The sequence below is a fragment of the Pinus tabuliformis genome, chromosome 2_1 (assembly GCF_031772625.1).
Source record: "Pinus tabuliformis cultivar Carrire ecotype Pingquan chromosome 2_1, CPIR1, whole genome shotgun sequence".
NCBI lineage: Eukaryota > Viridiplantae > Streptophyta > Pinopsida > Pinales > Pinaceae > Pinus > Pinus tabuliformis.
This window is the reverse complement of record NC_142299.1, coordinates 165,261,456-165,405,634: the sequence shown is the minus strand read 5'-3', so window position 1 is coordinate 165,405,634 and position 144,179 is coordinate 165,261,456. Positions and strand designations below refer to the sequence as shown.

The window sequence follows — 144,179 nt, the reverse complement described above, 5'->3', positions numbered from 1 at the left end:
AGCTGCCCCCAGCGGAACATCCCGGACTCCTGTGCGCCCCCATCACAAATGTTTACATGAGGTCAAATAGTGGGGATCTTCTCAAAGAAGAATGAGCATTATACTATCCCAAACGAACAATTATCATTGGTCCTCTGTCTATTTAGTGTCAACTATCGTTTCAACGAAGACAACATCATCTGGGGTCACCCATAGTAGGTCCCTCTCGACACACTCTTCACTAGCATCATCTACCCTCCAACTATATGGTGGAATGCATGACTACCCAAGATCTGCAACACTACTGCGGCTGTAGCTCGTGTCTCAAGCCTCTCTAGGTCATTGATCTGAATGGTAGTGCCCTTTGCACGACTCCACAGTACAGTGGCGATAAAAAAACTCATCTATATGCCTCCCATGAGGCAACACTACATGTATCTCCCCTACCACCCCCAAGGGGAGAAATCCTATCAGAAAATATATGTCTTGGATCGTGATATCGATCCTGTGCCCCTGTACTACAAAGGCCTCCTGATATGGCTCCTAGTAACTCACAATCCTTGACAACAAGGGCTCATCATACCTCATCATAGGGTTCTCTAAGAACTTCAACACCCCATATCGTGCCAACACCCCTCTGGCTACTTGATTCCCATGAATCTCAGCACAGAGGGACTCCAAATCTCGTTCCTGCCATGACACCTTCAAATTTGCCATACCTGCAACATACCATTATATTTTGTGAGTCGAGAGTCAAACACATGCATGCCTAGTACTTAGCTTCAACTCACTACACACCACTAGTCCTGGCCATCCTCTCAGCCCATAACGCATTTTTTCCCCTCAAAACTGCGTTTGATGCACTTTTGGGCCTGTTAGCACTCTGTAATTTTTCGAGGTTGCAGAAGAAAATCACAAAGGTAACCACAAACCACTTTAGAAGCTGGGATCTAGCCCTACTAGCTTTAGAGAGGGCTCTCTCTATTTGATTTAACTTTGTTACATTAGATATTAGGCTAGTTATGAAGGTTCAAAGTTTGATTTTAAAATGGATTAGTTGATTAAGTACTTGGAAATTCATTGGGCTATGAAGTCTATAGTTTAAAAGGGGTATGTTTCAGCTTTTAGAAAGGAGTTTCATAGGTCAAGGTAGCTAGACTACTTGGATCCTTTAAATTAAAATGAAATGGAATGGAAGAAAAGATAAAAGTTCAATTGAAGTTAAAGAGCAATTAAGAATTCCTTAACATGATATTAGAAGAAAACATTTAAACTATCCATAGCCAGAATCATAGTGTATTTTTCAACAAATTCAGTTCATCAATTTTCTGTAAAATAATTCAGATTAAAAAAACATAAGCATGGAAACAAAGAAATAACACATTAACAATGAGAGAATCACATCACCATATAGTCTAACACATGAATCATATGAAGAATGTCCTTTTTATTACTAATCAACCCATTCAATAAAAGGTACAATAGCTTTATAGAATACAGATATCAACAAAATCAACCCTTGATACTTCTAAAAGAGAAGTATTTATAAGATATTTACAAAAAATCCTGTCAAAACCGACTAGGATGTATTTAGGAATTCCTAAACTGAATCTATCTAACTTATTACAAAATTTTAGGAAAATTTGAACTGTCTGAAGTGCTGGCACTAAATTGGTGGAGTTGCTGACTGTTTAGCCCTTCGAACCTTGTTGTGCTGTTGGTGCTATGCTGTATAACCAAATCCTCTGCTTACTCCAGTAATTCGCATAATTTATCCCAACGTTGCTCACCAGGTATAGTTGTCTTCAATAACTTTCTGTAAACCTCGTCTACTTCGGTGTATTTAGAAAAATTTGGTTTAGAGATAAAGATATATTAATGTCGTACTGGATGTGCATATCATATGTCAACGCTTCCAAGAATGCTTTCCCTATCATGCTGATTTTTCCTCCTGTAATGTAACTTTAGAACTGTCTTTAGCCTTGGTCATCAATTTCTTACTGTAATCAGACCATGTACTAAGCTTATCATTTATTACTAATAAATTAGGAAGTCCCTTTTTGTAGAGGGCTTCTAGCTTGTTGAAGAACCTCTGTACACCAATGTCCAGAATCTAACACTTTTCTTCAAGCTGCCTCATTAAATTTCTCTTAGTCAACACCTTTTTGACCTCCAATATAGTTTCTGTTCTATCTTCAATCTCCAACTCTTCTAATTCCTGTTTGTTTTTAGAGTTGAGGAACTTGATGAGCTCAGTAGCTTCACTGGGTTTGTCACCCAACTGTTTTTTGACTTCTTCAATGGCTTCATTAGATCTTTCAATTAGTTCCTGCTACTCAAATATGATTTGTATTGAAGTCCAAATATCTATAATACCTTCATTGATCTATTTCCAAATATTTTCTTTGACATGGGCCAAGGTATTACCCATGGGAATGTCTTTTTCCATCTGCTGCAATATCTAGGACAATGTCTGGGATTTCTGCATTTCTATCATGAGAGAATTTTCATATCTATTGCTATGCTCCTATAGGAATTTCACATCCTGTCTTAATTTCTTTATTTCTTCTCCTTGTATGGACATGTTCTCTAGGTATTGATCCAACTTAATTGAATCATCTGTAGTTGAAGAAGGAGGTATTGTAGAGGAAGATGTTCCTGCTGTTGTAGCTACTGTAGGAATATATGTTTGAAGTAGGGATGCAATTGGCACTACATCAAGAGGAACCACTTCTAGTTGATAACTCTTCGCTTCCTCTTTGATCAACTTTTCCATCTCTGCCTCCATTTCCTTAATTTGTGCACTCTGTTCCATCGATAGTTTCAACATTCTTCTTTCTATAATTCTGTATCTCCTAACTCCTTTGCTTGGGGATCTTCAGTCGCATGCAACTTTAATTGCTTCGTTAGAGATGCTATATGAACATTCTTTTTCTTAATTATCTCCTCCACGGATTTTGAATTACCGGGATCAAAACCTACTTTAATCACCATTTCCTCCAACTGTTTAATTATGTTATCTTTGGTGAGGGAGGAAATCTTCTCCAGTTTGAGCTAAGATTGCACATTTTTTAAAGAAAGCTGTAGTTTGGAAGTAGTGAGGGCAGTCTGTGTGAAGGTTGAGTAGACCATTTCTCTTGTTTTCCTATGCATGTCCATAATCTAAAGGATGAACATCCTTTGCATCAAACTCAAAGGTAGTATACTTGAGGTCAAAAACTGATTTTGGTTGTGGAACCTATGCCTGTAAGAATGACATATGTATTCTCCCCTTCTTTGTGTCATATGATGAAATGAGACTGTGTTGGATTGAGGAAGACTGCTTCCTGAATTGAGCATAGATGTCGTCATGGAGGGCTTCATTCCTCTATTTGATTTCTCTGTATATTTAGAAAATATCCAACTACATCTGTTCCGTGAATGTCTCTGGTGTATGAGGTGTTGTAGCTGGAGTCTCTTTAATAGTCGACGATGATGGAGAATCGGTGGTACGACTATCAAACTTGAAAGTTTGAAGTCTAGAGAGCATAATGGTACCATGTGTTTCCTCCAGTAGTGGGAAATCTATCTTAGAACTTGTCTTAATCTTCTTTGTATAAATCTAATTTTTTGTATGAGACTTTTTTCAGTCTTTTCTCTGGGTATAGGAGTCTCTGATGCATTTCTGGAAAGCATCTTCTCTTCGGCCTCCTGCAATTTGTTCTCTACCCAATTATGTTGGTTCATGTACTTCTCTATTTCTGGTCTTTGGGTATGCACATAGGGACTTGTCTTTTGTTCCAGTCTTAGCTTCGAAATTGCCCCAAAGGGGTCATAAGAAAATGTAAATCTAAGAGGGAAATTCATTTGTTTCAGTAGGAGGACTGCTTCCTCTCATGCTGCTCTGTTATTACAGATAAAAGGTCCTACCTGTGCCTTAATTGTGAATTGAGACTTCTTCTTAGCTGCCACAAAATGGATGTTGTCTGAGTGGATTATTTTCCTGATGTACTCCAAGGCAAATATCTTCATTGGAAGGTACTTGGGAAACTTATATGGTGGCATATCTGAGCCATAAACTCTGATTTATGTAAAATTTCATTGGTATAAATACCAATGTCCTGTCTTTACCTGTTCACTTAGATGCAACACTTTTTGAATATCCTCACCGATTCTTGGAATCTGCTGGCCACTCAGCAAACAAGTTTCTGGATACACAAACTTATCCATAAACTCTTTAAAGATGAATTCTTGTGATCGTTTTATGATCATGGAGGTCCAGAAAATAATGGACTGAGGATCTCCTTACTGATTGAGTTTCTGCACTACAAAGGGAAACCTGCTTATCTGGAAGAAAATAAACATGTACATAAGAATTGAAGAATATCTGAACATTCCTTCAGTTAAAAACTGAAGGAATTGTTCATGAATTATATCTACAAGGAAGTGACCATAGTCAAAGGTGATGGATAGTCCTTCTTCTGTGGAAAGGGTGGATAGAAATCCTAAGATAGGCTCATCTACCCATTCATCTGAAAAGTATCCAAGTAGGTAGGACACGACATAGGTGATCTGTGCGGTTCTTTGGGGAAAAATAGAAGAGGGATAGTCTAGATTTACAGAGGTTACTCTCATTAGACTGGTCAAGATAAGTGTCACGAAGCCAGTAGCGTAATTCGAAGAGGATGAATTCACATTGCATTTCGGTGATTTTATAATCTCTGTCAGCTAGGGGGATGTGGTCTAAATCCATAAGGGGAGGGAGCATCAAGTTAACCAAAATGGCATCAGTCTTTGCTTTGGGAGCCATCGCGGTAGTAGGGAAAAATTGGAGAGGGTGATAGGATGAATTTACAGAGGACCACTGTTAATTTTGCGGGAAAAATCATGGACGAAATTCCTCTGTGGGCAGTCGCTGATAGGCAATAAAACAGAGGCCTTGGGAGCAGTGTAACAATAGGAAAGTGAGGAAAGAACGTGATTGCGGGAAAAGTGAGGCTTTATATATTTGTAACTGGAGCGGGACCGTTGGATAAATGGCTATTCGGGAGCATTTAATCCACAATTGGAAGATCACAATGGGGCAGACCAACAACAAAAAGGTGTAACGGTTGTCGACGTGGCGGAAAGGGATAGGCAGACGAAGGCACAAGACTGTTGGCGAGAAGTGATAGCCAGAAGGGGTTACATGGCAGTAGGGGATTGGAGGTGAAACAAAAGTGGAGGGTGATGTAGCCATCGTGTGGATTATGGAGGGAGAGGGGAAAACTGCTTTCAGAGGGGGGTAGGAGACATGCGTATTCATATGGGGGGTGTGAAATGACAAGGGAAGGACACGTAGTGGTAGGGAAACCACTTTTCAGACCCCCCCTAGCCGGTAAAGGGAAACATGGTGGGGGGGTGAAAAGGCCTTAGAGTCGTCAGATGGAATTAGGATCACCATCGGGCACAAGGAGATTTGAAGTGTTTAACACCAACGGTACAATATCATATCATGGGCGTATATTTTTTACAATAAGGTCCGACCTTGGACAAATAACCATATTTACAACTAGCGTCCTTGAGTTAAATTTCATTTTCCCCTAAACTAATCTAACTAAACCGATTAGGGTGCATTAAAAGTGCAAACCCTAGTTTATTTTGCCATTTTAAAGGACTAAAACCATTTATTCAAAGAATAAAACTAATCTACCGATTGCATTAATCCAGATTAAACTGTTGGATTAATTTATTCACCTATTCTACCTATCTAATCTCAGCCAAGATTACACTGTTTGGCTAAGTTATTCACTGTAATCTAATTGACATAAATTGAAATTTGTTTGAAAATAATTAAACTGTATGTCTCAAACAAAAGCATATTGTGGCATTTTAAAAAAGCTGCACACAATTTCATGGATTCATTCTCTACAAAATTATTGGACTATCAGTGGTACTTCAACTGACATCACTTTCACTTTTTTTTTTCATTTTTTGAGGGGTTCTTTTATCATTTATTTTCTTTTCTTTTTCTATTTTTTTCTATATATACCCTCCTTTCATTTTTTATTTTCATTTATATATCTTTTTTTGGAAATCATTTGCAATATGAAATATTATTTACAATTTGAAATATTGAAAGAGATAATTCAATCATCATTGGATCCTATAAATTATAGGACCCTAACAGTGGCTCCAACTTACGATGACACTCTCCTTGTGAGGTGTCAAGAACAATAGAATAATAGCCCCGAATCCTTGCCTTCAGTGTTTTACTGCATCTAATTTTTTGTGGATGTTGTAGTTATGGTAGAAAAATGACTAAAATCTCAGGGCCTTCTCAACAGGCTTCAACTTTCAGGCATAAGCTACTCAATCATGATAGTACAAATGAATTGGTATATATAATGGGTGTGATGAAAAATTCTTTTATTCCTGAAAAACATAAGGCTCCAGCATCCTGCCATTGACAGGTACTCCATGTAGCTCTATTCCATCCATGTCCTTGAGAAAAAATGCACTATTACCCCCGTAAGCATGGATTATGTAAGGTCCCATCCACAAATGATCAAACTTACCATGCTTGCCTTTCTCTTCTCTTCTGGAATCCCATTTTAGAACATGCTTTCCTATCTGAAAATCATCAGCCTTAGTTCTTCTATCATATATCTTCTTAATACTTTCCTGGATCAATTGAGTTCTATTGTGAACTTACTCTCTTGACTGCTACAGGTGAATTTTTTGATTTATTCTTCTTTATAGATCATTTGGTTCAACCTCCAATTCTTGAAGCATTTTCAAAATAGGAATTCCCAACGAAGTTGGAAAAACAACATCTATTCCATAAACTAGTTGGTATGGAGACATGCCGATTGACTTCTTGGTAGTAAGTTTGTCTGTCCATAATGCATTTACGAGCTTATTGTGCCATGATTTCTTGTTATCCTACAACAAATTTTTTATAATGTTAACCAAAATTTTGTTGGAAGATTCTTCCAATCCATTTCCCTAGGGATAATAGGCTGTAGAATGTCCCAAAGTTATCTGATATTTGTTGTAAAAAGCCACCATTCTCTTTGATCTGAATGCTGCAGCAGTATCTTTAATGATTGTCCTAGGGCATCCAAATTTTAAAAGGATATTATTCTCTAGGAATTTAATGATTATTTCATTAGAGGCTTGTCTAGTAGGTATGGCTTCTATCCATTTTGTAAAATAGTCAATGGCCGTAAGGATCCACTTATGTTGGGCATAAGAGTGTTATACATAATTTATACCTATGGATAAGTACATCTTCCCTAAGTGGGTAGTTACAGTTACAACAACACAAGTAAAGATGTTTAACCTTTTTCTACAATATTCAGATAAGTTAAAGGAACCTACCTGTGATCCTTCGCTTCCTTTGATCTCCTTTGAATTGCTCCCATCGCTCTCACTCAAACTGAATTCGCTCAATTGGTACCGGCCAACATAAACATAAGACGACAACAATCAAAGCATATGATCTATCTACTGTAAACAAATTGAATCTAAAACATTTGAACATACATTCATTATAGGTATAGACAAAATTATTGGAAAAGGAACAAACAACTTTATTGATTGATAGAAGGAGAAGTTACACTCAATGTGGTTCGATCCCGTGTCACTCATCCAGCGTAGTCCAAACCCTCATCACACTAATAGCACATCAATATAATAGCATAACATTACTTGACAATGATTTCAAGTCTCAAACCAACATTATTTCTCTATAATATCCAAGTTCTAGCCCCTAATCACTATGATGAGTGGTCAATTTGAAGGGAAATGCAAGTGGTTTTGTCATAAATTGGGCATTGAATGGTTTTCCATAATTGGATAGTTAGTTTCCATAGAGAAAGGTATGAGAGGATAGAGGGTTAATTAATCCATAGCCTATCCAAAAATGAGCTCATAGGATGAGATAAGAGCTGGGCATCCTTCTAGAATGCTCTAGAATCAAGGAATATTCCCAGAATGCTATGTCAATTTCTCTCATCCTCACCCAACGCAGGTTAAGTGGGCCTAAGTGCACTGCAACGCATGTATGAATGGGCCTACTTGCTATGCAGAGTAGTTGCCCTTGACCAAGGCTGCGCCGGTGTCCCAAGGAGGCATTTCAGCAGGGTTTCAAGCTAGGAAACTTTCATGGATGAAAACATTCAACATGATGACTTGTCTAGGGCATGTAGCAACTGAATTAGGGTTTGATGAGCCCTATTTATACTGATCTGATTGTTGGAAATTATGTTCCCAAATAGACCTGTAACATCTGCCCCCTAAAGCATGAAGTCGAAAATGATAATGTTGAGTGATATGCTTTATGATGTGAGGAGGAGGATCTGAAGCGGATGGTGAACTGCATCAATTCCAATACATAATATCATGACATCTTTGAATTTTTCATGAATTGCTGAGGGAAGGCATACCCATACTCGACATATAAACTTTTCATTACATGTACATAAATCAGATAGTTGTCTACATATATATACCCATGATAGGATGACCATCTGTGTAAAGCCATCATATAGATGATTTAGTACTCTACTGAATTTGCAGCCTAGATGGATGAAACTAGATTCAGGGTCTTCTATCTCGTCCAATCATTTGCTCAAGTACAAATCTAACCATGTAAAAATGTGATATGAAGTCGAATATGGGAAGACACCGTCTGATTACCAGCGAATGATGTAAGTTGTTAATAGACGCGAGATAAATCATCGATAATGATAATGATTCTCAAGGTACTACAATACATTCTGCATGGTGTGAATAGATGTTTTGATGTCAAACACCATACAAGTCTTTTGTTCGAAGGCCTGTGGTGTCAACCTGTCACCAGAAGTGAGAAAATTGCCATTGATGTATGCAAGCCTCAAGGTACTGGAAGGGTGTTTCTAAGTCAAATTCTTGGATAATGTACTAATGTCGACAAGAAGCGACTCGACGCAGGAGGGCCTTGATGTAGCCCCCATCAACGACACGAAACAAGAGTAATGCTTTTGAAGACAAAATGTGACTGATGACACAATGTTCAAGAATGGCGGTCATGAAAATGAAGGTTTATGAGTATTGCAAAGGATGAAGTTTACCGAGTGACTTCTCTTGAACATGTCGGCGACACTGAATGAATTGGAAGAATTGACCCAAAACCAAAGTGATGGATGGTGTGATAGACCATAGGGATGATAACCATCAAGAAGATAACCAAACCCAAATAGTCATAGAGATGAAGTGAAAGTGTCATGTTCAAGAGTGACTTTCTACCATAAATTGATTTATCCCTTTTGCCATTTTCCCCAGTCATTGCTGACCAGTACCTCTTTATTTTTTTAACAAGCTTGAGGAGGATAACATATGCTTGAAGTATTATTCCAGCCTTTGGGTGAATCCATCGCTATGTGATGTTTCAATGAGTCTAGCGAAGGTGAAACTCGGTCTTGTCATGATGGACAAGTTTGTCGCAATTTGATGCTTTAACGAGTTTAACGACAACGAGAACTCGATGCTTTTCATGTTTAGAGAGTTTGAAAAGGGACAAAAAGAAAAATCCACAAGTTCTTTTTTTTAAATATATCTCTCAAGTCCGAAAAAGCGTAAAATAATACAAGAGAGAACCTCTTGACCATGTTCGATCAAAGTATTCCTTTTTTGTAAGCAATCTATTTCAATATAGAAAAGGGTTAAAATTATACTGAGTAAATGTTGTTTCCAATCCGTTTATGAGCTGAAAAGGACAAGCACTCGGAAATATTTTCATGTTTCAAGAGTCTGAAAAGAGCTTAAAGAGGACTCCACTTAGAGGAACAAGTGGTGTTTAGGATAACAACTGGTTCTGGTGATGTTGGAACTTCTCAAAACATGTTGATTTATGTGAAGAGGTTGGCTAATAAGACCACTCATTGCAACTGTTCCTCGAAAATGGTAAAACAACCAAGTGAAAGCGTATGATCGGCCAAGTAGATAGTGACGATGGAAGGAGAAAAACCAAGGCTCATCTGATAGAAGAGGCTGATATAATGGCAATCACGAGGGTTAAAATGGAGATGGGTTCATTTTTACAAAAGCTTGAACCATGCTTGGATTCAGTTTCATGTTTACATAAGCTTGAAACAAAAAACTATGCTTGGATTCAGTTTCATTTTTACACAAGCTTGAACCATGAAAAAACTATGCTTGAGATTGGTTTACATGCCCCCAGCATGATGACTCGATTCTAGGTGCATGCCCCCAAGCTTCATTGCATTCACCTAAGTAGACTACTCGTGGCTATGAGGTGGATGGAATGAAGGTTCATTTATGATATCAAATGAAAGCCTCGACTGGGATTTTATGAGATCTAATCAAATACTCGAATTGGAACTTTGCTCCAGGGGATCTTGTTTCATTTTTTAATGAGCTTGACACAAGACAAGGAACTCTGCTCAGATTCCTTGTTTCATTTTTTTAACGAGCTTGACACAAGACAAGGAACTATGCTCTGGGACCTGTTTCATTTTTTAATGAGGTTGACACAGTAAAAGAACTATCCTCATATTCGTTGTTTCATTTTTTAACGAGCTTGAAACAAGACAAGGAACTATGCTCTAGGACATGTTTCATTTTTTAATGAGGTTGACAAAGTAAAGGAACTATCCTCATATTCCTTGTTTCATTTTTTAACGAGCTTGACACAAGACAAGGAACTATGCTCATACCCTTTGTTTCATTTTTTAATGAGGTTGACACAAGACCAGGAACTATCCTCATTTTCTTTGTTTCATTTTTTAATGAGCTTGAAACAAGACAAGGAAATATGCTCATGATTCCTTGATCACGACCCATAAGAGGTCATCACTTCCAAGAGGTTATCATCAGATGGGAGAACAATTCTCTGGAAAGGATACGTAGCAAGGAATCTGTTAGAGAGATCTGGTTCCAATGCCCCCAGTACATAATGCACAACATCATGGAATTGAACGTCAGTTGATGTAGGCATGGAACAAGTTGCCACATAATTGACCTGTGGCAAGGAAGACACCATTGGGACAAAAGGACCATTTAGGGAAGATGGTTGACTGGAAGCCATATTTGGACCGGGAAATGAAAGCTGGTCAAGGGTGACAATTCTACCTTCATGCGAAATACTAGAATAATTTCGAAGAAGATGGTCTCCCGTACAAACTTTGCAAGGATATCGAAGTTTGTGAGGCTTATCAAACGATTTCTCATCAGAAGTTGCATTTGAGGCAATGGTTGCTTGGTTGCCCCCCTGCTGAGTTTTCTTCTTCTTCTTCTTATTCCCTTTCTTCTTCTTCTTAAGGTTACTAGTGTCAATACTTTCACAAGGCGAAGAGGAAGAAGGGGAGGAAGAAACAACCGACGAAGAAGGTAAAGGGTCAACTTTAGGATCAACTAGAGGTTGATTTTGTCTAGGTGGAGGAGTACTCAATTGTGGAGAAATCACGACATTTTGAACCAAGAAGGTTGAAAACAACCATACTGGCAAGCCAATGGTAAATCCTAGAAGCGATAATGTAGCCATATATGGAGCACCAATATTTTTAAAAGGAGGAAAAGGACTAAGATTCCCATCAAAAGGAATTCCTTGATCGCTGGACTCTGGAGTTGTTGCCATATGTCTCAACCTAAGATCAACTAAGGAGTGACGTGGAGGATGTTATCCGCAGTCAATTAATTTTATTTAAATCAAAATAACATAACAAAACAAAAGAGGGATTATCTAGGCAAAATGATTACCAAGTAACTCTGAACTGCAATATGTTGTCTCAGTAAACCAAGGACTTAACATACATGCAGACAATCTCCTCGAATGATGTTTTCGGTGTATCATAGTAAACAAGGCGATCGACTCGGTTACCTATGGATGGATAACAACCTAATTTAGTCCTCCCAAATATACTCGAAAGTACATGGAGGCCCAATCTGTGTTAGCGCTGTCTAATGCGAAACCGCATAGTGAGAGCATTCCTTTTTACATTTCGTACTATAACACCGCCCTATATACCTGAAAGGACGTGGACGAGCTACGAAATACTTATGTACGTGGAATGAGGTATCACACTCGGAATGTATCACCAACCATTAGCGACAGTTGCTATGTTTAACAACACCGGAACACGTCTCTAGCTAAGACCTCTAAATGTTATGCGTTAAGTTACAATGATATTAGGTTAATTGAGATAAATTTTAGTTGCTCTTGTTTAAAAGTTTGCCTTTCAGGTTCACCGCATGATGTTTTTGAAACTCCTAGAATGCAACTAAGATGAAAAACATTCTTTTCATTTGATTTAAACAGTGAAAACCATAACTAAAAGGGATAGAGCAATCAGAATCTTTAAACAAAGAGCATAGAGCACATCTAATGCAATTTTCATTATACCATTCCTACAAGAACACACAAACTTCTAAATGCATTTGCATGTTTTTCTTTTCATTCCTTTAATGTTTAGATGAACATAAAGAAACTAAATGCACAAACAATCAATCAATGCTTTTCACAAGAAACGAAGACTTTACGACAATTTCTTTTTCAAATAAATGAAGGCTTTACGACAATTCTTTTTCAAAAAAGTAAAGACTAATCAATGTAAAATAACTTTGGGATTGAATTGATAGTGATAAATAAATCCCTTAAGAAACATTAAACAATCAAGGTCAAAGTAGGGCTAGGAGAGGAAATTCAAACTGATTTCAGAGACATAGAGAACATTGATCTTTCAGCAAACAACATCAGAAGCAACTTTGGAAAAAATCAAGCAAAAAATGGGTTTTTTGGCTTGACAGGGATCAATGCAACCCTGAGTAGGATATAGTGCGTTGCAGAGCACTATCTCTAAGCCAAGGGTGCTCTGTAGTGCACTGTCCCCTGACCAAGGGTGCACTGGTAACAGAACATTCCTAGAATAGGCATTCCAGTGCAAATTTTTGACCAAAAAAACTTTAAAATGACTGAAAAGAGATCAATGAAGTCAAGTAAAGTCTACTAGGATGTAATATGATAAGGGTAAACTACCAGAAATGATGGTCATTCCCCAATAGAGTCACCAATTTGTTATACGGAATTTATACCTACGGATAAGTACATCTTCCCTAAGTGGGTAGTTACACTTAGAACAACAGAAGTAAAGATGTTTAACCTTTTCCTACAATAGACAGATAAGATAAAGGAACATACTTGTGATCCTTTGCTTCCTTTGATCTCCTTTGAATTGCTCCCGTTGCTCCTGCTCAAACTGAATTCTCTCAATTGGTACCTTCCAACATAAACAGAAGATGACAACAATCAAAGCATATGATCTATCTATTGTAAACAAATGGAATCGACAACATTTGAACATACATTCATCATAGGTATAGACAAAAGTATTGGAAAAGGAACAAACAACTTTATTGATTGATAGAAGGAGAAGTTACACCCAATGTGGTTCGATCTCGTGTCACTCATCCAGCTTAGTCCAAACCCTCATCACACCAATAACACATCAATCCAGCAACATAACATTACTTGAAAATGATTTCAAGTCTCAAACCAACAATATTTCTCTATAATATCCAAGTTCTAGCCCCTGATCACTATGATGAGTGGTCAATTTATAGGGAAATGCAAGTGGTTTTGTCATAAATTGGGCATTGAATGGTTTTCCATAATTGGATAGTTAGTTTCCATGGAGAAAGGGATGAGAGGATAGAGGGTTAATTAATCCATAACCTATCCAAAAATGAGCTCATAGGATGAGATAAGAGCTGGGCATCCTTCTAGAATGCTCTAGAATCAAGGAATATTCCTAAAATCCTATGTCAATTTCACTCATCCTCACCCAACACAGGTTAAAGTGGGCCTAAGTGCACTGCAATGCAGGTCTGAATGGGCCTACCTGCTATGCATAGTAGTTGCCCCTGACCAAGGCTGCACTGGTGTCCCAAAGAGGCATTTCAATAGGGTTTCAAGCTAGGAAACTTTCATGGATGAAAACATTCAATATGATGACTTGTCTAGGGCATATAGCAACTGAATTAGGGTTTGATGAGCCCTATTTGCACTGATCTGATCATCAGGAATGATGTGCCCAAATAGACCTGTAACAAAGATGAAGGGTGAATTTCTCCTACAAAGTCAATGCCCCATTGTTGGAAAGGAGTTTCAACTGATATGAGCTTTAAGGGTAAAGGCAATAATTTCCTTTTGCCTTCAAATATCTGGCATTTGTGGCATGAGGTGACTTTCTTTTGGACATCAAAAAATAAGGTTGGCCAATAAAAACCTTCTCTTAGGATCTTGTTGGCAGTAGTCTTCTAGTACAGGTGTCCACCACAGTCTCCTTCATGAAATTCCTGCATCACTTTATTTGCTTCATCTTTCAACAAGAAATTTAGTAAAACTCCACCAGCATCTTTCCAATACATATTTTTATCCAAAATACAAAATTTCATAGCTTTGAGTTTAATAAATCTAGTTTTTTTTTTAGTTAGACTAGGAGGAGCTTATAAATGATGTAGAACAAAAATAATGTCTGCATACCAGGGAGAGGCAGCAAAATCTTTTGCCACCTTTAGAGTTGCCAGCTCTTCTGATTCATTGAATATTGCTAGAAAATTTATATCCAAAGCATGTAAATTATATTCAACCATTAATTTTGCTAACCCTTGACCTTTAATGAGTTTGGTAGGTTTGATTTCAATGTCATATTCTAATATAATGGCAATCCACTTACCCCTTTTCCCATCAGGATCATTTTGGGTTAGTATATCTTTTACCACTGCATTTGGAACAAAGGAAATTATATGTGAATGGAGGATATAAATTCTAAAGTCTTTTATTGCTTTTACCAAGGCAAAATCCTGTTTTTCCATGTTATCATAATTTAATGCAACATCTCTCAAAGCTTTACTAAAGAAAGCAATAGGCTGTTCATGGCCTTCATTATTTTTCTGTAAGAGAACTGCAACAATAGTGTGCTCATAAGCAAATGAGAAAATGAGAAAATCTTTTGTAAAATTTGGACATGAACCTTAGTTAAAGCCTTTTTACCTGGTTAAATGATTGTTTAGCCTCAATGTTCCACTTTACCTTAGTGTATTTCCTGAACATGTTTGTTATATTATTTAGAAGCTCTGCTAGATTAGGGATAAATCTCCTCAGAAAATTGATCTGACCAATGAAAGATTGAACTTCCTTTACATTTCTAGGGGGATTAATTTTTAATATAGCTTCAATTCTGCTAGGATCTATTTTGATTCCTTCTTTTGAAATGATGCATCCTAGCAATTTTCCTTCTTGTAAACCAAACAATGTTTTCTTTGGGTTGAGGGAAATACCAAATTTCCTACATTTTTCAAAAAATCTCCTTAGGTGAAGTAACTATTCCTCATCTATTTTCGAAAAAACTGTGATATCATCAAGATATATGATTATAAAATGACCCATTTCATCCACAAAAGTGAAGTCCATTACTCTTTAGAAAGTGGCACCGACATTCATTAGACCAAAAGGCATCTTCACATACATGAAAGTGCCACAGGGTGTAGTAAATGTTGTCTTCTGTTGGCCTTCAGGATGTACTGGACTTGATTATAACCTGAGAAGCCATCTAAAAGAGAAATTCTGCTACATCCAACCACCTTTTGCAAAATGTGGTCCATCTTAGGAAAAGGGTAATTATTTTTCAAAGAGGCTTTATTCAGATTTTAGAAATCAATACAAAGTCTAATTTCTCTAGTCTTTTTCCTAGTTGGAACCAAATTAGACACCCATTTAGAATATCTTAATGGCACTATGATCTTGGCATCATACATTCTTTTGACCTCCTTTTCAATTAGAGGCATAAGCATTGGGTTGATTCTCCTTAATTTCTGCTTAAAAGGCTTGTGATCTTCTTTTAAGGGAATCTTATGTTGTATAATGCTGGTGTCATAGGATTTCAAATCCTCATAACTCCATGCAAAGACATCTATGAATTATTTGAACAAGTCTATGTACTTTAGCTTTTCTGCTGGGGGTATAGATTTGGACAGTTTAATAATTTTAGGTTCTTGTTCAGTTCCAATGTTACACTCCTCAACTCCAAGTCCATTAGGTTCGATTTTAGGTTTTTTGGCTATGTTATTAAAGTCAAACAAATATTCTAAGGGGGTTAATCCTCTAGGAAAAACATTGTCTTTCAACTGTAAAATTTCTGATTCTTGTTTTTCTTGATCTATTTCTTTCAATTCTAATTTATTCACACCATTATGTACAATATCTTCTAAGTCAAATTCTGTATCTATATTAGCATCTTCAAACTCATCTTTTGACTGCAAAAAATTTTCAATCTGGGCATCATTTCCAAAAACATGCCAATATCTAATATTATCAGGTATAGTAGGTCTGTTCTTTACTTCAACAGTATATTGGCGAGTAGGAAAAAATGGCAATTTACAGGTACTAGCCAAATTAGCAAGACCATTAAGCAGGATATTTTGATCTGTAGAGACCACAAACATACTATAATCAATGAAAGATTCTAAAAAATCCAAAACAACATTCATATAGGCTCTCATCCTTGGATGTTTAGTAGAATATTCCCCTTTAATTTGTTTTATTACCAGTTTAGGATCTCCATGAATTGAAATTCGTTTAACACCTAGCTTCTTTAAAATATGTAACCCTAAAATTAAGGCTTCATATTCGTCTATGTTGTTGGAACATTGGGAATTCAATTTATATGAATGGCCTTCTGAGTGATTAGTTTTTGAATTTGAAATCCATACGCCTACTCCTGATCCTTCTTTACTAACAACTCCATCAAGAATTAAATTCCATAAAGTTTCATCTGGGTTATCATGTTCACTGATTAATGTTTGGCATTCCTTAGCGTGACACAATGCAATGTTTTGATTAGGAACTTGTTCCTGTGTATTACCATCATTATACAAAATAAAAGAATTTAGGTCTGAATGGACTGAATATAAGGGATACTTATGAGGTCTCTCCTGAGTTGTGACCATGAATTTCATGAGTTTTCCCCTATATAGTTTCCTATTCTGACCAAATAATAAAATTGTAGCGTAGGTCATATCCAGTTGGAGGGTTCCCTGGAGTTTAGCTCCCCATGAACGAGAAAGCAACATGCCATATCAACAACTATGTCCATTACCACACTTTTGGTTGGTGTTTTCAATAAGTTGACACATAAATCCTTAATAAGTCCAAGGCACTTTACTTGACTGGAATCAAATGAATACAAATCTTTGTATCTTCTAGTGATATCTAATCCCAATTTTCCATGATTACCTTAGGAATGAGATTGTGAGATGCCCCTGAGTCAAGAATAGCATTGTGTAAGACTTCATCATGAATGTTTAAGCTAATGTAAAAGGGAGGTACATCTCCATCTTGGAGTTTACCATCGACTTCCGGGCCAAAAAATATTTCATATTGATCATCTGATACATTGACTGTATCAATATTTTCTCCTATGCTTAAAGCTTTCATTACTTGTGATCTGTATGTAGTTTTGTTCATCAGTTCTGTTAGAGGAATGGGTATTTTGAGCTTTGCCAATTCATGTTCTATAATGAATGATGTCTGAGTTTTGTTTAAATTGATAGCCTCTTGTTTATCAGCCAAATCCTTTTGGGATATGTCTCTTTGTTGGCTAGTGGAAGGATCATTTGTTTGAGTTGATTTGACTACAATGTCAGGTCTTTTTTGGATTGGAACTTCAATATTCTTTCTAGAAAAAATCTCATTTTTCTTAGCAGGTGTATCAACTAACTTTTTAGTTGGAGTATCAACTGTTTTCCTAATCCTCAGATTATATTGCTTATGGACTTCCATAATTTCATTTTCAAAACCTTCCTTATACTCTTCTAATTCTTCAGGATCTATTTCATCCCGGGATATTAGAAAACGGTCTTGTTCTTCTTGAGTAAGAAAAGCTTGAGTCATTGTCATTTACTCACATTAAATTGATTTGAGTATCATTCATGTCATCACATATATCTTCCTCCTCATCTGTATAGTTCTCTTGGAAAGGAGGTCTTACCTGCTGATCTGGACCTTTTGGGTCCCTTTGTATGATCTGGGGTTGGTTTCTTCTAAAAGTTGGATTTCTGATTTGACCAGTTTGGTTTTCTCTAGGAGGATACTTATCAGTTATTCTTATTCTATCCATCATTTTCTCCACAGTTCTAAGTAGAATATCTATTTTATAATCAGTGGTAGAAGAATATGAAGGTTCCTCTTTGATAGTAACCCTTCTTTCAGATTTTAATTTTGCTTTTTGGCTAATAAATTAGCCTCAACTTTGAGGGAATTAGATTGCATTTCATCTAAGGTAGTGGGATCTCTTTCTCTTAGCTGATATGCCATATCAACATCGAATCCTTTAGGGAAATGTATCAGTGCCAAGCCCGGGGGAGGTTTAATGGTAGTTGGAATTGCATTGTAAACCTTATTAAATCTGTCACAATATTCTTCTACAGTCTCATTAGGTCCTCTCTTTAGGTTTTTATATTCATTCAAGATTTGAAGAGGACTCTTTTTGGTTTCCCACCTATTTAGGAAAGACTGATGAAAGGAAGCAAGGTCAGCTATGCTACCTGTTGCTAAATTTTTAAACCATTTTCTTACCTCTCCACCCAAACTCTGGGCAAAAAGTCTCATATTTATATCACTTTCTTCCACTTCCTGAAGATCAAAGAAATCATTCATTTTATCTATGTGTTGTTGTGCACTGAAAACAATAGTAGCATCAAATTGAGGAATTCTGATTTGATAATCTTGGGGCATAGGATGCAACTGTGCAGGCAAAACCAAGGGAGCATAACGAGCAGCCATGTTAGGTTGAACAATGTGTGGTCTTAAGGGAGGTGTAGAAATAGGATTTATTGGGATAGGTTGGGTTACTATTTGTGATACTACTAGAACAGTAGTAGAGATTATAGAAGGGGTGGGCATAATTGATGTAGGATGAACTGATTGGGAAGAATGAGATGATGCTGCAATAGTAAGAGTAGAAAGTTCAACAGATCGCTGAATATAGGCTTGGTGTACAACATGATCAAGTGCTGACACAAGATCTTGTAATTTGTCAAAGTTATAGAGGGCTTGCTGATCTAGATCAGGTTCAAAATATGGTCCTACAGGTTTATAAGGTTGAAGAATAGATTCATCAATTACTCTTTAATCATCAAAACTTTCAGATTTGGTCCTAAATAGACTTTGTTCAAATGGTAAGTCAAACTGAATATCTTGTATTGTATCGAGGTTTTCAGGAAGGGAATTTTCCCAAGAAAGGGGTCTATTACTTCCTTGACTTTCAGCTAAACTTCTTTTCCTCGCTAACATTTCAGGGACATCTAAAATTTTAGGAGGTTCTGGATCAAGATGAGATTTGGTGTGAATTCATTTTGGAGCGAGATCTTAAATGTAGAAAACAACCTCTAATCCTTTATTTCTAAAATTTGGATCATTACTCTTCTTGAAATAAAGTTTTATAAACTAGGGAAGTGTTGTAATATTCAACAACCCCCCCATTTATTGATTTAATAGTTAATATTCTATTCATAAATGGGAACCCTTTATAAAAATTCTCCAAAAACTTAGCACATAAGAGCTTCCTTTTTGAATTAATAGAAATAAAATTTCTAATAAACATAAGATATCGAGCCAAAATCCCTTTGTGACTATCTATTCTCGCTTTATCACATATCGCTGGACCTTGTGTGTTAGAGGTTAACTAACAATCGAAATCTGCGAATTGCGATAAGAGGGACCACCATAATAGATTTATGGTATCATTAAACTTTTCATTTAAAACTAAGGCTTAAAGAATTTCTTACAAAAGTAAAGTAGCTATCGCAATCACATAGTGGTATTCATAAAATCACAAACAAGTAAAAACTTTAGGATACACGATTTGCGATATTGCGACATAACAAGCTGAACACTCATTGCATCGCGACTTTTACACAAAGGCCAAACTTGTGAACCACAAAAAGTTGCGAAATGCGATATGACCTGGACCCTATGGAAGTATGCAAAAAGTGTTATAATTTACATCAGGTTCGACGCATAGTACAAAAGTTACTTTATGCAATAATCATTCATTCAAATGAAATGCACTCAAAAGGATAAAAGGTATGCTGCTCACATCGCATGTCGCAAAATACTAAATAACTTCGAAATAACGCATAACCGAAAGTGCGATGTTGCGATAATCTTTATCGCAATCGCATAATTGGCATTGCGCGCTTTAGCTTATCAACTTGAGGTATTTCTAAAACATTTGTGATGCAATGGCTTAAATGAATAATAAAAGAAATAATGAAAAGACCTTAGTGTGTATTTAATGGGTTTTAATGGCATTTATGTTTAAAACGGCTCAACGTGATTTGATATCTTTCATCTGAATTTTTGAATAAAATATTCTTCCTTGTCATCTTTCAGAATTAACTGTATCATTGCATTTTCACTGTCATTTTTCGCTCTGTGTGTTTATCCGATAATCTCCATTGCTCAATTTTAGGGAACCTCCGAAGGAAACAATGTTTGAAAAGATGATGAAGAAGGGGAAAGATACTACATTTGAGAAATCAGACATGACACCACTCTTCCCCGATACCACCTACAACAAAGATGGAGGAACCACATCGTGGGAAGCCATGTATAACTTACTGGAAGAAGAGAAACCAAGACCACTTGAAACTAAGGCAACAACTGATGCCGAAGAATCATCTGATGCTTCCTACTTTGAGGTAGCGTGTTCATTTTTACACAGAGTAGCTGCAAGGCCCAATATATTACCATACACAAATATGATGAAATGGGTGATTGATAATGTGAATATTTCAGACATAACTTTCAAAAATGCAAGACATGAGGTCATGGGGTCTTTCACGCCAGAAAATTTGCGCAGATGTACCATCTACTAGAGCCTCAAAAGCTCTATGATAAAGATTTCCTTGAACATTTTTCCAAAGAGAACGAGGACCCATTGGACGTTACACAGAACTGGAGGTCAGGCTCAGGCAAATTCAAATGGGAGAAATCAGTATGTACCCAATTTCATCCCTCTTGGCTCCACATAATTTCGCAGTTGCGATGATGTGTAGATTATTTGGGAAAGCTGATAGTACCAAATTTTCTATAGAGTGGCTTCCATTGATTGATGCAACGGTTAACACAATGATTATGAATTGGAGCCATATTTTGTCAAACAATTTAGCTATTTCTATTAGGGAATATAGGCAAAAGAGAAATATTTCCTCAAGAACTATTCCCCCTTTTTATATGAGCGCTTATGTAATGGACGCCATTTGTTTTTGTTCTTGATTTCCAAACATGGGTTGGAAGTGGACTGTTACATAGAACCCTATCCCCAACCATGTGTATCATAAAATCTTGTGGGATCCCAATTCAATTCCCATTTTTACAAAATTTTCCATGGTATTACATTGCCCATTTATAAAACAATTTTTTATAAAACAACCCCCAGGATTTCCGAAGAAGCGAAGATAGACATCTCGCCAGTCACAAGATGGTTCGGTGAAGAAAAATTCACTTATATCAGAGTTTTTGGGAGCATTGCAGCTCCACATATCCTCCAATATGATATTCCAAGCAAGCTATTGGAAAGAGAGATAGCTTACCAGACAGAAGGGGATGGTTTAACCAAAGCCCCGGAGGAAATGAAAAATCTTATTTGGCCAACCTTTCTGTTGTAGTGTGGCACTTTCCCACTACATGATTATGGGAACACAATAAAAGAAATAGAGAATATTACATCTATAAAATTGGACATGATTCCAGGATGATGGTATGATCCAAATCAAGTTGCTAAAGACTTCACCACCATGGTTAAAGTCAGACAGTTTAATCATGAAGAGGATCCATTTGACGACCTCTTTCAAGGATCCGAATCATTTGCACAGGTCCTAGATTTAGCATCACCGCAGTTAAGCCCAAATGATATTAAGTATTTTCATGTATATAGGAATAAAATATTGTTAAAGGTCACATTTGACCTATTACAAATTGAACAAATAAGAGAACCTACTCCTAATGTGAACCTAGAGGGAAGTTCTAAGGAAATGTCTGATGAAGAAACACAAGAAAAATCAACTCAGGAGTTGGAACATTCAGAGAAACAATCTTAGAATGGAGAAGGGAGTCCAAATAAAGGTTCTAAGAAAGATAAAGAAGGAAATACTGAGGACATATCCGAGCACGATTTGGCCAAGAAACATACAGAGGTTGGCTCCACATCAGCTCAAACAGGGAAGATTCCAGTCATTGACCTAGACAAGGAATGGGAGCAATTCAATTAGAAGCTCCAAACATGCACAAGTCTTAAGGAGACATCTGTATTTCAGACCCCAAAACAGACTCAACATGGAGCAAATCCAAGACAACAGAGTAGGAGGCCACAAACACTCAAGATATTGAGGTCATTCCGGCTTTTCCCACTTTTGAAATTGTCTTAAAAATTGAAGAGATACCTCTGCTCGACATATTCTATAGCCCTACACATAAGGCTATGGTAAAAAGACAAATAAAGAAGAGGAAATTAGACACCATGATTGTTGCAACTCTTGAGAACGAATCAATGGAAGTTGTGTGGAAAGACACTCTTGTTGACCCATCAGAGAACCTTATGAAGTTGTCACAATTTGCAGGCACCTATGTCACAATGACCATTGATAAAGAAACAAAAGTCTGACAGCTGCTAAAAGAAAAAGAACATATAATTCAACTGCTTGAACAACAATTGGAACAAGAGAAACATAGTACCAATCAACAAGCAGAACAATAGGTAGCTGAAATTCAGAGGGAATTCGAGCAAATGAGGTTACAACACCAGGAAAACATGTTAGAAAAAGACTCACATATTTGCCAAATGCAGGCCATGGTAGACAAATTCAAAGATAACCCTCAGACAAATGAGTTCATCAAAGAAGCAATCAAGCTAAATTCCCTATTGATACAACAAAAAGAGATGTTCTGCCAGAAAATCTCACAGATCAATCCTTATTGTGAAAAAAGTAATAAATTGACAAATCAAGTGATTGATCTAAGGTTTGAATATGAAGAAATCCATAAAACTATTTCCGAATTTATTACCTGGCATGAATCTGATGAGGGAAGAAAGGCTGATCTACCAAAAATAGAAGAATCCCACAAAGACATTCTATTTGCAGATTGGGATACACAGTTAAAGTAGGCAGAAAGGGCGACATCGACAAAAACATGTGCAACCAACAACATAATTGAGGCCGTTAATGAAAACCTTCACAATGCCAACCTTGTCAAAGAATGCATACAATCGGATAGTCGCCCCAGGTCAAACCAATGATCAATATTTGCAATCTCAAGTATCAAGTGGCCAACTAAGATAATTCAAGTTGAAAGAATCTTGTCATTAGTTTAGTTTTTATTTTTAGTTATATTTTTGCTTACTCTGAGGAAGGTTGTTTGAAACATCCTCAACTTTTTTTGTAATAACCTATTTTTGAGGCATGTATTATAGTATTTAAACCCCTCTCATGCATTTAGAGAGGGGTCCAGGATTTTATCAAAAACAATTTGCAAGACATTACACTTCTGTATTTTTGTGAAGGTTTTGATGAAATTATTGGAACATGATCTAGTTTGTTTTGAATATTGAAGCAAACTCTACTGAAACTGCACTTTTGTACTCTTAAAGTGTATTTGATTAGATGAAAGTGGATCAATATTGCTGAGACCATGAGTAGGACCTTTCATATATGGTACTTTTATCTTATGATAATGTTTTATTTATGAATTAGTAATACTTTCTCTTTAATTTTCCTATGTATGAAAATTTGAGTTATAGTTTTACATTATTGCACTTTTGTATGATGTTTCAGCTATGATTTCTTATTGAATACATGAACAATTACTATATGCGATAAAGTTTTCTCAATTGTTTTGTCTAACTATTTATCCAAAACAATTATCATTCACGATTTCATTTCTTTTAGCAGTTGAATAATCTTTATTACCAGTTGCTTCAAGACATCTTTGTAGATCACATATCATATTATTCTCGGGTATATTTATAGTAAGGTAATGTTAGAATAAAATAGATGCATATGTTTATTGTTTAGATTAGATCATTATTAGTTGAATCATTCTTCGTTATATCTTATATCACCCCAACAACATTATCAAATCAATCCTTATTGGGAAACTGGTCCCATTATCCCCAGTCAGAGCCACTACACCAAACAGAAAAGGAGCTGCTTTTAAGGTCCAGACTGGGTGGTTATCCCCCATGTTGTTGCAGCGAATTTCAAGGCTTCAACATTTTGGTGCTAGAAGGAGGGCCTGACTGTGAATGGCAAGCAAATCTAAATCAGAAAGCCATTCTAAGAGTAAAAATCCCTCACCATCACCTCCGACTTCTCGGTCACATTCCAAATCCCCAAATCCTAAATGTGAAGTTGTGAAAAAATCTTTACAATCCACTAGTGTTTCTCCAAAGAAATCAGATCACCCTTCATCTACAGAAACTCCCGAAGTTTAGTCTTTAATTCATAAATTACAAGGGATTTCTCTGTCTCAAGAAGAATCTGAATTATCTCAAGCCAATGTTTCTTCATATTTTCCTTCCTCTCGAAGATTAACTAGATCACAGAGTGAAAAATTTGGAATTCCTCCATTTGAATTTCCTCTACCTCCTCCTTGAAGGAAAACTAAGAAATCAGAGTTTGAAACTCATAGTGAGATTCTTTCATCATCACCACAAACTCCCTCATTCATTCCATCATCTTCATCACAAACTCAATCATCCACCTCACCATCTCAGATCATGATTTACACTATTACAGGAGCACAATCTTCCTCTACCCAATCACCTTCAACCACTGGTGCATCTTCTTCCACACAAATACCCAAGATGTCTCAAATACCATGGACAAATCCAGGATCCATTTAAATGGAAGGAATATTACATTCATTAGCTACTCATCCATTGAAATGGTTACCTAAATTCAATCCAGATGATGGTATTCCTGCCGAAGAACACATAAAAAACTTCATGTTGTCCATAAATCTGAATGGAGTTGAAGAATAAGACATATTTGTACGATTATTTCCTTATACTTTACAAGGATCAGCATGATCCTGGTACTTTTCATTACCATCTGGTTTTATTGATAGTTGGAATGTGTTTCAGGAACTGTTCCTAACCAAGTTTGGAGATGATCATTCAACAACTACTCTTCTTAACGATCTCTCCAACTTAAAAGCCAAATCTAAAGAAACAGTTAAGGACTTCAATTCCCGTTTTAACAAATTATTAAACAAAATTCTAGTTGCATCCAGGCCAAGCACTGAAGTTCAAAATGAATGGTACATTTCTGCTCTCCCCTCAAATGCATCTATTTTTGTTGCTAGAGCTGCCAAACCAACTTTGACTGAAAACATGAAAGAAGCTACAACTGTGGAAAAACACATTTTAGCCTTAGAAAACAAGAATGCATTAGAAGAAAGAAAATCTAAACAGGTCACCTTCAGGGACAAATCCAAGAAGAAAGCACCTAAAGATCCTTTCGATCTTGAAGGTTTGCAAAAGGTACTTAAAAGTATGTCTAATGAAATGGTCAACATTAAAAAGCAAGTAGCTGAGATTTATTCTAGGAAATCTTTTAGACCTTTTAAAAGAAATCCCCCCTCTGATCCTAAACCTCCAAATATAATATCTAATGCTGAATCAGATGCGGATGAAGAATAAGTATCAACAATTGAAGAACAAATTGATGACGAAGAGATAGTTGAAGTACAAGGAATGTGGGATTTCATTCTTCCTTTGTCAGATAATGAAGAATTAGAAGAAGCTTTACCTGTCGCTACTAGAAGCAAGAGCACTGAGGATTTGCCACAAACAAATAAAAAACATAAATCATCAACTCCTTCTCTCAAAGATAAAGCAATAGGTAAGAAATATTCTCCCAAATCTACTCAAACATCTCCTCCTCAATCCAATTCTTCACCTCCAGCCAAAACCTTGCTAGTGTCTGATGAGATGGAATACAACATCATCAAAGACATGAAGAAGACTAGAGCTAATATCACATTCTATGATCTTAGCAAGCTAAAACATCAACATAAGCTATTTCTCAAAGAATTAAAAGCAGTCCCCACTTCTCCTCTTCCCGCTGTTGTAATTTCCTAGGCTATTCAAGAAATGGGTAGGCCTCCTAGTACCTCATCAGATAAAATGAGTTCAACTGATGTTGCTTTAATTGGTGGTAGATCTAAATCCCATACTCCTCCTTTTCTTTTGACTTTTGAAGTCTTTAATAAGAATTTTCACAATTGTTTAGTTGACTTTGGAGCCTCATCCAACATTTTTCCAAAAATGGTTTGTGAAAAATTGAATGTTAAACCCCAAAAATCTGCTGTTCGCATTGTATAGTTAAATCGATCTCAAGTTGAAGTCATAGGAGAAATCAATCAGGTTACCATTAGACTCTCATCAAACCCGAAAGTATGTCAAGTGATTGACGTTCTTGTGGCCGATATTCCTAAATTCTATAGCTTGATCCTTAGTAGAGATTGGTTCGAAAAGCTTCATGGCTATTTCACAACAGAATGGTCCCATATGTGGCTTCCTTATAATGGTAAGCCAAATCAAATAAGGGTCGATCGTGAGAAACATTTAAAGTATATAGTCACTGAAATGGAAAGAGAAGATGAGCCCATCGCATACAATAGTAATACCATTGGAAATTATTTAGTTGAATCATTTTTGGGAAATTTTAATGACCACACTTCACCCTTTTTGGAAAATTCTGTTACATCACAAATCGAAAATTATTCGTAAACATATTCTTCTAAATGTATCAATTTTGTAGATAAACCTTTATTTAGTTCTTTATTTTGGAAATTAGTTTTTGATGGATCTAAATCTAATGATGGAGCTGGGGTAGGTTGCATATTGGTTAGCCCCGAAGGGGAGAAAATTATGTTCACATGCATGCTTGAACTTGAATGCACAAATAACACTGTTGAGTATGAGGCATTAATTCAAGGATTGTATAAAGCCATAGGCCTTGATATCAATACCTTCAAGTATTTGGAGATTCGGAAATTGTAATCAAACAGGTGAGGAATACTATTCACTGTCTTTCTAGACATTTGAAGCATTATCAATCATTAGTCTAGAACCTCACCTCACATTTCCTAGAATTTAACATTTCCCCAATTCCAAGACTTCAAAATGCAAGTGCCGATATTTTGGCTAACGTTGCATCCAAGCTCATACCACCAGGAGATTATAGTCTTGATTGATTTTCTATAGAATTAATTTTTAGACCTTCTATTCCCGATAACATCACCAATTGGCAAGTTTTTAATAACGATCCGGATATCATAAATTTTATAACATCTGAAGGCTCATATGATGACCAAATAATAGATGAAGACCAACACAATACCCAACTTAAGCAAAAAAAAGTGTAAGTCCCATACCTAAATCTGTAGTTAAGCCGGAAGATCTGTATGATCTTAAGGACAGATTCAAGAAACCAACTAACTCAAAGCTTCAAAGTTCAACATTGAGGTTTGAATTAGTAAATCTTGGAATTGATCTTAAACCACAAAATATTAATCTGGGTCTTGGTATTACACCCGATGAAAGATTAGCCTTTATTCATTTGTTTAAAAGATACAAAAATGTTTTTGCATGGAATTATGAAGATCTTAAGATGTATGACTTCCATTATTCAACATACCATTCCTATGATATATCCTGTACAACAGAACTTCATAGATGTGGTTTCTGACCTACTTCCCCCGAAGGAAGGGGGGGCATGTACCTTACTCCTAAACGAATGGGAATTGGCAGACAACACTCCTAGATGAGCAGATATAGGCAAGATGGGAGAAGAAAGATTCATCCAAATTTAGAAAATCAAATCAAATATGAATTAAATAAACTTCTCAAAGCCAAAAAAAATTTTCTGGTCAAAAATTCAAGGTGGGTTTCTAACCTAGTTCCCGTCAGGAAAAAGAATGGTGATATTCAAATTTGTATAGACTTTCACAATCTCAACAAATCTTGTTAGAAGGACAACCTTCCACTGCCTCCTATGGAATAGATACTTCAGTCAGTTGCAAGCTTAGAGTTAATGTGTTTTCTGGATGGATTTTCAGGTTACAATCAAATTCTCGTACATCTAGATGATCGACTAAATACCACATTCAGAACCAAATGGGGAGAAACACTTATCAAACAATGCCATTTGGACTAATCAACGCTGGTGCAACATTTCAGAGAGCCATGGATATAGCTTTCAAAGGTTTGGTGAATAAAATAATGGTAATTTATTTAGATGATATAACTGTATATTCAAAAAAGCGCAGTAATCATTTAAAGGACTTAAGACAAATCTTTGAGCATTGTAAAATATATGGAATTTCTCTAAATCCAAAGAAATATTTCTTTGCTTTAAGTGAGGGTAAGCTTCTTGGATTTATTGTATCTAAATATGGAATTCACATAGATCCTGATAGGATAAGAGAAATTTCCGAAATCTCTTTACCTCACAACAGAAAATCCATGCAATCTTTCCTAGGTTAAAAAATTTTTGTCAAAAGATTTGTCCTTTAATTTTCACTAATTGTTTTACCCCTCCAATCTATGATAAAAAAAATTCTGTTTTTAAATGGGGACATAATGAGCATGAAGCTTTCAATCTTATCAAACAAGCAATTATAAATGCTCCCTCTTTAGCAACTCCAAATTTTTATAATCATTTTATTTTATATACTTTTTCTTTCGAAACATCATATGCAACTATTTTGACACAAGTCAATGATGAGAAAGTTGAAGCACCGATTTCTTTCTTTAGCTCCAATTTGCAAGGTGTTGAATTGAATTACTCAGATGTTGAAAAGATGGATTTTGCTGTTTTCAAATCAATAAAACATTTCAGAAAATTTTCTTCTTAAAACTCACACTAAAGTAATAGTTCCGTTCTCATTTGTGAGAAATTTACTAATGCAAAGAGAATTAGGTGAGAAAAGAGCAAATTGGGTAACAACACTGCAATAATATGACATTGAAATTAGACCAGCTAAAATTGTTAGAGGTCAAGGTTTTTGCAGAATGTTAGGTAGAGCATCCAACCTAACAACACCAAAATATTCAGGTGATGATATATAAATATGTGAGGTAAGCCTCAACGATACTGAATCTAAATATGTCGATATCATATTTTATTGAAAAATGGATATGCCCCTATGCAACTCAGTTACAAAATAAAGAGGGCTTTGAGATGAAAAGCTAAGCAATATGAAATCATCAATGATGTTTTGTTCAGGAAGAATTATGATTCTATTTTACTTAGGTGCCTTGAAAGATCTAAGGCATAAAAGGTTTTACAGGAACTCCATGATGGACTAGCTGGTGGACATTTTGGAGTAGACAACAATGCATAAAATCCTGCATATTGGCTATTATTGGCCAACCTTATTCAAAGATGCACACGAATATGTACGAAAGTGAAAAATTTGTAAAAAAAATGCTGAAAGACAAAGGAAACCCGCATTTATATTACGGTCAGTCAACATTGAACAACCATTTGAGCAATGGGGACTGGACATATTAGGTGAGATTTTTCCTCTCTTCAAAGCAACATAGATATATCCTTACAAAAACTGATTACTTCACTAAGTGGGTGGAAGAAATTCCACTAAAGGTAGCCAATTTTGAAAACGTTATTGAGTTTATTGATCAATTTATTATTACCATATTTGGTCTACCAATTGCCCTCATGTTTGACAATGCAACCTATTTCACAGGAAATGATATGATATAATTTGCTCTTAAAATAGGTTTTAAACTTAAATATTCTGATAAATATTATCCTCAGGGAAATTGTTTAGATGAATCAATCAATAAAAATCTCATAAGGATAATCAAACGCACTATTGATCAGAGTCAAAGAAACTTGCATAAATCTTTAACATTTTCTCTATGGGCAGATCGAATAACATAGAAGGCCTCAATAGGCACTTCTCCTTTTAATTTGGTCTATGGGAAAGAAGTTGTTCTTCCAACAAATGTAGCTATTTCCTCTCTATCCCTAGTTCAATTTATTGAATAAAATCCTTCCTCTTCTATGCAATTAAGGCAATCACAAATCCTCAAACTCGAAGAAGAAAGAGATAAAGCCAAAATCATACATGCACATCATCAACAGTTAGTCAAATATTCCTTTGATGAAAATTTTGTAAGTCCTAAATCTTTTCAACTTGGAGACCTTGTATTGAAGTGGGATAAAGCACATGAGGAAAAAGGTAAGGATACCAAATTCCAAAGAATGTGGCTTGGCCCATTTCAGATTGCATAACAAATCGAACCATCAATGTTTCTATTGTAAAATTTATGAGGCAAGATAGATTCTCTGCCTGTGAATGGGAAGATTTTGAAGAAATATTTTTCATAGAAGATAACCTCTTCTATCCCTTGTACACTATCGCCTTTACTTTTCCTAGGAAAATAAAAGTTAAACAATATTTACTTTTGGCCTTACAATAAAAAATATCTTCAAATATTTTTGGTTTTTTGCTTGTATAAGTAGATATTGTTAAGGAAATAATTATGACATTTGAAAATAAGCTAAGTTCTATCTCTCTGAAATTTGCTTGTTTCCACCAAAATTATTTATTCTTTGTGAAAACCCAACTTTATAAAGAGACCTTGTTCTATTATCAGTCAATATAAGTATCTCTAACAAAGTAAAGACTCTTTACAGATAATCACCTTTAACTCTATAATTGTCATCCATAAACTCTTAAGGAGTTAATGATTCTCCCCATCTAGTAAACTTTTCTCTTTTTAGAGTGTAATTCTAAAATACAATAAAACTTAAAAGATAAGAGGTCTCATCACAAGCCAGCTTACCATGTTCATAGGGAAGTAATAGATTGACATTACCAATACTGCATATCAAAACAGGGTAATGGCTTGATATTATTTTTATCAAAAGACAAGGGGTCTCATCACGAGCTAGATTGTTCAGTTGAATAACAACTAGTGAATGGAATTGTCGCTATTTGGCCACCAAACCAAGACAATGACTTTTAAGTAATAAAAAAGAAAAAATTATAGAAAAAATACACTGTTTAAAAAGAAAGAAAATAAGTATATGAGTATGAATTTATCTCTAAAAACTGCACTCTTATCTGGATGGGATACTGAATCATTGATGGTTAAAAGGTAACCCTGTTGAGGCTATGGACATCTGCTGGCCATAGAGGCTCTACCTGTGGAAAATGAGTACATCTAAAAGCTAATTTGCAAGAGCCCCCTACTTTATCTTTAAACCAAGTAAAGACTAATTTAGACAAAGGAATTTTCATTTTGAAGAGGATGTCAAGTGAATGATAATTAGGTGAGTTTGTTTTCTAATTCAGAGAAATGTTACTTATCTTAAATTTCATGTAATTCATGTTTTCTGAACTATCTTTATTTTGGAAGTTTTAGAAGTTTCAAAATAATCAGAGATAACTAGTCCTTCCAGTGAATCGCCAATTGTTGTACCATTCAAAAACCCCCTCATTTATTGATTTAATAGTTAATATTCTATTGATAAATGGGGACCCTTTATAAAAATTCTCCAAAAACTTAGCACATAAGATCTTCCTTTTTGAATTACTAGAAACAAAATTTCTAATAAGCATAAGATATCGAACCAAAATCCATTTGTGACTAGCTATTCTCGCTTTATTGCATATCGTCGGACCTTGTGTGTCAGAGGTTAATTAACAATTGGAATTTGCGAATTGTGATAAGAGGGACCACCATAATAGACTTATGGTATCATTAAACTTTTCATTTAAAACTAAGGCTTAAAGCATTTCTTACAAAAATAAAGTACCTATCGCAATCGCATAGTGGCATTCCTAAAAGAACAAACAAGTAAAACCTTTAGGATACGTGATTTGTGATATTGCAATATAACAAGCCGAACACTCATCACATCGCATCTTTTACACAAAGGCCAAACTTGTGAACCATGAAAAGTTGCAAAATGCGATATGACCCGGACCCGATGGAAGTATGCAAAAGTGTTATAACTTAGATCAGGTCCGGCGCATAGTAAAAAGTCACTTTATGCAATAATCATTCATTCAAACGAAATGCGCTCAAAATGATAAAATGTATGTTGCTCACATCGCATGTCACAAAATACTACATAACTTCAAGATAACGCATAACCGAAATTGCGATGTTGCGATTTGCGATAATCTTTATCGCAATCGCATAATCAACATCACGCGCTTTAACTCATCAACTTGAAGTATTTCTTACACATTTGCGATGTGATGGCTTAAATGAATAATAAAGGAAATAATGAAAATACCTTAGTGCATATTTAATGAGTTTTAATGGAATTTATGTTTAAAATGGCTCGACGTGATTTGATATCTTTCATCTGCATTTTCGAATAAAAGCTTCTTCCTTGTCATCTTTTGGAATTAACTGTATCATTGCATTTTCACTGTCATTTTCACTCTGTGTGTTTATCTGATAATCTCCATTGCTCAATTTCAGGGAACCTTCGAAGGAAACAACGTTTGAAAAGATGGCGAAGAAGGGAAAAGCTACTACATATGAGAAATCAGACATGATACCACTCTTATCCAATACCACCTACAACAAAGATGGAGGAACCACATCATGGGAAGCCATGTATAACTTACTGGAAGAAGAGAAACTGAGGCCACTGGAAACTAAGGCAACAACTGATGCTGAAGAATCATCTGATGCTTCCTACTTTGAGGCAACATGTTCATTTTTACACAGAATAGTTGCAAGGCCCAAGATATTACCATACACAGATATGGTGAAATGGTTGATTGATAATGTGAATATTTCAGACATAACTTTCAGAAATGTAAAACATGAGGTCATGGGGTCTTTCACGCCACAAAATTTGCGTTATATGTACCATCTACTAGAGCCTCAAAAGCTCTATGATAATGATTTCCTTGAACATTTTCCCAAAGAGAACGAGGACCCATTGGACGTTACATAGAACTAGAGGTCAGGCTCAGACAAATTCAAATAGGAGAAATCTGGTATGTACCCAATTTCATCCCTCTCAGCTCCACATAATTTCGCAGCTGCAATGATGTGTAGATTATTTGGGAAAGCTGATAGTACCAAATTTTCTATAGAGTGGCTTCCATTGATTGATGCAGTGGTTAACACAATTATTATGAATTGGAGTCATATTTTATTAGACAATTTAGCTATGGCTATTAGGGAATATAGGCAAAAGAGAAATATTTCCTCAAGAACTATTCCCCCTTTTTATATGAGCACTTATGTAATGGATTCCATTTGTTTTTGTTCTCGATTTCCAAACATGGGTTGGAAGTGGACTGTACAAAGCCATCTTCCATCTATGTGTATCATAAAATATTGTGGGAATCCCAATTCAGTTCCCATGTTTACAAAATTTTCCATGGTATTCTGTTTCCCATTTATAAAACAATTTTTCAGAAAATGCCCCCCAACTTTTCCGAAGAAGCAAAGATAGACATCTTGCCAGTCGCAAGATGGTTCAGTGAAGAAAAATTCACTTATATTAGGGTTTTTGGGAGCATTGCAGCTCCACATGTCCTTCCATATTATGTTCCAGACAAGCTATTTGTAAGAGAGATAGCTTACCGGACAACATGGGATGGTTTTACCAAAGCCTTGAAGGAAATGAAAAAGCTTATTTGCCCAACCTTTTTGCTGCAGTGTGGCACTTTCACACTACATGATTATGGGCATGCAGTAAAAGAAATAGAGAATATTACATCTCTAAAATTGGCCACAATTCCAAGACAATAGTATGACCCAAATCAAGTTGCTAAAGACTTCACCGCCATGGTTAAAGTCAGATAGTTTACTCATGAAGAGGATCCATTTGATGACCTATTTCAAGGATCTGAATCATTTGCACAGGTACTACATTTAGCATCACTATAGTTAAGCCTATATGATATTAATTATTTTCATGTATATAGGAATAAAAGGTTGTTAAAGGTCCCATTGTACCTATTACAAATTGAACAAATAAGAGAAACTACTCCTAGCGTGAGCCTGGAGGGAAGTTCTAAGGAAAATTATGATGAATAAATGCAAGAAAAATCAACTCACGAGTCAAAACATTCAGAGAAAAAATCTCAAAATGGAGAAGGAAGTCCTAATAAAGGTTCTGAGAAAGATAAATAAGGAAATATTGAGGAAATATCCGAGCAGGCTTTGGCCAAGAAACATATAGAGGTCGGCTCCACATCAGCTCAAACAAGGAAGATTCCAGTCATTGACCTAGACAAGGAATGGGAGCAATTCAATTAGAAGCTCCAAACATGCACAAGCCTTGAGGAGACATCTGGATTTTAGACCCCCAAACAGACTCAACAGAGAGCAAATCCAAAGACAACAGAGCAGGAGGCCACAAACACTCAAGATATTGAGGTCATTCCGGCTTTTACCACTTCTGAAATTATCTTAAAAATTAAAGAGATACCTCCGCTTGAAATATTCTATAGCCCTACACATAAGGTTGTGGTAAAAAGACAAAGAAAGAAGAGGAAATTAGACACCACGACTGTTGCAACTCTTGAGAACGAATCAATGGAAGTTGTGTGGAAAGACACTCCTGTTGACCCATTAGAGAACCTTACGAAGTTGTCACAATTTGCTAACACCTATTCCACAATGAGCATTGATAAAGCAACAAAAGTATGACTGCCGCTAAAAGAAAAAGAACAGATAATTCAACTGCTTGAACAACAATTGGAACAAGAGAAACAAAGTACCAATCAACAAGCAGAACAACAGGTAGCTCAACTTTAGAGGGAATTCAAGAAAATGAGGTTACAACACCAAGCAAGCATGTCAGAAAAAGACTCACAGATTTCCCAAATGCAGGCCATGGTAGACAGATTCAAAGATAACCCTCAGATAGATGAGTTCATCAAAGAAGCAATCAAGCTAAATTCCCTATTAATACAACAACAAGAGATGTTCTGCCAGAAAATCTCACAGACCAATCCTTACTGTGAAAAAAGTATTAAATTGACAAATCAAGTGATTTACCTAAGGTTTTAATGTGAAGAAATCCATAAAACGATTTCCGAATTTATTACCTGGCATGAATTTGATGAGGGAAGAAAGGCTGATCTACCAAAAATAAAAGAGTCCCATAAAGACATTCTATTTGAAGATTGGGATACACAGTTAAATAAGGGAGAAAGGGCAACAACGACAGCAGCAGGTGCACCAAACATCGTAATTGAGGCCGTTAATGAAAAACTTCACATTGCCAACCTTGTCAAAGAATGCATACCAGGGTATTTCCCAGATATCAAACAACTGGAACAACAATGGAAACAAACAACTCAAATCAAAGAGGAAGCAATCAAACAACTGGTCAAACTGGATTATGAGACATACTAGCAGTATTTGGTAAAAATACATAGCTAGTGGATGACTCTGCGATTCTTAACTAGCTCTACACAAAAAATGGTGCCAGCTCTATCAAATGCCATATTTGCCAGACAGTTAAAATCTACAATTGTCCAGCCGCCCCAGGTCAAACCAATGATCAATATTTGCAATCTCAAGGATCAAGTGGCCAACTAAGATAATTCAAGTTGAAAGAAGCTTGTCATTAGTTTAGTTTCTATTTTTAGTTTTATTTTTGCTTACTCTGAGGAAGGTTGTTTGAAACCTCCTCAACGTTTTTTGTAATAATCTATTTTTGAGGAATGTATTATGGTATTTAAACCCCTCTCATGCATTTAGAGAGGGGTCCGGGATTTTATCAAAAAAACTTTGCAAGACATTACACTTCTATATTTTTGTGAAGATTTTGATGAAATTATTGGAACATGATCTATAATTTTTTTAATATCGAAGCATACCCTACTGAAATTGCACTTTTGTACTCTTAGAGTGTATTTGATTGGATGCAGGTGGATCAATATTGCTGATCCCATGAGCTGGACATTTCATTTATGGTACTTTTATCTTATGATAGTGTTTTATTTATGAATTAGCAATAATTTCTCTTTAATTGTCCTATGATGAAAATTTGAGTTATAGTTTTACATTATTGCACTTTTGTATGATGTTTCAGCTCTGAGTTCTTATTGAATACATGAACAATTACTATATGCGATAAAGTTTTCTCAATTGTATTGTCTAATTATTTAGCCAAAACAATTATCATTCATGATTTCATTTCTTTTAGCATTTGAATAATCTTTATTACCAGTTGCTTCAAGACATCTCTGTAGATCGCATATCATATTATTCTCGGGTATATTTATAGTAAGGTAATGTTATAATAAAATAGATGCATATGTTTATTGTTTAGATTAGATCATTATTAGTTGAATCATTCTTTGTTATATCTTATATCACCCCAACAACATTGTCATATCAATCTTTACTGGGAAACTGGTCCAATTATCCCCAGTCGGAGCCATTACACCAAACAGAAAATGAGATGCCTGTAAGGTCCGGATAAGGTGGTTATCCCCCATGTTGTTGCAGTGAATTTCAAGGCTTCAATAGGAAGTTAACCTTATGAAAATGAAATGAAGGATTGTTTTAAGTCCCTAGTATGGTCTCCAAAATGTTATCACTCTGTAATTTTCCGAGGTTATAGAAGAAAATCACAAAGGTAACCACAAACCACTTTGGAAGTCGAGATCTAGCCCTACCAGCTTCAGAGAGGGATCTCTCTATTTGATTTAATTTTGTTGCATTAAATATTAGGCTAGTTATGAAGGTTCAAATTTTTATTTTAAAATGGATTGGTTGATTAAGTGCATGAAACTTCCATTGGGCTATGGAGTCTATAGTTTAAAAGGGGTCTGCTTCAACTTTTAGAAAGGAGTTTCATAGGGCAAGGTAGCTAGACTAATTAGATCCTTATATTAAAATTAAATGGAATGGAAGAAAATATATAAGTTCAATTAAAGTTAAAGAGAAATTAAGAATTCCTTAACATTATATCAGAAGAAAATATTTAAATTATCCACAGCCATAATCAAATTGTATTTTTCAACAAATCTTGTTCATCAATTTTCTGTAAGATAATTCAGATTAAGAAAACAAAAGCATGGAAACAAAGAAATAACACATTAACAGTGAGAGAATCACATCACCAGATAGTCTAACACATCAATCCTGTGAAGAATGTCCTTTTTATTATTGATCAATCCATCCCATAAAAGGTACAATAACTTTGTAGAACATAGATATCAACAAAATCAACCCTTGATAATTCTAAAAGAGAAGTATTTATAAGATATTTACAAAAAATCCTGTCAAAACTGACTAGGATGTATTTAGGAATTCCTAAATTGAATCTATCTAACTTATTACAAAAATTTAGGAAAATTTGAACTGTTTGAAGTGGTGGCACTAAATTGGTGGAACTGCTGACTTTCTGACCCTTCAAATCCTGTTGTGTTGTTGGTGTTGAGCTGTACAATCGAATCTTATGCTTACTCCAGTAATTCACATAATTTATCCCGGCGCTGCTCATGGGGGATAGTTTTTTTTAGTAACTTTCTGTAAACCTCGTCTACTTCAGTGTATTTAGAAAAAGTAGGTTTAGAGATAAAGATATGAATAATCTCGTACTGGATATATAGTTCATATGTCAACGCTTCCAAGAATGCTTTTCCTATCATGCTGATTCTTCCTCCTGTAACTTTAGAACTGTCTTTAGTCTTGGTCATAAATTTTTCACTGTAATCAGACCATCCACTAATCTTATCATTTATTACTAATAAATTAGGAAGTCCCTTTTTGTAGAGGGCTTCCAGCTTGTTGAAGAACCTCTATACACCAATGTCTAGAATATGACACTTTTATTCAACTGCCTCATTAAATTTCTCTTAGTCAACACCTTTTTGACCTCCAATATAGTTTATGTTCTATCTTCAATCTCTATCTCTTCTAATTCCTATTTGTTTTTAGAGTTGAAGAACTTGATGAGCTCAGTAGCTTCACTGGGTTTGTCACCCAAGTTTTTTTTGACTTCTTCAACAACTTCATTAGATCTTTCAATTAGTTCCTGCTACTCAAATATGATTTGTATTGAAGGCAAAATATCTATCATATCTTCATTGATTCGTTTCCAAATATTTTCTTTGACCTAGGCCAAGTTATTACCCATGGCAATGTATTTTTCAATCTACTGCAATCTCTGGGACAATATATGGGATTTCTGCATCTCTATCATGAGATAATTCTCATATCTATTGCTCTGATCCTGTAGGAATTTCACATCTTGTCTTAATTTCTTTATTTGTTCTCCCTGTATGGACATGTTCTTTAGGGATTAGGCCAACTTAATTGAATCATCTGTAGTTGAAGAAGGATGTACTGTAGAGGAAGGTGTTCCTGCTGTTGTAGCTGCTGTAGGAATACCTGTTTGAAGTAGGGATGAAATTAGCACTACATTAAGAGGAACCACTGCTAGATGAGAACTCTACTCCGTCTCTTTCATCAAATTGGCCATCGCTGCCTCCATTTCCATAATCTATGTGCTCTGTTCCACCAGTAGTTTCAACATTTCCTCTTTCTGTAATTATGTCTCTCCTAACTCATTTGCTTGCGGATCTTCAGTCACATGCAACTTTAATTGCTTCCTTAGAGATGCTATATCAAAATTCTTTTTCATAATTATCTCCTCCATGGATTTTGAATTACCAGGATCAAGACCCGCTTTAATCACCATTTCCTCCAACTACTTAATTCTGTTATCTTTGGCTAGGGAGGAAACCTTCTCCAGTTTGAGCTAAGATTGAACATTGTTTAAAGAAAGTTGTAGTTTGGAAGCAATGAGGGCAGTCTGTGTGAAGGTTAAGTAGACCATTTCTCCTATTTTCCTGTGCATTTCCATCTGATCCAAAGGATTAACATCCTTTGCCTCAAACTCAAAGGTAGTATTCTTGAAGTCAGCTGTTGATTTTGGTTGTGGAACCTGTGCCTGTAAGAATGGCATATGCATTCTTCCTTTCTTTGTGTCATAGGCTGAAATGAGCCTATGCTGGATTGAGGAAGACTGATTCCTGAATTGAGCATAAATGTCGTCATGGAGGGCTTCATTCCTCTATATCTTTGGAAAATATCCAACTGGCTCTGTTATGTGAATGTCTTTGTTGTATGAGGTGTTGTAGCCAGAGTCTCTTTAGTAGTCGAGGATGATGGAGAATCGGTGGTACTGCTATCAAAATTCAAAGTTTGAAAGCCATAGAGCACAATGGTACCCTATGTTTCCTCCAGTAGTGGGAAATCTATCTTATAACTTGTCTTAATCTTCTTTGTATAGATCTTGAACTCTTTGGCAGAGACTTCAGTGATTGCAGGGGAGTCCTCCTCTCTTAGCCTTTTCTTAGTAATTTCTCTGGTTATAGGAGTCTCTGAGGCAATTCTGGAAAGCACCTTCTCTTCGGCCTCCTGCAATGTGTTCTCTACCCAATTCTGTTGTTCACGTACTTCTCTATTTATGGTCTTTGAGTATGCACATAGGGAGTTGTCTTTTGTTCCAATCTTAGCTTCGAAATTACCCCAAAGGGGTTATAAGACCATGTAAAGCTAAGAGGGAAGTTCATTTATTTCAGCAGGAGGTTTGCTTCCTCTCTTGCTGCTTTGCTATTATAGATAAAAGGTCCTATCTGTATCTTAATTTTGAATTGAGACTTCTTCTTAGAAGCCACAAAATGGATGTTGTTTGAGTGGATTATTTCCCTGATGTACTCTAAGGAAAATATCCTCATTAGAAGGTACTTGGGAAACTTATATGGTGGCATCTCTGAGCCATAAAATATGATTTCTGTAAATCACTGGTATAGATACCAATCTCCTATCTTCACCTATTCACTGAGATGCAACACTTTTTGAATATCCTCACTGATCCTTGGAATCTGCTGGCCACTCAAAAAACAAGTTGCTGGATACACAAACTGATCAATAAACTCTTTAAAACTGAATTCCTGTGATCATTTTCTGATCATGGAGGTCCAGAAAATAATGGACTGAGGCTCTCCTTGCTGATTGTGTTTCTGCACTACAAAGGGAAACCTGTCTGTCTGGAAGAAAATAAACATGTACATAAGAATTGAGGAATATCTGAACATTCCTTCCATTAAAAACTGAAGGAATTGTTCATGAATTATATTTGCAAGGAAGTGACCATAGTGAAAGGTGACTAATAGTCCTTCTTCTATGGAAAGGGTGGATAGAAAGCCTAAAATAGGCTAATATACCCATTCATCTGAAAAGTATCCAAGTAGGTAGGACAAGATAGAGGTGATCTGCCTGGTTCTTTGGGGGAAAATAAAAGAGCGATAATCTAGAATTCCAGAGGTTAATCTCATCGGACTAGTTAAGATAAGTGTCACGAAACCAACAAAGTAATTCGAAGAGGTCGAATTCACACTGCGCTTCAGAGATTTTATAATCTCTATTATCTAGGGGGATGTGGTCTAAATCCATAGGGGGAGGGAGCATCGGGTTAACCATAGTGGCATCAGTCTTCACTTTGGGAGCCATCGTAGTAGTAGGGTGAAATTGGAGAGGGTGACATTAAGAATTTGCAGAGGACCACTATTAATTTCACGGGAAAAAGCTTGTAGGGAATTCCTCTATGGGAAGTTGTTGATAGGAAAGAAACAAAGGGCTTGGGAGCAGTGTAACAGTAGGAAAGTTAGTAAAGAACGTGATCGTGGGAAAAGCGAGGCTTTATAGATTCACAACTGGAGTGGGACCATTGGATAAACGACTGTTTGAGAGCATTTACTCCACAATGGGAAGATCACAATGGGATGGACCAACAATAGAAGGTGTAATGCTCATCGACATGGCAACAAGGGATAGGCGGACGAAGGTGCGGGATAGTTGGAGGGAAGTGATAGGCAAAAGGGGCTATGTGGAAGTAGGGGAGTGGAGGTGAATTAGGGGTAGGAGGGGTATGCACTATTGAGAGGGTGGGTGCAAAATGATGAGGGAAGGACACATAGCGGTGGGGAAACCACTTTTCGGACCCCCCCCTAGCCAGTAAAGGGAAACATGGTTGGTGGGGGGGGGGGGAGAAAAGGCCTTGGAGCCATTATATGGAATTAAGATTGCGATCGGGCGTGAGGAGATGTGAAATGTTTAATGCCAACGGTACAATATCATATCATGGGCGTATATTTTTTATAATAAGGTCGAACTTGGACAAATAACAATATTTACAACTAGCGCTCTTGAGATAAATTTCATTTTTCCCTAAACTAATCTAGCTAAACCGATTAGGGTGCATTAAAAGTGCAAACCATGATTTATTTTTCCATTTTAAAGGACTAAAATCATCTATTCAAACAATAAAACTAATATACCAACTGCATTAATCCAAATTAAACTGTTGGAATAATTTATTCACCTATTCTACTTATCTAATCTCAACCAATATTAAATTGTTTGGCTAAGTTATTCACTCTAATCTAATTGACATAAATTGAAATTTTATTGAACAAATTAAAATGTATGTTTCAAAGAAAAAGGTATTGTGATATTTTAAACAAGCTGCACACAATTTCATGGATTTATTCTCTACAAAATTATTGGACTATCAGTGGCACTTCAACTGGCATCACTTTCATAATTTTTCATTTTTTGTGGGGTTCTTTTATCATTTCTTTTCTTTTCCTTTTTCTATTTTTTCTATATATACCCTATTTTCATTTATATATCTTTTTTTGGAAATCATTTACAATAAACAATATTATTTACAATTTGAAATACTAAAAGAGACAATTCAATCATCATTTGATCCTTTAAATTATAGATACTATCGGGGCCCAAATTTTGTGTTCCAGAGCACAGAACATGCCCCCAAAAGTGTGTTGCGACCGTGAGGATGAGCAGGGGTCCCCCACAGTGAACTGAAGCCCTAATCTGAAAGTATGATCCACAACAAATGATGAGTAAGGTTATACCACCTACCTCCAACTTGCAGATCTTGATTTCGATAGTCGATTTGTTTGCTAAGATCTCCACAAGATTTAGGGACTTCTCATCCTCTCCAAATTCTCCACAACTCACTATGAAAATGAATTAGATTTGGGAGCAAAAAGCCCTTTTATAGGAAAAACCTTAGTTTTTTCTATCACCCATTGCGACCAAACCCTAGCTCCATTTGACGAACCATGAGCACCATTAGAAAGCTCTCATCGAGTTCTATAATGAGTCTCTCATTATTTTTTGTAATTTGACACTTCACTGGGAAGCCATTTTATCCATGAGGTCTCAATTTTCCGCCTATTAAAATCGAATTTCTTGATTTGAGCCACCCATACTCTGGTACACTTTTACCTTTGCAGTGGTTGACTCACCTATTGATTTTCATCATGAGTAACCATTATTTACTCATGTTTTTAAGGTACCCTCCGCCCCCTCCCCCATGTGGCAGCACCATCGAGTAACCCTTGTTCTGAGCATCCAAGATGAGTCACCCTTGTATCTATAGAGTCTTTTTCGAGTCCCCTTGAGTCCAGTTATAGTGTTCCATACCTTGTTGTGCCACATCCATCACACTTTATTCATATTTGGCCTCCATCTCTACTACTCCATCTTTGGTGAACCCCCATTTGAGTCATTGACCATCCCCTCCATAATCAAGTCAGTCGATTCCAGGTCATCGATCCTTATTATGCTATGACAAGGGAAGTCGTTAGTCAACCCTCATTTTGTTTCCTTCCGTCATCATCCCTGGTGTCAGTCCATCAGTCACTCTATGATACCTCATGGATTTGTTAAGAATTCCTCATTGCCTTAACTCTGGCGGGCCCTCTTTTGTCGACCTCAAAACATTTATTCCAGAAGAGTGGTCTAAAGGGTGGTGTACCTTGGTTCCAGCTTCCATATTTGTTTAGTGCCTCAGATCAAGAAAAGGGAATCATCATTTCCATTTGACTTTGTTGTTTCTCACGTGCTCGACACCAACTCCTCATCACATGATTGAGATTCACACACTTGATGGTTCGGTGCTTCAAATGATTGTCCTAGTGATTCCTGGGTGTGTGTGAGATTTTTTATACCTCATGAGGTAGTGGCCCTTCAGGTATCCCCCCACATGGTCGTATGACCATATATGTTGATCCAGCCTTAGATGCGGTTCCGCAAATGTGATGGGTTCGGTTTCCGATGCTTGCAGCGCCCACAACATCCATGTCTCCTTCAGATGATCCATTCAGATATTCAGAGCCCTTTCCTGTTCATCAAGGATTCTTTGGTAGTGATCCCCTCTCCCCATGTCAACTTGAGGGGCATTATGTCTCATGTACTCAGATGTTATTGTATTCAGTTTGGCCTATGTTTTTCCAGGCATTTTATGTATATGAGATCCATTGTATTATTTTTTTTATCCCATTGATGCCAGTGTATCATGTATCATGTACTTTTTAAATCAGTCCCACATTGCTGGGCTCATCATTATTCTTTATACATAGTTATCTCAGCGAGTATGGGTGTGCCTCCCCCACCTCATTTAAGATCATGTAATCCCACATAAAATGATACTTCTACCAATTTAGTAGGTCTCGCCCCCTCCATTTTTGTTCGGCCTTGCATTGCTTCAATTCTCTCTCTCTCTATCTCCCTCTCTCTCTCTCTTTGACTCCCCTTTGGTGTCTCGTGGAAGTATAACCTACAACGTATTTTGGTCATACAATTTGCTCCTAACAGTCATACGTTGGGGGGCAATCTGTTATCACCAAAAAATGATCACCTAGCCATTTCTAACTAGGTGGATCAAAACACACCATGTAGGATTAATTTTAACATAATAAAATCACTTTCACTATGGAAAATAACTTAGTAAACCAGTTTTATTAAATCATTTTCTGATTAAAAAAAAATAACCCATGAGAATAATTAGATAAATCATTATTTATCTAATTTTCTCTAGGAATAATTATTAAATCATTGTTTAAACAATTATTCCTTGTCACATTTGAATAAATCCTCTAGGAATAATTAAATAAATCACTATTTATTTATTATTTATTATTTCTATTATTGGAATAATTTTTAAATCACTACTTAATAATTATTTCAATTTCACACCATTCTTAATCCGTGCGAAATAATTAATAAATCATTTTATTTGAAAATTATTTCTAAATAAAGATATTTCACCATTTTAAATATCTTTTCCCTCTCCAAAACATATAATAAAGTATTCCTAACGGTTAGATCTTGATTTGGTGAATATTATTTTATTATTCTCCATTTTCGAGATTAACTTGACACTTTGTTATAAATATGAGGGTTTTCCATTCATTCTTCACCGTGATCAATATCATCATCACCATTATCGTCTCTTTTTTTTTGAGCTCCCATTTGAGTTCTTCACACTATTTTGGGTTTTTTCACACATTGAGAGAGAAGATTGATTACTAAAGCATCAAGGACATCAAAGGACCCATCCCACGAAGGGGGATTTGCAGACCCTTTTTGTAGATCTCCTTCACCAGGTGTTATCAATAAAGAATTTATTTAATTAAAGTCTTTCCATTTGGGTTATTGCATTGGATATCTTTACTGTTGTTTTCTATTCTAGATCGTATATGTTTTTGTTGTAGGTTTTTCACTTTTTATTGCAGATTGAATTGTAAGAAGCCACAAATTGTTGTTAGGGTCACTTGTCACCTAGTGACTTAAGTGAAGTGTTTTTGGTACACCTTCCAAGAAATTTCACACTAACACTAAGTAGATGTTAAATGATTTTATACTTGGATTTCAGTGATCTGTGGTTTGTGCTTTTCGAATTTTTGATCGGAGAATCCACAGTAGTCGAGTTTTTACACCAACGTTTCAAATCCCAAATGGGATCCATCATCAGGGTAAAGAGAAAGATGATAAAAAGAAGAGCCAGATGGATGGAATAAATATTCATGAGCGATGAGAATTAAAAGCAAAGCACAAGTCGGCCAGAAAGAATTATCATAAAACCTAAATTTAATTTTAATTTATTATAAATTATTATTATTTATTTAATATTTTTTAAATTGATATTTTTTTTTTTTTTTTAAAACAAAATCCTTTAAACTAAAATCTAAATTAATCATTTAAACTAATATGAATGTTAATATTTATATCAAAAAGGCTATATCTAAAAACTAATAAATATATTAATATTAATACCATAAACCTAATAAATAATTAATAATTAACATTAATAATTATATAACTTAATGACAATATCACTTAATAATGATGATTACTATATAACTTAATAATAATATAACCTAAAGCCAATAAAACTTAATATATATATTAGATTTAATATTAATAAAGCCTAGAACCTAAATTAATAATTAAAAACTAATATATATATTAATATCATAAATAATATTTATATAACATTTATATAACCTAAAAACTATATAAATTTAATACATACAAACTATGACTATAAATTTAATGTATATGACTATATAACATAATATTAATATATATGACTTAATGACTATATAACTTAATATTTTATAAGGCTTGATCATTATAAAACATAATATTTATAAAACTTCAAATCTATATAACTTAATATATGTAATAGTAATAGAATCAATAAAAACCAAATATCTATATTAATATCTAAATAAGTTAATATTAATATAACCTAAAATCTAAATTAAAACAATATTAAAAACTAGACTATATTAGAACAAACATTAGGCTCAAATTATATTAAAATCCAACCTAGAATTAATAATTAGAGTTTTTAATAGAATATAAATAACCTAAGGAAAGAATTAATATTAAAATCAAAACAATGCTAATATCTATAATACTCTTTATATTTAAACTGTAAACTTATATTAGGGTCTATATTAATAACTATCTTACCTGTTTGACACATTACCTGTTTTGACAACTTACCTGGGGCCGGGTAGATGCTTTCTTGATTTTTCCGATCAGGGGAAGCCAGCTTCCGCTAATCTCCAAACCGCTGTCTCTGTTCAGATTACAAGGATGCTTCAAGATTTCGAGGGCTTCTCTGATTTTCCGTCTATGATGCTGCTCTTCTCTCGCGATAATTGATGCGTTTTCTAAGCAGATGTGGTGATTAGTCTTCGAGGAGTGCTCTGCCAAGGCTGAGGTACGAGATCTTCCATTCCTGATGTCAGCGCCATGTTCTTTCAGTCTTGTCTGGAGGGAGCGACCAGTTTCACCTATGTAGCTTTTCCCACACGAACAGTCTATTTTATAGACTCCTTTAAGTTGCTGCTTGTCAATATCATCCTTAACAGATTTTAAACTTTGCCTTATGGTACCAGGAGCTGAGAATTGAGTTAGAACGTTTTTCTTTCTTAGGATCTTTGCCATTTTATTCGTGACCCCATGGATATAAGGTAGAAAAACTTTTCCACCATGAGGTTGATCCTCCTCTTTCGGTTTGGGTGAGGACAACCTCCTTTTGGCTTTCTTTATTGACTGATATATTGCTAGGGTTCATAAACATAAGGATGGCAACTTGAATGCATTTGACAGGTCACCAAGGACCCAACTTTAGCTTGAAATATATCAAAAAACCATTTAGTACTTAATTCTATTCTCTATTTGCTACTCTACTCCAGATTTGGCACTAGTCAACTGATGGGAATCTCTAGGGAAACTTCTTCTATTTGTGGATGTGGTGATAACCTCCTTAGCCTAAAGATATTATTACAATTGGACCAGTGCAGATACAGTAAAATGGATGAGTGATATTTGGAATTTGGATTAGCTTAATTAAGCCTATATCACACATGTATTGCTTTTCTGAGTTATTTTGTTGTAACTATCTTGAAGCCATAAATTCCTTAAGAAGGCCAAACATTAGTAGGAGGTGGCTAGCGAGACTAAAGCAAGAAGCTTGTGACTGTAAACATTTGATGAGTCTATTTTCATTCCAGTTTGGAACATTTACATTCATGTTTCATTGAAGACTTTAATATATAAGTGATATCAAATTTTATATCTATGAATATATGTGTTTATAATTTGTGAAGTTATTGAGGTAAATTAGCTTGTCTCAGGTCGTGGCAAGGGCGCACCACCAACCTCAACCAAGTTCTATATCGATTCCAATTAGATAGGAAGCGTGTTTTTGAATTAGATTTAGTGAAATTGTACTTAAAATATTTGTTTATTTTTAATTTCTAGATGTTCAGTACTTAGGAATGTAATTGAATGATATCTACAATATTTCATAGATCTGGATGTTATGATCAACTCGGTGATTGGTTGGATTCCTGTTCTAAATTATGTGAGTTTGTGAAATCATTTTCATGAGGATTATTTGAGTTTGCAAGTTCCTCTATTGATATTAAGCATTGATAAGTTTGACGGGAAACATTTTAGCTTAAATCGAATTTCTGAACGATGAGTTTTTCACGATTTCTAGACTGAACTCTTTGATATGAATGAAACACTCTACTATATGTGGATCTGAAGTTTTAATAAGGAGTACTTGTAGCTGATGTTAAACATGTTTGAATTTTCGTGAGATTCTGTAGGAGACATAAGCCATTTGTTTCATTTTTAGATCAATTTCGAATAGTAGTATTGAATTAGGAAGCTGTGTGAATGATTATGAGTTTAATAGCATTGCTGGGTTTTCTTTTTGATTTCTAGCTTGACCCTAGAGTTAGTTTCATGTAAAGATCTCAAGTAAAATAGATCATTTAGATTTAACTATGAGTATAGCTTATGATGACTATTAAGTTTATTTCTAGAATAAATCTCTGATTAGTTGCATGGTTATTGAAGGTGAATTAGCAATTTTAATTATGTGTGTGACATTGAATAATATAATAGGTTTATTTACTTCAGAAAAAATTGGTGCAACAAATTTAAACTAGAAACAAAGTTTGATCATTTGGTACTTAATTTCGTACTAAGTAAATATAGGATAGTCAATTCAAATATGAATTGTAATGACTTATAACTCGAAGATTAGGAACTCTGGATTTACAATTTTAATTTTAGGGCATTAAAAGAACATATCAAAACCCTAACAATACCCCTACACTTCCAGGTCAAGCACTCCATCGATTTGACCCCAGGTGCGCTGCTACCCAACAGACAGATCTACCGATGATTTGTTCTGGAGAACGATAAAATTAAGAGGTGTATTCAGGTTTTGTTTCAGAAAGGGAACATAAGGCCAAGAAAATCACCCTGTGGAAGCTTGATCGTGTTGGTACAATAGAAATATGGCACTTGGAGACTCTGTATTGACTATTGAGCACTGAATAAGATCACTGTCTGGAATAGGTATCCAATCCCATAGATTGATGACCTTTTGGACTAGCTCAAGGGGGCCAAATATTTTAGCAATATTGACTTGAAGTAGAAGTATCACCAAGTATCAATTGAACCCTATTATGTGTGGAAAACTACCTTCACATCCAAGGAGGGCCTTTTCGAATGGTTGTCATGCCTTTCGGGTTTACACATTCCCCCACAATCTTCATGCAGCTGATGGACAACATCTTGTGGCCCTTTACTAACTCATTCATGGTAGTGCACCTGGAAAACATCCTGATCTTCAGACATAGTTGGGAAGAGCATATACACCATATTTGACATGTCCTCTAAACCCTATGACAACACAAATTGTGTGCCAATTTGGAGAAATGCACTTTTGTTATGACACAATTTCAATATATGGGGTACATCATTAATGAGAGGGGTGTGCATGTGGACCCAACCAAGATACAAGCTATTCAAGATTAGTCAGACCTAACCACTTTAATAGATCTCCACAATTTTCTGGTCCTTGCCAATTTCTATCGCAGGTTCATGTTGGGATTCTTTCATATCACTTGGCCTTTGAGTCAAGTCACCAAGGGCATAGCGAAAGCAAAGTTATTTTGGTCTGAATCCCAACATAAGGCATTTGTCGAGTCAAAGCATCACCTTTTCTATGCATTAGTGCTCACATTACTAGACTTGCAACAATCATTTGAAATATAGACAAACACCTCTGACTATGCTATTGGTTCAGTTCATACCCTGTAGGGGGTATCCTATGGCATATCACAATGAGACACTTTCAAATACAGTCTGTAAGTATCCCACTTACGAAAAATAGATATATTCTATTGTGCAGGCCTGTCGAAAATGAAATCATTACCTTTTGGGGAATGAAATGGTCATCCATACAGACCACCCACCCTTGCAGCTCATACAGACACAAGGGAAGTTGCAGAACGATTACCATAAGAAATGTTCCACATATCTGCAACAATTCAATTTAAACATCAAGTATGAGAAGGGCAACATCAATAATGTTGCAGTCTATCTCATCTGACCACCGGTCATGGCACTAACCACCGTGCTTGACTCTTGTGGAAATGAGACTTCGAGGTGGCCGCATCATTACAAGAATGATCCAAAATTTGGCAACACCTACCAGATGCTCCTAGAAGGTTAGAAAGTTCCATATTTTCACCTACAGGGCACACTGTTATGCCACATGGGACACCTCTGTGTTCCTACAAGCAAGCATGCTAGGATGAATTGGGAGGCACACTAAAATCGGGTCGCTGGACACTTCAGAGTAGAGAAAATAGTGGGAGTGCTACAAAAGTAGTTTTATTGGCCGAACCTTCGATAGGATGTTGGGAAGTACATCAGATCCTGCACTACCTGCGCCATTGCCAAACCAACAATCAATATGCAAGGCCTATATACTCCTCTACCTACTCCTAGTCACCCTTGGGAATCCATCTCCATGCATTACATGTCGGTTCTTCCTTCTACTAAGCATGGCAATGAATACATGTTTGTGGTCATCAAAAGATTCTCTAAGATGGCCATTATGGCAGTCTGCAAGAAGAGTATCACAACATAAGCCACTTCTAAGTTATTATTTGATCGAGTGTGGGTACATTTTTGGATCCCAAAGTCCATTACCTCAGATTGGGACAACAGGTTCCTACGTACATTTTGGTCAAGCCTCTGGTCGATGCTAGATGCCAAGCTCACCAAGTCCACGACCTTCCACCCCCAAAATGATGGTAAAACAAAGGTCGTCAACAAGGTGATTATGCACATTTTATGCATATACAACTCGAAGCATCCACCCTTGCAGCTCATACAGACACAAGGGAAGTTGCAGAACGATTACCATAAGAAATGTTCCACATATCTGCAACAATTCAATTTAAACATCAAGTATGAGAAGGGCAACATCAATAATGTTGCAGTCTATCTCATCTGACCACCGGTCATGGCACTAACCACCGTGCTTGACTCTTGTGGAAATGAGACTTCGAGGTGGCCGCATCATTACAAGAATGATCCAAAATTTGGCAACACCTACCAGATGCTCCTAGAAGGTTAGAAAGTTCCATATTTTCACCTACAGGGCACACTGTTATGCCACATGGGACACCTCTGTGTTCCTACAAGCAAGCATGCTAGGATGAATTGGGAGGCACACTAAAATCGGGTCGCTGGACACTTCAGAGTAGAGAAAATAGTGGGAGTGCTACAAAAGTAGTTTTATTGGCCGAACCTTCGATAGGATGTTGGGAAGTACATCAGATCCTGCACTACCTGCGCCATTGCCAAACCAACAATCAATATGCAAGGCCTATATACTCCTCTACCTACTCCTAGTCACCCTTGGGAATCCATCTCCATGCATTACATGTCGGTTCTTCCTTCTACTAAGCATGGCAATGAATACATGTTTGTGGTCATCAAAATATTCTCTAAGATGGCCATTATGGCAGTCTGCAAGAAGAGTATCACAACATAAGCCACTTCTAAGTTATTATTTGATCGAGTGTGGGTACATTTTTGGATCCCAAAGTCCATTACCTCAAATTGGGACAACAGGTTCCTACGTACATTTTGGTCAAGCCTCTGGTCGATGCTAGATGCCAAGCTCACCAAGTCCACGACCTTCCACCCCCAAAATGATGGTAAAACAAAGGTCGTCAACAAGGTGATTATGCACATTTTATGCATATACAACTCGAAGCATCCACACAAATGGGAGGACAACCTCCCCTTTGTCCATCAAAGTTATAAGAGATCTATCCATAGCTCCACTGGCCACATCCCTTTTCAGGTGGGGTTGGGATTCCAACCACTATGTCCCATTGATGTAGCCATACCATTTACAACTACTCAAACATATTTAGTTCATCTCTAATCCGAAGCTTACTGGGCTAACAACTTCATTGAGCACATTCAACACATGCCAGTAGGTCCATGACATATTGGACAGAAACAATGCCAAGTACAGGCAGCGTCATGATCAACATCAAGTGCCACACAAGTTCTAGGTAGGTAACAAAGTTTGGTTACATTTGCAGAAGGAGTGCCTTGTTGGGCCCCACTGCAAGCTTCACCCGCTCTGATATGGGCTGTACACCATCACCAAGGCTATAGGGGACAATGCATTCAAGCTCAACATTCCACCATTCCTTAGTCTGCACCCAGTATTCAATGTGGACCAGTTGTGACCATACTTTCCTCCATTGTTGGACACATACGACGTCGCGGAGCAACTGACACCAACAGAGCTCAACCCAAGATGTAATGAGAAGGCCACAACTGACAGGATCATGGAAATAAAAATTAAGATTACTCGCCAGCAGAGGATCCAACTATATCAAGTTGTCAAAGCAGACAAACTCCTTCACTAGGGCAAGTGGTTCAATAGGTACCAGGATCAACAGAAATTTCTTCACCTCATGGATGCTCTGCACGCAATGGGGACCATTGCTTCCTAAGGGGGGAGGATTGATCCAGGTGGATATTGGTGTCCACCCACCTATTCCACCTAGACCTCCAGTCGGTTTCATCTATTTCCTTGATTATAGCACCATTTACTACTTTTAGCAGTTTTTTGGGTCCTGAACTTCCAGAGCTATTTTGACCCCATAAATGGCGCTTTTTTGAGGTCCACAATAGGCCTATAGCCAAAATTAGGGGCCTTCAAAAAATCATGTAGCACCCAAAGAGATATTTCCAAAGAGGTATCATACATGCCAAGCAAAGATCATATGACTAAGTTACGACCCCGGGAAGTTGGCTGCCCAACTAACTCCAACTGGGCCCACAAAATCTTGGCGTTTCATCTCCCGAGGTTAGGGTTTTGGTTGTTTAATGTTTCCCCTTATTGTTAAATAATAAAAAGTCCCTTGAGCCTCATTGTAACACAATTCAGAGGCATGTAGCCGCCACATCTCTTCTGAGAGATAAGACACCATCACCCAAGCTAGTTTATTTCCATTATGTATGTAAGCATATTTCAAATCTTTGATATTAATGAAATGAAGTTTTATTTCTACTAGATCTATGTGTTTATGTTTATATTTGTATTTTTTTGCGTTCCTACGTAAGTTTGGATCAATGGCCCCCTTATTGTTATTGTTATGCCCATGTAGCCCCCATATTGTTATTGTTATTTCCCTAGAATCCCACTGTTGTTATTGTTGTGCCCTTACATTATTATTTTTATGTAGGCTTTGATTATATTATGACCCCTTAGACTCCTATATATACCAAGGAGGTATTGTCATTTGAATCGGCCAAGAGCTATTCATTTATGTGATGTAAAGGAGGCTGCCCCCTTGAAAAGGCCAATTTTCAAGTTGTTGATCTATCTTTTCTTCTATTTTGTGATCTGGTTGCATAACAAAGCACACATGAGACATATGGTGAATGGAAAACTAGGAGTGGCTTGTTGTCATTCTATATGTTGCAGTGATTCTCTTGAGTTGTCTCAAAACCTTGATATATTTTTCCACCATCGCTTCAATCATGATATCTACTATTATAGGCATATACTCTAATAATGCTTGCGAAGTATACAGAATGCTTTGTTTTACTAGAGCAAGAAATTCATTTGGAAAAGACATAAGAAAACTAATTACATGCTTTAGGTAAGGAACATTTATTTCTTTCACAAGGAGGTCTACATCATGTCTCATAAAAATGAAATCCTCTAGTGTTGCAACAACAACCCGTTCACCACCAATGTTGGAACTTAGACTTCCCATTTTACGAATAGAAATCCTTGTTTATAACCATGTTCAGTACCTTGAAAGTAGTTGTGGTGTCAAGCAAAGGAATTGGTTTTTTGTTGCAATGATATAAACATGATATTTCCAAACATCAATTCGACCATTTCAAAAGAACAACACATTGATTTAGTGTCAAGCCCAAAACTCCATCTTGTTAAGGATTAGAATCCATAAAAGGGATGATGCCAGATGTCACCAATGTAGAATCTAGAGTGCTAGAAATTTCCTAAGTGTAGAGTAAGCTCCAGATTCCATTATTTCACAAAATCATTGTAAATAGGTTGTGAATGGAATTTATCAACTGTATATTTTTATAAACAATTTCCTTCAAGAAAAGTTAGAAAATCCATGTATGATTTGTAGTCTATTAGAAGAACTGTTGGCTTGCTAAGAGAGAATGCATCGAGTATTCATTTTTGAATGGTTGATAGAACCTCCTTCAAAATTTAATTGGATAAGAAGTCAAACATATCTAGACCTGAATTTGTTGATGCATCAATATCTAGTAGAAACTTGCAATCCTTCTCCACACATTTCTTGATTTTATGATGGTAGTCCTCAAGTTGATCACCAAAACCTCCAAAAACATCCTTTGAAGGGGTTGAAGATATAACCTATTTAATATATTGAGTAATCATGGTTGATCATTTTTTTTCTCTGCTACTTCAGTGTTATCAATCACAACATATGCATGATGACAATTATAAATGACATTTTCATCTTGACACTCCAGGCCAATTTCAAAGTAACGACACAAGTTGTTATCTAGTGATGGACTAACACTTTGAATCCTTTACTCCATATTCTAAATAAAGGGGAGGTTTTGTGCATGAGAAATTTAAAACTTTAAGCGATTCATTTCACTTGCAATTCGTTCCAAAAACAGGCTTCAAGTTCCTCAAGATTTGCATCATTCTCATATAGCTCTACCATGGTACCATTTCTAAAGGAATTATTGCTAGCTAGCTTAATTTGAGATATGGGTTCTTATTTAGGCATACTTTGCAATTTTGTCATTAGTTTCTCTACTTGGTGGTGGATGCTGCTTGTTTCACCCAGTCTTGAGTATATCCTCTAATTGTTACAAGGATAGAAAATGACCAAATGTAATTATCTTGTGATGAACTAATGTAATAAGCTTTTTCTACTTTGCAATTGAGTGTAATTAACCTATCTAGTTTGCGATTGAGCACAATTAGCCTCTCTAGTTTGCAATTGTATTGTTGCAATCCTTGATTCCTTATGATGGGTCATAATAGCACTCCTTTAATGTGATATATCACGATAATATTTTCTTCTTTGTGATGACACATAGAGAACTTCTCTTCCTTGCTTGACTCTTTGCAAAATCACATCTTCCCTTGAATCGGTTTGTGATACCACATATTTGATTTGCTTCCTTCAAAAATACTTGTGTAAGTTCTCTATCTCCAAGTATCACAACAATAATTTTGACCCCTTTATCTTCAACACCATTAAAATGCTTCAAATTTGGTATCATGAATGATATCCTCATGCAGCAAAATTCCCAAGTCTCAATGAGGAGAGTTTCTCTAGATTTAAAGGAAGCACTTTTATATCTTCATAAAAGCTCAAATGGAATTCTTGTAGACAATTTAGCGAGTTAGAAAATGATTTCATTCTCAATAGTCTTGAATATTGAACCTTTGAGATTTATCCCAATGATTCCTAGGGATATATTCAAAACAATCATCCAAACTGAAATCCAAAATTGCATTAAGGACCACCGCTTGTTCCTTGTTCGAATGGAAATACTTTGTATACTTTATCTTGCAAGAATTTAGGGACAAATCACCTTGTCTTTGATGGATACCTACAATTTGACCCTTGTAGACATCTACATCAGGGCCTAAAAATAACTAGTATCTTTCTTGAGATCTAGATAAGGCATATGTAGTAGTTGTTCCTATCTCAAATGATACTAGAGATCCTTGGTCCTTTATACTAATGTCTTATACACATGGTCCATACTCATAAAAAAAAATGTTTAAAACTGAAATACCTCGAGAATAAGTCAAAATTACATTCTGGATGCACATATAATAGGTGCATTAATTTCCAATAATACTATATATATTTGTTCTCGTAATTGTTTCACAACTTTTGTCTAAATTCAAATGGTTGTAAAGACACTAATGATGCACCAGGATATTCAGAAAAAATGCCAAGAAGAGGATACTCATTAGAAGCCATGGTTGTCAAAGCCTCACTTTGCAACTCAATCTCACCTGGAATCTCTATATTGTGATTATATCTTTGAATGTGATCTTCATCAATATTGGGCCTGCAAAAATTTCCCACCTGTAGATTACCTGATAATGCAATAGACTAAATACAAATACTTGATCTACTTCTACAACAAATTTAGTGGAAGCTTAATCGAACATGAGCAACATCAATAAGAACACATATAACTGATGTGGAGAAATCAATCACACATAACACAAAAGAATTTACCCGGGGAAAGCCTCACCCTAAAACCCCAACTCTGTATTATCATACAAGTGGAAATATAGCTAGTATTACAAAATAATCAACTCAAAAGCTATCCTGCTCTCTCTGTAATACCTCTGCTGCTCATAGATAGTGAAAGGCCTCTCTCAAACCTTTGATATGCCCTCCAAGACTCCTATTTCTTTGCACAATTTTGATTGGGGTCCAGTGCAACCACTTGTGTGAATTAGCCTCTTCACACACTCACTAACCTCTGATCCAACTACGCAATCCTGCAGGCGATAAATCCTCATCCATGGATGAGATTCCTTTATAGGAAAAATTTCATCCAACTGATAGTACACTGTCCCTTCTTTGATCTCAACTGGGTCTTTGTCTGAATTGACATGCATGAGTTATTCATGAGATAATCTTTAGTTATCTGAAGTGCAACAGTTATATGCAAGCATGCATTAACTAACTAAACTCTCATTAATTTAAACAAATTGTTTAAATCAATCTAACTGGACTTGACTTAGTTAACTGAGCCAACTAATTACAACTCAAATTAGAACTAATCCTTATCTCTTTAACTGATGGATAAATTCCTCAATTAATAGAGAAACTGTTGCATGTCCTCACATAGACTTCATGTTTGATTTTTCACAACTAATTACTCATGGAGAATTAATTAATTTTATTTTCAAATAGCTGTTAAGTTCAATTTCCAATTTTACTTCCTATTTTTAGTCCAAGGACTGACTAAAATAGGAATCCTTCCTGAACTGTTAAAAATAGAAATGTTATTTTTAGCACTTCCATTTTTCATTCCCTATTGCTCAATCCAGCACTGGTACCCAAACTGCTATTTATAGTAGTGCTATTTTTAGCACTTCTATTTTCAGCATTTCTTGTTGCTATTTTCAACACTCCCTCTCAACAAGAAGGGCATTAATCTCAAACTTGATCCTGTACCTCTAGAATGTTCTACATGCAAGACTTCTACCAAGTGTGGTTTCTCTAGAAACTCTCGGAACAAAAATCTCCCCACTGACCTCTCTGTTGGGCTACAAACATACTTTGATTCTAAAGCTCTACCTGCTGCTGACAAGTGCTCCCTCTTTGACCTCTGAGCTGCTGAAACACTCCATGCATCTCGCACCATTGCACACCTCTCTGTGCCATCCTACACTGGTGCAACACTCCTATGCCTCTCGCATTGCTGCAGCCTGTTAGTTCTACACAGTCTTGGGACTCCTGCACTGTAGCTCTCTTTTCCGCTCCATCCACATCTATCTCTACCCAATCAGATAGTCCTACTACTCCTCATCGAGGCTCCTGTAACAAAGTTGAATAAAAGAGGTTGGGTACCTCAAGGATCCTGCCCCTCCATATCAGCCCCTGTGGGATGATCACTTCACATCGCCCCACCTCCTACCTGGAGGTATGGCTACATGTGATCCCTCTGCCCACTTGGGTCGAAGTTTCCCCCTATTGGAGGTCTCTGCATGAGTATATGTATCTACTCTATCTCCTCTCAGCTTCTCTAGTTGTGGCTGCTCCACAACCTCCTGAAGCTGCTTCACCAATTGTGGCTCCTCCACAATCGTCTGAGACTTCTTCTGGCACTGCATGTTGAGAGGTAATGTACTCTCCCTCTCAACCACCAAGTCTCCATCAGTTGCCTTGCTCCTCAAGGCTTTGCATGCATCTTGAACCTCAAGAGCATATAGGTTCTTGACCTATGAACTGATCTGCTTCACCTATCTAGTGATGATGTGTCTAAGGAAAACCTTTCCCTTACTGAAGAATACATCATAGCTTCTATCTTCCAGCATCGCGATCGACACCAAGTTTCTCTTTAGTCCTGGTACATACTTGACATCGGTAAAGGTAAGGCAAGCTCCATGTTCCCTCTGAAAAATAGCTGTGCCTACACCTGAGACACTATACTTTTCATCATTACCCATCGCTATGAGTATCTAGAGATCTTTCTCCTCCAAAGTACTGAACAAACTGTTGGCACCGACCATGTGGAAAGAAGCTCCACTGTCAAGAAACCAACCACTTCTCACCATGGATGAAACCATGCATGCGAATAGTGTGAAATCCAACTCAAACTGTGAGGCCAGTGCCTCACCTTCTGATCCTTCCATGGATCCCTTCTTGGATTTCCTCAGTGGACAATTTGTAGCAAAATGGCCTAGCTCATGACAACGAAAGCATCGCACTTTCGATTTGTCAAACTTCTTCCCACCATGGGAAGAACTGGATTCGTAATGAGAAACCTTCTCCTTCCCCTTCTTCGCCTTACTCACTAAGGCACAATTTTCTTCATCCTCCATAGATGAAGAACCATCTCTGGTGCTTCTTCGTATCTCCTCCTACATCAAATCCGACCAAAGTTGTTCCCAATCTGGCAGTTTCTCTCTTCCATTAACTGAGTCCTGGTAGCTATGCTATCTCTTAGGAAGACTGAGGAGTGCAAGACTCACCATGTCATCATCAACTGTCATGATCCCTACACTTCCAAGCTCATCCCTGCATGTGGTGAGCTTGTTCAGATACGTAGATATCATGTCACCCTTTTCACACTTGATCTTCTGAAGCTTGTCTTTCAGTGCCAACTTCCTCTCATCATTGCTATTATGATATAGATCTTTCAATGTTTTCCACATTGAAAACAGTGTCTCCTTCCCATGGAGACTCGAGACTATGTGATCTCGAACTCCCTCCAGAAGGATTCTCCTTGCTCTAGCCACACAATTATTCCATTCAGCCAATTCAGTAGCACCAGTCGGCTTGGAGACTTCTTGATCAGTGAATTCCTTTAGACCGTTATCCTCTAGCACTACTTCCATGCGATCCTTCCAGGCTATATAATTTGAACTGCCATCAAGGGCATATTCAAGTCTCAAACCATTGAATTCCATAGGTGAAATAGAGATGTGACAAGAACTCGATTTCTATAATCAGGAATCAAAAACTTCAAACTTCTCCCTTCTTGTATATTATTCTTCCTTGATCACCTATGCTCTGATACCATGTAGAAATTGCCCACCTGTAGATCACCTGATAATGCAATAGACTAAAGAAAAATACTTGATCTACTTCTACAACCAATTTAGCGGAAGCTTAATCAAACATGAGAAACATCAATAAGAACACATATAACTAATATGGAGAAATCAATCACATATAACACAGAAGAATTTACTCGAGGAAAGCCTCAGCCTAAAACCCCAACTCTCTATTATCATACAAGTGTAAATATAGCCAGTATTACAAAAGAATCAGCTCAAAAGCTATCTTTCTCTCTCTGCAATACCTCTACTGCTCATAGACAGTCAAAGGCCTCTCTCAAACCTCTGATCTGCCCTCCAAGCCTCCTATTTCTTTGCACAATTTTGATTGGGTTCCAGTGCAACCACTTGTGTGAATTGGCCTCTTCACACACTCACTAACCTATGATCGAACTACACAGTCCTGAATGAGATAAATCCTCATCCATGGATGAGCTTACTTTATAGGAAAAATTTCATCCAACTAACAATACACTGTCCCTTCTTTGATCTCAACTGGGTCTCTGTCTGAGCTGACATGCATGAGTTATTCATGAGAGAATCTTCAGTTATCTGAAGTGTAGTAGTTATATGTAAGCATGCATTAACTAACTGAACTCACATTAATTTAAACAAACAATTTAAATGAATCTAACTGGACTTGACTCAGTTAACTGAGCCAACTAATTACAACTCAAATTAGAACTCATCCTTATCTCTTTAACTGATGGATAAATTCCTCAATTAATAGAGAAACTATTGCATGTCCTCACATAGACTTCATGTTTGATTTTTCACAACTAATTAACTCATGGAGAATTAATTAATTTATTTTCAAATAGCTGTTAAGTTCAAATTCGAATTTTACTTCCTATTTTTAGTCTAGGGATTGACTAAAATAGGAATCCATCCTGAACTACTAAAAATAGAAATGCTATTTTTAGCACTTCCATTTTTAGCATTTCTTGTTGCTATTTTCAATAGGGCCTATCCCTATGATGTCCATTAATATTTAAATTACCTTTGCTAGGGTCTATGGTGTCTCTCTTTGAAATTCTTATAGTTAAGTCATTTTTCATAGTCCCATTTGTTGCAAGCCCTAGATTTTTCCTTTTCTTTGCATCTTTCCCCAACCATGAACACTTTCCATAATTTTCGAGGAAATCAATGCAACCTTGAAATTTGTTCCCTCATTGCAAATTATTCACAATTTAATGTGAATTTGAAAAGAACTTATAAAATCTGAGGTAGTGCAAAATGTGCAAATGGACCATTGGCATAATTTTCTTGTGACTTTGCAACTCTTCGTGATAAACTCTCTACCTAACTTGTTTGGTGCTAGCACCACCTAGAAGGACATCAAAGTGGATAACATGCACAAGGTTTGAAAAATAAATTGTTAAGAGTCTATCTGTAGTTGTAACAAAATTGACATCCAATTCTAAATTCTCTCTCCATTAAGCATCCAAGAGAAAAACCATATGCCCTTTTTTAGTTGGAATTCCAATCAGAAGTATTCCCAACACTTGCAACCCTTGCGGCCTGATTAATTCTAGCAGTATTTTGGAAGAATATATTTTCCCCACAATTGCTTGCTTTATGAATGATGTTCTTTCATTTTTGTGAGCAGATTGATTTCTCTATAAAGGAAAATTTGTTATCTCTAGTTGCTTTGTTAAATATTATACACTCATAAGACTAGCTATATGAGCAATTGCTGCAAAGCCACTTGTAGGCATTAATTCCATGAAATGTGTTGGATGCACAACAACCATTTGAGAAATATGCTAACCAAGTAACAAAAACATCATTAGTTAAACAAGAGATTGTACAAGAATGTTTTCTAAGGATCCATGACCGCCATATTTAGTAATGTCTTTATTACGTAAATTTGATTATGATGATGGGGTCATTGCTTGAGCATGCAATGGAAAATATTTATTATGGGATTCAATTTGGTGATGATTAAATCATTCTAAAGTGAGAAAGTAAATAATTCATAGAAACATAGATGAAACTTGAAAATCAAGGAGGACCCAAAATTTTAAGTGCATGGGGTGAACATTTTGGGTGGTGTTGTAGCCGCTACAACACAATGTAATGTTATTTTTCCGTTAGAATCTTTTCTAATCTCATACATTAGGGGGCATCTATTATAGCTCAAAATGACACGCCCCTACATCCATAAGATAAGTAGCATAGAAATAAGTTTGTTATGTCACATCAACTTCACGGAAACCCGAAATAAAGTCAAGTTTTCATCGTCCAATTCTCTTAGGACACTAGAAAATGGTGTTGAATTTCTCCAAGTGGCATGAAAAAAGTTGTTGAACACTACAAACCCATAGAATAAGAGCCTTAATGTGGTTGTTGCTAGAGTGAACACATATGGCTTTCGTAAGGTCAAACAATGATCAACTTCAGGATAAGGATGAAATGACCAAAACGAAGTAAAAAATGTGTATAGATTCATCCAATCATCTTGTATATTCAAATATAAAATAAAATGCCTTCCATGAAGAAAATGTGAGAACAAGTGAATAACAAGGAAATGTTGTCGAACTGGAAAGAGCTAACCCTTGAGATAAACCAGTACTAGCAGTGAGCGTAATTATGAGTGCTTTAGAGGAGGAGCCTTGGGTCAAGGATATTGGAGGTTCTATAAGGGTTGTAAGTTCCTTCTATTTAATGAAAAATAATATGCCATTCCCCCATGTTATTATACTATTTTTTGTCTATGATTGCATGTTATGAGTAATATTATGCTGCTCTAGTAATGTTGTCATGGATTGGATAGTTGGATATTGTGATCTTTGTTTGCAAGTGCATTTGGGAATATGGAGTAGGATCTAGGGGCGCTAGATCAACTAAAGATCAATCTAGGCTTAGCCTCTAGGGAAAGGCGAGTCTACTGTCCTTATTTGTAAATATATGTATGTTTCCATGCATGGGTCATTAAGTGTAGAAATTAGTCACTTGTATATGTATGTCACAGGTCTTGGGAAAGCCCGTGGGATGGATTCTCTCAAAATAGAGGTGTGTCATGCGGAAAGAGTCGATTTTGTGGACAAAACTGACCTCCCTAGAAGCTAAGGCTTTCTAGTGACAAACAAGACAAATAAACACTACCTTTCTCTAAACATGCATTTATAATACAAGTAATCAGGTGATTATAACATACCTTTAGTCCAACGCTTTGTAGTAGTCCAGCCTCGCTGATCCAGATGAGCTCCTCCTTCTCTTCGAAACCTGCATTCACTAACAAGCCAAAAGATTAAATAGCACCTGATAAACTTATAAAATAACACATATCCATCAATACAGACCAAGGAGTATATGAAACAAATCATGAATAACAATCTGTTGAGAAAAATGAGTTTATTTGCATTAAGTGGAAACAAAAGAAACCATTACAACTAGAGCCTTGGTGTTGTGCAGGTCCCTCCTAGGGTCCAGCAAGAGTTTTCCTTTACTTTGATCAGCTCACCCACTTCCAAATAAGGCTAGGAAAGGATGGGAATCTCTCCTCTCAAGCTTTACAAGGGAGTCCTAATTCCAGCAGCATCTACCCTTAGGAATGTTCAGCTTTCAACCTCTGCTTTAATCGCAACCGCTTTTCGTGGGTGAATCTGACGCAAACGTTGCCGGACGGGTTTAGCATCCGGGTAAGTCTTGATCTTATGGACAACAATGGCAGGATCAATTTCTGGCATTTCCTCATAGGACCAGGCAAACACGTCGCAGAATTCTTGAAATAGGGCCTTGTATGTTTGAATTTCGTCATCTGAACACGAGGCACCTATATGAATGTGCTCAACAATTCCGGGCTTGACTGAAATGTCAATGGGAATAGTACGAGAAATGTTTCCCAAATTCAGCTGTGAATCAGGATGCTTCATTGGACTCTGAGCTTCTTTGACATATTCAGCTGTAAAGATTGATGAGAAATCGTTTTCAAAACGATCATCCTCAGGTAAAAACGAAGATCTATGATGGAGATCTTCCCATGGTAAATCGTCTACGCACAGGATTTCACAAAGTTGTTCGTCAGATGACACAACTTCGGGAAATGTTATTAACTCCGAGGTTGACGCGAAAAGGGATTCCTCACGGACCACATTCATTTGGTCGATTTTGGTTGAACTCGGGTCGGTAAAAGACTGCACGGCTTCATAGGCAATTTCATATGGACTCAAAGGCATTGCATCACCAAATGAGTCTATCTCAGATTCAGAAGGAATGATCCAAGGATCTTCATAAACAATGGTGTCTGAAGTAATCATATGAATAGATGCAAATGAAGACACGGCGTTGATTGGAGGAAAAGGAAAAGTTCCCAGTAAACCAACATCTTTAACTAATCCTACGCCAACATCCTTGTAAGGGATAGTCATTTTACCGACATGCTGGATACTCTCTGAAGAGGTTGGGTCGGATGAAAAGTAAGCCAGCTGGTCTATGGTTACGATCTTGCCATTGTGTGGAAACTTTATTACTCTGAAGGCCGATGAAACGACCGCTGTCATAGCGTAAGACCAACTTCGACCCAAAAGAAGGTTGTAGTCTAGAGGGGCATCAACCACCTCCACATCTATACTAACGATTTTTCCTTCAACCCCTATAGGCAAATCCTATAGAACGCCAAACGGATGGAACCCACGGCCATCAAAGGCCTTAAGAATTGTCGGGGATTGATTTAGTGAAGGAGAACCAAGCGATCATCAGCACTGTATCGACATAATACACATGGAAGCTCCCTCATCAATTACAGTCCGATGAATAGGCCTGTTTTTGACTATCACTGGGATCTGGAAAGCCATCTGATGAGGCAAACGCGGTGTACTATTTTCTAGATCGAAGATTATTAGGTTCGGGTCCTGAACATCAACAGCTCCTATAGCTGACAAAAGAAATTTTCGCTGTGCTGGGCATGATTGCAGCACTTCTAAAGCTGACATTGCTGAGGGTGAAACAGCTAAATCCTCAACAATGTTGTAATTCTGGGCCGCTCTCGCATGTGGATTGAAAGCAGACCTTCGAAGTACACCCTTGGCGGGTGGTTTGATTACTGAGTCAGGGTTAGGTTTCTCGATCTGTAGTGGATTGGAACCGGGAGTTGAGGTTGATGGATTTGAATGAGAAGATTCTGCTTCTTTCGATCCATCAACATGACTTTTACTACCATAATCTTGCGATCGAGTCACAATCCTTACATGAGACATCATCAATATGGGTTATTCATTGGCACTCGAGGAAGAACCTATCATCTTACTCTCCTGCTTTGGAAATGTATCTTTCAAAACAACAGGAGTTGGGGAACCCTTGACGATTTTCACAACCTCGGCCCGATGAAGGAAATCTCTTGTAAAATGATCCTCTTCACAAATAAGACAAGGATATCGAGGTTTGCGCTTGTCGTCATTGGTTTCTGACTTTTCTATTTTCTCCTTTGGAGTCTTGTCTGCTTTACTCTTCTTCTTACCTTTCTTCTTCCCACCGTTTTTTGATTTAGCCGTAGATGACTCTACAGCGTGGATATCAGCGGAAACTTCAGGAGAAGATTCTCCTGTCGGGGAATCTGGTAAGGTTATAATGGGAAAATAATTCTTTGAAGACTTCTTCTTGCTTTTAGTATTCACCGTACCAATCATGCCATCAGCAGCATGAGATCCCGAAGGAGCAGCAGCGATTTGATTTGACTTTGGAAGATCTGGGATCTTTTCGTGTAACATACCTGACTGAGTGCAAACTAAGTCAAGGTACTGTGCTTGAGCAATCACTTGCTCCTCAGTAACTACTCCGGCCTTAGCTACGTCTTCAGTAATCTTCGGTAACAATGATTTAACAAACCATTAAGCTAAGATTTGGTCTGGGATAAAAACTTTCACTAATCGCCTTCGACGTCTCCATTCATGTATATGATCGGAAATATAAGTGGACGTCGACTGTTTTAATGAAGTTAGTAGCTCCGTGCCATTATCATATCTGACCGACAACTGAAAATGAGTTAGGAACGAGGTAGCTAACTGAATAAAATTGTAAAAAGAGGCCCGTGGTAACTCAATGTACCACTTGGCCGCGAGACCAATGAGCGTACGCTGGAAAAGATGTAAGCGGATCAAATCATCCAAGATGGAATTTGAAGCACACCAGAGGTGGTAAGTCATCACATGATTTGACGGATCCTCTCCAGACGTACCTTCGAACTTGGGAATGTCACTGGGCAACTTATTTGGCATTGGTGGCCAAAACGGAAGATAATTTATTGGATCGTTCGTTAGGCGCGACAAGTCCGGTAAATCCAAAGTTGCGATAAACGGTAACTGCCGATTAGGATCCCTAAAACTCTGGGTCACAAGATCAGTCCCAGGAGGAGGATATCCAGGATAACTTGGAATAGGAATCGCATTCGGGATATTATATCCTCCTGGAAAACCAGGATTAACCGGACCGTACTGGGGTTGCTGAGGTTGTTGATAAGTGTACCCAGGATACGATTGATACTGGTAAACTGGCTGTTGGACAGCAGACCCGTATTGGTACTGTCCCTAGTACGGTTGATAAGCGAATTGTGGTTGACTAGTAACAACCGTACTTAAACCAGGCTGTCCTATAGGCATCTGAACCCTAGTTTGAATCGTAGATCCAGACAATGGTAAAGATGTCTGAGGAGTAGTTGCAGAGACAGTAGAAACCGGAGCTGTCGATACTCCATAAGTAAGTGTGGTGGAAGGAACTGCGTACCCAGAGATATATAGATTTTTAAAGACTTTCTCTCTTTCTTGGAGTTTGACATGGAAAGCAGAGGTTGAGAAGCTGTTGAAAGCAGGTTTCATTTATCCGATCCCGTTAACGGATTGGGTATCGAATATTGTTCCGGTTAACAAAAAACAGGGAACAATAAGAATATGTATCGACTATAGGGATATCAATCGTGCTTGTCCCAAGGACAACTATCCAACACCCTATATCGATCAAATAATTGATGATTGTGCCGGCAGTGAAATATTTTCCTTTATGGACGGTTTTTCCGGTTACAACCAAATCAATATTCTACCTGCCGATCAACCAAAAACGGCTTTCATTTGTCCATGGGGGACATTTGCTTATTGCAAATTACCTTTTGGGCTTAAGAATGCCGGAGCCACTTTTCAAAGGGCGATGTCTTATGCATTTCATGACATCAAACACATTGTGCAACCGTATCTCGATGATTTTCCCGCTCACTCCTTACATCGAGCTGATCACCTTGTCCATTTACGAGCAATTTTTATGAGGTGTCGGCATTATCGTATACGGTTGAACCCACATAAATGTGTCTTCTGTATAGAAGTGGGACGATTGCTGGGATTTGTAGTTTCAAAAGCCGGCATTCGCGTCGATCCCTCGAAGGTAGAAGCTATCATTGAATTGCCTCCTCCTTCGAGTCTTCGCCAACTCCAAAGTTTGCAGGGGAAAGCAAACTTTTTACGCCGATTCATTCCTAACTACGCCGAGATTACCAAGGGTTTTACCCGGTTGTTGAAACAGAACGCTCAATTCTCTTGGGATGAGACAGCTCAGAAATCTTTTGATGCACTCAAGCACGCGTTGACCCATGCACCGTTGCTGCATCCTCCCAACTACAACCAGGATTACTTTTTGTACCTCGCCGCCGCTCATTCCACCATTGGAATGGTCTTAGTACAGGAAGACGAATTCGGAACGGAACATGTAATATATTTTTAGTCGGACGTTAAATCCCACTGAGCTCAAATATTCACATGTGGAGAAATTGGCCTTGGCAGCCGTTCAAGCTGTCCAACGTTTTCGTCACTACATTCTTCTCCGTAAAACTACAGTCATTTCGGATTGCAACCCTATGATCTACATTTTGACTAAACAATTGCTAGGGGGCAAGTACTCTAAATGGATCGTTATCCTGCAGGAGTTCGACTTGGAATTTGAAAAGTCTAAGTCTAAGAAATATTTAGTTTTTGCAGAGTTGATGTGTGATTTCCCGCGTGCTGACATGGAAACTGTGGCAGAGGAACCCATTGCGGACGAATCTTTGTTTCTTATCAGCACTTTAGATCCGTGGTATGGAGATATAATTGTCTATCTCTAGACCCAATCCTTTCGGCCGGAAGTTTCAAAGTCGGAACGTCGGAAAATTCGATTCCAGTCCCAACAGTACAAAATTATTGGCGATACTCTTTATTGCCCTGGGGCGGACTTGGTTTTTCGTCGTTGCTTAACTCATGAGGAAGATGAAAGGGTTTTGAATGACTGTCACTCTGGAGCGTGTGGCAGTCATATGTCTGGGTATGCCACAGCCCAAAAGATATTGCGCGCTGGCTATTTCTGGCCCTCCTTGTTTAAAGACTGTATTATTGCGGTCCGGAAATGCCACAACTGTCAAGTGTTTGATCACAAGATGTGCGCACCACCTGCTCCTCTCCACCTTATAATTGCCGTTGGTCCTTTTGCTAAATGGGGTATCGATTTTATTACATGTAACCCTCACTCGGCCGGGGGGCATGCGTATATCATCCTTGCAGTTGATTATTTTACTAAGTGGGCCGAGGCGATGCCTACATTCGAGGCAGACGGTAAGACAGCTGCAATTTTCGTATTCAATCACATTATTGCTAGGTTTGGTGTCCCACAAGCGATAATCACTGACCATGGGCGCCATTTTCGAAACGTTATGATGACAGAACTTACAGGCCAGCTTGGTTTTCGTCACGATAGCTCAACTCCTTATTATCCACAAGCCAATGGCCTGGTTGAGTCTATCAACAAAGTTTTAGTTATCATGATCCGATGAATCATTGGTATTCATCGGTCGAATTGGAACAACATGTTATTTTCCGCGCTTTGGGCGTACCGAACCTCAGTGAAAACATCAACAGGGTTCACTCCTTTCCAACTAGTTTATGGTTTGGAAGCAGTGCTGCCCATTGAATGCGAAATCTCGTCACTTCAAATGGCTGTCGAATTACTTCCAGCTACTTCCGAATAGGAGAAGCGTCTATTATACTTAGCTCAATTAGATGAGACTCGACGTGATGCTGCATTGGCAATCGAGACTCACGCAAAACAGATGAAAGCTCAGTATGATCGCAACGTGACCCCTCAAAATTTTTCGGAAGGAGACCTTGTGCTATTATATGATCAAGCTAACGATAAATTAGGTGCTGGAAAATTCATTCCTATGTGGCATGGGCCCTACATTGTTAAGCGAAAGCTAGCAAAAGGGGCCTATGAGCTGGTAGATTTCGACGGGGACTCTTTGGGTAAACCCAGAAATGGACTTTATCTAAAGAGGTATTATGCTTAAATGATGGGTATGGAGATTTAGTTAGGTTAGATTTTTCTTTCTAGCTGGTGTGTTTGTTAATATAGACAGTGTGCTTAGCTTAGAGAGTGTGTTTTTCGTCGTTATTCTGGCTTATCTTGGTTTTACTCTTGACATTGCAGATGTCGACGCCTCTCCAAACGTACATTGGATTCGCTGATGGTGCTTGTCGTAGTACACGGAATATCTCTTCCGCAGCTTGGGTTATCTATTCGCCCTCTGACGAGTTAGTTTCTATGCATGGGGTGAGCCTCGGTCAAACAACGAACAACATTGCAGAATACAGTGCAGTGATTGAATTATTGTCTGAATCTATTTCGTTTGGGATTCGGAGTTTGATAGTGAGGTTAGATTCTGAACTCGTTGTATTACAACTTAATAGAGTATATGGCATTAGAAATCCAGTGTTATTAAGGTTATTTTTGAGAGTGCGCCTCTTGTAACGTGAATTTGATTACATTGAATATCAGCATATTCCAAGGTCTTTAAATACATTAGCAGATGCAATTGCTTCTCAAATGTTAGACAGACATTTGCGATAATCATACATGTAAATTTAAAAACATTTCATCACACATGTTTAACAAGATAAGCTGGTAATAATGATATATATAGATAGGAGTGTGTCAAAAAATACATCGTCTTCGATCATAGGTTGAAAAACACCTTATGATCGGCAAAAATGATAAGTACAAAAAACCAAAATGTCACATGTGTCTACAAAAGTGACCAGCCAATCACTGGTGGTGCTCTCTATACGACACCACTGCATGGGCTACCCTACACAAGAACCTCCTAAAAGGTCCTAGGACTGCGACCACATAGCGTTGAAGTCTGATAGGAATATCATCTATAGTCGTCTCTGGTATGTCTGCCGTAAGACGCTCTAGGTCTTGTTCCAACTCAACTAAGGTCTCTGCGGCCGCATCCTGTGGGGCCGGTGCTGGTGCAACTAGTACACTCCTCTCGAAAGGCCGGAGATTGGCCGGACGCTGTGGGCCTACATTTGCATTTTGAAAATTGTCACTGTCAGTTTTGAGACGATATAAAAACAAAAAAAAGGTAAATAATTTAAAAACTTGTGAAAAATGAAGTACCTGTGTCATCCCACTGTTCTCCCGGTGGAAGAATCATGTCCATATCTCCGCGAAAATCAACTCCGGCATACGTAAAATCCTATATCGAGAAGACCTGGTTCTCTAACCAGTGAAAATACTCTGGTCTAAATCGGACAACCTCCGTGCCCTCGTCAGGATGACGGGCCATCACCACAACCCATCGCATCAATTTAGGCTCTCGGGGAGGCCTAAACTCAACAGTAAGCTGCTGTGGGATCAGTATCAGAACCCTCTCTAGGGAAAAACTCACAACTAAAGGCCCATAACCAAAAGTCTTCAGCTGTCCGTTTTTGGTCCTAGTCAGTTGGCCCTTTAAGTTGGCCAACACATCATCGCACCAGTTGAAAATGGTGCCCCGATAGCAATCAATCGCCATCTGCATCTGGGATCCAGTGGCAATGTGCAAGGCGGCAGCCCCGCAAAGTCTCGTAACTGTAAAGGCCATTACCATAAGTTCAGGTCGGGATATCTTTTTGATTTCTATCCCCTTATCCTGGTTTTGGTTATTACACCACTCTAGTCGGAGACTAGCAATGGACTGGCCACCCGGCCTAGTCCCGGACAGAGTCAATTGTTCGCCCCTCTTGGGAAAACCAATGAGAAAGTAAATATCAGAGGGCTCTATCTCGAGCTGGTGCCCTCCAATGTAAAAGCACTGATCCTGAACGTTCCACCTTTCGACCAGCCACTCTAGAAAGCGCACCTGGGCCCTCATGCCAGGTATGGCCCAGTATTTGTAAAGACCGCATGCCTTCAAAGCATCAATGGAAGGTTGGTGATTAATCGCGGCCAAATCAACATCTTCGTGTTCTCTCTCGCGCCAATCAAGCATGGTGGGCAATCTACACACCATAAAACATCTGTTAGAATCCATAAAATTGAAAGTTTTTGGTTAATTTTGGAGAAATGGGAGTTTCAAAACCCATTCCGCGGTGTACGCAGCCCGCCTTTAGAGACAGGGCGTATGTACGCAGGTTCTCTTAAGGCAAGCTGCGTACGCCCGACATTTTCCCAATTGAGAAAATGTCGGGGTACGCAGGTCACCCATGGGGCACCTGCGTACCCCGAAAAGCGGACCTTGAAACCCCCAAGGCCTCCAAAAAATAAAACTAAAGCTTAAAAACAAATTCTAAACGGATGGAAATGCAAGGGAGGATGTTGTAGAATACCTGATGAGACGGCGTTCGATTTCGACGGTCGGATTCTCCGCAATGTCCACGGGAAGTTTCTTGCCAAAAGCCCTTTTTCTCTCCTCAACAGTAAAATGGTAAAAATGAAATGGTAAAAGCCCTTTTTATAGGTTTTTTGAGTAAATGAATGTCAAATTTGTTTATTTTCCACCATGAAAAGGTATTTTTCAAGTATTTTTATCTATCTTTAAATAGGTATGAGTAATGTGTTGGTTTTTGCGCAGGATAAAAGGATTTTCAGGGAAAATGTCATTTTTCACAAACAAAAACATCAGAGTCATCTTTTAAGCCCTTTTCTAACTCCTAAAACATGAAAAGGTTTCCGAGCATTTCTTTTACACTCGTTAAAATGGAATTAAAAGACGGTCCCCTTATAGCCCTTTTCTGACCGTAAAAACAGGGAAAGATTGCCGGATTTTTGTCGTTTCAAATTCGATACTGGAAATAAAACGACGTGTCCTTGATCGCTTTTTACTTTTCAGGTCAAAGACACTAATCATGAAAGTACTCCTTGGTCGCAAGATGAAGCGGTTCTCTCAAGTATTATTTTATACTTTTTCGGGCTTGGGAGACACAACTTTACGAAAAAGTTCAACCTGGAGTCTTCTTAAGTTTTTCAGACTCTCTAAAATTGAAAAACGCCGAGTTTCTCCTATACTGGACTCGTTAAAATTTCACAGTAAAGGACCTGTTCGATTACAAACAGGAACGGACCACTCCTCCTTAGGTTTCGAATCAAAACTAAGTTGGACTCATCCGAAGGATGAGCTTATAATCAAGCATATGTTATCCTCCTCAAGCTTGTAAAAAATAAAGAGGTACTTGCCAGAAATGGTGGGGGAAAAGAGAGAAAAATGAGCCTATTTGTTATCCTTTGTCTCAGAAGAAGCCTTATCACCACTCTTGAACACGACACTTTTCATTCACCTGGGTTGGGAAATCCTTTGCCTCAAAGTTGATCAAACCACATTGAAAGTCTTCAGCCGAGTATTAACTTTGGGTCAAATGTCACTAAGCCATCTGTTGTGTCGTTATGTATTCAAGAGGTCACTGCAAATAAACAATTCATTTGCAAAATACCCGTCATCCATCTCGACCATCCCTGAGTTAGTCTTTACAGCTACATTTCTTCAACTTGATCTATGATTTCGTGTTGTGGGCTTGCCTGCAACGGGTTGCTTTCTATCGACATCAACACATTATCTAGAAAGATGACCTAGAAATCGTCAGTACCTTGAAATCTGCATGCATCAATGGCAGGTTTCTCGCCTTTGACGACGGTTTACATCATTGACTTTCGATCGAAGGATTCCGTGAAATGTTCGGCATCAACTCATTCATTCACATCTCATGGATTGTACTGGGTACTTTGAGAACCATTGACCTTTAAACCTTCGTAATGACTTGGGACGTCTTCAGGAGGTTCGCCCCGAAGTCTACGAGACTTCCTCAACAAATCGGCCACGGTAACAATCTCAAGAGACTTGCCCCGAAGTCTACGGGACTGTCTCGGTAATTCAGCCACAGTTAAAAACTTTTAACTACTGCACACGCAAACAAAGTAAAATCTCAAAGCAAACCACCTAAAGTCTTTAAAGAACCAAACAAATTCGAATCACACGCCTAAAGAATCTAGGGCGTCAAACCATACACAAACAGTAGCCTTCCGGACCGAAAGCACTAGTTGGAGATGAAACCCAACATCTCCAAATTCAGTACAGAAGTGGTGGGTGGAACAGTTACCCCGGCAACCTGCTTAATGAATAGACCGGCACAAGTTCCTCCACTTTAACCGTCTCGAGTGAAGTGAACCCCCCGGAAAATCCAAGTGAGTCTAGCCGACGTCTGCTCCAGGTATAGTGGGATCTTCCCTCCACCGTCACCTCGGCAGAATCCTAAAGATAATGGTCACTAAGGTTACCAACAACAACAAATATACCTGGGGGAACAGTCTACGACCTGATAGCACGCAAGGGCAGAGTAACAAGCTCAATCCCCTTGCCGGCTCCTTGACAATAATCCAAGGTTTACCGACAAGTGACCCCAGGCTCCTCGATAATAATCCGAGGTTTACCGTTTGTAGTACGTGCATATTTGGCGTCTTTCCCAATGAAGGAGGATTGATCCCCTCACTGGTTCGGACACGGTCTCGTGCTTCTCCTTTAAGAGGAGCTTTCCCAGAGTACAAATGAAACAGTTGGATTTATCCTACCACAAGATGAGCTACTTGTTTGGTTTTACTGTCTTGGAGAGTTAATTACTCTCCTACTCCAAGACACTAGCCTGATCTATATTGGTGTTTTAGAGCCCTAGTAAATAAAAAGTTACTAAGTTGATTTTACTTTAAGCGTTAATTTTATGGCTTTTCTTTAAGACAAAAGGTAGTGGAGATGAAACTGATGGTGTGTAGACTCGACTCAAATCCACTAAAAAGATGCACTTAGGATGATTTATACTAATTTTCTTTTTCGATGAATTCCCTAGCTAAGAGAGTTGGAGAATGAAAAATTGATATAAAGACAACTTTCTTGGCAATGAAAATCAAAGAAACAAACTCTTTATCTTTTCAAAACATACAACACATGACCACTAATTACTTCACGAAAATTCCTTTTCTTTTCAAAGACTCAAATGCTACCAAAGCAAACTTTTCTTCAAAAGAGTTTTTTTTTGTATTTTTCCCTATATTAGCAAAGCATGTAAAACTTACTTTAACAGAAATCAAAGTTAAAAAATCTATGGCAATCAAATCAACTCAATTTCACTCAAAAGCAAATCCAAGAGAAATGCACCTAAAAGTAAATCTAATGAGGCAAAAGCCTACCAAGTATGATTCCAGGATGTTTTACTCAGTCAAAATTTAACTAAGGACTAGTTAATGCAGAATAAAAAACCAGTCAAAAACAAAAATCAAAATCTTTTGTTCTTTTTCTTAAGAATAAAATTCAAAGTTCAATCAACAAACTTTTTCGAGATTCGGCAAAGAGACAACACAAAGGTAGGTTTCTCACAAGGGTGGATTCTATGAAAGGTCTGACTCCTAAGAAGACTGAAAAAACCAGAGAGATCCAAGGTTTTACAATCTTCTAAAGCCAAAGTTACTACAGGACCAGTGCAAAAATCAAACCCTAGGGCAAAATCTCGATGAATTTCACTAAAACTCTTGACACTGACGAAACAAGCTTAGGTGAAGATTTATGACAGGTAACCAGTGGATCTGGGCAGAAAACACAAATTAAAAACAAAATCTAAGAGGCAAAAAAGGAGAAAATTGAAATTTTCTCAATTTTGACAAGGTACGCAGGCAACTTGTTTGCACAGGTGCGTGTACGCTCTGTGCACAAATCTGCAATGCGTACAGGTACGCACTGTGCTCAACGCAGAGGCTGCGTACTTCTAGCAAAACTAAGAAAAACTAAAATCTAATTTAACCCTAAGCTAGCCCACCCAAATACACAGTCAAACAGCCAAAAACCAGAAAACAAACGACTTTTCTCAGATCAAAGTTTCACACAAAGGAAAAATCATTCACATCAATGGATTCCCCAGCGGAGTCGCCATTTTGTCATGCGGAAAGAGTCGATTTTGCGGACAAAACTGACCTCCCTAGAAGCAAAGGCTTTCTAGTGACAAACAAGACAAATAAACACTACCTTTCTCTAAACATGCGTTTAGAATACAAGTAATCAGGTGATTATAACATACCTTTAGTCTAACGCTTTGTAGTAGTCCAGCCTCGCCGATCCGGATGAGCTCCTCCTTTTCTTCGAAACCTGCATTCACTAACAAGCCAAAAGATTAAATAGCACCTGATAAACTTATAAAATAACACATATCCATCATACAGACCAAGGAGTATATGAAACAAATCATGAATAACAATCTGTTGAGAAAAATGAGTTCATTTGTATTAAGTGGAAACAAAAGAAACCATTACAACCTGAGCCTTGGTGTTGTGCAGGTCCCTCCTAGGGTCCAGCGAGAGTTTTCCTTTACTTTGATCAGCTCACCCACTTCCAAATAAGGCTAGGAAAGGATGGGAATCTCTCCTCTCAAGCTTTACAAGGGAATCCTAATTCCAGCAGCATCTACCCTTTGGAATGTTTAGCTTTCAACCTCCCCTCCTTCTGGCCCAATGCCTGTATTTATAGTGTTCTAGAGGAAGTTAATCAAGTCCACCATCAATGGGATAAGCCCCTGTTTGGATGGGATAGCTCCCCTCTTGATGGGATAAGTTCCTCTTTCATAGGGATACATGAACCATCTGGAGGCGCTCCATACACGTCAAACAAGCTTCTAGAATGCTCTAGAAATGACCACAAGTAACTTTTTTGGAGTGAAACTTGCGCCTTTTGACCTTTACAGGAGTACGCACCCTCCCCTTTACAGACAGAGTGTACAAGTACGCAGGTATTGTGAACTTGGGATGCGTACACGCAGGTAAGGCTAAGAGAAACTGCGTACCCAGAGATATATAGATTTTTAAAGACTTTCTCTCTTTCTTGGAGTTTGACATGGAGAGCAGAGGTATGAGACTTGCCAAGGAGGATAGTATGACAGTTGATGGAGCCATACTAACTGCAAATAGTCATGGTGACAAATTTTAGTGTAACAAGGTAAAATCCACGTATATAGGAATTTAAATATTTTAGAATATTCTTTGACAATTCTTGCTTATTCCTTTTCCATGGTGTGCAAAAGGTTTTAAAAATTGATTGATTTCATAGGAGAGGGAGATTCTGCTATGTCTTGGACTAGATTTGAATAGAGCCCTAGATCAAGTCACCCTACTAAGAAATGGTTGCATCTTAATGCATCTTACAAGTCTCACTTTATTATTTTTTATGACCCCACTTTTTAATATTTACTCCTACAAACCTATGCAAGAATGTAGTGTACCTTTGCTAACTCCCTAACAATGACACCAAAATTGATGGGCCTTTGAATTTCCTTTGTAATTACTTAGAAAGGTAATGAAAGTGTCTCTACATTTAATTATAAATCTAGGATATATGTAGGTGTAATATCCCTCCTTGGATGTAATGAATTATTCAAGACATGGATATGTTATGTAAATAAATAATTTAAAGAAAAAGACAAGCAGTAGGGGCCGAAAATATTTGGGAATGAAACACCTAGATGTGAGATTCTTGCCCAAAAAAAAAAATACAATCTCATAGATAAATGAGATTGGATAATTATTTCATGATAATAATTCTAGATAAGATTAATGGATGGGAGAGAAAGATCCATTAATTTGCTTAGCTGGAGAAAGATGCTAAGCTTAGAAAAAGCTAAAAGCACCGTGGGAGAGAAAGACGAGCTTTTATGGAAAAGCCTAGGCAACTGCATAAGAAGTCCACAAAAGCAGGACAACGCTAACATAAATTTTATCATGAAAGAAAGGTATTAAATACATGTTGAAGGGATCAACAAGGGGGTGATTGATACCCATGCAAGAACATCTTAACACAAGGGTGAACCAGAGGAATTTGGTTCAAGATTGGGAGGAGAAGTGCTTTCCCAAGTGAATTTTCCAGCCAGGATTCAATTAGGATTCCATCTCTATCATTTCTTAGTTATTTTATTAATACTTCTGGAAAAATTGAAAGATAATTTGGTATGTTGTGAATTTATGTTGTAAATACTAAGCACAATATGAAGTTTGGAATCTAACTGTAGATGTGAAATAGATAAGTGAATTCTTGTATGGGAATTTAAATACATGATAGATATGTAGATTGATTTATTTTCTTCATGATTCGATTTAATAGTTGTTGTAGAGATATGTTTGCATGGGTATTATGTGGTGAAACTATTGATTATTTACATTATTATCAATATTCACTTGATTTTCTGTATAATTACTATATTGTGATAAGAGACTTATTAGTTCTACTGATCTCAGGAAGGGAGGCAAAAACCTCTTTTCGAGAAGGGGAAAAGTACACCACAACTCTTTGGTTGGGGTAAGGCACAATAATTAATTATTACAGACGATGTGGAATAGATACACTAATTATGGTGGAAATTTCATAGTCAAGATCTTTGTAGTATGGTAAAGGTAGATAACATAAGCAGAGGGGTCGTCCTATGTAAGTCTCCACTCAATCACGAGATAGGCTATGATTAACTGATGAGGGAAACACTGGAACTTAAAGTCAATTCCCAAGTCTTAGGAAATAAACTTGATATGGACACATGAGTAGAGGGATTACACAGTAGAGACCCTGGCGATATTAGTGACAACAAAAGAAAGAATGTCGAGTAGACTAATAACACTACTCTATGTGATCACTGGAAACAGATAGGAAAATTGTTACATCCAAATCAACCACACCAGAAGTAACAAGATCTTTTCCACACGAATTTAAGATTAAACCAACAAAAATTCATAGACATACTAGCTGAGATTAGTATGGAAATTAAACCATTAGCTGTAAGCAGTACTCTTAGAGACTCCTATGCCAGAAAGGAGTCATATGCAATTAGTAGAGACCCAATTAACATAAAATTTATATGTAACAATATGCTCTTCTATAAGTCATAAGGATCAAAATATAATACAAACTATAATTACATATGATATACAATGGACTGTAGAAATCATACAGTCCCTACAATTTAATTTTTTGGATTTTATACATCCTTTTCTGAGAAGGACAAATTAAGAGAATGTTCATAAAGATAATCATGTTTTATTATCTACACTAGGCACACGTGTTAGGAATACTTATAGTAAGCACAAAATTAAAAACACGAGTCATATTTAATAATATTCTGGGACAACTGAACCACGAATACCAGTGTAATCATGCCATAACTGATAGGAAGAAATAGGATGACGAACTAGAAATGAGCCAAAAAAATCATTTTACATGCCAAGAAATATAACAAATTCTTTTCCATGGATAGACCAACACAATGAAACATGAATGTGCACTAAAGTGTAGAACAACCCAGAGAGATAGACAACAAATAAATAATGTTACAATATGTCGCTAGGAGGACTACGTTACAGACAAGATTAATATGAATTTCTAACAGAAATATCCAAATCCACAACCAGTTTGCCAAGCAAGGCTGCACACCCTATTCAAATCAAGGCTTTGAGTCATAGAAAATAAAATACATTATTTTTGTGTCTTCACACCGAATATCACACACAGGAAAAAATGAGTGGTAAATTATAACAAAGATCCTCTTCTAGTACATCAATCAGTTCAAATTTGAAACCCCGACACTTAGTGTCACCGAGAATATAATCGAGAATAACCCTTGTAGGGAGGTTCCTGCAATACCTACCTGGAAAGAAGGGAAACATTGTCAATCAATGCCGAATTTAAGCTGGAGCTCAATTAACAGGAGCAATGGAGGCACAACGATAATACCTGTATAGCATAAATAGTAAAGTATGAGAATTAGATGGAGACTGGGTTTTATTTAAAAAGGATATAAATATAGGAGGCGACAAACATAAATAGAATATACCTAGTGAATTGGGGAGTTGGGTTTCCCCTGCACTTGTAAGTAAAAAAAAAACGGAAAGCAAGAAAACCAACCGGGGAAATTAGAGGGGAATATAAACTGATAGGGGCTATTTCAAACCATTGCCCAAAAGAATATAGGAGGAATGTGGGTAAAAGACAAGAATACCAGGCCTTGGGGGTTAATATCTCGAAGAGACAAAAAAGAACTAAAATTAACCATTGAGAGATGTGGGTAGTAAACGATACCATGGCCACCTGGTTGATGAATCAAAACATTTCTTGTGTAGTAGTGGGAACGAATAAGGAAGGAGCAACCTCTCATGCCTTCGACTAGGAATGTTAGTCAAATAAAGTCAATAAAATAAGATTATACAGCCATTCATTTCAAGGGAATGAAAAATTATAACAACTACGTTTTCAGGAATCAACACTGTAAAGACCTTCAAAATGAATTGTTACACTAAAAAATGTCACCATGACTATTTACAGTTAGTATGGCTCCATCCACTGTCATACTATCCTCCTTGGCAAGTCTCATGCCTCTGCTCTTCATGTCAAACTTCAAGAAAGAGAAAAAAGTCATTTAAAGTCAATTATCTCTGGTACGCAGTTTCTCTTAGCCTTACCTGCGGGTATGCAACCCAAGTTCATAATACCTGCATACTTGTACGCTCTGTATGTAAAGGTGTGGGTGCGTACTCCTGTAAAGGTCAAAAGGCGCAAGTTTCACTCCAAAAAAGTTACTTGTGGTCATTTCTAGAGTCTTCTAGAAGTTTGTTTGACGTGTATGAAGCGCCTCCAGATGGTTCATGTATCCCTACCTAAGAGGAACTTATCCCATCAATAGGGGAGCTATCCCATCCAAAGAGGGGCTTATCCCATTGATGGTGGACCTGAATAACTTCTTCTAGAGCACTATAAATATAGGCATTGGGCCAAAGGGAGGAGAGGTTGAAAGCTAAACATTCCTAAGGGTAGATGCTGCTGGAATTAGGACTTCCTTGTAGAAACTTGTGAGGAGAGATTACCATCTTTACTTGTTTCCATTGGGAGGTGGGTGAGCTGATCAGAGTAAGGGAGAACTCTTGTGGACCCTGGGAGGAGCTTGCACAACACCAAGGCTCAGGTTGTAATGGTTCCTTTTGTTACCTTTTAATACAAATTAGTCCATTCTTCTCAACAATTTGTTATTTATGAGTTGTTTCATATACTCCTTGGTCTATATGTTAAATATGTTTTATTTTATGTGATATTCAGGTGCTATTTAATCGTTTGATTGTTAGTGAATGCAGGTTTCGAAGGGAAGGAGGAGCTCATCCGGATCAACGAAGCTGAACTACTACAACAGCGTTGGATTACAGGTAGGATCTAAACACTTGATTTCTCATATTGTAAAAGCATATTTAGGGAAGGATTTCTCTTATTTGTCTTGTTTGTCATTAGAAAGTCTTAGGCTTTCTAGGAAGGTCGGTTGTGTCCGCACTAACGACTCTTTCCACGTGACAAAATGGCGACTCCACTGGGGAATCCATGAATGTGTTTGAGTTCTTTTTGATTTGATATTTTGGTCTGAGAAAAATCGCTTGTTTTCTGATTTTTGGCTGTCTAACTATGTATTTGGGTGGGTTAGCTTAGAGTCAATTTAGTTTTTTATTTTTCTTAGCTTTGCCAGTAGTACGCAGTCTCTGAGTTTGACACAATGCGTACTTGTACGCACTGCGTCTTTGTGCACAGTGCGTACCCGCGCCTGTGTGAACAGATGACCTGCGTACCCCTGTCAATTTTGAGAAAATTTCCATTTTTTGCTTTTTTGCTCTTTAGATTTTGTTTTCAATTTTTTTTACTGCCCAGATCCATTAGTTTACTATCAGAGATCTTCACCTGAACTTGTCCTGTTAGTGTCGAGGGTTTTGGTGGAATTCATAGAGATTTTGCCTTAGGGTTTGATTTTTAAACTAGTCCTGTAGTGACTTTGGCGTTAGGGGTTGTCAAACTTTGGATCTCCTTGGTTTTGATCAGTCCTCTTAGGAATCGGGCCTGTCATAGAAGTCACCCTAGTGAGAGACCTACCTTTGTGTCTTCTCTTTGCGAATCTCGAAAAGTTTGTTTGTTAAAGCTTTGAATTCCATTCTTGAGAAAAAGAACAAAAAGATTTCGATTTTTTTGGTTAGTTTATGATTCTGCAGGAACTGATCCTTAGTTGCATTTTGACTGAGTAAAACATCCGGGAATCATCTTTGTAGGCTTTTTTCCTCATTATTTTTTACTTTTAGGTAAATTTACTTTTAATTTTCTTTTGAGTGAATTTGATTTGATTGTATTCGCTTTGTTAAATTCGATTTGATAAAATAGTCTTTATATGCTTTATTAATATAGAAAAAACACAAAAATTCTTTCGAAAAAGTTTGCTTTGGTAGCATTTGTAGACTTTTCATGGGAGAAAAATGAAATTTCGTAGAGTAATTAGTGGTCATGAGTTGTGTGTTTTGAAAAGATAAAGAGAATTGTTTCTTTGATTGTCTTTACTAAGAAAGTTGTCTTCTATAAAATTTGCATTTTCCAACTCTCTTAGTTAGGAGTTTCATTGAAAGAGAAAAGTAGTGTAAATCATCTCAGGTGCATCTTTGTAGTGGTTGTGAGTCGAGTCTACACACCACCAGTTTCATCTCCACTACCTTTTGTCTTTAAGAAAAACCATAAAATTAACGCTTAAAGTAAAATCAACTTAGTAACTTTTATTTACTAGGGCTCTGAAACACCAATTTAGATCAGGCTAGTGTCTTGGAGTAGGAGAGTAATTAACTCTCCAAGACAACAAAACCAAACAAGTAGCTTATCTTGTGATAGAATAAATCCAATTGTATCATTTGTACTCTGGGAAAGCTCCTCTTAAAGGAGAAGCACGAGCTCGTGTCCGAACCAGTGAGGGGATCAATCCTCCCTCGTTGGGAACGACGCCAGACACGCATGTATTACAAACGATAAACCTCGGATTAACCATTGTCGAGGAGCCAGGGGTCACTTGTCGGTAAACCTTGAATTATTGTCAAGGAGCCGGCAAGGGGATTGAGCTTGATACTCTGCCCTTGCGTGCTGTCGGAGTGTAGACTGTTCCCCCAGGTACATTTGTCACGGTTGGTAACCTTAGTGACCATTATCTTTAGGATTCTACCGAGGTGACGGTGGAGGGAAGATCCCACTGTACCTGGAGCAGACGTCAGCTAGACTCACTTGGATTTTCCGGGGGGTTCACTTCACTCGAGACGGTTAAAGTGGAGGAACTTGTGCCGGTCTATTCATTAAGCAGGTTGCCGGGGTAACTGTTCCACCCGCCACTTCTGTACTGAATCCGGCGATGTTGGGTTTCATCTCCAACTAGCGTTTTCGGTCTGGAAGGCTACTGTTTGTGCTTGGTTTGACGCCCTAGATTCTTTAGGCATGTGATTCAAATTTGTTTGGTTCTTTAAAGACTTTAGGCGGTTTGCTTTGAGATTTTACTTTGTTTGCGTGTGCAGTAGTTAAAAGTTTTTAACTGTGGCGGAATTACCGAGACAGTCCCGTAGACTTCGGGGCAAGTCTCCTGAGGTTGTTTCTGTGGCCGAATTGTTGAGGAAATCCCGTAGACTTCGGGGTGAACCTCCTCAAGAGGTCCCAAGTCATTACGAAGGTTTAAAGGTCCTTGTAACTCCTCCTAGTGGCAGTAGAGTAGGTTCACCAGAAGAAGGAGAGTCTTCGTTGGTAGTCCATCAAGATTACCAAAGTCTAGAAATAGGTTATAATCCTGAAGCAATTGAAGTTTCTGAGCTTGCTGGTAGTTTTTCATATACTAGTGATATAGGCGAAGAACTTGAAATATCTGAATCTGTTACTCCAACTTCTAGTGTACCAGATTCACCTAGGGTAGAAAGAGTCATCACCGAAAATCTTCCTACTGGTTTGATAGCTATTGAAGAACTTTCTCCAGAGGAAGAATTAGGTGTATCTATTCTTGAAGATCAACCTACCATTGATCTGAGAGAGCGTGAATCTATCTTTTACAGTCCTCCTAGACGTACTACTTGGTACCTTTCGTTAACCAATTATTTAGACAACTCAGGGGTTGCTTTTACTCCACCTCGTACTCATTTTCCACCTGGAGGTATTTATACTCCTGTAAATATGTCTGGTCAGTCGTCCGTGTTCACTCAATCTCCTGAATCTTTCTTACACGGCGGTCCTTCTGTTCCCACCAAGTATCAGTCACTTTCTGGTACCTTTGCGGGGGCATCTCCTCAACCCATTGATCATGGGTTATTAGCTGGAAACAATGGTAATAAACCGTTGGGTGTAGGGGAAATTTACATGATGTCAGGTTCCGTTCCCGTTTCTCAACCTCAAGGTGGCCAATTAACGCCTGGGGGGCAACCTCAAGGTACACAAATTGTGTCTGGGGGGCAGCCTCAAGGTCAGTATGTACCTATGGTGCAATACATGCCTCAAGGTCAACCCCAGCCTCAATATGTACCCCAAGGTCAACCTCAGTATCAATATTTACCTCAAGGGTATCAACCCCAAGGGTATCAACCTCAAGGGTATCAACCTCAAGGTCAAGGTCAACCCCAGTATCAGTATTTACCCCAAGGTTATCAACCTCAAGGTCAATACTCGAGTCAAGGTTATCAACTACCTCAAGGTCAGTCATATGTTCAAGGTATGGGAACTGTACCTTTCAGTTATCAATCCTATCCTCAATCCGGTTACAGATCTCAGTATCCTCAACCTATTACGGGTCAATACCCCGGAATGACAGTGTGGGATCCATCACAGGGTCAACAGGTGTTGCAGCCAAGTATACAGTTGGTACCTCAAACTGGACAACCCGTAGTTTCTGGTTCACCCCAGCAACCGCAACCTGTCCAGTCAAATGTTCAAACTTCTGTAACTTTGGTAATTACTCAGCCGCCAATTTCACCTAGTACTCCATCTCAAACGGCTGCTGCAACTACCGCAACATCTACCGCACTTACTTCTGGAGTATCAACAGCTCCGGTTTCTAATGTCTCTGCAACCACTCCTCAGACATCTTTACCGTTGTCCGGATCTACGATTCAAACCACGGTCCAGATGCCTGTAGGGCAGCCTGGTTTAAGTACTGTTGTAACAAGTCAACCTCAATTTACCTACCAACAGTACCACGAACAGTACCAATTCGGTCCTGCTGTCCAAAAACCGGTTTACCAGTATCAACCGTATCCTGGGTACACTTATCAACAACCTCAGCAACCCCAGTACGGTCCGGTTAATCCTGGTTTTCCAGGAGGATACAATATCCCAGATGCGATTCTTGTTCCAAGTTATCCTGGATATCCTCCTCCTGGGACTGGTCTTGTGACCCAGAGTTTTAGAGATCCTAACCGGCAGTTACCGTTTATCGCAACTTTGGATTTACCAGACTTGACGCGCCTAACGAACGATCCAATTCAATATCTTCCGTTCTGGCCGCCAATGCCAAATAAGTTGCCCAGCGATATACCCAAGTTCGAAGGTAAGTCTGGAGAGGATCCGTCCAATCACGTGATGACTTACCACCTCTGGTGTGCTTCCAATTCTATCTCGGATGATTCGATCCGCTTACGTCTTTTCCAGCGTACGCTCATTGGTCTCGCGGCCAAGTGGTACATTGAGTTACCACGGGCCTCTTTTTACAATTTTAGCCAATTAGCCACCTCGTTCCTAACTCATTTTCAGTTGCCGGTCAGATACGATAACGGCACGGAGCTATTAACTTCATTAAAACAATCGACCTCCACTTATATTTTCGATCATATCCATGAATGGAGACGTCGAAGACGTTTAGTGAAAGTTTTTATCCCGGACCAAATCTTAGCTGAATGGTTTGTAAAGTCATTATTACCGAAGATTACTGAACATGTAGCTAAGGCCGGAGTAGTTACTAAGGAGCAAGTCATTGCTCAAGCCTAGTACCTTGACTTAGTTTACACTCAGTCGGGTACGTTGCACGAGAAGATCCCAGATCTTCCTAAGTCGAATCAAATTGCTGCTGCTCCTTCGGGGTCTCATGCTGCCGATGGCATGATTGGTACGGTGAATACGAAAAGTAAGAAGAAATCCTCAAATAATTCTTCTCCAATAATAACCTTACCAGACTCCCCGACAAGAGAGTCTTCTCCTGAAATTACCGCCGACATTCACGCTGTAGAGTCATCTACGGCTAAATCAAAAAACGGTGGTAAGAAGAAAGGCAAGAAGAAGGATAAAGCAGACAAGGCTCCAAAGGAGAAAAAAGAGAAGTCGGAATCTAACGACGAAAAGCGCAAACCTCGCTATCCTTGTTTAATTTGTGAAGAAGATCATTTCACAAGAGATTGCCCTCATCAGGCAGAGGTTGTGAAAATCGTTAAAGGTTCCCCAACTCCTGCTGTTTTGAAAGATCCATTTCCAAAGCAGGAGAGTAAAATGATAGGCTCTTCCTCGAGTGCCAGTGAAGAACCCATATTGATGATGTCTCATGTACGGATTGCGACTCGATCGCAAGATTATGGTAGTAAGAATCCTGTTGATGGCAAAGAAGCAGAATCTTCTCATTCTCATCCATCAACCTCAGCTCCTGGTTCCGATCCACTACAGATCGAGAAACCTAACCCGGACTTGGTAATTAAACCACCCGCCAAGGGTATACTTCGAAAGTCTGCTTTCAATCCACATGCGAGAGCAGCTCAGAATTATAACATTGTTGAGGATTTAGCTGTTTCACCCTCAGCAATGTCGGCTTTGGAAGTGCTGCAATCATGCCCAGCACAATGAAAATTACTCTTGTCGGCTATAGGAGCTGTTGATATTCAGGACCCGAACCTGATAATCTTTGATCTAGAAAATAGTACACCGCATCTCCCTCATCAAATGTCTTTCCAGATTCCAGTGATAGTAAAAAACAGGCCCATTAATCGGACTGTAATTGATGAAGGAGCTTCTACGTGTATTATGTCGATTCAGTGTTGGAAATCACTTGGTTCTCCTTCACTGAACCAATCCCCGACGATTCTTAAGGCCTTTGATGGCCGTGGGTTCCATCCGTTTGGCATTCTATAGGATTTGCCTATAGGGGTTGAAGGAAAAACCGTTAGTCTGGATGTGGAGGTGGTTGATGCCCCTCTAGACTACAACCTTCTTTTGGGTCGCAGTTGGTCTTATGCTATGACAGTGGTCGTGTCATCGGTCTTTAGAGTTATAAAGTTTCCATATAATGGTAAGATCGTGACGATAGACCATTTGGCTTACTTTTCATCTGACCTAGCCTCTTCAGAGAGTATCCAGCATGTCGGTAAAACGACTATCCCTTACAAGGATGTTGGTGTAGGATTGGTTAAAGATTCCGGTTTACTGGGAACTTTTCCTTTTCCTGCGATCAATGCAGACCCTTCATTCGCATCCATTCATATGATTACTTCAGACACTATTATTTACGATGATCCTTGGATTGTCCCATCTGAATCTGAGATAGACTCATTCGGTAATGCAATGCCTTTGAGTCCATATGAAATTGCTTATGAGGCCGTGCAGTATTTTTCCGACTCCAGTTCAACCCAATTCGACCAAATGAATGTGGTCCGTGAAGAATCACTTTTCACATCAACCTCAGAACGGATAACGTTTCCTGAAGTCGTGTCATTTGACGAACAACTTCGCGAAATCCTAAGTGTAGACAATCTACCATGGGAAGATCTTCATCATAGATCTTCGTTTTTACCTGAGGGTGATGACTTTGAAAATGATTTTTCATCAATTTTTACAGCTGACTATGTCAGGGACGCTCAGAATCCCACGAAAAATCATGATTCAGAGTTGAATTTGGGAAACATTTCCCAAACTATTGCCATTGACATTTCAGTCAAAACCAGAGTTATTGAAAACATTCATATAGGTGCCTCGTGTACAAATAACGAAATTCAAACATACAAGGTCCTATTTCAAGAATTCCGCAACGTGTTTGCCTGGTCCTATGAGGAAATGCCAGGAATTGATCCCTCCATTGTTGTTCATGTAATCAAGACCTACCCGGACACTAAACCCGTTCGACAACGTCTGCGTCAGATACACCCTAGGAAAGCGGCTGCGATTAAAGCAGAAGTCGAGAAGCTGTTGAAAGCAGGTTTCATTTATCCGATCCCGTTAACGGATTGGGTATCGAATATTGTTCTGGTTAACAAGACACAAGGAACAATAAGAATATGTATCGACTATAGGGATATAAATCGTGCTTGTCCAAAAGACAACTATCCTACGCCCTATATCGATCAAATAATTGATGATTGTGCCGACAGTGAACTATTTTCCTTTATGGACGGTTTTTCCGGTTACAACCAAATCAATATTCTACCTGCCGATCAACCAAAAATGGCTTTCATTTGTCCTTGGGGGACATTTTCTTACTGCAAATTACCTTTTGGACTTAAGAATGCCGGAGCCACTTTCCAACGGGCAATGTATTACGCGTTTCACGACATCAAGCACATTGTGCAACCGTATCTCGATGATTTGCCTGCTCATTCTTTACATCGAGCTGATCACCTTGTCCACTTACGCGCTATTTTTATGAGGTGTCGGCATTATCGAATTCGGTTGAACCCACACAAATGTGTCTTCTGCATAGAAGTGGGACGATTGCTAGGATTTGTCATTTCAAAAGCCGGTATCCGCATCGATCCCTCGAAGGTCGAAGCTATCATCAAATTGCCTCCTCCTTCGAGTTTGCGCCAACTCCAAAGTTTGCAGGGGAAAGCAAACTTTTTACGTCGATTCATTCCTTATTACGCCGAGGTTACAAAGGGTTTCACCCGGTTGTTGAAACAAAACGCTCAATTTTCTTGGGATGAGATAGCTCAGAAATCTTTTGATGCGCTTAAGCACACGTTGACCCATGCACCGTTGCTGCATCCTCCCAACTACAACCAGGACTACTTTTTGTATCTCGCCACCTCCCACTCCACCATTGGAATGGTATTAGTTCAGGAAGATGAATTCGGAATGGAACATGTGATATATTATCTTAGTAGGACATTAAATCCCACTGAGCTAAAATATTCGCATGTGGAGAAATTGGCCCTGGCAGCTGTTCAGGCTGTCCAGCGATTTCGTCATTACATTCTTCTCCGTAAAACTACAGTGATTTCGGATTTCAACCCTATGATTTATATTTTGACAAAACAATTGCTAGGGGGCAAGTACTCCAAATGGATTGTTATCCTGCAGGAGTTCGAGAAGTCCAAGTGTAAGAAATCCTTAGTCTTTGCGGAATTGATGTGTGACTTCCCGCGTGCTGACACGGAAACTGTGGCAGAGGAACCCATTGCGGACGAATCTCTGTTTCTTATCAGCATTTTAGATCCTTGGTATGGGGATATAATCGTATATCTCCAAACCCAATCCTTTCGGCCCGAAGCTTCAAAGTCGGAACGCTGGAAAATTCGATTCCAGTCCCAACAATACATAATTATTGGAGATACTCTTTATCGTCGTGGGGCAGACTTGGTTTTTCGTCGTTGCTTAAATCATGAAGAGGCAGAAAGGGTTTTGAATGACTGTCATTCTGGAGCGTGTGGCGGTCATATGTCTGGGTATGCCACAGCTCAGAAGGTGTTGCGTGCTGGCTATTTTTGGCTGTCCATGTTTAAAGATTGTATCATTGCGGTCCGAAAATTCCACAACTGTCAAGTGTTTGATCGCAAGATGCGCGCACCACCTGCTCCTCTCCACCCTATAATTGCCGTTGGTCCTTTTGCTAAATGGGGTATCGATTTTATTACATGTAACCCTCACTCGGCCGGGGGGCATGCGTATATCATCCTTGCGGTTGATTATTTTACTAAGTGGGCCGAGGCGATGCCTATATTCGAGGCAAGCGGCAAGACAACAACGATTTTCATATTCAATCATATTATTGCTAGGTTTGGTGTCCCACAAGCGATAATCACTGACCATGGGCGCCATTTTTGGAACATTATGATGACAAAACTTATAAGCCAGCTTGGTTTACGCCATGATAGTTCTACTCCTTATTATCCTCAAGCAAACGGTTTGGTTGAATCCATCAACAAAGTTCTAGTTATCATGATCCAATGAATCATCGGTATTCATCGGTCGAATTGGCACAACATGTTATTTTCAGCACTTTGGGCGTATCGAACCTCAGTAAAAACATCAACAGGGTTCACTCCTTTCCAACTAGTTTATGGTTTGGAAGCAGTGTTACCCATTGAATGTGAAATCCCATCACTTCAAATGGCTATCGAATTACTCCCAGCTACTTCCAAAGAGGAGAAGCGTCTGTTATACTTAGCTAAATTAGATGAGACTCGACGAGATGCTGCTTTGGCAATCGAGACTCACGCAAAAAGGATGAAAGCTCAGTATGATCGTAACGTGACTCCTCGTAATTTTTCGGAAGGAGACCTAGTGCTATTAAATGATCAAGCTAACGATAAATTAGGTGCTGGAAAATTCGTTCCCATGTGGCATGGACCCTACATTGTCAAGCGAAAGCTAGCAAAAGGGGCCTATGAGCTGGTAGATTTTGATGGGGACTCTTTGGGTAAGCCCAGAAATGGACTTTACCTAAAGAGGTATTATGCTTAAATGGTGGGTATGGAGATTTAGTTAGTTCTAGTTAAGTTAATTTTCTTCCTAGCTGGTATTTTTGCTTAGTTTAGACTGTGTGCTTAGTTTAGAGAGTGTTTTTGTCGTTATTCTGGCTTATCTTGGTTTTACTCTTGATATTGCAGATTTCAACACCTCTCCAAACGTACATTGGATTTGCTGATGGTGCTTGTCGTAGTACACAGAATATCTCTTCCGCAGCTTGGGTTATCTATTCGCCCTCTGACGAGTTATTTTCTATGCATGGGGTGAGCCTCGGTCAAACAACAAACAACATTGCAGAATACAGTGCAGTGATTGAATTATTATCTGAATCTATTTCATTTGGGATTCGGAGTTTGATAGTGAGGTTAGATTCTGAACTCATTGTATTACAGCTTAATAGAGTCTACGCCATTAGAAATCCAGTGTTATTAAGATTGTTTTTGAGGGTGTGTCTCTTGGAACGTGAATTTGATTACATTGAATATCAGCATATTCCAAGGTCTTTAAATACATTAGCAGATGCAATGGCGTCTCGAATGTTAAATAGACATTTGTAACAATCATAAATGTAAATTTATAAACATTTCATCACACATGTTTAACAAAATAAGCCGGTAATAATGATATATATATAGATAGGAGTGTGTCAAAAATATACATCGTCTTCGATCATAGGTTGAAAAACACCTTATGATCGGCAAAAATGATAAGTACAAAAAAACAAAAATGTCATATGTGTCTACAAAAGTGACTAGCCAATCACTGGTGGTGCTCTCTATATGAGACCACTGCCTGCGCCACCCTACATAGGAACCTCCTGAAAGGTCCTGGGACTGTGACCACGTAGCGCTGAAGTCGGATAGGAATGTCATCTATAGTGGTCTCTGGTATACCCGCCGTCAGACGCTCTAGATCCTGTTCCAGCTCGGCTAAGGTCTCTGCGGCCGCATCCTGTGGGGCCGGTGCTGGTACAGCTGGTACTCTTCTCTCAAAAACCCGGAGATTGGCCGGAGGCCGTGGACCTACATCTGCATTTTGAAAATTTGTGCTGTCAGTTTTGAGACGATATAAAAAAAAAAAAAATAGATAATTTAAAAAACTTGTGAAAAATGAAGTACCTCCGTCGTCCCATTGTTCTCCCTGTGGAAGAACCATGTCCGGATCATTGCGAAAATCCATTCCGCCATAAGGAAAATCCTGAATCGCAAAGACCTGGCCCTCCATCCTGTGAAAGTAACCATCAGGAAATCGAACAACTGTTGCTCCCTCATCAGGATGCCGGGCCATTACCGCAACCCATCTCGTCAACTTAGGCTCCCGAGGAGCCCCAACTGGAACTGTAAGATGCTGGGGGATCAACATTGGAACTCTCTCTAGGGCAAAGCTCACAACTAAAGGCCCATATCCGAAGGTCTTCAGTTGTCCGTTCTTTTCCCTGGTTAGCTGGCCCTTCATATTGGCCAACACAGCATCGCACCAGTTGAAAACGGTGCCTTGGAAGCAATCTATAGCCATCCGCATTTGGGAACCAGTGGCTGTGTGCAAAGCGGCAGCGCCGCAAAGTCTGGTAACTGTAAAGGCAATTACCATAAGTTCAGGTCAGGATATGTATTTGATTTCTATCCCCTTCTCCTGGTTTTGATTGTTGCACCACTCTAGCCGGAGACTAGCAAGGGATTGGCCACCCGGCCTAGTCCCGAATAGAGAGAGTTGCTCGCCCCTGTTAGGCAACCGAGTGAGAAAGTATATGTCGGAGGACTCTATCTCGAGCTGGTTTTCTCCGATGTAAAAACATTGATCCTGAATATTCCACCTTTCAACCAGCCACTCTAAGAATGGCACCTGGGCCCTCATGCCAGGTATGGCCCAGTACTTGTAGAGACCGCATGCCTTTAACGCATCAATAGAAGGTTGACGACGTATTGCGGCCAAATCAACGTCTTCGTGTTCTCCTTCACGCCAATCTAGCATGGTGAGTGATCTACACACCAAAAAACAATGATTAGAATTCCTTAAACAAAATTTGGTTGGTTAAATTTGGGGTTTGGGGTTTGAAAATCTGCGTTTCACGGGGTACGCACCCCGCGTTCAGAAAACAGAGCGGCGGTACGCAGCTGTTCTGAAGGTGGGCTGCGTACCCCGACCTTTTTCCCATATACGAAAAAGTCGGGGTACGCAGGTCGCCCATGGGGCACCTGCGTCCCCCGAGAAACGGACTCTAAAACCCTAAACCCTCCAAAAAATCAAACTAAAACTTGAAATGAAATTCTAAACGGATGAAATTGAAGAGGAGGATGTTGTGAAATACCTGAAAGAGACGACACTCGATTCTGACGGTCGGATTCTCCGCAAAGTCCACGGGAAGTTTCTTGTCAAAAGCCCTTTTCTCGACCTCAACAGTAAAATGGTAAAAATGACATGGTAAAAAGTCTTTTTATAGGTTTTTTGGATGAATGAATGTTAAGTTTGTTTATTTTTCACCATGGAAAGATATTTTTCAATGTATTTTTGCCCATCTTAAACATGTATGAGTAATGTGTTGTTTTTGTGCAGGACAAAAGGACTTTAGGGTAAAATCATCATTTTTCACGAACCAAGACATCAGAGTCATCTTTTAAGCCCTTTTCTGACTCCTAAAAAATGAAAAGATTGCCGAGCGTTTCTTTTACACTCGTTAAAACGGAATTAAAAGACGGTCCCCTTATAGCTCTTTTCTGACCGTAAAAACAGGAAAAGATTGCCGGGTTTTTGTCGTTTCAAACTCGATACGGAAATAAAACGACGTGCCCTTGATCGCTTTTTACTTTTCAGGTCAGAGACACTAATCATGAAATTACTCCTTGGTCGCAAGACTAAGCGGTTCTCTCGGGTATTATTTTATACTTTTTCGGGCTTGGGAGACACAACTTTACGAAAAAGTTCAACCTGGAGTCTTCTTTAGTTTTTTCAGACTCTCTAAAATTGAAAAATGCCGAGTTTCTCCTATACTGGACTCGTTAAAATTTCACAGTAAAGGACCTGTTCGATTACAAACAGGAACGGACCACTCCTTCTTAGGGTCCGAATCTAAACTAAGTTGGACTCATCTGAAGGATGAGCTTATAATCAAGCATATGTTATCCTCCTCAAGCTTGTAAAAAATAAAGAGGTACTTGCCAGAAATGGTGGGGGAAAAGAGAGAAGAATGAACCGATTTGTTATCCTTTGTTACAGAAGAACCTTATCACTGCTCTTGAACACGACACTTTTCATTCACCTGGGTTGGGAAATCCTTTGCCTTAAAGTTGATCAAACCACTTTGAAAATCTTCAACCATTTCCGGGTATTAGCTTTGGGTAAATCGTCACCAAGCCATCTGTCATGTCGTTATGTGTTCAAGAGGTCTCTGCAAATAAACCATTCATATGCAAAATACTTGTCATCCATTTGACCATCCCTGAGTCAGTCCTTACAACAACATTTCTTCAACTTGAACAATGATTTCGTGTTGTGGGCTTGCCTGCGATGGGTCGCTTTCTATCGACATCAACACATTATCTAGAAAGATGACTTAGAAATCGTCAGTACCTTGAAGTCTGCATGCATCAATGGCAGGTTTCTCGCCTTTGACGACAGTTTACATCATTGACTGTCGATCAGAGGATTCCGTGACGTGTTCGACATCAACCCATTCATTCACATTTCATGGATTGTACTGGGTACTTTGAGAACCATTGACATTACTGGTGGTTTCTCTCACACTTGTTAACGGTTTACATCATTGACTGGTAATCAAGTGGTTTCTACCATGCTCGACATCAACTCATTTATTCGCATGGATAGAATCGTACCAATTCGGGAAGTAGAAATGAAGACCCTGGATCTAGTTTCCACCATCCAGGTTGCGAGGAGTTTTGTATTCATTATCTAGTAGACTTATCATAAACATATGGCTGCGTCCATACTATGTCTACAAAAGTCTATGATTGTGATGTACTGCAAAATCATTCTTGTATCAGAGCAGTAGTTAGATTGTTAGTTAAAGTTCTCAATCTGAGTATGGGAATGCCTACCTCAGCGATGATATCATCTTATATATGTATTTTGTGTTGAATATTTGCAGGTTCTGACCGGGTCCTCCGCAAGATACTCCTTGAAATGATAAAGTACTTCACCCTTCCTAGATCATAAAAACCCTAATCTACTACAGGCTTCACACTTTAGGGGGCAATCTGTTACACTAAAAAATGTCACCATGACTATTTACAGTTAGTATGGCTCCATCCACCGTCATACTATCCTCCTTGGCAAGTCTCATGCCTTTGCTCTACATGTCAAACTCCAAGAAAGAGAGAAAAGTCATTTAAAGTCAATTATCTCTGGTACGCAGTTTCTCTTAGCCTTACCTGCGGGTACGCAACCCAAGTTCATAATACCTGCGTACTTGTACGCTCTGTATGTAAAGGTGTGGGTGCGTACTCCTGTAAAGGTCAAAAGGCACAAGTTTCACTCCAAAAAAGTTACTTGTGGTCATTTCTAGAGTCTTCTAGAAGTTTGTTTGACGTGTATGAAGCGCCTCCAGATGGTTCATGTATCCCTACCTAAGAGGAACTTATCCCATCAATAGGGGAGCTATCCCATCCAAAGAGGGGCTTATCCCATTGATGGTGGACCTGAATAACTTCCTCTAGAGCACTATAAATACAAGCATTGGGCCAAAGGGAGGAGAGGTTGAAAGCTGAAAATTCCTAAGGGTAGATGCTGCTGGAATTAGGACTTCCTTGTAGAAACTTGTGAGGAGAGATTACCATCTTTACTTGTTTCCATTGGGAGGTGGGTGAGCTGATCAGAGTAAGGGAGAAATCTTGTGGACCCTGGGAGGAGCTTGCACAACACCAAGGCTCAGGTTGTAATGGTTCCTTTTGTTACATTTTAATACAAATTAGTCCATTCTTCTCAACATTTTTTTATTTATGAGTTGTTTCATATACTCCTTGGTCTATATGTTAAATATGTTTTATTTTATGTGATATTCAGGTGCTATTTAATCGTTTGATTGTTAGTGAATGCAGGTTTCGAAGGGAAGGAGGAGCTCATCCGGATTAACGAAGCTGGACTACTACAACAACGTTGGATTACAGGTAGGATCTAAACACTTGATTTCTCATATTGTAAAAGCATATTTAGGGAAGGATTGCTCTTATTTGTCTTGTTTGTCATTAGAAAGTCTTAGGCTTTCTAGGAAGGTCGGTTGTGTCCGCACTAACGACTCTTTCCGCGTGACATGAATGATAACTCACTTAATTCCTTAACTAGGGTAGGGGACGAAACCTTGAACTCATTCTACGCCTGTAACTGGCGGCATAAACCACCTCTCTACAAAAGTTTGTGAAATAGGGGCATCAAGGATCAATAAAAGAAAAAGGAAAACAAAAAAACTGGTATCATTGAGTTAAAGAGATCTTAGGGATAAAGGCGAAATGACAAAGAAATTACCTGGTATGCCAACCCTTCCCTCCTTGCGAATGATTTGCTATTAAATGGGTGGAATATCCATTCTCTCGAACAAAAAAATTGTACTGGAAAGGAAGTAAACATGAAGGAATTAATCAATCTAACCCAGAGGGCATAAATAACAAATGAACTGTGAAAATCAAGTAAATAAAATTAAGGTGAGAGCTATCACTTGAGAAATGGAACATTTTGAGAACAAGCAAATCCCACTGTTAAGGGGATTACTCTAGTCTCCCTCAGTTGAACTGTAGCACAGATAGATTAGGCTAACTATTATAGGGATGGAAGAAGCCAGAGTGGTAAACACAGTATTCAACTGTGGTACTAGAACGATCTCGGGGATATGAATAGAGATGAGCACAAAGACAGGGGGAAGTCATGCCCTACGTTAACATAAACATAAAAATTCCATATGCCGAATCAATACCGAGAACTCTGCGTTGATCCCGTCGGAGAGAATCCGTGCAACAAATGACACAATAACCCAGAATTAGGGTTTAGAGGAGAGTAGGGTTAGAATACCAGAGTCATCATGTGGCCTTCATGAGAGGAACCAATATATGGAAGATTCTCGTTGCTAGATGAGTTTCCTAAGGGAAAAATAAGGCAGGTGAAGGGAGTGGTCTCCATGTGAGGATCACCGACATGGAGAATTTCCATTGCTGGAGAGAATTCCCAAGAATGACAGATGCATGCTAGTAATGAGATAGCATATGTGAAGAGCATCATAGTAAATACTTTAATGAAAATCATTAAGATCTGCGGTATGATAGCGAACACCTTTACTCATTATACTTAGGTGAAAATCATGGAGATTAGAATAACATGTAGATAACCTTTATTAACACGCTCTCTTAAGAAATACAATAACCCCACTGACTATTAGATGGTGATACTGAATATGATGTTAGGTGTGAACCTCACATAACTTATCAGAACCCAAAGAACCTATGAAAAGTATGCATACCCTATTTTCCCTTAAGTTTTGTCAATATTAAATGGACATTATATATTCTACCTTAACCATATGTAAATAAGAAGTTAAATAAGGGTGATGATTATATATATATATATACTATGAGACCGACCTACTTCATGTATGAGATCTAAGGGTTCGGTGTATAAGAGGGTGGATGCATGGATATACATATATGTACATTAGAATAATAGACATAGAATGAATATCTTCATCACAATGGAGCAAGGATTTTTTTTTTTAAAGAATGAAGGTGCATGACAAGTGGTATTAGAGCTTAGGCTCAAATTTTGGGCTTATTGGGCACTATTAGGATAGGAGTAATAAAGACTATTTATACCAGCTATCATGGGAGATGGCTGAAAAAAAAAACAAAAGACAATCTAGTTCTTAAACCATAGCAGACACACACATGGTTAGATGCACCCAACTTTTAAGGAAATTTAGTTTCCTAAAGGCTGTGGAGACAATTTTATAACCAGTAAGAATATCATTTCAAAATGAGAATACCCGATAGATGGGATACAAAATAAAATAAAATTTGGTAAGCAGTGAGCAAATAATAAGTAGTGAGATAACAAGGTAAAGAGGGAAAACTGGTTGGACTTCTAATGAAAACTAGCCCTATACATAGGGGTTGGAATTCAAATCTATTTGACAAAAGAGAAGTACTTTCCTCAAGAAGTATGGGGAAATATAATAACCATGGAAATGGGTTGATTAATGAATGTGGAAGAGTTAACAAGTATGTGTTGAATATGCTGAAAAAAAAAGGATTGTAAAACTGGTGTCTAGGAAAACTAAACAAGTAGGAAGATACTAATAGTGAAAAATCAATGAAGAAATTATCAGTTTGGAACTGCAATAATCAAATGGACTAGTGCATAACTCTTAAATAATCCCATCTTGAGTACCAGTTGAAGGAAAATGGTCATAGAAATTTTGTAGGATTAAACTTATTATTGTGAATCTATTATAAACTTCCAAGCCTGGAAGATAAATGAATTAAAAAGGAATAATGAGATGGTGAATGGTAAAAATCTCATTGGATAAAATAAGAATGAAAACTAGAAAATACCAGAGTAGTCTAACCAAATGATAAAGCTTTGAAACATGATTGTAGAGGGTACAACAACACCATGGAAGAAAATCTTTAAACTTAATATATATATATAGAGAGAGAGAGAGATAAAATTTGTCGAGAATAGACGAAAACAATATTACTAATGTACTTGCACAAAGTATAAATATGTCACTACCAATTGACTAGTGCCAGTTGTTAAGTTCCTATACCAATAGGAGTCATAATTTTGAATGATTAAGGTTAAGCCTTGTAATATTGTACATACCTTTGCTTTCTGCAAATGTTTTCCATATTAAAAAATTAAAAATTGTAAAGAGGGTATGTCTTAAAAGAATAATCAAAGGACAAAAAGAATAAGAAAAGGTCAAAAAATGAAAATATATGAACCCCAAAAACAAAAGAGACCATGAAAGTGTGCAAGTCAAAATGCCACTACTATTTAATTTTATGCATAATAATGATTGTGTGCAACTTGTTATTCATGCCACAATCCATGGTAATCAAACTGCTTAATCTTGATTATACCACGCTTTGAATTTTATGTTTATTGTTAGAGAATAAAATATGACCAAACAGTTTAATCTTGGCAGATCATTAGATAGGTAGAGAAAATAAAAGGAGCTCATCAGTTTAATCTGAGCCCTTGGATGATATAAGGTTTGAATTAGATAGTCTACTTTGTAAAAGAAAAAGAATTGATAAGGGTTTGCTAGCTTAAATGCACCCAAATAAAATGAAGAAAAAATGGTAGGGCGAGTAAATGGGTAAGTAGAAGAAAGGTTGCAGAAATATCAAGTGATTACACAAAAGCACTTATGTCATGTTTAAATACATCTTTCAAATGTGCATAAGAAGTAAACAAAGAAAGGACAATGGTTTACAACTTGGTTTATTTAACATCCCCTCAGTCATTTCACCCCTCTACTTACTAATTTCCCACAAATAAGTTCTAGTACTTTAAATCCTACAAGTCAAAGAGGCTCAGAGCATTTCTTTGACTTTTGGAGGGACCGGACCCTCGGCTTGATGACTTATGGACAAAAAGTGTTAGAATCCCTTTCATAAAATTCATCTCCCTTCATTTCCCCTCATTAGCCTAATAAAACCCCTTTTCCTAAGGTTAAACTTCATTTACCTAGGAAAAGTAACCCCCCCCCCCCCCACAATTAAACATATTTCATCCAAAAACCCACAATAGAATTTTATCCTAAGTATTGATTGTATGTAAAGCACAAAAATGTTACATGTTACATTATGCTTAAAGGATATTACCCACTCCGCTCATTTCATATTAATTTCTAATTTTATTGTATAAATCCCTTATAATTACCTTTTTCCCGTATTAATTAATTCATTTATGTAAAAAACCCAAGCCCTAGTTTAGTCATAAGTTATAAACTTTACCCCATATCCTGACAAAAGTTATTAATCCCGTCATCAACCTCACCCGATTCCCTAATCCCGCGATTAAGCCCTGCCCGATCACTTAACCCAGGATTAATTCCTAAACTAATCCCATACCACCGAAGATTAAACCTATGGCCCCCCCCCCCAAAGCCTTTCCTTTATCTCCCGTGCAATTCCCTCACCCGACTCTCGTTTGATCATTGGCCCCCTCATCCGACGGCCTACATCCATATCGGTCGAACCCGATCGCCGACCTTTACCCGCCTGATAAGGCAGTTTTTCTCGACCCCCCGAATGCTATGTGTAACACTCTAAGATAGATCAGGTGACCCCTCCCGAATATCACCCGTGCCACAAAAGCAGTGCAACGACCCTCCAATACCGCTTCCCCGCTTAACTAAAAAAATCGCCAATTGTTCATTTGTAAATGAACCTGCCAAAAGCAATCGATTTTCTATAAAAGGCCAAAAAGCCCTCATTTCGCCCTTTTCACTCATCTTCTCTGTAAAACTGTGAAAACCTGTGCGACTTTTGCAAACTCTGAATTGACCAACAAAACTCCAAATTCGCTCCAGAAGATGCTGCAGACAACCCAATTGACCTCCCAGTCTGTACCAGAACCATACAAACCTCTGCAGCTGTCGCGAACCATCAATTTGAAGCCAATTTGCCCAATTCCAGGTATTTCACCATAGAATACCACTCCCTGTCCACATTTGGAAAAATCCATCCTGTTAAGTATTTTCATTAAGTCAAATTAATTGAAAATTACCTTAAATTTAAAGAAACTTGCAGCCAAACCCTCTGATAAGTTTCCACTTTCCATTGAAAACCTTTGAATAAACCCCTAACGCCTAATTCAAATCCACAAGAACTGAATAATGGCTGCTCCTGTTGCCATGGAAGTTCGACATGTGACGACTCCACATTTAGACCTCGACCACCTTCCCCTGGCTGACAGGGACTTCCAAATAAAAGATACTAATGCATCTTTTATTTGGGAAAATTCATTGCTTGAGCAGAGACAACTACTTGAACCATTGAGGTGACATTGGCCTTTGGGAGTCCAATTTACCCAGGTATCAGTTCCCCCAAGTACATTTCTTCCCAGAAATTGTCCACATGTTCCATGCATGCTACGTCCCTAGCCATATAAATATCATGTCTCATGACCAAAAGGTTTTGTTTACCATCACAGCTGAATCCATAAATGAAATGTTGCATTTACAACCAGGACCCAATCTAACCCCACTCTCAATTAGGGATCTGATAGACCAGTACACCAAGTTAAATCCATTTAGATTGTCCCAGTTACTCCAAGCTTTCATTGTGGAAGAAAAACACCTTCCTAAAGATCCCCTCCATATATGTTAGCCATTTTCTCTACCAGGGGCAAGCATATTGTGACCATGATATCATGTATTTTGGGCTACACTACAAATGAATACATTGATGAACTTATACTTTCCTTCATGTCCATTTATACCCCAGGACAACCTCCTGTTGTTTGTACAACTATGCTGAGTTTATAGCTGATAGGATGCGTGAGAAGTTTACTAGAATGAGAAATGAAAGATTGTTTAAATACTCCTCTATCCTCTATCATACGTTCCTGTACTACCAACCAGACATATTTCCAGAGCTTGATACCGAAGGCAGCCCAGGTCTGTCATTTTTTGGACCCCCATTACTCCACAAATTTGGATCACCATACACTTATTTAGATTTTATAGACTCTTTTGTGCATCCAGTCATGACTATGCTTACAGGAAATCCTCCACCTAGGATAAATCGAGAGATAAAAAGGGTCCTCCAGCTATCAAACAAACCAAAGTGGGAGATTGGTACCTGTACCAAAACCACAGAGATAAGGATCTACAGGTGCCAGCTTGCACCATATAAACTACCCAAATACCTCCCCATGAGGTTATTTGCTTTAAATTATTATAGGCAAATAATGAACTTAGATGAAGTAAATTTTGTTTCAGCCAAGAAGAAAACCCAGTTCAGAGTCAAAGATCAATTGGGCGCTTTTATCTGTAATTCAAGAGAACCAGGGAAGGAAGCATATCACATATTGCAAGAAATAAAATTCCAAAAGAGTTTCATGTGGAGATATGACCCTCAGGGATTCATGACCAGACGTAGGCAAAAGGCCAAATTGGGGCCTTACATTCATCACCCCATACTTGAAATAGAAGCTTATGCCAATCAATCTGAGTGGTTGGAGAACACTCTTATAGATAGAGAGAGTACTGTTACACAAAAATATTGTCACCATGACATTCTGCAGTCAGTGTGAGTCTATCACCACTCATACTATCCTCCTTTGCAAGTCTTAAACCTCAACTCTTCATGTCAAGCCTTAAAAATGAGAGAAAGTCCTTGAAAACCTCTAAAACTCTGGTTTCACACTTTCTCTTAGCATTACCTGCGGTCCCGCACCCCTTGGTCATGTCACCTGCGGACCTGCCCGCTCTGTCTCTAAAGGAAAGGGTGTGGACTCCTGTAAAAGTAAAAAAGGTGCAAGTTTATTATTAAAAACTCACTTTGGGTTAATTCTGGACGCTTCTAGAAGGAATCTTGAGGTGGTAAGTTCCCTCCTAGGTGGTTCATGCATCCCATAACTAAAGGAGCTAACCCCTTGATGTGAGGAGCTTATCCCTTTGGAAGAGGACTTTATTCCTTTGAAGGTGGACCTGGTAACTTCCTTCCTCTGCAATATAAAATGAGGCATTGGGCTGGTTGCTAGGGAGGTTGAAGGCTGAAGATTTTTTAGGGTAAATGCTATTGGAATTTAGACTTCCTAATTGAGATTGAGAGGAGAGATTACATACCTTTTGATCTCATTGGGAAGAGTGTGAAGCTTGTCAAAGTAGAGGAGATTCTTGCTGGACCCTGGGAAGAGCTTGTACAGCATCAAGGCACCAAGGTTTCTTGACACCTAATCCTCAGCAGTTGGGTGAACCCGGAACGTGAACAGTCATCTAGAAGATGAAATGATTAGTCACATTCATGTATATAAACTATAGCTACCTAATGAAATATACGAATCAGATTTTTGCCTAATCTGGAGTTACTCCTGGTCTGACATGGTATCAGAGACAATCCTAAGAATAGTCGTAACTCCTCTCATTGATTCTCTGCGCATGAATACCTGAGCGCTGCCTCTATCCTGCATCTCATTGATTCTCTGCGCATTGGTTTCGCTGCCTCTCCACCCCTGAAAAAGGCTCAGATGCCAGCATCCATTTCGTTGCCTCTCCACCGCTGCCTCTCATTGATTGTCCTGTGCATCTGCGGGGTAAACGTTTCCAAGCAAGTCTTTCTTGCTGTCCGAAGAAACCCGCTACCAGAAAAAAAAAAAAAAAGGCCTCTGTCATTTTCCCTGAGGCCGAGGCCGGACTGTATTTTCCTCACTGGTCCTTAGCTGTCTCTGGCTGTGGAGGTTCGTCCAAGTACTTGAATACATTGTTTAAAACAAAGTAGTCCTTGTCCTGAGGAGCAAGGAAGAAAGACTGTGTGAAATTCCGTTTTAGACCATCTTTTCCATTCAATATGCCCGAGAGTCCATAGTCTTTATCTCTGTTATATAGTCACTATAGTCTAGTGAGATAATCTTATCATTTATCACCGCCATGGTTGTTGTATAGCTCATCTCTCCATTTGGTTCTGGGCGGCCAAGCTTGCTCGAATCCTGATAAAACCTGAATACAATTTGGGGCGACTGGTGGAGAACATGGTAATATTGATGCACAAAGGCGTTTCCAACCCCTGAGTCAGGAGGGACAGCGACAACTGCTGCAGGGTTCACTTGCTGGGTCATCATGTTTCTGAACCGATCTGTTGAAGCAACTTTTGGACGCACTTAGTCTTCAGTTTGGAGATCTTTGAAACCATCTTTTTGCATGCACTCTTGGCGTTGTTGGAGCCGACTTGTCGCGAAGACTTGATACCATCTTTGGAGCTGTATTGAGAGAGCACGTTGAAGCATTTTTTTTGAATCATTGTTTGGGAGAAGATGACATGTTGCGAACAGCATTGTAGAGAGAAAGCGGGGGTGCCGAGGTATTTAATCCAATATGTTTTGTTATAGATTGCCTAAGCAGGCTTCCAAGTCTACTTACAAAAGCCATTGTGCCCCTTCAACATGCAAAACCCAGAAGTGCTAATCGGCCCTCAGCACGATTACTTCACTTAGAAATCACCGAACTGAGACCAGGACGAAACCCTGCTTAAACGCTCGTTGTCGGAATCTATTTCTCCCGTCTTGTATCGGGCATACACTCCCTCCACGAGCCCCTTGCCGGATTCGAGGCCGTCCTGCTGGTTCTCTACACCAGTGAAGTCAAAACGTTTAAAGTATTTATATATTGCGCTGCTTTCAAAATAGTGATATATTAATACAGTGAAATGATATAGTCATATACTGCGCTGCTTTCAAAATAGTATTGCATATATATTGAAGTGATCCCTTGAGCGTTTTTTTTTCAAAACATAGTAGTATTGCAGTGATATAAGAAATGCTAATGCTTCTATCAAACGTTAGAAGAAAATAAAGTGCATAAGGCTGTGACATAAGGTTTTTATCAGCAGAGACATTTTTTTTTACAGAATGCATTCAATCATCTCTATGGTAGGGATAGTTCTCACTGGCAAGGAGAACTATCCTAAATGGTCCCGGATGATCAAACACACCCTCATCTTCAATGAGTTGTGGAAGGGAGTGTGTGTCGGACAAGGAGACAATGGCCCAGTACAGCCTACATCAGACAAAGAGCTCGTCATTTGGGATAACAAGAACAACAAAGCATATGCATTAATTGCAGCATCTGTAAATGAAGAAGTAAGTCGCCATATTTCATCATATTCAACTACCTTTGAAGCTTTACAAAAGCTCAAAGAAATCTATGACTCACATTCTGCACTTGAAGTTGTTCAGCACATGATTAAACTCTTCACTCTTGAACTGAAAAATAATGATCCTCTTGCTCTTGCATCTGAAGTTAAATCCATAATGCATGATATCAAATCCACTAAAGTTGAGCTGGATATCCCTCTTATTGCTTTTCTCAAGGAACTCTATCCTACTTACTCCAATTATCTTGAGTCTTTACAAGCAAATGGAAATCTTAAAGATATAACCTTTGACTCTCTTGTGAAAAAGTTTGCTGAAAGAGAGAAAGCCTTTGGAAAGAAGACAGTCCCTGAATCTTCTGAAGAGACTGTTTGCCTTGCTCATAAAGAAAAGCATCCTGCTCAAGATTCTACAAGACGAAGAGGTGGACGAAAAGGAATAGGAAGATACTTCAGAGGCAGGGGGGGCAGACATTCTCAAGGAGAAAAAGCAGATCTGCATTGCATTCACTACAAACGAAATGGATCACATGATGCTTCTACATGCAAGCTACCATGGGACAAAATTGAGCAGAAAAGAAACCAGCAGAAAGGTAAAACTGATGATACAGACAAAGGTAAAGCACCTGAATCCGCTCACTATATTGAGGCACAATGTAACATTGGAGTAAATGAAGATTTGTTTAATGCTTCACTTGCTTCTTCGAAAAATGATTGGTTGCTTGATTCAAGAGCAACCTGTCATATGACTCATAGGAAAGATTTTTTTGAAGATTTCACTGACAATATTGATGGAGCTGTATACTTTGCAGATCAGTCAAAAATCAAGCCATCAGGGCTTGGCACAACCAGGCTTAAACTGCCTGGTCTTCCAGACTTCCTTCTGGACCATGTTCTATATCTCCCACAGCTCAAGAGAAACTTGCTGTCCCTGGTCCACATCCGCCAGCAAGGTCACTCCATTCATATGTTTGATGGCAAGCTTGAGGTAAGAAAAGCATCTGACCACTCACTTGTCATGAGGGGTATATAAGAAGAAAGGCTTCTCAAACTGCAAGGAACCTCTGCTCATGCACAACATTTCTCATATATTTCTCATCATGAAGAAGGTACACTTCCATCAAGTTTATTATGGCATGCTAGATTTGGACATTTAAACTATGACATTCTCCGCTTATTGAAGAAAAATGGTGTTGCTGGTTTGCCTACAATTCCTAGGAAACATAAGCAATGTGATGCTTGCATTCTAGGAAAGCATAGCAAACAGTCTATTCATGATTCACATTCAAGAGCACATAGGAAGCTTGAACTCATTCATTCAGATTTATGTGGTCCGATGCCTGTTCCTTCTGCAAATGGAAATAAATATATCATGACATTTATTGATGATTACACCAGAATGTGTTGGGTTTATTTATTGAAGAACAAATCTGATGCTTTTCAAACATTCAAGAATTTTCATAAATGGATTGAAAATGATGCACAATCTCATATTGGGTCTATTCGCACTGATAATGGAAAAGAATATACATCAAATGAATTTGAACACTATCTTCGCCAACATGGGATTAAACATCAAACAACTGTGCCTTATAATCCTCAACAGAATGGTGTAGCTGAAAGAATGAACAGAACAATCTTGAATATGGTACGATCCATGCTTTTCTTCAAAAATGTAAAGATAATGTTTTGGGCTGACGCTGTTCTATGTGCTGCATATATAAAGAATAGATGTCCATCTAATGCTATAAGAAACAAGACTCCTTATGAATTGTGGTATGGACATGTTCCTTCGGTAAAACATCTCAGGATCTTTGGTTCCACCTGTTATGCTTTGATACCAAAGGTACATAGAAACAAACTTGGTGCTAGAAGTCATAAGTGTATCTTCCTGGGGTATTCAAACACATCTAAAGCATACCGCCTCTATGATGAAGTAAATAAAAAGTTTGTTGTATCTAGAGATGTCATTTTTCTTGAATCATCCAAATCTGACAATGTTGTTGAGCGGCAACTTGATCGCTTGGATAGATTCGCAAAAACGAAATCATTTCAAGAATTTGATAATCAGATTCCACATCTTGAAGGGGGGATTCCTATACTAGAACAACATGTGGAATCTTCTTCTGAAGAACAATCTCCCCTGCATGAAACTCCAACAACAGATGATGCCTTAAGTGATGTAATTCATATAATTGGGAGAATCAATCTTGATTCAGTCCCAACTCAATCAACAGAGCAACCTGGACCATCTCAGAAAGGTCCCCCAAAGTGGCTGACAAAGACACTTGAAAGTGTTCATCCTGATGAAATTGGAAAAATAGGAACCAGAAATTCAAACCGACAAAATGGAGGTGATGTAGATGACTCTAATTCACCTATTGGTATGGATGTTACTTATGATTGTGAATTGAACTTGTCTACAGATTTTGAACCAACTTCCTTCAAAGAAGCTGCTTCTCATGATGAATGGAAATAAGCAATGAAAAAGGAGTATGATGCCCTCATAAAGAATGGCACTTGGAAGCTGGTTGACCCTCCATTTGGAACCAAACCAATTGGCTGCAAGTGGGTCTACAAGAACAAATACAAAGCTGATGGCTCACTTGACAAGCACAAAGCTAGGCTTGTGGCAAAAGGTTTTGCACAGAAGGAAGGGGTCGATTATGAGGAAACTTTTTCCCCCACAGCAAAATGGGCCACCATCCGGACACTCTTTGCACTAGCTGCTCAGAACGGTTGGAAAGTCCATCAAATGGATGTAAAAACTGCATTCTTGAATGGAGATCTAAAAGAGAATGTTTTTATGTCCCAGCCTGAAGGATTTGCTGTGAAAGGACATGAACATAAAGTATGCAAACTTGTGAAGTCCTTGTATGGCCTCAAACAAGCACCACGAGCCTGGTATGAAAAACTAACTGAGCATCTTCTGAAACTCAACTTCAATCATTTTGATCTTGATGATGCAACTTTATTTATCAAGAAAGTTGGCAAAACAGTTGTATATCTTGTGGTATATGTAGATGATCTTTTAATGACAGGGAACAATGAAAGCTATATTGCATCCATAAAGAAAGAATTAGCAAAAAGTTTTGAAATGACTGATTTGGGCTATGTTCATTACTATCTTGGCATTGAAGTAACCCAACATCCAAAATCCATATTTCTTTCTCAAAAGAAATACATTGGAGATTTGTTAAACAGATTTGGCATGACAGAGTGTAATCCTCTTTCTACTCCAATGGAACAAAACTTAAAGCTCACATCTATTGAAGGAAAGGAATTTGAGGATGCAACAAAGTATAGACAGCTTGTAGGAAGTCTCATCTACCTCACTACTACCAGACCAGACATTTCATTTGCTGTTGGAATCCTCTCCAGGTTTATGCAAAAACCTTGTGAGGGACATTGCTCTGCTGCAAAAAGAGTTCTAAGGTACTTGAAGGGAACTCAAGACCTTGGAATCAAGTATACACAGGTAGACAACTTCAGCTTGATTGGATACTCTGATTCAGACTTCGATGGAGACAAAGAAACTGGGGTATCTACTTCAGGATATGCTATGAGTCTTGGATCAGGAGCTGTCTCCTGGAGATCACGAAAACAATCAGTTCCAACAGATTCCATAACAGAAGCAGAATACGTAGCAACAGCTGAAGCAACGAAAGAAATTGTGTGGCTCAGGAAAATTCTTGAATATTTGCAGGTAAAACAAGTACAATCAACTCCACTCATGATTGATAACACCTCTGCAATAAAGTTGGCCAAGAACCCAAAGTTCCATGATCGTACTAAGCGCATCAATACTAAATATTATTTGATCCGACATCATGTTGAGGCCAAAACAATCCATCTCTGTCATTGTTCCACAAATGAGCAAATTGCAGACATCTTCACCAAAGCGCTTGGAAGAGAAAAGCTTGAAAGATTCAGAACGATGCTTGGACTCACCAACATCCCTTCAGATTAAGGGGGGGAATGTTGACACCTAATCCTCAGCGGTTGGGTGAACCCGAAATGTGAACAGTCATCTAGAAGATGAACTGATCAGTCACATTCATGTATATAAACTATAGCTACCTAATGAAATATACGAATCAGATTTTTGCCTAATCTGGAGTTACTCCTAGTCTGAAAAGGTTGTAAAGCTCCTCTTTGTTTAAAGTTAATACAATCAAGTTCATTTTTCTCAATAAGTTGTCTTCTATGGTTTATTTCATGAATTCCTTGATCATCATGATAAATATGGTTTATTATATTGGCTATGCAGGTGTTATTTGATGTGTGCTTGTTTGTGTTTGTAGGTTCTTTAAAAGGAAACTCATTCGGACGGTTGAAGCGTGGCTACCACAAACTAACGTTGGACTTAAGGTAGGGTCTAAAACACCTCTTGGCTTTTATTTATAAATCACAATATTTAGAGAAAGATAGAATTTGCTTGTCTTGATTGTCACTAGATATCAATAGATACTAGGGAGATTGGTCTTGTCTGCAAGAATGATTTATTTGGCCGACAAAATGGCGACTCTACTAGGGACTTGAATTTTGGTTTTTTGCCTTTTATTTTACTTTGACTTGAGAAACTTTTTCTCTGTTTCTGGTTTTTGCTTGATGTGTGTGGGATTGGGTAGTTTCTTTAGATTTTGAATTGTTTTTGTTTTTTCACGCTTTTCTAAGAGTAACACACGTTCTGGTTGTAACACAGTGCGGACATCCCCGCACTTTTGCTTTACTACACAGAGCGGTACCGCACTTGGTTATACTGGGAGCCTACGGACCCTGTCAAAATTTTGAAAAAATCTAAAATCTTTTCTTTCAATTAAACTTAGATTTGTTTATGTGTTTTAGCCTCTGCCCAGATCTGCATGTGTTTTGTCAGAAACTTTTTGTAGGTGAATTCCATTGGAATTTTGGTTTTAGGTGAATTTCTAGAAGTTTTGTGTGCATGGCTTGATTTTCTTTTGGTCTTTGTAGTAACTCAGAGTTTAGAAGCCTAAGAAACCTCAGATCACCTTGGTTTTTGCTTGTCTTCTTTGTGAGTCTGACCGATTTGTAAGATCTGCCTTTCGTGAGGAATACATCTCGTTTTTCTCTTTGCAAAGCTTTGAAAGAACTTGCTTTGAAAGTTTTGGATTTCATTTTTAAAAAGAAAACATAAGCTGGTTGTTTTTTGATTAATTTGTTATTCTGAACGAATTAGTCCTTAGTTTGCTGATAACTAAGTAAAACATCCTCAAAAAGAAATTTTGTAAGCTTTTGCTTCAATTAGATTTTTAGAAGTTATACATCTCAAGATTAGATTTTTAATAGTTTTGAGTGTTTTCTAGGAATTTTAAAATCTCTTTTGAAAAGAATTTGTTTTTGTAGTGTTTGAGTGTTGAAAAGAAAGGGATATTTTTTGTGAGCATAATTAGTAGTCTTGTTTTTGAGTTTATTAAAAAAGACAAAAATGTTTTTCTTTTCATTTATTTGTTAAGGAAAGATTTGTTTTTCAAGCAATTGCACTCTCAACTCTTTCTTTAGCTAGAAATTCATTGAAGAAAAAAGATTGTTTATCATCTTAGGTGCATTTTTAGTGTTTTGGAGTCAAGTCTTCACACCATAAAGTTTCATCTCCACACCTTTTGACTTAAGAAACAACCATAAAAATAACGCTTAAAGTAAAATTTATCTAGCAATCTTTTTATTTCTAGGGCTCGTTTTCACCAACATAGCTTAGGTTAGTATCTTGGAGTAGGGAGTAATTAACTCTCCAAGATAGTAAAAACAAACAAGTAGCTTTATCTTGCGGTAGGAGATAAATTCCAATTGTTACATCTATGCTCTGGGAAGCTCCTCTTATAGAAGTCAAGCACGAGATCATATCCGAACTAGTGGGGTAATCAATCCTTCCTCATTGGGAACAATAGAAGATATACACATATTAAAAACGGTAAACCTCGGATTAACCATTGTCGAGGAGCCTGGGGTCACTTGTTGGTAAACTTTGGATTATGTCAAGGAGCTTTCAAGGGGATTGAGCTTTGCTACTCTGCCCTTGCGTGTGTAACGGATCACAGACTGTTCCCCCAGGTATATTTGTTTCTGTTGGTAACCATAGTGACCATAATCTATAGGATTCTTTCCTAAGGTGACGGTGGAGGGAAGATCCCACTATACCTGGAGCAGATGTCGACTAGACTCACTTGGACTCTCTGGGGGGTTCTCTTCACTCAAGACGATTTAGTGGAGAAACTTGTGCCAGTCTGTTTCATTAAGCAGGTTGTCAGGGTAACTGTTCCAACCGCCATTTCTGTATTGAATTCTGCGACGTTGGATTTCATCACCAACTAGTGTTTTCGGTACGGAAAGTTATTGTTTGTGTGTGGTTTGAACTCCTAGATTCTTTAGGCGTGTGATTCAAATTGTTTGGTTCTTTAGAGACTTTAGGTGGTTTTCATTGAGATTTTTCTTTGTTTGCGTGTGAAGTAATTAAAATATTTAATCGTGGCTAAATTACCGAGACAATCCCGTAGACTTCGAGGGCAACCTCCCGAGTTTTCACCAAGCCAGCTTGAAGGGCTACGAGCTCTTGTAACTCCTAGTGACAGTAGAGTTGGATCACACGAAGAAGGAGAATCTTCTTTAGTTGTGCATCCTGATTATCAAGTTCAAGCACCAGAGTATATTATTGAACCAATTTCATTTTCTGAAGTTACTGGTAGTGTTTCGTTTACTAGTGAATTAGCTGAAGAACCTGAAATTTCTAAACCTGAAACTGAACCTGCTGCTACTCCATCATTAGGATTTGCTTCTCCAAATTCTAGTGGTCCTGGTTCACCCAGGGTAGGAAGAATCATTACCAAAAATCTTCCTTCTGGACTTATTGCTATTGAAGAACTTGTCACTCCGAAAGAAGGTTTATCTATCCCTGAAAATCAACCAACTATAGAACTTAGGGAGTGTGAATCGATCTTTTATAGTCCACCTAGGAGGGACGCTTGGTATCTTTCATTGACCAACTTTTTAGAAAATTTAGGTCTAATTTTTTCGCCACCTCGCATTCCTTTTCATCCAACACCTAGAGGTTATTATCCTCCTTTGAATATCCTCCTCATGCATGTTTTCTCAATCTCCAAAAACATTTTTATATGGTGGTCCTTCTATTCCTTTTGGGTATCAGTCACTTAATGGTACTTTTTCAGGAGCATCTCCTCAACCTGTTGAACAAGGGTTATTAACTGGTAATAATGGAACTAAACCATTGAGTGTAGAAGATATTCTTATGATGTCAGGTACCATTCCAAATCCGTAGCCTCAAGGTAGTCAGTTACCGCTTGGGGGGCAACCTCAAGGTCCTTAATTATCACCTGGGGGGAAACCTCAAGGTACCCAGTAACCGCCTGGGGGGCGACCTCAAGGACAGTACATGCCTTTAGGACAATACATTCCTCAAGGTCAACCCCAGACTTAGTACGTACCTCAAGGTCAACCCCAGTATCAATATATGCCTCAAGGTCAACCCCAGTTTTAGTACGTGCCTCAAGGTTATCAACCTCAAGGTCAGTACCCAACCCAAGGTTTCCAACCACCTTCAGGTCAATCATTTGTCCAAGGAGTTGGAAATGTACCTTTGAATTATCAACCCTACCCTCAACCCGGTTATGGTCCTCAATATGCTCAACCTTCTATGGGTCCATACCTCGGAATGAACGTAGTGTGGGATCCATCTCAATCTCAACAGATCTTGCAACCGAATGTGCAGTTGTCATCTCAATCTGGACAACCTTTAGTTTCTGGTTCAACCCAGCAACCTATCCAGCCTACTATTCAAACTTCTGCACCTGGTGTAGTTTCTCAGCCTGGGCCTAGTTCGCCTCAAACTCCGCCTCAAACGACTGCTGCAACATCTGTTCAATCTACCCCACCTACTTCTGGAGTATTGGCAGCTCCAGTTTCTACTGTTCCTGCATCAACTCCTCAAGCATATTTACCTCAGTCTGGACCTACAATTCAGACTTCGGTTCAGATGCCTGCAGGACAACCTGGTCCAAGTACGGTTGTCACAAGTCAACCTCAATTTACTTATCAACCGTACTAGGGACAGTACCAATTTGGTCCTGCTGTGCAGAACCCAGTCTATCAGTATCAACTGTACCCTGGATATACTTATTAGCAACCTCAACAACCCCAGTACGGTCTGGTTAATCCTAGTTTTCCGGCAGGATATAATATCCCAAATACAATTCCAATTCCAAGTTATCCTGGATATCATCCTCCTGGGGCTAGTCTTATGACCTAGAATTTTAGAGACCCTAATCATCAGTTGCCATTCATTGCAACTTTGGACTTGCCTGATTTGTCGCGCCTTACGAATGATCCAATTAATTATCTTCCGTTTTGGCTACCAATGCCGAATAAGTTTCCCAGTGATATCCAAAAGTTTGAAGGTAAATCAGGAGAGGATCCGTCAAACCATGTGATGACTTATCACCTCTGGTGTGCATCTAACTCCATTACAGATGATTCAATTCGTTTACGTGTTTTTCAACTCACTCTGATTAGTCTTGCGGCCAAGTGCTACATTGAGTTACCGTGAGACACTTTTTATAACTTAGTCAGCTAGCTACTTCATTCTTAACTCATTTTCAGTTGCCTGTCAGATATGACAATGGCACGGAATTATTAACTTCATTAAAACAATCAACGTCCACTTATATTTCAGATCACATTCATGAATGGAGACATCGAAGGCGTCTAGTGAAAGTTTTTATTCCGGATCAAATCTTAGCAGAATGGTTTGTTAAATCATTGTTACCTAAAATCACTGAGGATGTAGCTAAGGCAAGAGTCGTTACTGAAGAGAAAGTAATTGCTCAATTTCAGTACCTTGACCTCGTTTATACGCAGTCGGGTACTTTACACGAGAAAATCCCTGACCTTTCGAAACAAAATCAAATAACTGCAGCTCCTTCAGGGTCTCATGCCGCTGACGGTATGATTGGTTCAGTTAACACCAAAAGTAAGAAGAAATCTTCAAAGAATTCTTCTCCTATCATAACTTTACCAGATTCCTCGACAGGAGACTCTTCTACTAAAATTCCTGACAATATTTATGTCTTAGAATCATCTACGGCCAAATCAAAAATCGGCAGTAAAAAGAAGGGGAAGAAGAAAAATAAGCAAAATTCGAAAGAGAAATCAGAAAAAATGGAATCTACTGATGAGAAATGTAAACCTCGTTACCTTGCCTCAATTGTGACGAAGAGCATTTTACAAGAGACTGCCCTCATCGCACTGAGGTTGCGAAAATTGTCAAAGGTTCTCAAACTCCTGCTGTCTTGAAGGATCCTTTTCCAAGTCAAGATAGTAAGATGATAGGTTCTTCCTCAAATGCCTCAGAAGAACCCATAATGATGATGTCCCATGTTAGGATTGCGACACGATCGCAAGATTATGGAAGTAAAAGTCCTGTTGGTGGTAAGGAAGCAGAATCTTCTAATTTGAACCCATCAACTTCAACTCCTGGTTCCGATCCACTATAGATCGAGAAACCTAACCCAGATTTAGTAATCAAACCGCCTGCTAAGGGTATACTTCGAAAGTCAGCTTTCAATCCACATGCGAGAGCTGCTCAGAACTATAACATTGTTGAAGATTTAGCTATTTCACCTTCAGCAATGTCGGCTTTGGAGGTGCTGCAATCATGTCCAGCACAACGTAAATTGCTATTGTCGGCTATAGGAGCTGTTGATATTCAGGACTCGAACCTTATAATCTTCGATTTAGAAAATAGTACACCTCGCTTACCTCATCAAATGGATTTCTAGATTCCAGTGTTAGTCAAAAATAGACCTTGCTTTAGGACTGTAATTGATGAGGGAGCTTCAACGTGTATTATGTCGATCTAGTGTTGGAGATCGCTTGGTTCTCCTGCACTCAATCAATCCTCGACGATTCTAAAGGCTTTTGATGGGTGTGGGTTCCATCCTTTTGGCATTTTACAGGATTAACCTATTGGGGTTGAAGGCAAAATTGTTAATCTAGATGTGGAAGTGGTTGATGCCCCTCTAGATTACAACCTTCTCTTGGGTCATAGTTGGTCTTACGCTATGACTGCTATTGTTTCATCGGTCTTTTGGCTTATAAAGTTTCCTCATAATGAAAAGATCGTAACTATAGACCAACTAACTTACTTTTCATCCGACCGAGCCTCTTCTAAAAGTATCCAACATGTCGGCAAAACAATTATCCCTTATAAGGATGTTGGGGTAGGATTGGTTAAATATTCTGGTTTATTACAAACTTTTTCCTTTCCTCCTCCTAACGTATCGTCTTCTACTGCAAATATTCATATGATTTCATCAGACACTATTGTTTATGATGATCCTTGGATTGTACCTTCCAAATCTGAGATGGATCCGTTTGGCAATGCTATGCCTTTGAGTCCCTATGAAATTGCATATCAGGCTGTACAGTCGTTTTCCGACCCTTCTTCAACCGAAATTGACCTAATGAATGTGGTACATGAAGAATCACTTTCAACATAAAACTCAGATTCAACAACTTTTTCCGAACTTGTTCACACTGACGAGCAGATTCGTGAAATTTTGTCTGTTGATGATTTACCATGGGAAGATATTCATCATAGATCTTCATTCTTATCTGAGATTGATCATTTTGAAAATGATTTTTCATCAATTTTTACTACTGATTTTGTCAAAGAACCTCAGAATCCATTGCAAAATCCTGATTCTGAGTTAAATTTGGGAAATATTTCTCGAACAGTTCCTATTGACATTTCAGTTAAACCTGAAATTGTTGAAAACATTCATATAGGTGCCTCCTGTACAGAAAATGAATTTCAAACATATAAGGCCCTATTTCAAGAATTCCGCGACGTGTTTGCCTAGTCATATGAAGAAATGCCAGGAATTGACCCAACAATTATTGTTCATGAAATCAAAACTTACCCGGATGCTAAACCCGTCCGGCAACGTTTGCGTCAGATCCACCCACGAAAAGCTGCTGCTATTAAAGAAGAAGTTGAGAAATTACTTAAAGCAGGTTTCATTTATCCAATTCCTTTAACGAATTGGGTATCGAATATTTTTCCTGTTAACAAAAAGCAAGGAACGATAATAATATGTATCGATCATAGGGACATTAATTGAGCCTGTCCAAAAGACAACTATCCAACTCCCTACATCGATCAAATCATTGATGATTGTGCCGACAGTGAAATATTCTCCTTTATGGATGGTTTTTCGGGTTAAAATCAAATAAACATTCTACCTGCTGATCAACCAAAAACGGCTTTTATTTGTCCATGGGGGACATTTTCTTATTGCAAATTACCTTTTGGGTTGAAAAATGCCGGAGCAACTTTTCAAAGAGCTATGTCTTACGTGTTTCATGACATCAAGCACATTGTGCAACCTTATCTCGATGATTTACCTGCTCATTCATTACGTAGAGCCGATCATCTCATTCATTTACAAGCAATCTTTATGAGATGTAGGCATTATCGAATTAGGTTGAATCCACACAAATGTGTTTTCTGTATAGAAACGGGTCATTTACTGGGATTTGTTGTTTCGAAATCCAGCATTCGTGTCGATCCCTCGAAGGTTGAAGCTATTGTCAAATTGCCTCCTCCTTCGACTCTTCGCCAACTCCAAAGTTTGCAAGGGAAAGCAAAATTTTTACATCGATTCATTCCTAACTACGCCGAGATAACAAAGGGTTTTACCAGGTTGTTGAAACAGAATACTCCATTCTTTTGGGATGAGATAGCTGACAGATATTTTGATGCACTTAAACATGCATTGACCCATGCACCGTTATTGCATCCTCCCAACTACAACCAGGACTACTTCTTATATCTCGCCGCCTCTCATTCCACCATCGGAATGGTGTTAGTTCAGGAAGATGAATTTGGTAGTGAACATGTGATTTATTACCTTAGTCGAACTTTGAATCCGACTGAGCTAAAATATTCGCATGTGGAGAAATTGGCCTTGGCAGCTGTTCAAGCTGTCCAACAATTTCGTCATTACATTTTACTACGCAAAACTACCGTAATTTCCGACTGCAACCCTATGATCTATATTTTGACCAAACAATTGCTAGGGGGAAAGTATTCCAAATGGATTGTTATCCTACAGGAATTTGATTTGGAATTTGAAAAATCTAAGTCAAAGAAATATTTAGTTTTTGCGGAGTTGATGTGTGACTTCCCGCGTGCTGATACTGAAGCTGTGGCGGAAGAGCCCATTGTGGACGAATCCTTGTTTCTTATCAGCACGAATGGTAGGAGACCTCATATTGATCCATGGTATGGAGATATCATAGTTTATCTCCAAACCCAATCCTTTCGGCCTGAAATTTCAAGATCTCAGCGTCGGAAAATACGATTCCAATCCCAACAATACAAAATTATTGGAGATACACTTTATCGTCGTGGGGCGGACTCTATTTTCCGACGTTGTTTAACTCATGAGGAAGCTGAAAGGATTTAAATGACTGTCACTCAAGAGCGTGTGGTAGTCATATGTATGGGTTTGCCACAACCCAAAAGATATTGCGTGCTGGCTATTTCTGGCCATCTTTGTTTAAAGATTGTATTGACGCGGTCTGAAAATGCCACAATTGCCAAATTTTTGATCAAAATATGCGTGATCCACCTGCTTCTCTCCACCCTATAATTTTCGTTGGTCCTTTTGCAAAGTGGGGTATCGACTTTATTACATGTAACCCTCACTCGGCCGGGGGGCATGCATATATCATCCTAGCGGTAGATTATTTTACCAAGTGGGCCGAGGCGATGCCTACATTTTCGGCAGACGGTAAAACTACTGTGATTTTCGTTTTCAATCATATAATTACTAGATTCGGTGTTCCACAAGCGATTATCACTGATCATGGGCATCATTTTCGAAATATCATGATGATTGAACTAACATATCAACTTGGCCTGCGTCACGATAGTTCTACTCCATATTACCCAAAGGCTAATGGTCTGGTTGAAGCCATCAACAAAGTTCTAGTCATTATGATCCAACGAATCATTGGGATTCATAGGTCGAATTGGCATAACATGTTATTTTCAGCGCTTTGGGCGTATCGGACCTCAGTAAAAACATCAACTGGTTTCACTCCTTTCCAACTAGTTTATGGTTTGGAAGCTGTGTTACCCATTGAATGCAAAATCCCGTAATTGCAAATAGCCATAGAGTTACTCCCAGCCACTTCCGAAGAGGAGAAATGTTTGTTGTAAATGGCTCAACTAGATGAGAATTGACGTGATGCTACACTAGCAATCGAAACTCATGCCAAACATATTGAAGCTCAGTACGATCGAAATGTTACACCTCGTAATTTTTCGGAAGGAGACCTAGTCTTACTATATGATCAAGCAAATGATAAGCTAGGCACTGGAAAATTCGTACCCATGTGGCATGGTCCTTATGTTGTTAACCGAAAGCTCGCAAAAGGGGCCTATGAATTGGTAAATTTTGACAGTGTCTCTTTAGGTAAACCCAGAAATGGTCTTTACCTGAAAATATATTATGTTTAAATCTAGGTGTGGAGATTTTAGTTAGGTTAGTTTTCTTTCTAGCTGGTGTGTTTTAGATTAAAAAAGTGTGCTTAGTTTAAAGAGTGTTTTTGTCATTATTCCTACTTATCTTGATTTTACTCTTGATATTGCAGATGTCGACGTCTCTTCAAACATACATTGGTTTCGCTGATGGTGCTTGTTGTAATACACGGAACATTTCTTCCGTAGCTTGGGTTATCTATTGACCCTCTGATGAGTTGGTATCTATGCATGGGGTAAGCCTCGGTCAAACAACGAACAACATTGCAGAGTATAGTGCAGTGATTGAGTTATTATTTGAATCCATCTCATTTGGCATTCAGAGTTTGATTGTGACGTTAGATTCTGAACTCGTTGTATTGCAGCTTAATAGAGTTTATGCCATTAGAAATCCAGTGTTATTAAGATTATTTTTGAGAGTTCGTCTCTTGGAACGTGAATTTGACTATATTGAATATTAGCATATTCCAAGATATTTAAATACATTAGCAGATGCAATTGCTTCTTGAATGTTAAGTAGACATTTGAAATAATCAAACAGTAAATTTAAAAACATTTCATAACATGTTTTACAAGATAGCCAGTAATAGTGATATAGCATACCATAGAAGTGTGTCAAATATACATCGTCTTCGATCATAGGTTGAAAAACACCTTATGATTGGCAAAAATGATAGTACAAAAAGCAGAAATGTCAGATGAGTCTACAAAAGGCAATCATCCTATCACTAGTGATGATCAAGATAAGAAACCACTGCTCGGGCCACCATAGAAAGGAACCTCCTGAAAGGTCATGGGACCCCAATCAAATAGCGCTGTAGCCTAAGAGGAATGTCATCTATGCTAGTCTTTGGAATGTCTGCTGTCAAACACTCTAGATGGTTTTCCAATTCGGCCACGGTCTCTGTAGATTCATCCTGTGGGGATGGTACTGCTGCAGCTGGATGTTTCCTCTCATAGGGCCGGAGAGTGGCTGGTCGCCATGGACATACATCTGCATTTGAAACTTTTTACTATCAGTTTTGGGATGATCTAAAAAAAATTAAAATTAGAAAATGTTGAAAATGATTTTACCTGAGTCATCCCATTGCTCTCCTGGTGGAAGATCCATGTCTGGGTCACCACGATAATCCATCCCAGCATAAGGAAAATCCTGAATCACGAAAACTTGGTTCTCCAACCAATGAAAATACTTAGGAGGAAATCAAACAACCTCTGAACCCTCCTCAGGATGACGGGCCATAACTGCAACCCAACGCATCAGCTTAGGCTCTCGGGGAAGTCCAGCTTCAATGGAAAGATGCTGTGGGACCAACATCGGGACCCTCTCTAGACCAAAGCTCACAACTAAGAAACCATATCCAAAGTTTTTTAGTTGTCCGTTCTTTGCTATAGTCAGTTGGCCTTTTACATTAGCCAACACAGCTTCGCACCAGTTGAAGACGGTGCCTCGATAACAGTCTACTACCATCCGCATTTGGGATCAAGTGGCCATATGCAGTGCTGCGCTTCCGCAGAGTATGGTGACAGTAAATGCAATCACTTTGAGTTCAGGACGAGAGATGGTTTTGATATCAATCCCTTTGTCCTTGGTTTGGTCATTACAAAACTCTAGCCGGAGATTATTGACAGACTGGCCACCTGGCCTAGTCCCGAATAAAGTCAAATGTTCACCTCTCTTAGGCAAACCAGTCAAGAAGTAAATGTCCTCTGGCTCCATTTCGAGCTGGTGGCCACCAATAATGAAACACTAGTCCTGTATATTCCATCTGTCCACCAGCCACTGCAACAAGTCTACTTGGGCCCTCATCCAAGTATGGCCCAGAATTTAAATAACCCGCATGCCTTCAATGCATCTATCGAAGGTTGATGATTAATTGTGGTGAGGTCCACATCTTCGTGCTCCCGTTCCCGCCAACTAAGCATGGTATATATCCTACATTAAAAGAAAAGGTGGTTTAGAACTTTTTAAATAAAAGTTTTTGGGCGGAAATTGAAGAATTTGAAATTGTAAAACCTATGTCACGGGGACTGCACTCTCCAGTTAAGGATAGTGCGTAGGTCCACACTCTGCCCAAACAGCAGGTGCGGGCCCCTGGCGTTTTCCTGTGTAGGAAAAATTCGGGGTCCACAAGTTTTACATGCTGCGCCTGCGGACCCCCGCGAGCGGTCTTTTAAACAAAATTCTTCCTAAAAATCAAAATAGATACCTAAAAACAAAATTCAAACGGTTGAAATGCAAGATTAAAGTGATGTGGATTACCTGGAGGTGACGGTTTTTGATTCCAATGGATGGATTTTCCGCAATCTTCACGGGAAGTTTCTTACCCAAAAGCTCTCCTTTCTCACTCTGAAGTCAAACGGTAAAAATGAATTTACAAAATCCCTTTTTATAAGCTTTTTTGAATAAATGAATTTTTAATTTGTTTATTTTTCACCTTAAAGAGAAATTTTTGATGCATTTTTATTTATTTTAAACAGGTATGAGTAATGTTTGAGTTTTTGTGCAGGATATCGGATTTTTTAGGCAAAATTGATCATTTTCAACAAAAAACATTAGAGTCATCTTTAAGCTCTTTTCTGACTCCTAAAATATGAAAAGATTGCCGAGTTTTTCTTTTTAAGCTCGTTAAAACGGAATTAAAAAGATGGTCCACTTACAACTCTTTTATGACCGTATAAACATGAAAAGATTGCCGGATTTTTGTCGTTTCAAATTCGATATTGGTTATAAAACGACGTGTCATTGATCACTTTTTTACTTTTTCGGATCAGGGACGCTAATTATGAAAAGTACTCCTTGATCGTAATGGTCAAGTGGTTCTCTCAAGTATTATTTTATACTTTTTCGGGCTTGGGAGACACAAATTTATGAAAAAGGACAACCATGGAGTTTTCTTAAGTTTTTCTTCTGACTCCTTAAAATTGAAAAACGTCGAGTTTCTCTTATACTGGACTCGTTAAAATTTAACAGTAAAGGACCTGTTCAATTACAAACAGGAACGGACCACTCCTTCTTAAGGTTCAAATTTTAAACTAAGTTGGACTCATCCGAAGGATGAGCTTATAATCAAGCAAATGTTATCCTCCTCAAGCTTGTCAAAAATAAAGAGGTACTTGCTAGAAATGGTGGGGGAAAAGAGAGAAAAATGAACCTGTTTGTTATAGTTTGTATCTCAGAAAAACATTTAACCACTCTTGAACACGACACTTTTTGTTCACCTGGGTTGGGAAATCCTTTGCCTAACAGTTAATAAAACCATATTGAAATTCTTCAGCCAGTTTCTGGGTATTAGCTTTGGGTCAATTGTCACCAAACCATCTACAGTGTCGTTATGTGTTCAAGAGGTCAGTGCAAATAAACCATGCATCTGCAAAATATCTGTCATCCTTCTTGACCATCCTTGAGTCAGTCCTTGCAAACATATTTCTTTAAACTTGATCTATGATTTCGTGTTGTAGGCTTGCCTACGACGGATCGCTTTCTATCAACTTCAGCTCATTATCTAGAAAGATGATCTTGAAATCGTTAGTACCTTGGAATCTGCATGCCTCAATGGCAGGTTTCTTGCCTTCGACGACAGGTTGCATCATTGACCTTTGATCAAAGGATTCCGTGACATGTTCGACATCAACTCATCTATTCACGTTTCATGGATTGTACTGAGTACTTTGAGAGCCATTGACATTACTGGTGGTTTCTCTCACACTTGTTAACAGTTTACATCATTGACTGGTAATCAAGTGGTTTCTACCATGTTCGACTTCGACACATTCATTCACATGGATAGAATCATACTATTTCGGGAAGTAGAAATCAAGACCCTGGATCTAGTTTCCACCATCCAGGTTGCGAGGAATTTTGTATTCATTATACAATGGACTATTCATAAGCAGATGGCTGCGCCCATACTATGTCTACATATGTTTATACTTGTGATATATTACAAGATCATTCCTATATCAGAGCAGTTTAGTTAGTTTTATAGTCAGTTTTGATCTGAGTATGGGAATGCCTACCTCAGTGATGATATGATCTCATATATATATTTTGTATTGAATGTTTTTACAAGTTCCAACTAGGATCTCCACAAGATGATCCTCGAAATGATAAAGTACTTCACTCTTCTTAGATAAAAAATACTATCTATTACAGACTTCACACTTTAGGGGGCAAAATGTTACACAAAAATATTGTCACCATGACATTCTGCAGTCAGTGTGAGTCTATCACCACTCATACTGTCCTCCTTTGCAAGTATTAAACCTCAGCTCTTCATGCCAAGCCTTAAAAATGAGAGAAAGTCCTTGAAAATCTCTAAAACTCTGGTTCTGCACTTTCTCTTAGCATTACCTGTGGTCTCGCACCCCTTGGTTATGTCACCTGCAGACCTGCCCGCTCTGTCTCTAAAGGAAAGGGTGCGGACCCCTGTAAAAGTAAAAAAGGCGCAAGTTTATTATTAAAAACTCACTTTGGGTTATTTCTGGACGCTTCTAGAAGGAATCTTGAGGTGGCAAATTCGCTCCTAGGTGGTTCATGCATCCCATAACTAAAAGAGCTAACCCCTTGACGTGAGGAGCTTATCCCTTTGGAAGAGGACTTTATCCCTTTGAAGGTGGACCTGGTAACTTCCTTCCTCTGCACTATAAAATGAGGCATTGGGCTCGTTGCTAGGGAGGTTGAAAGCTGAAGATTTTTGAGGGCGAATGCTGTTGGAATTTAGACTTCCTAATTGAGCTTGAGAGGAGAGATTACATACCTTTTGATCTCATTGGGAAGAGTGTGAAGCTTGTCAAAGTAGAGGAGATTCTTGCTAGACCCCGGGAGGAGCTTGTACAACATCAAGGCACCAAGGTTGTAAAGCTCTTCTTTGTTTAAAGTTAATACAATCAAGTTCATTTTTCTCAATAAGCTGTCTTCTATGGTTTATTTCATGAATTCCTTGATCATCATGATAAATATGGTTTATTATATTGGCTATGCAGGTGTTATTTGATGTGTGCTTGTTTGTGTTTGCAGGTTCTTTAAAATGAAACTCATTCGGACGGTCGAAGCATGGCTGCCACAAACTAGCGTTGGACTTAAGGTAGGGTCTAAAACACCTCTTGGCTTTTATTTATAAATCAAAACATTTAGAGAAAGATAGAATTTGCTTGTCTTGCTTGTCGCTAGATATCAGTGGATACTAGGGAGATCAGTCTTGTCTGCAAGAACGATTTATCCGACCGACAAGTAAAAAGGTAGACATTGAGAATACCTTGGTTGATTTAGAGAGGCAACTTGATGAGAGCTCATTTTTGCAGGTACCAGAACAATAAGAAGCCACCATGAGCACCCCTCTTATCATGCAGACTCCTCAGAATGAGGAGAAAAATCCAAAAATAAACAGAGAGGGGGCTTCCACTTCAGGAATGGACACCTCTAATCTACAACAGGAAACAAGTCACAAAAAGAGGCAAAGGCTCAATCCTGTTTCTGAATAGGAGGATACAGAAGGATCAACACAGGTGACCAACACAAAGGTAGATATAAGTAGGCCCACAACTCCATCTGGAGACATACAAGAGCCATCCGCATCACGAACTCAGATGTTAGAAAGGCAACTAAGTGTGGAAGTGTCTTCATTCAGTAGGCTTGCTGACAAGGACCAAGACATAAAGGACAGATATAAAGAAATCAAAATGAGGAATGAGAAGCTCAAAGCTCAGACTTATGCACAATATCTAAAACTCACTCCCACAAATCAAACAAGACTGATGTCAGCTTTTGACATCAAGGAGGGAAAACTTCAAATGTCCTTTATCAAACCTACAACATAGTAGCCCAAGACATCTTTAGATTTCAAGAGGGTTGACTTTGAAGTATTGGCAAGGGATATTCATCCCATACACTAGATGGAACGGCATAAACAGGATGGAGATATGATATACTCCACCGTTACAAGTAAAGCCATAGCCGCCCATTAGCTACAAAACTCATTGAACAACATCTCAGCACAATTTCAGTTGGAGAAGGCCTCCTCACAAGCCAAGGATACCAGGATTAAGTCTTTGTAAGACTTAGTTATTGAGTTGGGACCTGATCCCAAATATATTAAAGATACAAAGAAGCTCATAAAGAAGAATAATGATGATATTGCTGCACTTAAGAAGCAATTAAAAATACGCTAGGTGCAACATCCTCAAACACTTGAAGTCATAGAGAGCCAAACTAGACATGAAGAGTTGATGGATTTGGTCCTAAAACTCAATGATCAACTAAGGGAGACAGAGAAAGAATTACATAACTTGATCCAATTAAAAAAAACTAACATAGCCAAAACTTCCACAAATGTCATCCCTACAGTATCTACAACAGTCCCTTCCACATTGGTACCTTCACTAGCACCTACAGCTCCACCTGCCACAGCATTTCCAGTCACAATAGAGTCTATAATAGCAGGTGCATCAGGAGAAAAAGCAGCAGAGATGGTCAGAGCCATGGAAGAGATGTCTATTCAGGCTACAGAAATTAACAGACTGAAAGAAAAGGTGGAAAGTTTAAAAACTGACTTCAAACTTGCCCAAATGATGCAAAAGGAAGAGGCACAAAAGGCTAGTAGAATAAGTGAAAGAGTCAAAGCTATGGATAAAGACCTAACATTAGAGAAACCCCTTGGAAAAACCAAGGAACTGTTATGGGCCAATATCATTGACTCCATCAAGGATATTTGGCCATCTATTCAAGTTATTTTTGAGCAGACAAAATTGATAAAGATAGCTACAATAGCTATTCAGAAAGTCAAGGAGGAATTGGGAGACATGCCTGAGGATGCCAATAGACTCATCCACTTTCTCAACAACAAAAACAGGTATGAGCTTCATGAGCTAGATATAGAAGATAGGACTGAAACCATTTTGGAAATAAGGAAGGTCCTTTCCAAGAGAAACCTAATGCTAAACTTGGAAGAAAAGTGCCAGAACATGCAGGTAGCCATTGATAGATTCATGGATAAGTTCCAAATTTTGAGGGAGAAAGGATTGCCCAGTCCATTGGTCATTAATTACAAACTTATGACATAGATGGACTATGATAATAGACTCAGACTGATCCAGGTGGATATTGGTGGCCACCTGCCAAGTCCACCTGGACCCCCACCATTGTCTTTCTCAGCATTTTCAGTTTCCTTAATTGTAGCACAACTTACTATTTTTAGCAGTTTTTCGGGTCCTGAACTTCCGGAGCCGTTTTGAGGCCCTAAACGACGTTTTTTGGGGAATCCGGGGGCAACACGAGTACATGGAATGGACTCGTGTTGCCCGTTCCAACAATGATAGTGCTCGGATAGATCTTTCTAATGAGCTATTGTACGCGTCAAACGAAGATCATATGCCAAAGTTATGACCCCGGGAAGTTGATGTACCAACTTACCCCCAAACGAGGCCCACAGTTTGGCGTTTCATCTCCTAGGGTTAGGTTTTGGAATGTTAAGGGTTTTCCCATTGTTTCTCAACAATAAATAGGCCTTCAAGCCTCATTGTAACACAATTCAGAGGCATGTAACCATCACATCTCTTCTCAGAGATAAGCTACCATCGCCCTAGCTAGTTCATTTCCATTTCTGTTTGTAAGCATATTTCAGTATTTTCCATTAATGAAACGAAGTATTATTTCCGCTGCATCTTTGTGTATATGGTTATCTCTGTAATTTGTTGCGTTCCTGTTTAAATCCGGATCAGTGGTATCAGAGCGGTCTGCTTTTTCTCTGTTTTTCTTTGCATGTCCCCAACAAGGTCGGGATATAAGGAGTTAGGGCTTGAACTGGTTGAACCTTTGCAAGACCAGCCTCGCAAATCCCGACGGCCTCCCATGGCGGACGAGAAGAAAGATGAGGGGGCAGGAGATCCCATCAAAATCTTGCTCGAAGAAGCGCTCGAGCGACAACGGAACGCGATGATGGACAACTTTGCGCAGATCCTTCAGCGGCTACCCAGAAGCGGCGCATCGGATTCCAGCAGCTCCTCTGGAAACGCCACACCCTTTAAGGTACAAGTTAATTTTGAAATCCCCATATTCGAGGGTTAGATAGACGCCGATGCCGTAGATAAATGGTTAAATCTGCTAGAGGGTTATTTTTCTGTTCATGAATTTTCGAGTCGGGAAAAGATTGTTTTTGCTCTTCTCAAAGCAGCCCCCCACGTCAAGGACTGGTGGGAAACCTACTGCGAGCAGAAGGATGAAAGTACTGTGTTATAGACAATTTTGTGCCTTACAGCAACAATCATGAATTGTCAATAATCCAAGGGATCCAAAGTTCCCTAAACATGATGTTCCTACCCCTAGAGGAACAAGGTCAGCAAACCAACAGCTCTCAGATCAGTTCTCCACCTGAAAACACTCAAAAACAAGCAATCCTGAAATCAAAGCAGGTGCTCCACTAGGCTCCTGCGCTGAAACTCAGATCCTCCATGGTGTACCTGCGTTGCAAAGCAAGTGGAACAAAGGCCACCTGCGCTGAGCGAGATGGGACAAGTGGCACACTGAGTCATTGCTCTGGAATCTTCCAAAAATGACACTTGGATCAGGGATTTCGCCTTGTGATGAGTCAGAGGCTCTGTTTCTCCAAGTGGAAGCAAGGTTCTCCAAGTGGACTCAAGAACTGAAGATCAACTGAAGAGAGAGAGGACACAAGGCAGCTACACATCAGTTGCAAGCTGACTCATCCTTTCTCAATTCATCTATATATTGAGCTCTCTCCTATGAGCTCAGGAGGCTGGAATTTTGTGCAAAGTAATGATATGCTGTTGGTTTCACTATAGAGCTATTGGGTGATTGCTTGAGAGAGGTGAAGAGGAGAAATTCTTTCTGCTGGGAGGTGTTGCTGGATTGGGGCCTTCAATGGTTGTAACGCTCTCAGAACCTTTACTTCTTCATTAATAAAAGCTATTGAGGTTCTTCTATATGCTCTTGTTTCAATGATATATTGTGATAATTGTATATTTGGTTTATACTAATCCTTGAACCAGTTATGATTGCATGCCTCTTGTAGTTTCCTTCTTTGTTATTTTGCAGGATCTCATTGTAGCTGGGCCAGCAAAAGAGCAAGGAGCTAGGAGCAAGCGGCCAAAGAAAAGAGTTTGGATTCGACATTAAGCGCAAGGCAACGGTTAGTGCATTTCTCCACTCTCTTTTGCTTTCATAAAGAAGTAAACCTTAAGTAGTTTGCTTTACAGTTGTTGCTGAGGTACTATCACCCTTAGAGTGGGATAGGGTCATCCGAGTCGGATACTTTTCCCTACAACAAACTGGCGACTCCACTGGGGATCGTATCCGTTTGATTGTGTTTGTAGTATTTTGCTATTCATTTCCTGAACAAAAGAGTACCAAATCGAAAAGCTTTTGACTATATCAAAAGCGAAGTAGAGGGCAGCTACTCTAGCTCATTTCTGAGCATGTTCATGATTTGAAGAGCTGATCTACAAGGATCCTTGTAAGCTCTTAGTGATAGCTTTTCACCTTCCTTATCATCCCTTTGAGTGTGCTTGACTGATTGCTTCTGATTTGAGCAAAAACTGTGCATTTTTGAGAAAATTGTGACCCGGAAACTGTGAAAACGCAACTTTCGTTTTCCAAAGCAGGTAGTACACAGGTTACCTGCTTTGCAACGCAGGTCCCGAAGGGGCTACCTGCGCTGAGAGCCAGACTGGCTGTGCAGCACCTGCGTTGGCCCAATTTTGCCTAGTGCAGTTGGGGTTTCCTCCCTTTCTCTTGCCTGTTTTCATTATAGTTTTGGCAGCCAGTTACCAGTCTTGCACCTGTTCTGAAACCAACATTACTTGCCATCATTCCGCCTCTGTTATATAACGAAATTGTACTTGTTCTTTTGTATTTCTTACTTCATTTACAATTTCCCATAACGAAGAGTAAACTAGTCTTGCTTTTGGCCTCTTAGATCTGAACCTGTGTTAGGCATTTTGCTGGTCTAAAGAGTTAGCTTGTTTGCTGTCCATAGCTGATTAGTCATTTTACTTTCGTCATTATGGTTTGATTTCATGCATTTCCAGTGATTAAGCAAGTAAATCTTAAGGTGTCTTTTGATTTTGGACAAGCTTGTTTATTTTCGCTTTAAATCGAAATCAAAGTTATATAACAACTTTCTTTTTGTAACCCATCTACATTAAGAAAGGGAAAATAAAATACATGCATTGTGCATTTTGCATTTGACTGTTTGCTTGACGATTTAAGAAAAATTTGCATTTAGTGTGTGCTCTATGATCTGTGTGAAAATATTTGCCTTTCTTTTCCCTCAGTAGTTAAGGTTTTCAAAGTTGAAAGATTGAAAAGTTTGCTTCTCATCTTAGACTGCATTCAGGAATTTGTTACATACATCTCGTGGTGATCCTTAAAGGCAAACTGCTAAGCAAGATCAACATTAAAATAAATCCAATTTACATAACAACGCTTTGTAACATAACACAAACACATAGAGGTCTAGGTAGAGACGTGTTCCGGCGTCGTTAAACATAGTGACTGTCAATCTCTACGAAGGTGGGTGATTCCTCCTGAGAGTCGGTAGCACTAATACGGACTTGTGCTCCCACGTACCGTCGCGTATATATTGGGATACCCCTATAGGCAATTATCCTTTATCCATAGGAAGCCGTGTCGGCCGCCCTACTGATCGCGATGCAGTGAACACAACATTCACGAAGATCGACCACCCGTACCGTAAAACGTATTCTGTGGTTTCGCGAAAGGTTTGGCACACCCTCTGCCTAGATCTCCAGAGCAGTTTCTTTTGGCCCTTTTCAAACTCTATAACTGAAAAGGTCCAACCGAGCATTTGTCACTTCGGGCTCGTTAATACATCGAAGGAGACTAGAGTCATCTTTAGCTTTTTCTCGACTCTTAAAACATGAAAAAGCAAAGTTATGTTTAAAAGCGTCTAATAAAATTCATTCAAATCGGAAACACAAATTTTCCACTTTATATTTTAGTTGATCGAGTAATCCGCAATCGCAGAAGAAAGTCAATTGAATATCCGTCGTTCTCAGAGGCTTGCGAGTCAACTGTCTTTGTCTCCGGAATCGAAAACAATCCGGGCAAAGCGAACTCGTCGAACCAGTTCAAAATCTCCTTTAAAAGTTAGAACAAGTGTTCCAACAACATCTGAGATTCTGGTTACTCCAAACATTTCCGGAAACCCTGCCTCCATAGAAGAAGTTCAACCGCCACAGAGGGACAGTAATACTGACCCTAGTCTGGGGGCAAATACTTGTATGACTGAACCAGTTCCGCCTATAACTGGTCCAGAGAGTTTTGTTCCTCAAACATCTGTCGCTTTTGATACAACCCCTTCTTCGGCACCGGAAATCTTTTATGGACCTGACGGTCTTCCTCTTCCACCTGGTCTGATTGCGATCGAGGAAATTATAGAGGAACCGCAAGTATCCACTCCAATTCATTTTGGAGTAGGGGTCACTCTATTTCCTGCTACAACAGAAGTTTGTCCATCACCAGTGGAAGTCCCTGTAGAATCACTAGGCAATCAATTGGATAGACTAAAAATGTCTGAACAACCGTCGACATCTAGGACTGTGTCAAATGACACGGCGACAGCAAAATTACCTGCTGCTAATCCAACAATGTTCGCCGGCATACCATCTGTCCCAACTAGCTCTCAATCGCTAGAAGGAGTCCACCAAGAGACTATCTCGACAGTATGGTCTGTTCCTGTTTGTTCCGGAGTAATGTCTGGTAACTCTTATGGTGAGACTCATCAAATTGACCCTTTTGGGAATCTAATTAGGCCATCCAGTCCTCCAGGACAATCAATTGCCTTGAGTTCTGGGTTACCACCGTATGGGGGGCAGTATGCCCTTTCATTACCCCCTCCGGGAGGGTACCCATACGGGAGTTCTCAACCATATTCAAGTTATGGTGGAATTGCAACGAGTAGTTGGGTACCTATGCTATCCCAACCACCAAGAGTTGTATATTCTATGCAACAGTGTGTACCTGTGACGAACATCCCAACTACACCGGCTATTGTAACCGTGTTGCAAGTTCAAACAATGCCTGTTGTATGTCAACCTCAGATTTCTCAGGTTCTCATGCAACAACCCCTTGACCCTGCGACCCAACCACAATCACCTACTGGTAGGGCGACACAAGTACAATCAGGTACAATCACCCCACATCTTGGTCCAATGGTTAGTGTAGCGCAACAACCCATGGTGTCACAACCATGGATAGTGAAATACCAACAACCACAATTCCAACAAGTGTACCAAGGTTCTGAACAGCAAATCTTTGCGAATACTGGACAACCATATGTTCAAAATGGTCAAAATCAACCACTTTATAGTGGTCAAGTCCATCAACCGTATCAATCATACCAACATCAACTCCATTATGCTGGTATGCAAAGACCAACTGTTCAGGCGATTCCATCATATCCTGGTTACGCTTCACCTAACTTGAATCAACAGTTACCATTCGTGGCGACTTTAGAGTTGCCTGATTTACATCGGTTAACCAATGATCCAATTGCTTACGCCCCTTGGTGGCCAGTGATTCCACACAAACTTCCATCCGACATTCCTAAATTCAATGGAAATCCAGGTGAAGACCTGTCGAATCATGTGATGACATTTCATCTATGGTGTTCATCGAACACTTTAAATGACGATTCAATAAGGCTTCGCCTCTTTCAGAGGACATTGACAGGTCCAGCGGCAAAATGGTATATAGAATTGCCTAGAGCTTCGTTCGACAATTTTAGCTCCCTTGCCACGACATTCTTAACCCACTTTCAATTACCAATAAGGTATGAAACGGGAACAGAGATATTGACTAACTTCAGACAGACAACCGCAACTCATATATCAGATCATATACATGAGTGGCGACGTCGACGAAGAATGGTTAAAACATACGTTCCTGATCAGCTTTTAGCTGAGTGGTTTATAAAGTCGTTACTTCCGGCCATAACGGAAGATGTGGCAAAGGGAGGAGTCGTAACGGAAGAGCAGGTTATCGCTCGTGCACAATATTTGGACTTAGTATATACTCAGTCCGGCACGCTCTATGACAAAATACCAGACGCCCCTAGACCAGAGTTTTCAATCCCTCCTCCTCCTAAATCAAATAGTGACTCTCATGCCGGTGATGGCGTGATTGGCACGACAAACATGAATCCGAAAAAGACCCATCAAAAGAAGGCCCGTAAGGATTCAAATCAAAATGCGCATGAAGAAGTTCTTGCTTCGGAAGTAAATGCCGTATCGACAGATAAGGGCAAAGAAACCAATCAACCAGGAAGCAAGAAGAATCAAAACGAAGGGAAGAAAGATCAAAGAAAGTCATCTCCTCGAAAAACTCCTCGTAGAAAGGAGAAAACACCTAGGAGATGTCACATATGTGACGATGATCATTGGACGGCAGATTTCCCGTACAAAGCTGAGTTTAAAAGATTCGTAAAGAATCCGCACACTCCAGCCGTGTTGACTGATCCATTTCCCAACCCAAGTCAGAATCTGGTTGATAGTGGAAATGCTTCCCCATCACAAGTTATGATGTTGTCAAGTTTTAAGCGCCAAGATGATGCTTTAAATTCAACATTAAACAAAAGCCATGGGAATTCACAGTCGTTGAATGGCGAGAGAAAAGGTCGATCAAGCAGTTCGACAACAACTTCGACAGAAGTTGTGCCGCCATCCAACACGAGAAGCATTCCAACGATCCATGAAGGCAATCATCCTCTCCAATATATCGGAGTAATTTTCATAAAAGGCCCTTCTTTAATGGGCACTTTTGCCCCACCACCGCCGAGTAATCTTACGGAGATGGGTGCAACGGAATATGAAGCCTTCTATTTTTAATGGATCTAAAAGATACGAGGATAGTTCTTATATCATGTCAACCTCGTTTAAAAAATGAAATAAGGGGTCAAGAGGACAGTTCTTTACGATGTCAACCTCATTAAAAAATGAAATGTTCCCTTAAGGATTAAGGGACATATGCCTCGTCTGCATTATCATGCTGGGGGCATCATCGAGTAGTTTTAGCAATGTTCATGCTCGTTTAAAAATAAACGCATGAATAGAGCAAGGTTTGAACGCATTCAAGCTCGTTAAAAAATGAACGACCCCTTAAAGTTTAGGGGGCATATGCCTCGTCTGCATTATTATGCTGGGGGCATCCATAATTGAGCAGTTTTTGTACAGAGTTCATGCTCGTTAAAAAAATAAACATAAATTGTGAGCAATCTTTCCCTACAGTTCAAGCTCATCCAGAAAAAATGAACCGGTAAATAACCTTGAGAAGTGTAACCTTTGAAAGCCATATTAAAGCCCTTGGTCGTGTTCTTGCAGTCTCACCTCCATCCGTTCATTTGGCCAATCGTTCATCTCCATATGTTTGTTTACCCATTTTGAGGAACAGCTGCGAAGAGTGATTTCACTTAGCCATCCTTGTGACACTGCCGTGATTGGAAAATTCCAACCTGTACCTGGAATCTCCTGCTATCCCTGTTCATCACTCGTTCCTCAAAAGACGAGTCTTCTTTGAGCTCTTTTCACTGACTCGTAAAATATGAAAAGTTTGCCGACTTTTGGCCTTCCAGCTTGTTAAAAGGACCGGAAGAGCTATCCCTCCTCTAGATTTTAATCTTTTTGGACCTGAGGGATTATTGCACAAAAAGATCGAGCGCTTGTTTTGTTCGGCTCGTTAAAGAAATCGAAAATTCATCCCTTCTGTATTATTTTATACTTTTTCGGACTTAAGGGATTAGATGACGAAAAAGGAATTTTGGAGTTAACTTTCCGTACCTTTTCAGACTCTCTAAAAATGAAAAGGACCGAGTTTTCCTTGTCGTTAGACTCGTTAAAATGATTAAATAGCGACAAACTTGTCTTTAGACGAGAACGAGTTTCCCTATCGCTAGGCTCGTTAAAACATAGCGATGGGCTTGCCAGAAGGGCAGGTTATAGAACAAGCATATGTTATCCTCCTCAAGCTTGACAAAAATAAAGAGGTACTGGTCAGCAATGACTGGGGAAAAATTGGGAGAACCTCACAACATTAATGGTAGCAAGTCGCTCTTGAACATGACACTTTGTCCTCCGTATCACATCGGGTTGGGTTGTTTCATTCATCGGTCTCATAACCATGGTCCTCGCCACACCATCCACATTTGGGGTAATGCTACCAATCCATCACATCAGTGTCGTTATATGTTCAAGAGATGTGGTTCTGCAAAGAGTCGACCGTGTCCCATCCACTGCCATACATTATCCTTCATCCACTTCATGACCGCCACCCTGAATCATACATCACAGTGTGTTTTCACCTCATCACAATCACTAGCTCCGTTCCGTGTCACTGATGTGGGATTCATTAAGGCCCTCCTTTGACGGATCGCTCCTTGTCGACATCAGCTCATTATCCAAGGAGTTGATCTAGGAACACCCCCTTCAGTACTTTGAAGCTTTCATGCCTCAATGGCAAGTTTCTCACTTCCGGCGACAGGTATACATCAATGACCTTCGACCAGAAGATTTTGCATGGTGGTCGACGCCAAGTCTTTTATTCCCACCATGTGAATTGTACTGCCGTACCTTGAGGGTCATCATCCTTATCGGTGATTCCTCTCGCGCTTGTTAACGGTTTACATCATTGACCGGTAATCAAGCGATGTCTTTCCATGTTCGACTTCAAGAAATTCTCACATGGATCGACTTGTACATCGAGTGAAGATCGGAAGAGATTGAAGACCCCGGATCTAGTTTCATCCATCCCGGCTGCGATATATATTCAGGACATAAAGACATTTGATATGTACATCATTACAACAGATGATCATCCTTCTCAAAGGATGATAATTTCAGTAGAGAATTATCGTTCTACAATCAGACGATCATCTGTTCTATGTACCAAAATGTATTTATAAAGCTGAGCATGGGAATGCCCGCCTCAGCTAGATCATGAAAATGTATGAAAAATAATGTATTGTATTGTATCTTATTACAGGACACTTCTCAGCAGATTGAATGAACTTCGGATCCTCTCAATAAAGTATTTCACCCGATAAACGACCTCATACTTTAGGGGGCATCTGTTATAGACAATTTTGTGCCTTACAGCAACAAGCATGAATTGTCAATAATCCAAGGGATCCAAAGTTCCCTAAACATGATGTTCCTACCCCTAGAGGAACAAGGTCAGCAAACCAACAGCTCTCAGATCAGTTCTCCACCTGAAAACACTCAAAAACAAGCAATCCTGAAATCAAAGCAGGTGCTCCACTAGGCTCCTGCGCTGAAACTCAGATCCTCCATGGTGTACCTGCGTTGCAAAGCAAGTGGAACAAAGGCCACCTACACTGAGCGAGATGGGACAAGTGGCACACTGAGTCATTGCTCTGGAATCTTCCAAAAATGACACTTGGATCAGGGATTTCGCCTTATGATGAGTCAGAGGCTCTGTTTCTCCAAGTGGAAGCAAGGTTCTCCCAAGTGGACTCAAGAACTGAAGATCAACTGAAGAGAGAGAGGACACAAGGCAGCTACACATCAGTTGCTAGCTGACTCATCCTTTCTCAATTCATCTATATATTGAGCTCTCTCCTATGAGCTCAGGAGGCTGGAATTTTGTGCAAAGTAATGATATGCTGTTGGTTTCACTATAGAGCTATTGGGTGATTGCTTGAGAGAGGTGAAGAGGAGAAATTCTTTCTGCTGGGAGGTGTTGCTGGATTGGGGCCTTCAATGGTTGTAACGCTCTCAGAACCTTTACTTCTTCATTAATAAAAGCTATTGAGGTTCTTCTATATGCTCTTGTTTCAATGATATATTGTGATAATTGTATATTTGGTTTATACTAATCCTTGAACCAGTTATGATTGCATGCCTCTTGTAGTTTCCTTCTTTGTTATTTTGCAGGATCTCATTGTAGCTGGGCCAGCAAAAGAGCAAGGAGCTAGGAGCAAGCGGCCAAAGAAAAGAGTTTGGATTCGACATTAAGCGCAAGGCAACGGTTAGTGCATTTCTCCACTCTCTTTTGCTTTCATAAAGAAGTAAACCTTAAGTAGTTTGCTTTACAGTTGTTGCTGAGGTACTATCACCCTTAGAGTGGGATAGGGTCATCCGAGTCGGATACTTTTCCCTACAACATACTGGCTCACTATTTTCAGCCGTACCCACCTGGGATTCATTCCGGGATGCCATCAAGGAGCAGTACTACCCTGTCGGAAGCTATGAGGATGAATACATAAAGTGGACCACGCTGCGGCAGGGAAGGGACCAAGACGTGCCGGAGTTCACCAATATTTTCCATACCCTTCGCACAAAGTTGGGTATCAAGGATTCAAAGCAACATTTGATACTCAAATACCGTGGTTTCCTGCACAAGTACATTCAGGAAGAAATACAGTTCCTAAACATCCCCTCGCTCGGCGCAGCATACCGGTATGCCATCAAGGTCGAGCAGAAGTTTAAACAAAAGAAGCGAGACTTTAGATCTGCGAATCCAAAGCAGGGGAAAGGTTCCCCTAAACCACAAAACAAAGGGCAAAGCCAAGGCGGGACAGCCCAAGACAACCAACCGAAGCCGCAAGCAAAGAGCAACGCCGCGAAGCCGAGAAAGGACACTAGAAAATGGTGCGAGTTCCATAAGAGCTCCACTCACAACACAAGTGAGTGTCGGGCCAAGCAGTCACTGGTGGCTGAGCTAAAGGTTTCAGAATCAGATGCATGTTCTGACTCTGAGTCAGAACCCGATAAGGGGTATGAAAAAGGGAAGCAGATCATTGATGCGGATCCCAGCGCCACTGTTGCTACCACAAAGATCCAGAAAAATGAACCCGAAGATCCAGAGGAGGAGGAGCGTCTCTTCCACTCCCAGATGTGTGTAAAGGGCTCCCTGATACAGTTCATTGTTGATAGCGGGAGTCAAAAGAACCTCATTTCGGCAGAGGTCGTGAAGCGGTTGGGCTTACCGACCACAACACATCCACAACCATACACCATTGGGTGGCTTCACCAAGGGCGAGATCTCTGCGTGAGCCAGCAGTGTCGCCTTCCATACAACATCAAGCCCTTCACGGATGAGGTATTGTGTGACATTGCTCCCCTTGAAGTTTGTGATGTATTACTAGGACAACCATACTTGTGGAAGCGACATGCTATGTATGAATCAAGGCCCAGTGCTGTTATTATTACATTGGGAAATAAGTTGTTCAGGATACCAGAGGTAGCACCACCTGCCGCCATCTCTTTGATTACTGCAAAACAATGCAGTAAGATCATTTCCAAAACCAGGAAATTTGTTTTCCTAATGATACGCCCTCAAGGGAAGAAGAAGACAGTGGCCGCGGCCTCCAAACGGGGTCCCTCTGCACGGCAGCTACAGATGGACAAGATTGTGGAGGTGTACAAAGACATCTTCACCTCCCCGGCAAGGGTTCCTCTGCACTGTCAAGTCAAGCACTCCATCGATCTGACCCCAGGTGCGCCGCTACCCAATGGACCAATTTAGCGGCGCTCCGTTCTGGAGAACAATGAAATCAAGAGGCTGATTCAGGAGCTCCTGCAGAAAGGTCACACCCGTCCGAGTTCTTCGCCCTGTGGGAGCCTGATAGTGTTGGTACAGAAGAAGGATGGGACGTGGAGACTCTGTATTGACTATCGGGCGTTGAACAAGATCACTGTCCGTAATAGGTACCCGATCCCGTGGATTGATGACCTCCTAGACCAACTAAAGGGGGCGAAATATTTTAGCAAGATCGATCTGAAGTCAGGATATCACCAGGTACCAATTGAACCCTCAGATGTGTGGAAGACTGCCTTCAAATCCAAGGAGGGCCTCTTCGAATGGTTGGTCATGCCTTTCGGATTGACGAATGCTCATGCAACCTTTATGAGGCTAATGGATGACATCTTGCGGCCATTCACCAAATCCTTTGTAGTAGTATACTTGGATGACATTCTGATCTTCAGCCAGAGTTGGGAAGAGCACCTCCACCACATTCGACAGGTTCTCCAAACACTGCGGCAACACAAGCTATGTGCCAATTTGGAGAAATGCACTTTTGGCATGACCGAGGTTCAGTATCTGGGATACATCATTGATGAACAGGGGGTGCATGTCGATCCAGCCAAGGTCCAAGTCATTCGGGATTGGCCCTCTCCAACCACTCTAACAGAGCTCCGCAGCTTTCTAGGTCTTGCCAACTTCTACTGCAGGTTTGTGTTGGGATTTTCTCATATTTCTTGGCCCTTGAGTCAAGTCACCAAGGGCGGGGCGAAAGCAAAATTCTTTTGGTCTAAATCTCAACAGAAGGCATTCAGGGAGTTGAAGGATCACCTCTGCATGGCACCAGTGCTCGCGTTACCAGATTTACAACAACCATTTGAGGTCGAGACAGATGCCTCTGACTATGCTATTGGGGCAGTCCTTACTCAACATGGACATCCAGTGGCATATCACAGTGAAACACTTTCAGACACAGTCCGGAAGTACCCCACTTATGATAAAGAGATGTATTCCATTGTACAGGCCTGCTGACAATGGAAGCATTACATTTTGGGGAAGGAAACGGTCATCCACACAGACCACCGACCTCTACAGTTCATACAGACCCAAGGGAAATTGCAGAATGATCACCATTAGAAGTGGTCTACATACCTGCAACAGTTTCACTTGAATATCAAGTATAAAAAGGGCAGCACCAATAATGTTGCAGATTGCCTCAGTCGACCACCGATCATGGCGCTAACCACCGTGCTCACCTCTTGCGGGCACGAGACTTCTGATTGGCCACTTCTCTACAAAAGCGACCCAGAATTCGGCCACACATACCAGACACTCTTGGAGGGTCAGCAGGTTGGAGATTTTCACCTCCAGGATGCCCTATTATGCCACCTCGGTCACCTTTGTGTTCCTTCAAGCGAGCGTGCCAAGATGATTTGGGAAGCACACTACAGTCGGGTTGCTGGGCATTTCGGGGTCGAGAAAACAGTGGCAGTACTGCAAAACTATTTCTATTGGCCGAATCTTCGACAGGATGTTGGGAAGTACATCCGATCATGTACTGCCTGTGCCATTGCCAAACCGACCATTAAGAAGCAAGGCATCTATACCCCGTTGCCTACCCCTAGTCGACCTTGGGAATCCATCTCCATGGATTACATGTCAGGCCTTCCTTCCACTAAGCATGGAAATGACTGTGTTTTTGTCATCGTCGACAGGTTCTCAAAGATGGCCATTATGATGGCCTGCAAGAAGAATATCACAGCAGAAGCCACTGCTAAACTTTTCTTTGAACGAGTGTGGGTGCACTTTGGGATCCCACAGTCTATCATCTCAGATCGGGATAGTCGGTTTCTCAGCACCTTTTGGTCCAGTCTCTGGTCAATGCTGGACACCAAACTCACGAAGTCCATAGCCTTCCATCCTCAAACTGATGGCTAGACAGAGGTTGTCAATAGGATGATTGTGCACATTCTGCGCATGTATAACTCAAAGCATCCACGCACATGGGATGAGAGCCTCCCCTACGTTCAGCACAGCTACAACCGAGCTCTTCACAGCTCCACTGGCCATAGCCCTTTTCAGGTGGGTTTGGGATTCCAGCCACTATGCCCCATTGATGTGGCCATGCCACTTGCAGCTACTCACATGAATTCAGCTCATGTCCAGTCCGAAACAGATAAGGCCACCAGCTTCATTGAGCGCATCCAACATATTTGCCAGCAGGTCCATGACATTCTTGAGAAATCAAATGCCAAGTACAAGCAGCGACATGATCAACATCAGGTGCCACACAAGTTTCAGGTGGGCGACAAAGTCTGGTTGCATTTGCAAAAGGAACGCCTTACTGGAGCCTATCGGAAATTGAGACCACTCCGATATGGTCCTTACACCATTACTAAGGCTATGGGAGACAATGCATTTGAGCTCAGCATTCCCCCATTCCTTGGCCTGCACCCAGTATTCAATGTGGACCGCCTTCGGCCATACTTTCCACCATTGCTAGACACATCTGACATTGCAGAACAGCTCAAACCCACAGAATTAAATCCAGATTGCATGGAACAAGCTGCAACTGATCGGATCATGGACACACAGATCAAGAACACTCGCCAACAGAATATCCAACTGTATCGAGTTGTCAAAGCAGGCCAACTCCTTCAGCAGGGCAAGTGGCTCACCAGGGAACAAGTTCAGCAGAAGTTTCCTCATCTCATGGAGGAGCTCAACGCAACGGGGACCATTGCTTCCTAAGGGGGGAGGAATGATCCAGGTGGATATTGGTGGCCACCTGCCAAGTCCACCTGGACCCCCACCATTGTCTTTCTCAGCATTTTCAGTTTCCTTAATTGTAGCACAACTTACTATTTTTAGCAGTTTTTCAGGTCCTGAACTTCCGGAGCCGTTTTGAGGCCCTAAACGACGTTTTTTGGGGAATCCGGGGGAAACACGAGACCATGGAATGGATGTGTTGCTTGTTCCAACAATGATAGTTCTCGGATAGATCTTTCTAATGAGCTATTGTACGCGTCAAACGAAGATCATATGCCAAAGTTACGACCCCGGGAAGTTGATGTACCAACTTACCCCCAAACGGGGCCCACAGTTTGGCGTTTCATCTCCTAGGGTTAGGTTTTGGAATGTTAAGGGTTTTCCCATTGTTTCTCAACAATAAATAGGCCTTTGAGCCTCATTGTAACACAATTCAGAGGCATGTAGCCATCACATCTCTTCTCAGAGATAAGCTACCATCACCCTAGCTAGTTCATTTCCATTTTTGTTTGTAAGCATATTTCAATATTTTCCATTAATGAAACGAAGTATTATTTCCGCTGCATCTTTGTGTATATGGTTATCTCTGTAATTTGTTGCGTTCCTGTTTAAATCCGGATCACAGATAGTTGGCTAAAGAACAAGCTGGCACTTCAGCAATAAAATCACTGCCAACAGGGAAAGTTTTGCATAATACATTTGAGAACTTGTTTTTTCTCCAACATGAGATAAAACCTTGTTCGTCACCAAGCCCAATTTTGCCAAGTATACTGAGGCTGATGAAATATATAGGCGAATGATGAATGTCAATTTACTTGATGCAAAATGGTGGGAAAATATGACTGATTTATTGTAAGAAATTTACAGTAAAAAATTTACTGCACAGTAAAAGTAGAACAACCAGGTAAATAGATGAAAACATGTCAGCATGGTTAAAGAGTATCAGTGCCAAAGAGTATCAGGTGAAAAGTAAAGGTTAAAGAAGATTCCAGTGTAAAAGACCACAATAGCAAGCCAACATAAAGGGCTACAAATCCAACCATAAAAGCCAGTACTACCACAATAAAAGGGACAACATGAAATAGTTCAATAGCTGTCTCTATCTTCCTACAAGAAGATATTTTGTATTTCCTTGATTAAATCTCAAGTTTGTTTTGAGATATTTTGTAATAATTTTTGTATAAATACTTCACAATTCGAAGTATGTAGGGTGGATTCTTAGACATTTCTATAGACCGTTTTGATCAAAATACTATAAGCTATTGTATCACTGACTGGACCAGAAAGCTGGATTAATGAATAAAGACGAGACATTTCATAGGATTCATGTGTAGAGAGAAGTGTAGACAAGTATTTTCTCTTGTGTTGTTATCTTTCTTAAAGTTTTTCCACAATATTTAATGTATTTTTGTATCTGAATGCTATAATATGGAATGATATCTCAGAATTTTCTTCATTGCACTCTGTTTTAACTATTATGCATTTAAATGTTTTCTGCTGATTATCTAAGTTAAGGAATTCTTGATTGCTCCTTAGTTTAGGTTGTCTCCCTGTAATCTATAGCAAAGGATTCTTAATTGCCCTTTGTTTCCGATTATCCTCTGTTCCTCGTTTTGATCCCGGTCTGAGAATTCTTAATTGCTCTCTCACCCTGGTTAAGACCATTTCACCCATCTGGCCCAAAGACCTGCACTGTACTCTGCTAGCTTGCCCTTTGAACACTCCCTTTAGTGAGTTAATTCCAGTTCTGCTACCCTTCTTTGACTCCATAACCCAATGGTCCAAAGACATCATTCTATCCATATGTTTTAAGGATTCCACCATCCAACCTTCAATACAAATCAAAAACCCCCCAAACCTTCAGAACTAGCCTAAAATCCCAACAAACAAAGCTAAATCATATAGAGAGAGCCCTCTTTGAGCCATAGGTTGGCTAGAGCCTATGCTTAAAAGTTTGTTTGTGGTTACCTCGGTCCTTTCCTTCTTCTGGAAACTTATAGGGAAAAGTTCTGAGTGATAACATAGTGATGACTCCGCTGGGGAACTCGAATCCTTAGTCTTAATAAAACTTTAAGAAAATCCTAAATCTTCATTCTAAGCCTCTTAAAGTCATTGGTTAGAATTTCTCTTGAAAAATCTCACAAAAACAATTAAAAAGTTTGAAATTCTGGCTTCCAGGAAGACTCATTTTACTAGGGCTAATCCAGACCCAAATCCTGCCCCAGTAGTTGATAATCCCAACCTAATTTCAAGAAAATCCAAAAAAGAAGAAAGTTCAGTTAGCCAGATCCCATTAGTTAAAGCTAATTCATGTCCTGATGAGTGGTTATTTTTAGAAGAACTTCCCTTTGATGTGCCCTTTGAACAGTCATTATTTAGAACAAAATTCGAAAATGCACTCAGTGAAACTGTTCTAGATCCTGACTTTATTGCAGACCTTGAAGTTCAACAGGCCAACAAATCCATTAATGAATACATTCTGAAATATCCACAATCATCCATTAATACTTCCACAACCCCTGAGCTTTCTGAACAATCGTCCATTACTTTAAGTTCACCATTGTTCCCTTCAACTTCATCAATAATACCTTCTGAAGTCCATTCTTCACCACCATTTGTACCTACTCTTCCTCACCAACCTATCATCTCCCATTCATCACCTACTAGTCCTGGCTCTTCATCCATTCTTCATCCACACCTTAACCCCTCCCAGCTTACAGCCATGGAAAATAAATATGATCCTCTTGTTTTACTTGCCCAACTTGGTGCTATTCTAGCAGAATACCAAAGTAAAATTGTTCAATTTGATGGCACAAGACATTACACTGCACAACAACATGTCAACAAAATAATAGATTACTTTGAGTTGCACGAAATTGACACAGATAATGTTCAAATGAGACTCTTTGCCCAGACTTTAGCTGGTGATGTTAGGAAATGGTTTAGAGCATTGCATGTTAATAGTATTGATAGTTTAGAAGCATTTCACCAACAATTTTTGAACATATGGGAAAAGAAAAAGAATCCCCTACAAATCCTTTCAGAATATGAGAATATTAGAAGGGGACCTAATGAAACTGTTCAAGATTACTGCACCAGATTCAATAATATATATAACACCATCCCAATTAATCTTAGACCCCCACCTGACTTAGCATTAATAAAGTTCCCTGATGATTTTGACACAGATATGGCATACCAACTTAGGGAAAGAAACCCCCCAACATTAGAAGAAATGCAAAGTGTAGCTGTTAGTGTTGAAGCTAATTTGTTAGCTAAAAGGGCTAGAGTTAGAAATGAAAAAAGAGGAACTACTAAGGATAAAGCTTCAACCTTTGACACTAAAATAGATAGTTTAGCCAAAAGTATGGAAAGACTAATGGATATAATAGATAATGTAGAAAGGAAACCCCAATGGGATAATAAACAAGCACCTCCAGTTAGAAACCTAAATTTTAGAAAAAACCAAAATCAAAACATTGGGAAAAATGGACTAGATCAGAAAATTAGGCCTCCTTTTCAAGAAAATTATGCAGAAACATCCCATCCTGAAGATCTAGAACAAGACACACAAATTAACCTAATGGGAATAAATGATGAGGACATTGTTTTTTTGACCTAAGATGAGTAGGAACTCCATATGTTGCAATAATTACAAATCCAGTTTGGAGAGTCATTTGATTACAAACAGGGATATGATTTTTCCATTTTTGATGTACATAAACAATATAATCTAAGGATCATAAAGAATGCTTATGTCCCTGACCAAACCAAGAAAACAGTGCAAAGTCAACCTAAGAAAATAAAAGAAGCCGCTGTTTCAAAGATCCTCTAAATTCTCCCTAGGCAAAACCCAAATCCTTTTGGCCCCACCATTGTAGATATAACCTCATAGCAACCTTTTGCTGATCAACCATCCACTTCAATTCCACCTAAGGAACTAGTGGATAAAACTCAGAACACTAGATCTGAAAATCCACATAAGGAGATCCCCAATAAAGGAAAGGAAGACAAGTCTACTCAAATCCCTACTTCAAAAATTCAAAATCTTCAAACAGAAAAAGTTTCTTCACCATTCAATCTGGGAGCAGAGATAGCAAAGCTAAAGATTTTAGTTCCTTTAACAGAACTAATCAAGAATGAAACTTACAAATCACAGATAAACCAGACCTTAAACATTGCTGAAAATGAGGATTCTGTCAATTTGTTTGATGACCAATCAGAACTTATATTTGATCCAGATGTTAATGGAAAACCATTAGAAGGACGAGTTCCACCTTTTTACATTAGCCTTAGTATCCATGACAAAATTCTACACAATGCAATGTTGGATTCTGGGGCCTCTCACAACTTAATGCCCAAATCAGTGATGGAGAAATTAAACCTAGACATTACAAGGCCTTACAAAGACTTATTCTCATTTGACTCCAGTCAAGTAAAGTGTCTAGGATTGATTAAAGATTTGTGTGTTACTTTAGTCCAATATCATGCCAAAAGCATCCTTATGGATATTGTAGTTGCTAACATCCCACCAAAGTATGGCACGCTGTTATCTAGGTCATGGGGAGCCAAACTTCAGGGATCCCTACAACTAGATATGTCATATGCAAAAATCTTTGTTTTTGGACAACCTAAGAAACTATACTGAGAAACCTTAATGAAATATATGGTAAGTAGCCAGGATCAATCTCAAAACTTTCCCATCTACTCAGTACACTCAGATATCGATTCTTTTATCATGTCTAATGCTGATCAAACACCAGAAGAAATTTCAGATAGTATTAATGCAGAACCAAAAGAAATTTTAGTTTCTACACAAAATGAAACTAACCAAACTACAAAACTTTTCAATGAACAAGATGGTCAAATTGCCGTAAGTGATGAAAAGTTTGTTGCACCAGATAGTGAAAATTATGAGCATGAGATATTATGGCATTTAGAATTTGATGGGTCAGTCAATAAGTTTGGAGTAGGAGTAGGAGTGTGGATATATAATTTGGAGAATAACCACTAAGAAGGCCATGCATAGAGATTGAATTTTAAATGCACTAATAATATGGCTGAGTATGAAGCATTAATTTTAGGTCTTAAGTTAGTTAGGAATCTAGGAGTTAAAAGAGTTTATGTCATGGGAGACTCTGAACTAATTACAAAACAGATTAATGCTGTATATATGACAAAGGATCCTAGATTAAGTTGTTATAGGGGAACTATTGTAGAAATACTTAACACCTTCCTAGAAACATGTAGGTTTTAACCTTGTACAAAAATTACCTGCATACGAATTCTAAAACACAGAAAATAAAAATGTGAGAGCATAACACATAAAACACATATACACAGATATTTTTCCCTGGAACCCAAAATCGGGACTACTAGCTTGATTTTTCATTATATTCCTTTCAATGTTACAATACATATTTATACATGCTGAAGCATCCAATACCATGGATCGAAAACCATCGCGTCTAAAACCATGGACCGAAAACCATCACGTCTAAAACCATGGATCGAAAACCATAGGTAGGTTTGCCCAACCTAATATAAGGTCCAATTTTTTTTTTTTCCCCGGGCGCTGCCCCGAACCTCGTAGAGAGGGGCTACCTCCCCCCCTGAAACCCCTCGGATAGGGGGGTTTCCGCCCCCCCATGACCTCCCCGTTGTTGGCTGTGGAGCCTGATTATCTTCTGTATTCAAAGGTATCACCACATTGGACCCCAGTTCGAAATGGGGCAGCAACGCTGCCTGTAAAATATTCACTGCAAGGGGAGTCCAAGGGGGGTGGCTGCAACTTTTTGGGAGCCCCCCCCTGGCGGGGGGTTTCGGGGGCAGCGCCCCGAAGCTAAAAAGGGATGTAAAATTGCCTTTTAAAAGTGGTGGGCTCCAGTATTGTAGCAATAATGCTACAACTCCTGGAACTCCCTTCTTTAATTTTATCAACCCAGTAGTTCGTAACAAACTTGGAAGCGACGGTGCTGTATGCACAAGTACTAGCTCTTGCCGCAGCTGTCACTTGGTCAGCTGGCACAAGTCCGCTAGGGGCTTAAGCCAACTTCTATGAGTTTTTAGAAGAAGCTTTTTAACTGATGGATGAAAGCTAACTCAAAGGAAGCTAATCTACTTGCGGAAAGAAACTGAAAGCCAAGAAGTAACGCAAACCCTAGCAAACCCTAATTCTACCAACTAGCCCTACTGGTGCAAAGGAAAGGATGCAAACTATTGAAAAAGATGCCATTACTTCTACAAAGGTAAAATGCACATGCCTATGCTATCTCTATCTGAAGAACACATCTTTTTGTATTTTTGAATAAGTTTTTGAATTATCATGCGTGTGCTTTTAACTGGCTTTTTACTGTGCAGGGGTAGATCAAGAGGAGAAATGCTTGGGAAAGGTTGGGAAGGTTCAGAGAGGGTCTAAGGGGTCCCTAACACCCTTCCAGAGAGTTTCACAAAGTTTGGATATCAAGAAACCTCATTTGTGAGCTTCTACAGGAAGTCTGCAGGGGTTCTACAGGATGTTTCAGAATTTCTACAGGATGTTCAGAAATTTCTACAGGATGTTCTACGATGGGATTTTGGATGATGGGTGAGTGAAAGAGGATGCATGAATGGATAGGGAGGTAGGATAGGGGTCTGCAATGACTTAGTGACAGAGGGATGAAGTGATGAGAGGGTGTGGAAAGCTAGCTTGTCTTAAAGAGGGCTGAGGCAATGGAAGGCCAAGAAGGTAGGGTGACGTGGGCAAAAGAGTAGTTGTGAGACGAGGGACCTAACTTGGAGGTGGAGCAGTTGGCCTGGACGAAGCTTAGATGGATGAGAGAGTGATGGAGATGCACCGCACAATGTATACTTAACCAAATCATCCACGTCCTGCACACAATCAAAACATTAACTGATCTATCCTAACTTGTTAATGAAACCAATGAACAACAGCTTTATTCCTAAAGAGAAACATGTACAACACTTAAGTAAAGAAACATTACAAAAGATTTGAACGCATGACTAACTCCTACAAATGAAAACATTTCACCAGAGATTGCATGAGTGAGCAAACTAGTGTTTTTGTTGGGCAGCACTGTCTGCAATTCCAGCCCCTAGGAAGAGGTGAAAATGAGAGTGCAGGCAACCCTT

The 144,179-nt window shown here is 38.8% G+C and overlaps 1 pseudogene; it reads right to left on the bottom strand.

Annotated features, from left to right (window-relative positions):
• Positions 1-52,640: 52,640 nt before the first annotated feature.
• Positions 52,641-122,247, bottom strand: LOC149199243 (conserved oligomeric Golgi complex subunit 2-like; annotated as a pseudogene).
• Between the last annotated feature and the right edge of the window lie 21,932 nt (positions 122,248-144,179).